The sequence below is a fragment of the Rattus norvegicus genome, chromosome 16, assembly GCF_036323735.1.
Source record: "Rattus norvegicus strain BN/NHsdMcwi chromosome 16, GRCr8, whole genome shotgun sequence".
Classification (NCBI taxonomy): Eukaryota; Metazoa; Chordata; class Mammalia; order Rodentia; family Muridae; genus Rattus; species Rattus norvegicus.
This window is the reverse complement of record NC_086034.1, coordinates 59,391,903-59,536,081: the sequence shown is the minus strand read 5'-3', so window position 1 is coordinate 59,536,081 and position 144,179 is coordinate 59,391,903. Positions and strand designations below refer to the sequence as shown.

At 38.5% G+C, this 144,179-nt stretch overlaps 1 protein-coding gene and 1 pseudogene across 3 annotated transcripts; both read right to left on the bottom strand.

Annotated features, from left to right (window-relative positions):
• Nucleotides 1–29,011: 29,011 nt before the first annotated feature.
• Nucleotides 29,012–114,832, bottom strand: Msr1 (macrophage scavenger receptor 1). Of its 3 annotated transcripts, none has more exons than NM_001191939.2 (10): nucleotides 114,662–114,724; nucleotides 98,459–98,564; nucleotides 96,878–96,991; nucleotides 88,272–88,681; nucleotides 84,165–84,351; nucleotides 80,872–80,952; nucleotides 76,567–76,656; nucleotides 73,329–73,382; nucleotides 50,296–50,484; nucleotides 29,012–33,442 (listed from the first exon to the last, which is right to left on the bottom strand). In NM_001191939.2, exons 2-10 carry the CDS (start codon nucleotides 98,562–98,564, stop codon nucleotides 33,309–33,311), a joined length of 1,365 nt encoding a protein of 454 aa, NP_001178868.1. In that variant the 5' UTR covers nucleotides 114,662–114,724; the 3' UTR covers nucleotides 29,012–33,308. The 3 variants fall into 3 exon arrangements, with proteins under 3 accessions (NP_001178868.1, XP_038950701.1, NP_001398706.1); XM_039094773.2 differs by lacking the exon at nucleotides 29,012–33,442 and adding an exon at nucleotides 40,800–41,806 and having other exon boundaries at nucleotides 114,662–114,832; NM_001411777.1 differs by lacking the exons at nucleotides 29,012–33,442; nucleotides 50,296–50,484 and adding an exon at nucleotides 67,778–71,203.
• Gnb1-ps2 (G protein subunit beta 1, pseudogene 2) lies at nucleotides 42,197–44,205 on the bottom strand (annotated as a pseudogene).
• Nucleotides 114,833–144,179: the final 29,347 nt, after the last annotated feature.

The following is a 144,179-nucleotide window of genomic DNA, read 5'->3' as shown; positions in this document are numbered from 1 at the left end:
TAGTAAAAGCCATATACAGCAAACCAGTTGCTAACATTAAACTAAATGGAGAGAAACTTGAAGCAATCCCACTAAAATCAGGGACTAGACAAGGCTGCCCACTCTCTCCCTACTTATTCAATATAGTTCTTGAAGTTCTAGCCAGAGCAATCAGACAACAAAAGGAGATCAAGGGGATACAGATCGGAAAAGAAGAAGTCAAAATATCACTCTTTGCAGATGATATGATAGTGTATTTAAGTGATCCCAAAAGTTCCACCAGAGAACTACTAAAGCTGATAAACAACTTCAGCAAAGTGGCTGGGTATAAAATTAACTCAAATAAATCAGTAGCCTTCCTCTACACAAAAGAGAAACAAGCCGAGAAAGAAATTAGGGAAACGACACCCTTCATAATAGACCCAAATAATATAAAGTACCTCGGTGTGACTTTAACCAAGCAAGTAAAAGATCTGTACAATAAGAACTTCAAGACACTGAGGAAAGAAATTGAAGAAGACCTCAGAAGATGGAAAGATCTCCCATGCTCATGGATTGGCAGGATTAATATAGTAAAAATGGCCATTTTACCAAAAGCAATCTACAGATTCAATGCAATCCCCATCAAAATACCAATCCAATTCTTCAAAGAGTTAGACAGAACAATTTGCAAATTCATCTGGAATAACAAAAAACCCAGGATAGCTAAAGCTATCCTCAACAATAAAAGGACTTCAGGGGGAATCACTATCCCTGAACTCAAGCAGTATTACAGAGCAATAGTGATAAAAACTGCATGGTATTGGTACAGAGACAGACAGATAGACCAATGGAATAGAATTGAAGACCCAGAAATGAACCCACACACCTATGGTCACTTGATTTTTGACAAAGGAGCCAAAACCATCCAATGGAAAAAAGATAGCATTTTCAGCAAATGGTGCTGGTTCAACTGGAGGGCAACATGTAGAAGAATGCAGATCGATCCATGCTTATCACCCTGTACAAAGCTTAAGTCCAAGTGGATCAAGGACCTCCCCATCAAACCAGACACACTCAAACTAATAGAAGAAAAACTAGGGAAGCATCTGGAACACATGGGCACTGGAAAAAATTTCCTGAACAAAACACCAATGGCTTATGCACTAAGATCAAGAATCGACAAATGGGATCTCATAAAACTGCAAAGCTTCTGTAAGGCAAAGGACACTGTGGTTAGGACAAAACGGCAACCAACAGATTGGGAAAAGATCTTTACCAATCCTACAACAGATAGAGGCCTTATATCCAAAATATACAAAGAACTCAAGAAGTTAGACCGCAGGGAAACAAATAACCCTATTAAAAAATGGGGTTCAGAGCTAAACAAAGAATTCACAGCTGAGGAATGCCGAATGGCTGAGAAACACCTAAAGAAATGTTCAACATCTTTAGTCATAAGGGAAATGCAAATCAAAACAACCCTGAGATTTCACCTCACACCAGTGAGAATGGCTAAGATCAAAAACTCAGGTGACAGCAGATGCTGGCGAGGATGTGGAGAAAGAGGAACACTCCTCCATTGTTGGTGGGATTGCAGACTGGTAAAACCATTCTGGAAATCAGTCTGGAGGTTCCTCAGAAAATTGGACATTGAACTGCCTGAGGATCCAGCTATACCTCTCTTGGGCATATACCCAAAAGATGCCTCAACATATAAAAGAGACACGTGCTCCACTATGTTCATCGCAGCCTTATTTATAATAGCCAGAAACTGGAAAGAACCCAGATGCCCTTCAACAGAGGAATGGATACAGAAAATGTGGTACATCTACACAATGGAATATTACTCAGCTATCAAAAACAACGAGTTTATGAAATTCGTAGGCAAATGGTTGGAACTGGAAAATATCATCCTGAGTGAGCTAACCCAATCACAGAAAGACATACATGGTATGCACTCATTGATAAGTGGCTATTAGCCCAAATGCTTGAATTACCCTAGATCCCTAGAACAAACGAAACTCAAGACGGATGATCAAAATGTGAATGCTTCACTCCTTCTTTAAATGAGGAAAAAGAATACCCTTGGCAGGGAAGGGAGAGGCAAAGATTAAAACAGAGACTTAAGGAACACCCATTCAGAGCCTGCCCCACATGTGGCCCATACATATACAGCCACCCAATTAGACAAGATGGATGAAGCAAAGAAGTGCAGACCGACAGGAGCTGGATGTAGATCTCTCCTGAGAGACACAGCCAGAATACAGCAAATACAGAGGCGAATGCCAGCAGCAAACCACTGAACTGAGAATAGGTCCCCTATTGAAGGAATCAGAGAAAGAACTGGAAGAGCTTGAAGGGGCTCGAGACCCCAAAAGTACAACAATGCCAAGCAATCAGAGCTTCCAGGGACTAAGCCACTACCTAAAGACTATACATGGACTGACCCTGGACTCTGACCCCATAGGTAGCAATGAATATCCTAGTAAGAGCACCAGTGGAAGGGGAAGCCCTGGGTCCTGCTAAGACTGAACCCCCAGTGAACTAGTCTATGGGGGGAGGGCGGCAATGGGCGGAGGGTTGGGAGGGGAACACCCATAAGGGAGGGGAGGGGGGAGGGGGATGTTTGCCCAGAAACCGGGAAAGGGAATAACACTCGAAATGTATATAAGAAATACTCAAGTTAATAAAAAAAAAAAAGTCAATAAACAATAAGAAAAAGTAAAGACTTAAATAATCACTGATATTATTAATGTCTTAGCAAATGAGTTCTACTTAACAAATTGTAGTTTCCATTCCTAATAGGGGTCATCATAGTTTTGATACAGAAGGTATTTAGATCACATTCCCATACAGACCTATATACATTAGAAAAAATATCTGCCTTTTGCTTTTCTCTCTTTTTACCCTCTCATTTCTTTCTTCATCCCTCACTTTCCTCAATGATTTCTAAGATAGCTTATTTGAATAAATAGCATCAGCATTTACCAAATGCTCAGAATTAGAATATGTCTCAGAAATATCTGTTTCAGGATCGAAAACTGATGTTTTTCTCTTTATCTGTAAGCCAGCATTTCAACTTGTGGCTTGCCACCTCTTTGGGAGTCAAATAATCCTTTCACAGGAATTGCCTAAGAGCACGAGCAAATACAGGCATTTATATTACAATTCTTAATAGTAGTCAAATTATAGTTATAAAGTAGCAACAAAAATAATTTTATGATTTAGGATTACCACAACATAAAGGAACTGTATTAAAGGGCTACAGTATTAGGAAGGTAAAGAACCACTTCAGGCAATAATTTCTGTAAGATTTCCATTTCTACTTTTTATAAAGGCAGATCACGGTTGAGAAGAGTCCAACCAATTTATCTTTGACTTCAAAACTCTGGTATGAAATTTTAGACACTCACTGTTCTTTACTGAGTAGATACTAACCCATTCTCTTTATTACAGATATCTACTGACAGATTTCTGATTTCTGTACAACAGTTAGTATACCTTTCATTTAAATTTTGTTATTTCATTGATGGGTAGGGACATTTTAATTTGTGCCTGTGGTAGATTTAGATCTGAATTATTTAATTTCTTCTCCCCTTCTTTCTCACTCTCCTCCCTTTTCTTTCTCCCCATTTCCACATGAGGTTTCCTATCCCCATCATCCATATTAGCTCTTTTATTACCTTTTCCTTTTTGCATCCTTATTTTTCTATCTCATCTTCCTTTCCCATTCTTTCTTCCTCCTTTATTCCTCACTCTTTCTCTCTATTAATATTTAATTAATGTGCTGGTCATTCTGCTTGGTTTTGGTAATATAAGCCCAGTGTATCTGTTGAGGAGCTAATACTAAATAGGGATAGAAAAGTAAGCTTGCAGGAAAGCATTGCATTGTATAGACATATTGGGGGGTGCACAGAACAAAGTGGTTGTTTGGACAGTATTCCCATGTCAAATGCAAGAACCACAGAAGTTTTGATTGTTAATTTTATGGAGTCCATTGGAGAAGTTGGGAAATCATAGTAAGAAGAGAGAAAACCAGGTCAGTATCTATTAGATATGAAAATGTAGAAGCCTTTGCAAGCCCATAAGCCAACATTATGCAAGACAGAAAATGGCGCAGATTAAGGCAGTTGATAACTAAGTGAAGGGAAATACTTTGAAGGCCTTTCTACATCATGGAGTATATTAAATTGTACTCCATTAAAGTACATTAAAATTCCTTTTCAGGGAATGCTGTCCTACAGGACTTTTCAAGGCAGTACAGAGCTTGATGTCCTTTCTTTTTAGAAATCACTTCTAACATAAGTTGATCACATACATTAAATGAAAATTTATAAGCAAACATAAAATCCACTCAATTCATGGCCCCCTTTTCAATTTTGTCAGCTAATAGATTGCCACTATCCAAGTAGTGGAGAGGACACATACCCCAGACAGAGCTGGAAAATGCCTAGCACTAAGACAATCTATGTGGATTCACTCATTGTTGTTCTTCATTCTCTAGTGCTTCCCAAAGTGTATGTCTATTCCCTCTGGGACATGTAAGCACATCCAGACTGCCACCTAAAATGACAGCAGGTGATACCTCAACATCCTATCATCCACTCAGTGTGGTCTCCCACTCACTTCAAGGGCCCGCTGGTATTACATTGCTTCTGCCCAAAGATTTTAGTTATTTGTTGTAATGATGATTTATTTTCAAGTGAGTATGGGGGCAGCTCCCAATATTTGCCACTGAGTTTTAATCAAGGCTGCAGAAAAATTGTTGAACATCTCATACGAAATTGCTGTGATCATCTTTGATAGCTTTGCCAGAAAGAGTAGAAAATTGCAGAAAATTGTTTAAAAATTATAGTTAAAATGATTTAGTGTTAGTGGCAACTTCACTCTCAATGATGGCTGTTTTATCATTTACTTAATGTAATCTATGATTTTTGCTATTAGCTTAGATTTCTCTTTCAATTTTCTTGCTTATGTCAAGACTGCATGAGAGCCCTGCATCTGGCTTTTGTGAAACAGCATTTTCTCAGCTCTCTTTCCTGGCACCTGGTTATTTACATACTCAAGTCTGGAGCTCCAAATGGTGATAAATGATATTCAAGATGGCCATTCTGTGCACTTCATTTGTAAGTATTTGGTTTCCAATTAAATTGAAAATACTTCAAAAACTTCTGTCAACATTTTAACTAACCGTGGGCATTTGGTTTCTAAGAATCATTAAGCTCTTAGCTGTCAAAATTATATCCATGGATTTGTGCTGTTCTCAACCTTGGTCAGAGAAACTTCTTACTGTGGTGTGGAAATGCAGAGGTTTGTAGCTATTTGAAGCTGAGAAAAAGAGTCGGTGAGTGTTCAGTCATAGATAGGACATCTATACCAATCCCTAACCCGCAAGACTTAGAAAACATGTGGAAGAGGAGGTAGAAAGATGGTAAGAACTATATAGTGTGGGGTATTGTGGAGAAATGTGTCTTTTCAACAGAACATGGCTGTTGCAAACAGGAACTTGCAAAAGGTGTAGTTACCTACACAGGATAAACCAATTATAAGTTCTAGCACTAAGGGGAGGAGACTTGAAGGTCCTACCCTTTGATGATGAGCTATTGGAAGTTGAGGACTCCTGTGCCTGAGGAGAGTCACATATTTTTACAAGGGTGACCAATGATAGCTTATACCCAGGCCCCAGTGAATGGCTCACACTGGTGTACACATGGGCAGCATGTCTCCGACTTTATTTTATAAACTTGAATGTGTACAGTAAAATACTTTTAAAAGGAAGAAATGAGTCAGAAGAGAGATGTGACAGGGTCCTGGAGGGAGTTGGATGGGCACACTGCATACATTCATGAAATTTAAATAAAGTAATTGAAAATATTAAGTATCAGAAACCCACTCAAAATTATATATATATATATATATATATATATATATATAAATTTAATGAGGAATTAGAAGAATATCAGATCAATTGAGAGTACTTGCTACTTTCTTCAGAGGACCTGGGTTTGACTCCATGCACCATACAGCAGTTTACAATCATTTTATAATTCCAGTTCAAGGGGATCTGACATGCTTTTCTAGCATCTGCAGGGACCAGGCATGCATGTGGTAAACATAAATGCATGTAGGCTGTACTAGCTGGTTTTCTGACAACTTGACACAAGCTAAAGTCATTGGAGATGAAGAAGCCTCAGTTTAGAAAATGCCCCCATGAAATCCAGCTGTAAGGCATTTTCTCAATTAGACATCAATGCAGGAGGGCACAGCCCATTGTGAGTGGTGCCATGTCTGGGCTGGTGGTAATGGGTCTTTTTTTTTTTCCCCGGAGCTGGGGACCGAACCCAGGGCCTTGCGCTTGCTAGGCAAGCTCTCTACCACTGAGCTAAATCCCCAACCGGTAATGGGTCTTATAAGAAAACAGGTTAAGCATCTTAGGGTTTTACTGCTGTGAAGAGATACTGTGACCATAGCAACTCTTATAGAGGAAATCATCAGGACTGGCTCACAATTTCAGACACTTATTCTATTATCAGCATTGTGGGAATACACTGAAACACATAGACATTGCACTAGAGAAGGAGCTGAGAGTTTTACATCTTGATCCACAGGCAGCAGAAGGAAGAGTGACAGCACACCTAGCTTGAGCAACTGAGACCTCAAAGCCTGCCCCAATAGGGACACACTTCCCCCAGCAAGGCCATGACATACATGACATACCCCTCCTGACAAACAAAAACTAGCAATCAATGTATTCATTTGTTGCAGTAACCTCTCCAACCAAATAAACCCATGCAAACCAAACACAACTTGATTAATATGAATACAAGCTCGCGCCTAGATTGGGCAGATCTACCACTACACTACTCTATTCCCCAGCTGTGAAATCCCTTATAACTTGGGGTTTCTCCATGTCATATGCTTCAGCTCCATCTTCCTTCCCCTTCTCTCCTGCACTCCTTCTCTCTCCTTGACCTCCTCTCTCTCCACCTCTTCTGATCCACCTTCCCTTCCCCTGCCCAATAACCAGGGCTTTCACATTTATTTCACAAGTTAAAATGGGGAGAAGGTTCTGATGAAGTCACCTGAGTCCTGAGTACTAGGCAGCCAGTCTTGAGGCAGCAGAACTAGCATCAAAATACAGACAACTCCAGGGCAAACCACAACACTCAATTGCACAAATTTGTTGCTAACAGAGAACTTATAAAATAATTCAATGGGATGAAAACAGTGATTTCAGTCATAAAGCATATTTTTCCTTGAATTTGGAATTGAGATGTTTACTGCATTTGTTTCTTCTACATCAATTTTGGTTGATTTTTCTTTTCAAGTAATGAGTTATTTAGGAGCACATTGCAGAACTGTGGACATAGAGAGGAGAGAAAACAACAGTATTTTGTTCCTATTATAATATTCACCACTGTAAGAAAACAGCACCATCTCTTTAACCTGAGAACCAATAATCTATAACATAACAGTTTAAATGAAACTGGAAAAGGACTTATTTTTCAAAAACCAGTCCTTGATATCTTAAGTCAATCAAAGATTCTAGAGAAATAAGTGAGACAAAACATATTCTGTGGGAAAAGAAAAAGTGTTTTTGAAATATAAAACTATGCCAATGTTGTAACTCCCAAGAGAAACATGTATTTCTAATATTTACTTTTACTTTCTTCATATGTATATGCGTACATGTGACTGTATGCTGAGTGCCTGTGGTGCCTATGGTAGTCAATTGAGGGCATTCCACACCCTGGACCTCCAGTTCCAGGTCAATGTGAGCTGTTCAACTTGAGTTGGGCAAGTCCTCTTGACTACTAAGCATTTTCTTTAGAGAACATATCCTTCTAAATCATGCCAATGTTTTCCATTATAAGAGTAAAGGAAGCATTCTTCAATGAGTCATTGAAGTCTGCTAGAAAATCATCAGTTCACCCAATAGTCACTTTGGAGAAAATGGTAGGGTTCTCAGACTTCATAAGCTATGCAGAACATGGCCTCTCTACCTTATTCTTACTTCAAAGCTTAGCACAGGTAAATGAAAAGGAAATGAAGTTTTTCAAGATTCAATTAGAGATTGATGAAGGGCTATGCTTCTAAAATTTAAGAAACCACTATCCACTTCTTATACTAACAATATATTCAGATAAATTGTTACATATACATTCCATATGTGTTATACTCATTGATTATATTTAATTTTCCAATACTTATTATGTTTTTCTTATTTACAAAACAATGTGCTAAGCAAACAAGAAGTTTAATAAGTTCTTCATGCAGCTGAGGCTCAAACTTTGCATTTCAGCCATAGGCAATATTTTTATCTAATTGAATTTGTCATCACAAAAATTAGACAATGCAATTCATTGAAAATGTTGCCTACACTCTATAGTGTTTACATTCTACAAACTAGGAAGCACAAAGTATATATTTTTTAGAGAATGCCACATAAAATTTATTAACAGTGGACTGTCAGAAGTGGGGATAAGGTATACATATTTAACTAGGTTAGTTGGTTGGATCCTTAGCCTCTCTAGTCAGGCACAGACACAAACCCTTGATGCAATAAAACCTGGTCAAAGATGACCACATATTATCCTGTGAGATGAATCATATTGGTGAGATATATCGATGTCACAAATTCCTAATGTTTTTAGATTTCTTCTAAACTTGGAGTACTTCTAGACCAAATGTATGTATACTCAATGCTTTTATATTATTTCCCACTTTGTGTCTTGTTAATTTTCTACTATCTTTGTTTATAATGTTATGATTCCAAGCTAATGTTCCTTTAAATGTTCAATTTGCACAACTTGATAAAAACAAAATAATCCTTTATCCACTGTCTCTGTGGGAGCTATTTACATATTTCCCACTAAATTCCATATTGCATTTTTATCTCTTTTTGGTCAAACCTTGAAATATAAATCTGATATCTCCTGACAGCGAGAACTATCAAAAGTAACCTTCCCCCAACCAACATACAGTTTAAAGAGTGAATCACAGGGAATGTAGCAGTGACTTTATTAATGGGTTGACCAGTAATCTGGAATAAATTATTTTAATCTAATCTGGAAAATAGGTGGAAAAATAAATAGTTACCTCCTCTCATTTATCTGGAAACGTTTTAGATCAAAACCTCAGAAACAAAACTCATTTCATTATAATTTTTGGATAAAGAGGTTTTATTTAAATTTTAAGTTTTGAAGACCTGTTTTTTATCCATTCATGTCAATAAACCATATAGTCCTTGTCAAAGGGCATTATATATATTCAGGACATTGTGAATACTATTACAAAAATAGATAAGAACAACAAAAATTTCAAAAAATTTGGAAAGGAGCACATGAAGGGAAACAGTGAGTTTTTCCATGAAGAGTAAAGTTGAAAATGTGCAAATGAGTTGATGTCAACTCAGGTAAAAGTTGCAGTTTCTGCAAATCTGCCCTCATTGTAATAGTTCAGCATGGGAAAAAACTTTTCCGTAATGCTGCTTTTTATGATTAAATACATTTACGATTAGATCTTAACTAGAATAAAGTAAAAATACTCTGCAATATTTAACATTTTAAATTATTTAAAAATATTCTAGATAATAAGTTATTTTTAATTTGCAAAATACATATAGAAGAGATACTCTTTTAGCTGAATTACTTATACATTTTAATATGGAAAAAATAGGGCTGAAAATATATTTCCATGAAAGTGGTTTGACACCTGGAGGGAGAATAATTACTCAACTAAAATATGATTTATAGAGCAGAGTCTATTGAAAGCAATGCATTAAAGTTCTCACCCAGAATTTGTATTTTAGAAGATGGTTGCAAGCACAAAGCCTTAGAGAAATATCTGTAGCCTCTGCTAATCAGGAGTAGTTGCTTCTCTCATAGTAGAGCATGGACCTCTTGGATATTTAAAAACTATTACTTTGTCACTCCATCATGTGTCATCAGCAAAGATTACAATGCCCATATATGCTTTCCTGCAGGTGCCACACTGCTTAGCTTCCCTCCTAAGGCTTGGGATACCTGTGCGCCATGCAACAAGTTACAGAGTTCTATGATCAACTACAGAGAAAGCCCCCAGTAACAAGCTTCACATTTGCACACATTTTACGTGTCCATAACTAGACTCTGTATTGTTCTTTTTACAAAAGATACCTCTGCATTCAAAATATTATATTCTTTACTGAATATTTATACTATTTGACTATTTTCAGAAATGAAATGGACAAAAGAACAGAGTATTACCAAGGTACCTTTCCTCTTTTTTCCTTTTTCTTCCTATCAACTATCAACTTTGACTTGAAGACAAAGGAAATGGTTAATGGGCAGAGGAAGTGGATGTTGATTGCTTTCAGTTGAAAAATGATACCGCTCTGTGAGTGGAAGGCTGGGACCAAGCATTTTTCTGACTTGTTGGCTGATGAAAGAAGGAGGTCTCCTCAGGAAATATTGAGGAGGAGGTAGTCTGATAGGATGCTTTATTTTGGGTGGGCTGATGAAAGTTCTAGCCATTCATTTAAAGGTAACTGTGACAAACGAGACAATTGCCAGACACCCAGCTTATTCATCCCAGCTCTCAGACCATGACGGTCTCCAAAGCTCTTGGAGAAGTCTTTCTGTTCATCATCTGAGTCCTTCCTCACTCATGATAAATAGTCCTAATATAGAATTAAATGCAATTTTCCTTTATTATTCTTTTAGCCTTGATATTATCTGTATCCACTGTAGTTTAATCACTTCTTCACCCCCATCATTGTCTTAGGTATTTTATAGAAGTTATTTATACCAGATACATGACAGGTATGTGTTGGAATTTATTAAAAAATGAATTTGAATACTATATGCTATATTTACAGAATTGTACAGATAAAAGTCTTACAAAACTTTAGAACTATGATTAGACATATGAATGCTACATGTAGAAAATAAAGGTTGGGAAGTTTATGTGGGGATAAATTTCTATAGGGAATGATTATCATTCCCAGTTTAGAACAAATTGGAGACAGACACTTCAGAGATAGAAGTCATAATAAAAACACACAATATCTTCATTATAACCTAGAAGTAATGGGGCATTGTTCTCATGAGAAATTTGTTTCATGATACCCAAGACAAGCGATCAAAATTAGCTGTGTAAGAATTGAATCAAGACAAAGATCCAGATAATTAAAACAAGTTGTTAAGGCAAAAGTCTCAAGGGACTCATAAGACTACTGCGTCTCCTCCCATGACCAGTCCCTGGCTCAATAGAAGTCTGATTTTCTGAACTTGGCCCTTTACTGATCTGCACATTCACGTTGTAATCACAGAGACTTCTCATTTTGTCAACCAATGTTGAAACTTTTCTTCACAACTGATAGAGGCCACCACAGAAAACTGCAAATGGGCACAATCCAGAGATCAACTGATCATGCTGAGCCCAGGCATAAAAGATATATTTATATCACACTTCTTGCATCTATGGCTAACTGGACATATTATATATAACAAAAATAATCAAATAAAAAGAGGCTCTTAATGAGACAGGAGCATGGGAAAGTTTCTATAGAGGGGCAAGGGTGGAATCAGAAGGAGGAAGTTAAAACCGGCAAGTGATATGATTATACTTTAATTAAAATATAGAAAAATATGTTTGGTTGTGAACCTAGCTTTTAACAGCTGAGCCATCTCTCCAGCCCTTGGTTTTCATGTGGGTCCTGAATAAGTGGAGCTGTTCCTAAGGTTGGTTCCTGTCTGTGGATCCAGTTCCCCTAACTGGGCTACACTCTCTGACTTTAGTTGGAAAGGATGTGTTTAGTCCTGCAGACTTGATATGACAGGGTAAGGAAGTTACCCAGGGGGGCTCCATCCTATCAGAGGAGAAGGGAAAGGGGAGGAAGAGGGGGGGAGAGACTGTGTGAGGGGAGGCTTTGGAGGGGGTAGTGTTCGGGATGTAAAGTGAATAAATATAGTAATGAAAATGTATAAAAATAAAAATGGACATGGTATGGGTTCTAAATAAATTATCTGATTAAGTCTCAGATTACGTGGGAAATATCACTCAATGTCACATTGTTTTTTTACCATGTACATGACCTTCTGTTTATTATTTTGGTAGTATTCATGCAAAGTAAAAATTTAATATAACAAATTATCATTTCATTCAAATATGAAAAAAGACATCCTTGAGGCAATACAAATTCTTGAAATTAATAACAGAAGTCTTTTTCTATTTAGTGATCTGTCTTCTCACAACATTGAAACGTTTTACATTTTTTCACCTAATGTCTTTCTCAAATTACTAACGTGATAACAAAGGGTTAGTCTTTCTACTAAAAGATATTATTTATTTGTATTCATATTTACTACCCTACTATTATCTAAAATTGATCTCTCGCCTCCAAATAATATACAATTTAGAGATCAGAAAGCCCAACCCCCATCCCATTGCCTCCATCCCACACTTTCATACTTCATGTTTCTTTGTGTCTTCCTCTCCTTTCTCTTGTTTCTGATAGTTTTGGGAGAAAAGTCTTTCAGGATTTTCCTGCTTGACCTCTCAATCCAATGGTGAGGTTGGGTAAGAGAAGAGTGAGCGGTGAGGCAGAAGGAATGGAGGAACCATGTTTCCTCACAGTCTGTGGCAGAGCTAACGCAGACACCATACAAAGAAAGATCACAAATGCCTAAAGCTGGAGGTATAACCACTTAACACACATGTACACAAGGACAGGAGAGCCTGGAGCTTCTCCCTAGGCAAAACAGAATGCGTGCATGGTTTCTTTCTTTTCTGGAGACTTTAGAAAAACAATCCTTACCTGCTTCTTTCAATTGATGGAGCTACCCTGTTTCCTGGCCTCTCCCACTGGCTGTCTGATAGAGGAACGGCAGGTTCCAGCCTTCCATCACCCTAATGTCTTCTTTTGCTGATATTGTGTACTGTAAGGGACCCAGCAAATGCTTTGGGATACAAAGATAATCTGGGATAATCCTCCTCTATTAAAGTCAGCCTATTAGCAAATGTAATTCCATTTTGAAATCTTAATTCCTCTTTGTCTTGTAGTCATAGCATTTAGGAATGAGAACTTGAACATAGTTGATGGTTTTTACATTTCTTATCCTTTACAAAATTCTTCAAAATTTCATTTTTAGTTAAATTTAATTTTGTTTGGTATTTGGTTTTTGCTGCTAATTTAACCAAGGGCCTTCATGTACTAAGCAAACAATTTCTCTACCATCAAGCTATCACTACAGTCTTATTTATGTGTTCCAATACATGAACTTTCCTCCAGTAAGCCTTTCCAAACCCCTGGATTCTATGGATATCTTATAACATAACCCAATGCCTTTGTTCCTGAGTATAAAACACTGGATATCAGCAAATTCTTCTCTATTTGAAATTTGTACGTTTCTAAGACTCCTAAGCACTAAAATCTGACAGGAAGCTTTTTGGTATGCTCACAATTTCCATTTATTTCAATTTACTAATTATAGTAATTATAGCAATTATTTTTTCTCTTTGTTTTCCAATTTTGTGCAAAATTCAAATCAGGTGTAGTGATCATATATAAGTTTAATATTCTTAACATTGATGGTCACTTATATTTATATCTATTCACATTGTCTTACCTATTAGTTTTAGGTATTTAAATTATAGGCTATAAACTTTAGGATATAAACTATTACCCTTATCCTGCATAGGAGTCTATCATACACTGCATATACTGTCTAAATGTTAGGTACCAAATATAGGGTGACTATGTATGTGTTTCTACAATAGAGTGGTAAGACAGATACATAATAAACACCCCATTCCAAATGGAAAAATCAGGGAGGAAAGGAGATAAATTTTCAAGGAACTTGAAACCCAGGAAGGTAAATACCATGAGGTTCTGAGATTAGATTTGATTGAAGACTGATTATCAACAAGATCAAAACTACTGCCATTCAACTGTGTGTCTCATAGAACTGATCACTCTGCCAAATAAAATTTTTTCTTTTGCTGGGGCAGAAATATTTACCTTAGAGGACTCTAGGTCTTGCTCTAAGCAATAGGACTTCTTAGAACTCCTTAGGTTGAGACATTGATGAACTAGATCATTCCTTGACCACATGCTTATTTATGAATGTCTCTTCCTCTGCTAAAACCAAAAGTATTTGACTCAGCACTCCAGTTCACTCTGGTGGTTCTCATACTAGTCTTCAAGTCTAAGTCCTTGAGTTAATCTTATCTCTTGGTGCTGGGTGTCTTAGAGTCTAACGAAGAGTGATATGTAACATTTTCTAGTTTTATTCTTTTAACATTTGGCTATGCAAAATGTAGGCACATCCTGGCCTTTCACTCAATTTCCTTGTGTCTTTTGAAGATAGTTTGGTACTTGAATGGGTTTTCATTTTGGCTCAGAGAATATGAGGACCCGCTCAAAGAGTCATTTCTTAAGTTTTCCATCATATTTATTTTAGTAGAGATAAAATTTGAAAGAAGACATTCAGGAAGTTTTAAATACACATTTTTATATCTGGGAAAATATGCTACTCAGGAAAAATACCAATCTTTATATATATGATATGAGGCACAACATGAAGATATTGAATATGTGGGGCAGAGGAGGACAAAGGCAGAGTGGGAAAGGAGGACTAAATCTGCATATACTCTGTCCAACCTTGGCTTCATGTTCTCTATTCTAAAAGAAAGTGCTAAGGAGTCCCGGATGATTCTGAATGTGAAAAGAATAAAAGCCAGCACTTTCAAAATTGAGAAGAGGCACCAGATTTCAGACCTCTCCCTGAAAATTGTGAGAGAACTTAGAGGAAGCCAGACTGCTATTATTCCCTTGTGTTATCATCAGAGCTTTCACAATAATCTAAAGAAGTAGTTCTCACAGATGACTTGACAGAAGTAAATATTGAATCTTAGCCCTTAAGTGATTTGTATAAGGCAAAAGCAGTGCTAGTGGATCATATTAATGTTTTTCCAAACCTATGCAATTCTAGAGATAGTGTATAGGATGCTGTCTCTTATGGTTTAATCAGCTGGAGTATGTTTAACCACCTCATTTGGGAATGAATACAGTATTGTTTTATGTTACTTAAGTATTATTGAGTAGGTGTAGTCTTGTTGGAGGAAGTGTGTCACTTTGGGGGTGGGCTTTGAGACCTTCCCCTTACCTGCCTGGAAGATAGTCTTCTCCTGATTGTATTTAGATCAAGTTTTAGAAATTTGGACTCCTTCTCCAGTGCCCTGTCTGCCTGGATGCTGCCATGCTTCTTGCCATGATGAGAAAGGACTGAACCTCTGAAACTGTAAGCCAGTCCCAATTAAATGTCCTTCGTAAGGGTTGCCTTAGTCATGGTACTGCTTCTCAGCAGTAATTAAAACAGAAGTTGGTACCAGGGACTGGGGTATTGCTATAATAGACCTGACAGTGCTTTTGTTCAGAAGAATATGGATTTGCGGGCTTCAGATTTGGAAAGCAGTGGGATGTTTAAGTGGGGCTTGATGGGCTATCCTAGTAGAAATATGGAAAACATTGTGTGCTGAGGGTAATTTGAACTGTAGGAGACTTGGTTCATGTGGTTTCAGAGGAAAAGGATGTTCATATGTGACCAAGAGGCTCCTTTGTGATATATTGGTGAATGATGCGACTGGTTTTGCTCTTGCCTAAAGAGTCTGCCTGAGGCTACACCTAAGATAAAGGGAATCAGATTAATTGCATTGACAAAGGAAGTCTCCAAAAATCCCAGCATAGACTTTATCTTCTATTTCACTCTCATAAAGATCATTTTGATCAAGCATAGCAAACTTTGAAAGGAAATATATAAAATGTTTGGTTCAAGTAATAAAGGGGCATCAGAAAGTAAAATAGAACTGAATCCTGAATTCAAAGAGATAAACAGCCAAAGCTAGTGGTGATCTCAGGGCAAGATCCCTCCTGGCTAAGCTTATTGTTTGTGGTTACAGTTGTTGAGGTGATGAGTGATAACATTCTTAGCTTTAGGGTTGACGGAAGCTATAGGTCTTCTGTGTTGAGTGATACAGTTCAAAAATTCACCCAATTCACTAAATAATGTTGAAGCTGGACAGAGAGCTTGAAAGCAAATAGCTAATAAAGAGACTGAAGATAGCTTAAGATAATGTGTTTCTCAACTTCCAGCCTAGCATTTTTCCAACATAAAGTCACAATGGTATAGTGAACCAAGGTCAAACATGTTTGTAGAGTCTTTAATATAAAATAAATGCAACATTCTTAGATATACTATTGTAGCTTTATTTCTTGGTACTCTCTTTATGGATTTGGTAAATATTCTGATTTTGATTTGAGTCTGTTATGTTCTATGATGATAAAAGACAATAGATGAGCAGACTGTTAAGAGTTAATCTGGACCCATTTGTCACTCATATTTAATTCCTAATAAACTCTTACTTCATTTGGTGGGATACTTGTTTTGTTCTTTTATACATTGGCAAAAGTAATTGGGGTAAAACATAGTATCTCAGAGAAATGACCCCATATTTAGTTTCTTACTACTCTAAAAGGCATCTGTCTAAAGCAGGAAATGGGAGAGCAGCATGACAGACAAGTGTAAATGAAATTAAATGAGAACCAGAAGGAATATGAATGTTTAACTCTGATTAAAAGTCAAGTCAGCAAGCAGCCTAAGGACTAGTGTTGCCAGATCAAATTAGGACATTCAGCTAAAATGAAGTTCTCATTCTCATAAAGCAATAAAATAAATCTTAATGTAACTATGCCCTAAATAATTCCTGGTGCACATCCCCCTCTCTGTCCTCCTCCCTTTTGCTGTGTCTCTCTTCTCTCTCTGTCCCCCAGTTCTGTTCCCTGTGTGTTTCTTGATGTCTCTATCTGTGTGTCTCTGGCCATCTTTGTCTCTGTCCCTCTTTGTTACTCGCAGTCTCTCTCTGTCTCTCTCTGTCTCTCTCTGTCTCTCTGTCTCTCTCTCTCTCTCTCTCTCTCTCTCTCTCTCTCTCTCTCTCCCCGTGTGTGTGTATATTATGTTGTCACTTATTCTCAGTGTTTCTTTGTATCTGTCTCTCTCTATCTTTGTCTTTGTCGTCTTTCTGTCTTTGTCAATCATTCTCTCCGCCATCTCTGCCTTTCTGTATGTGCCTCTCTATGTGCATCTCTCTGCCATTTCACTCTGTATGCTGCTCTGCTGTTTCTGCTTCTGTCTCTCTGTCACTTTCTATCTCTGCCTGCCTGTCTGCCTGATTGCCTCTCTCTTTCTTTCTCTCTTTCTCTCTTTCTCTCCTCTCTCTCTGTCTCTCTCTGTTTCTCTCTCTCTCTCTCTCTTTCTCTCTCTCTCTCTCACACACACACACACACACACACACACCTCAGTGGTCAAGACATTGAGTGAGATACATACAATTGTCATATATAGCTATATACAACTGATTCTAAGCTACAGAAATGGGGCAGAGACCACTTACATATAGGTCAGAATGGAACCTTTTTCTTATGAATGGCTTTTGATAGCTCTGACAGTGAAACTTACCTTTGAGCTCTAGAATGTAAACTGCACAGGATTTGTTTTAAATTTTGAAGTGCTATGAGTCAACCTGTTATAAAAATCTACAAAAAGAAACAGTAACACCCTGGGATCTATTAGTTCTACCACATTTCTTAGTTCTTTCTTCCAACATGAACACAATAATGCGACTATACCTGGGACTTTAAAGCAAATTCACACTTGCCCTTTTTTGACTGCAACTGTGAGTCTTCTGTTTTTTTGTTGATACAAGGTGCTCTAGTAAATAGGATATGATTTGTTTGCTGTTTTGTTTTACATGTTTTTTTGTTTTATTTCATTCTGTGACCAAGTGAGATTTCTGAGCTTTACTTTAGCAAATAGTACCCTTTTTTATGTTTTTCTCTATTCAATAATAAATGATCCCCCAACTATGTGCTGCTTATTTTAAATATAAAATAGTCATCTCATATTATTATTTTCTACTCCTGGAATGTCTATTAAGAGCAGATCACCTACTAGATCTCATTTTAATTACTAGTAGTATTTGTTTCTCATCTTTGCATGTTTGTACGGTGGTGGGATTGAACTTTCTTTTGTGGTAATTTATTTCTGCCTTCATTGAGAGAATAGAATTTCCCAGACATTGTTGCCAAAGGATTAACATTTTTTCATAAGCATTTAGTTAAATACTTAAGCTTGGCTGCTTACAGAAGAGAACACATACTTTGACAATGTGTTGTGCGCAGATAATGTGTTTTTAATTGTGATTGTATTTATTGAAGGCAGCAGTAGTATTAAATGTGTTCTCATGGATGAATAACTGCAAATTGAGGAAGAACTTCCAAATCTTCTTTTCTCACACCACTTTCCTCTCCTGGCACATGTGTGTACTGTAAAAATGTTCTATGTATCTCTTTCCCCACCCCCTCTCTTTCCCTCTCTCTCTTACTCACTCTTTCTCTCTTGCTCTCTCTTTCCACTTCTGTTGTTTCCTACTGACATTTGGATTACTTGCTTTCCACTCCTTTTTCCTTCTGGCCTCTTTAGGTTAGTCAGCAATTACAAACTCCTCCATTCTTGACTCTTAGGTCCCTGATGCCTTCATTTGCTTTTTGTCATTTATCTGAGGTGACTTGTAGCCTGATCAATCAATGCTGTGATAAAATTGCAAAATGTGTAAGTAAGGTTTGCCCCTAGTGTGGTTGCTTCTAGAGATACAAGGGTTCCAGTGTGTGCGGAGTATGACAGTTGTGTGCACAGAGCAAAGCATGTAAGGTAAATCTGTGTGTGATACAATGGCTTGAGACTAGTGTCCCAGCCATATTAACATTGAGTTTTAGACAGGGCAGTGGCTCCTCAGTGTAACCCAAGCACTTGGGAAATATAGGCATGGGGATCAGGAATACAAGCTCACCTTTGGCTACATAATGAGCTAACGACCAACTTTCAAACACCTGAGACCCTGTTATAGAAAGCAAAATCAAACAAAGGAACAATGAAACGAAATCCAATCAGAAAACATGTGTGGTTTTTTGGAATTAATGAACCTTTGTAGTCATACCTGTTCCTCAAAATCTCCACCTCTTCCTAATCTCTATGCTCCCACTCAACACAAATTATTGTGAGGAATATAATGAGAAGAGAATTTGGGGTATAGTCTAGTGGAAGAACATTTTTTCTGGTATGAACAAGGCTATAGATTAGACCAGTGGAATTTTCAAAAATAAAATGCAGTTCAAAACTGTATACCAGACTCTTCCATAAAAAATTCTAACAACTTTACAAGTTTGAGCCCTCTGTAGTATTGGACATTACTGGCATCTTTTCTTTCTGCAAACTATCACTTTCAGCTATCATAGACCTACAGAATGGAAAGAGTAAACATTTGACAACTGCATACATTAGACAGGAGATTAATATTTACAATTTACAGGGTGGGAATAAGATGCCTCTGTCGGCCATAATTCGTCCCCCTTAAGTACAATGGTGAGTTAGATACCTGGAGCTCTAGGTTGAAATTGACAAGAGAATTTCAAATGTTGTTCTTTGCCTTCCACATGCCAGCCATGGCCTGCATATACCAGAACACATCATATACATACATGCTAATAAATACAGATTTTAAATGAATAAAATCTACTTTTAAATATAATTTTAAAATCTGAAACATTAAACATGAATTAGCAAGTCAACATGATGGGGGAAATATCACATTATCCCACTCCTAAATAAAGAGCAGGTAATTAATGGCTGCAAAGAGGAGAATAAATCTTAATAGAGAGTCCCCAGATAGGTTATCCAATCTCATAGGCATACACACTGAACTAATAATCTTAATAATAATAAATCCTAAGCTCATAGCCATGAAGCCAACACTAAATGAAATGAGCAGGTTATATTTGAAAATGTATATGCATATATGTATGTAATAAAAATAAAGAATAAAATATAATTTTGAGAAGGAATTGGGTACATAAGAGGAGTTGGAAGAAGGAAAGAGAGCATGGAAAATGGTGTAATTACAGTAGTAATATATGAAATTCTTAAAGAATAATTAAAATTATCCAAAAACAAATTGGGTAATGAGATAAATTTTAAAAATGAAACACTGCTGACAAATGATTCAAAGGGCATTATATAGCTTTAGTTTTTAGGAAACTGAAAATTAAAATTTCTTGGAGATTCCATCTCCTACCACTCAAACATTTGAAAATAGAGATACTGTACTAATGAAACATAGTCCTCTTTGGTATATACTTGAATGAATCTATGTCAACATACACCGACATAATTCTACACCTATGTTTATTGCTGTACTGCTCCCAAAAGCTGGGATACTGAACCAGCTTAGATGTCCACCAACACATAAGTAAATATGGAGATATAGAACTAATATACAGTGGTTTTATGCAGCCATATAGAAAAAGCAAATCATAATATCTTCAAGACAGTGCATTATGTTAACTAGCTATTATGCTAAATGAAACAGTTCAAACTCATAAAAACAAATGCAATATCTTCTTCCATGGTGGAAAGAGTTCTAAAGAGAAAGATACTAGGAGACAGGTGCTATGAAAGGATAAATGGGAAAACTTGGGAAGAGCTTTATCTGAAAGGAAGGGAAGGAAACATAAAGAAGAAAGGTGGAGGCTGAATAAAAAACACAAAGGAATTTTGAAAAAGACATAGGGAAACATTGTTCCATGTTCACTTAATATATATACATATATATGTATGTATATATATATGTGCATATGTACATATATAAATAATTTAAATAAAGTTATACCACTTTGGGAAATAATGCTCTCCTAAACCATAATTTGATTTCCTGTTGCTATGATAAAATATTGACCAAAAGCAACTTACAGAGAAATGATTTCTTTTGCTTACCCTTTCAGGTCAGAATCCATCCCTGAGAGAATTCAGAGTGAAGACTCAGAACAGAAACTTGGAGACAGGGAGGATGGAGGAACGATTTTGTTTCTCTGGATTACTTAGGCTCATGATTAATTAATTTCTTTATATCGCCAAGGAATATTTGTCTGGGAAGTTTTACCACCCAATAACTCAAAAAGGAGAAAGCTTCCAGAGTGAAACAGAATCAATCTGTTACTTATAAACAGTATCTAGCATACTGCTAGGTCCCCGGTCTGTTATCCTTAAGTCTTATGACTATCTTAGTCAACTTAGAAGAGTTAGATAGTTGCCCAACGCTATCATCTGGTCAGTATTTTTTGTCAACTTGAACCAATCTAGAATCACCTGAGAGGAGGGAATCTCAACAGACACATTTTCCCAATCAGATTGGCCTGTTGTAATTCTTGTGAAGGGTTGCCCTGATTGATGATTAATATAGGAGGGCCCTGTGCACTGTGGGTCTTGCTTATATGAGTCAGAGAGCAAATCACTAAACATCTTTCCCCACAGTCTATGCTTCAGTTCCTGCCTCTAGGTTTCTGCCCTGTTTTTATGCTGATTGCCTGAATGATGGATTTTGGTCTGCAAGTACAAGTCAAACACATTCTTTCCTGAGTTGCCTTTTGTCAATGCGTGACATTGTTACTTTTCTCTTGTTGTGATGACATACCATGACCAAAAGCAACTAGGGAAGGAAGAGTTTTATTTGGCTTACATTTAGTGAATTACTGTCCACTGGGGGAAAGCAAGGAAGGAACTTAAAGCAGGGCACTAACCTGGATGCAGGATCTGGTGCAGAGGCCATGGAGAACTGCAGTGTACTGGGTCCTCTTGACTTGCTTAGCCTGATTTCTACTAGAATGCAGGACCACCTACTCACGTGTGGTACCACCCATAATGGGCCAGACCTTTGCCCAGCAATCACTAATTAAGAAAAGTCCTTACAGGCTCGCCTACACTCCTATCTGCAGAGGCATTTTCTCAACTATATTTCCTGCCCCTCAAATGGTTTCAGCTTGTGTCAAGTTGACACAAAACTATGTAGTATTTATCACAGCAATAGAAAACAAACAAGAGCCATTATGTAATTAGCGAACCTGAGAAACAGTCAACATTTGAACCCAGGGCTCCTAACCTCAGATTTTATGTTCTTCCGCTTGCTTTGCATTACACTTAACTCTCACATTTCTGTGTTCAACCTAGACTTTTTGACGACCTCTTATATGCCATATACTTTACTGAGGAGAATTGACAAAATTAGACAAATCCCTCCCAACCAACCTTTCCCTGTGCTTCATTCTGCTCTGCTTGGAAGTGAAGTACTATCATTCCCCAACACTCTGTCTTATCACTGAATCCTGACACAGCATAAATGCTGGAAAGTCAACTTTCTTTCAATTCTACTACCTTCCTACTTACTTCTAATCTCTTCTACTTTGATTGCATAAAAATGAAAACCGATTCTTATACTCTACTGCTTTTCCATTGAGAGAACATTCAGTTGTGGAAAAAAATTAGAACTGATTTATTATATTTCCAACCTGTCTGCTATCAAAATTATAAATGCTTTACATTAGCTGTAATTTATTAAAATAGGCTATGAGTGGTCTGAAGATATTCAGGGAGAGGAGTTAATATGCCCTGGCATCAACACTTAGGAAAGGTTATGCCTCTTCGACTGAGCAGATGTGTAAGTCATTTAGGGCTTATTTTGAAGTTCAAAAATAAGTGTATTACAGCACAGGGGCATTAACATTAACTCAGATAAAGGGTATAGTGAGAAAGCAGAGGGTGATTATATTTACAAATATGTTTTATGGTCTATTAGCGATTCTGTGCTTGAGTATGTAGTTATTCATATTATCTTCTAAATGGGGCATTATTTTAAAACAATAGACTATAAAGTTATATATTCTGTTACCATTAAAATCAAGTTATAAAAAGAATTGAAGTGTTTTCAAGTGGCAGCTGGAGAGACATATCACAGGCTCAGTGAATTCAGAAATAGGATGTACAGGGATTGGGTAAGGGAATTTCAGTTCTTCTAAGTGTGGACTGGGAAACAGACAAATGACTTTTATTCATGTTAGGCCCAAAGGATGAGTGACAACAAGACAATTGGGATAAAGAGGGAAGTGGTTTTCATGTTATATTTCCATAGGAGTGGAAGTACAATTAGGGTTTATCAGATCATGAGTATTCAGTTGGGCTCAGAAGAAAACTGCACTGGGAAGTTCTAAGTAGGATCTGAAGGTCACACTAGTATGGGCAGGGTCTTGAGAGTTAAGGAAAACAGCAATGCCGCCCTAGCTGGGTACTGAAGTAGTAACTCAGCAGTCTGGCCAGCTGATGCAGGAATAGTACTGCGAAAGCAGGTTTTGTGCCTCAGAGATGCTTGCCCACTTAGAATGGAACAGACACTAGAGTTACGGCTGCGCTTAGGATGTGCTCACATTCTTTGGTGGAGGTAGACTTCTTTCAAAAACTGACCGAATGAGTTAGTAATTAACAACACCATGATGAGTAATGTTGACTGTCAGCTTGATGGGAATCAATAACAGATAAACTTCTGGGTACATCTATGGGGATTTTCTTGCCCAGACAATTGGAAGTAAGATCCAAGTAAAATGCAGGGAGCATCTTCTGGTGGTGCCTCAGATAAAAATTTGCTTTATTACTTTCATATCTTACTAACAACATCATCTACTCTTAGTGTGAATTCACCTACCCTGTTGCAGGTGTCACGGCTGCTACACTTCCTTTGCTGATATTAAAAGCAGCATTGTAAAGGCCCCAACACAGACTGATCTTCAGCATCATATTGAGACTCCTCAGGCATTCTGGATCTGACACTGAGATCCTACCAGGTACTTGTTCCAGTGTAAGGAGAGTTGTTGTTGGACAATTGGAAACTATATCATGTAAGCCAATTTAAGGAATTTCATCACATAATCTATGCATTTATCATGCACACAGACCACATGAACATCATCACAGACAATACAACACACACACATACTCACATATTCTCTCTCACACGCACATATATAACATATCACACAGACACGCAAGTATATAAAATACATACAAATAAAATACATAGACACATTCTAGCATGCTCACCCCCATATTTATATATATAATACACACACATCGCACAGACACACACATATAAATAATGCACATACACATTGCACAGACACACACACACACAAATTTTTCTTCTAGAGAAGACTGACAAATACAGGTGCTTATTATTTTGCTTTTTCCTACAGACTCTGGATATTAAACTCAGTGTATCTAATAAAACTTTTGGTTTAACCTCATTTTTGCAAATGTACTTTCTTCAGATTAGGTACCAGTATCTCACATTGTACATGTCTAAACACTTGCTTGATTTTCCTTGTTAAATAAATGTCTCTGCTTTTTTTATCGGTTAAAAATAAGTGTGGGATGGAGGAAAATACTGTTTGAGTACCTTGAATCAGATTCTCTACACAAAATGCTCAGTGAAGCACATGAATTGGGTAGTTGTAGCAGATGAATTGTAAGTTAGAAGAAAATTGTAAGATTTTTAGTTGGAAACTAAGAAAGAAGTGAAATAAATGAGATCTGGTCTTTGATTTCTCAGTTTTGGATTGCTGGGTAAATTCTAAGGGGAATAATTTTGTTTCTTTTTAAAAGTAGTTTTGAGAATTGATATATGATCATTGTATCTCTCCACATCATTCTCCTGTAACTACTCCTGCTTCCCCATTTTGTTTCCTCTCAAATTCATGTACTGTTTTAATTCAATTGTTATTACATGTACATGCACACACACACACACACACACACACACACACATATACATACATACAAATATGTAAGAACAAACTGCTGAGCCCATTAAGATGTTCTTATGTTTATGTTTTTATGGATAAATAGGGCCTTCACCTTAGGGAAGACCAGCACTCAAATTTTTGTTTCCTTTTTTTCTTTTACCTTTTATTTTTTCTTTTATTATTTTATTTATTTACATTTCAAATATTGCCTCCTTCCCGGTCCTCCTCCAAGAGTCCCCTACCCCATCTCTCCACCCTTCACCTCTAAGAGGGTGCTCCCAATCCACACACTCCCACCCCACCCCTCTAGCATCCCCCTTCTTTGGGTCATCAAGTTTCCACAGGACCAAGTGCATCCCCTCCCATTGAGGCCAGACATGGCAGTCCTCTGCTACATATGTAGTGAGGCCCACAGACCAGCCCATACGTGCTTCCTGGTTGGTGACTCAGTCCCTGGAGCTCTGAAGGGTCTGGTTAATTGATAATGTTGTGCTTCTTATGGGGTTCATTCCCTATCAGCTCCTATAGCCCTTCCTCTAACTCTTCATTTTCACAAAGCTCTTCCCACATTCATTTTGTGTGTAAATATGCATGCAAGTGTGTGTGTGTGTGTGTGTGTGTGTGTGTGTGTGTGTGTAAGTTGTTTACTCCATGTTTGCTTCTGTAAACCTGATCAGAAACAAATGCTGAAGAGGTCATAATGTAGACCTTACTACCGTTGCTTAGCTACATTGACATAGCATCCAATTGTCTCCTAAATATCTTTGTCTGTAGATGCAAAAAATGATACTGCCAGTCTTGTTCCTTTGTTAATAATGAGTTTATGATTTTGTGTTGGACCATACATATGTATGCATTAACCCCTAAATGTATGAATACAACATACTCAGTCTCTATAACTATTCTTGGATGCATACGTCTTTGAGCCATAGGTTGGCAATGACTGGTAAACATTATAAAGGGTCTAGGTCTTCCTTTATTGATGGAGAAGGAAATAAATCTGTCAACTTGAAGGGCATTAGGAATTCATGACTTCTCAGTTTTAGATCGCATTAGGAATTCATGACTTCTCAGTTTTAGATCACAAGAGAGAAATCACCTATATGTTTTATTTCCCAACCTTACGATTCAATATAGACCTGACTTTCTCAAATACTCATTTAGATTTTGGCGAAGGTGGAAATTAGTTACTGCTAATTGCCCTGATCATTTGCAGCTTATCAGGCAAATTATTTAATAAAAACATCCAGATTTTAAAATCTTCTAATTTCTATAAAAATACATTCACAACCCTTTAAAGTTATGAATTTCCCACATTAGCAATCTATTGCTTACTTTCATATCCTAAACATAACAGCTGGAGCATCTGAAAAAGTCCTAAGGAATAATATTAATTTTCTACCCACAATGCCTATACTATACATAAGTCAGCATAAATAAACATACATGCATAGTTTAAATATTCTCCTATCTGGTCCAAGAATTCTGCTTCCAAGATTCATAGACCGATGAGTAAAAACCCCAACTCCAGTTCTTATAGCCTTCTTCTGTGTCAGTGCTGTCCAAGAGACTTTCAAATATTATAGGGTATTGGTATTGTCATTGATTTCTCTCAAGAGGTGAAAGGTCAAAGTTGCTGAAGATTACGTGCACTTCAGACATATTTCCTGAGGCCCATGAGCTGGTACTGACCTAAAAAAAAAACCCTTTTCCCCAAGGACTAGGTTTCATGATACCAGAAGGTGCCGTCAACCCAATTTACTCTTGCTTTTTTTTTCCATTTTATTTTATCCCTGCACATATGTCTGTGTACCAAATACATACTTGTTTCCTACAGACACCAGACAAGAGTGTTATGTCCCCTAGCACTACAGTTAGAGATGAATGTGAGATGACATGGGGTGCTAAATACTGAACCTGGATCCTTGGAAAATCAGACTCATTGAGCCATCTCCTAATCCTTGAATTAGTCTTACTAATTTTTAAAAAGTGTGCGTGCATGCATGCATGCGTGCGTGCGTGCATGCGTGCGTGCGTGTGTGAGTGTGTGTGTGCCTGTGTGTGTGCAAGTGACACAATTGAGTCCAAGATCAGCATGTATTATAATGTAAAACCATGTTTTAGAAGAACAAACAAAAATTAAAACTATATTTACAGGAAAGAATCCTCGAATTCACCAACTGAAGGATTTGAAAGTCAGGCATCTATGCTGGATAGAATTCAGAGAACTTTCAGGACTCAGTTCTCCCCTCTCATTGTGGGTCCCTGGGTCAAATGCAGGTGATCAGGCATGGCTAGAAAGAGCTTTTACCCAATGAGCCGTCTCACAAATCCTATTTTATTGATTTTTAACAAACATGTAAATTTTTATGCCCCCCCCCATGAATGCATGAGAAAGTGATGCTTGTGGATGGATGGTGATCGAGTTGAAACTATGGTCTAGTGGAACTATCGTACACCTCAAATCTGGTTATGAGACTGAAAGAGCAGGTGACATTCATGAGTGATGGATTATTCCAGTGGCCACGCCTTTGACAAAATAATGTCCCTAATATTTTTCATATAGCCCTGTGATTTTTCTGTGACAATTGGGCCCTTGCAAATGCTCTTTTAGGAAACACAGAAATTAAAGTAGTTTCTGTTACTAACATTGTGAGCATAACCAACGATGCCATACATGAATTACAAAACAAAGGAAGATAATTACACCCAAATGACTAATCAGAATTGCATAGAAACTCATATTGTTATCAAATATTAAAAGTTCTCCATGCACACCTATAATTCTGAGTAAAGAATTGGGCCAAGTTGGAAAAGTAAAACAATTTCTCTCTGCCCTTCCCTTTATCATTCTAGACAGCAATAATAAAAATAATGAAAGTAATTTAAATATCATGAGACTGCAGGGCTTGTATACATTTTCACAACATAATCTGTTTTTCCTCCAATAATATTTTTGAGGTTATAATACAATTGCATATTTTTCCTTTATTCTTTCTTTTCCAAACCTTCCTATATATCCCTTTCATTCTTTTTCAAACTCACGATCTCTCCTTTTTCTCATTAGCTGTTGTTAGAAATTTTACCACAAATATGTGTGACGGAGAATCAAGATATAGATATCTTATCTGTGAGATGAAAACCTGTTAAGCACTAAAAGGAAGCATAGATGGCTTCTCTGCTCGTCATGGGTCTGGCTGAGCTTCCAATCCACAGTTCTAGTGGCTGGGGAGCATCATTTTGGTTAAAACTAGTTCTGCTTCACGTGGGGATATGCCACACACTTCCTGAAGCCAGCAGATTCGCAGCTTTTCTTGTAGTCAGAGCGCCATCACTTAACACTTCTCTTCCTACACACTTGCTGTGATTTCCAGCTTTCTTTGGACATTCAACTACTTCTGAACTGCAGTTTCTACCCCTGTACTAAAGGTTATGTCATATGCTTTTAGTGCTTTATCTTGTGGATACTTATAAAAATCTTGACGCCAACCACATTCTCCTCCTTTGGATCCCGAGAACTTCAAAGACATCTCCAACTTGTTTTCTAGTTTCTTTCTGCCGCCTACTTCTCTGCAGCTTCCCACAGTTTGGCTGGGACCTTGCTGTGCCATGGTTTTCTGGGAGTGTCCTTTGAGAAAAGCCAAGTAAGTATTCTGTGGGTCGAGCCAATAGTCCCGCGGTAGCATTTACATGAAAAAACTGGATTTCGTCTGCAGAGAAAGTAAAGAATCAACGAAGAGAGAAAAGAAAGCAAATGTAGAGAAAGAACCGAAGGCATGGGTGTTCTAGAAAACCCAAGAAGGGAGGTTTTGGGGAGCTCTTTCTACCACACACACCACCCTCTTCCTCTTCTACCTCCTCATTCCAGCATTCTGTGGTATGAGGGCTCATGACAGTTCTACTGAAGATCTTTGAGAAAATTGCCCTTTCTCTCTGTTAGTTTCTGCACTTCTCTTATGACCTACAGCAGGCTCTCTCCACTGTCCTTACCAAAGATCTGCAGGAAGGCTTGGAAATCTCCTTCTTGTAGGTTTTTTTTTTTTTTTTTAAGATCTGGTTAACTTAAAAGTTCCAGCCACACAATCCATTTCCTATTTTTAATTTACAGATCACTAGCTTACTTTTACCCTTAATGAAAAAATTAGCACACGATAGTCTGATGTTATGTTAAAATATATGAGGGTTGGGATCCAAATGGGAGGGGGCATGAGGAGGACCCAAGGGGAGTTGGGAGAGGAAAAACTGTGTCAGAATATATTGCATGCAAATAATCTATTTGCAATAAAAACAGATTAAAATAAAAAGAATAGTTTGGAAAACAAAAGCAATATGAAAGAAAATTCTTTATTATCACTTTATGGACATCAAATGAGGAAGGGATAGAAACAAGTAAGTGTTTGAACACAAGTAGCTTTTGCTCTGTCCATGATTCATGTCCACCTTGGCCACTTAGAATATCATCCTGAATTAACCAGGTCACATAGAATAGTTCTACTTTCCATGATATAAACATTATAGGTTCACTGTCTTCCATATAGAACTTGCAGCCAGCCCCAATATATGTCAAACACCCTCATCTGAACATTTTCAGAAAAAAAAAACAGAATCACATATGGCATAAATTTATTTCTAAGTATCATGCATATATGGCACATAAATGAATTTTATATGAAAAAGGAATGAGGAAGACACCCAACTGTTGACCTCTGGCCTCCATGCACATGCATATTCACTTACACAAGCATGTACATGCTCCACACTCCACTTTGGGGGCAATCCCTAGGGCTTGTCAACCAGATAGTCTACCTGAATCAGTAATGTCCAGGTTCATTAAGAGATCCAGTCTCAAAAACTAAGGCAGACAGTGATTGAAAATAACACTATCAGCCTGTGGCTTCCCCACACAGACACATATACACAAACACAAAGATGCTCACATATACACATGGACATACATACATGGACATGTACACACACATGTGCATACACATACACACATGTGCATACACATACACACATATATACAAATACACACATGCACATATATGCACATGTGTGCATACACACACATTCACATATACACAAATACACACATCCACATGCACATTATACATACAAATACACATACACACAAAATAAAATTTAAGTAGTAAGATAGAAATAATTGCCTAATATCACTATGGTCCAGAAGGACTTCCCCTTCAGTTGATTTACTGCCTCATCCCCATGACTATCATAAACCACTTCAAGTTTTCACAAACTGACTTACTCCAAATGTTTAACACATAATGGAGATGATTAGCAAATACATTATTTCTTGAAATTCCCTCCATGTACTCCCATTTACTTTCCCTCCTTCTTTCCTCCATTTTTCTTTCCTTCTTAACTTTCCTGGATTACCACTTCTCCTAACTAATCACTCTAGCAGCCAATAAGGGATGTATGGTATGCCAGGTGTCTGAGACATGTTTGAAATTCCTAATCAGTATTTATCCAGAGGAATAGTATTTGTTCCAGCATTACGTTCTCACAGTGGGATGGTTAATTTGCCCCCCTTTTAGGAAAACAAAGCATCAAAGATATTTTTTTGTGGTTAACAAAAGAAATATTTTCCAGGAAATTCTATTAAATTTGTATAGCCCTGGAGAGATTCCTGATAGATGGTTAACACTGTATTTCAGTCTCTTGTTTTATTCCCTAAAATTATTCCAGTATGTATTTCTCATATATTTTTTTTATTCAGGGAACCTCATTGAACTTTTAGAGTTACATTCACTTGTAGTTTTAAAAATGAATACAATGATGCACCGTGTATTTTTGGTATCTGACATTTTTGTAGAGAAAGAAACTACATAGCAATATAATAGTTTTATGCTTTATAATACTCATTTGATATCTGAGAATATATTATTCCATCTCAGCATAGTAATGCCCTCATAAAACAAAGTTTAGCAGTAAAGTCTTAAATGTCATCCTTCTTTAAAAGGTAAGTTGAAGAACCCAGCCTAGCACATACACACAGTTCTGCAAGTCTCTCTTCTATCTTTTGTATTTAAGTTTCAAAATCTAGAAAACTCTCCCTGTGTTGCTAGTATGCCAGGACATCTACCTTCTCTACTCTCTTCTCATTTGCAGATTCTTCAGTTTTAAGAGTATTCACCTCAATACATCATTGTTTTTAAATGTTCCACTTCAAAGCTCAGAGAGTGTATTCTTCACTGTTCTCATTGTTGGCCAAGACAATGGATAAGATCAATTTAAGGATTGCTGGGTTTCTCTGCCACATGATTTGGGATACAGTCCATTACTTCAGAGAAGGCAAGATGGCAGGAGCATGAGCCAATTGGTTAACATCAGGAAACAGAAAGAAATAGCTTCTGCTCTCCACCTTCATTTACATTCTCATTTGGTGCTGGAACTCCAAGCAGTAAGATGGAGTCACCAAATTAAGGTGTTGCCTTCTCAGTTAAAGTTCTTTGGAAATGTTCTCGAGGAGAAGGCTACAAGTGTATATCCTAGATTATTCTATATCCCAATAACTTTACAAGTAATGTTGACCATCACATATCCAGTCTTGTCAAGTTAACATCCAAACACAACATTTTTAAGTTCTAATATTCCACTCCTGGTCCCTAAAGTCTCATCTAAATCTCATAATGCAAATAATAATAAAAAATGATGATGATGATGATGATAAATCTACTGAGTCTCAAAGATTCCCCAAAGTCATAAGAGTTTCAAATTTTTCAAAATAGAAGTTCAGAGTCCCTTCTGAGAATCAGACAATCGCTTAACTGTGAATGTCTATTTTCAAAAACTACAAGTTACATACTTATGGTATATAGTCCTACAGAATGAACATTCCCAGTGCAAAAAGGACAAACTGAAGCATGCCAAGGAAAGAACAACTAAAGAAATACTGAAATCACATAATCCAGTGTTGGGCACATGGGTTCCTGAAGGAATCTTTAGAGTTCCTACAGAACTGGGTTACCTAGAAACTCTATTTCTGCTATCTTAGAATACTTCAACTTCCTCTTGGACAAGTTGCACTCTATACATGATACTTGTCTCAGGGGCATCTCTCAGTTCCTGCAGCCCTACTTCAAATTGGGTTTCACCTTTACAGCTTCGCACAGGCTCCTCTAGGGAAATTGTTATACGGAAACCAACTCTGAAACACATTTCTGGATCGAAGTGTCTTTCTGGCATGTTATTATAAATCTTTGTGAATCATCACTTTTTTATTTTTTATCACGTGAATTAGGTTTCTAAGTTCAGCTACTGTCTCAAAATATAGCCTGGCCTTTATCTAGCAGAGCTATAAAGGTGTCTCTGTACATTTGTAGCTGATTCTAGGACAAATAATTCTCTAGGCAATTGTTTTCTAGCAGAGTTAAATTTTCAGTTTAACTTTTATCCTTTCAAATAAATTTGCATTTTTTATACATTAGAGCCTTTCAATGGTTTTGCCACCAGGGCCCCTTATTTTTTTCTTCTGCAAAGGATGAAGCTTCTCATTAATTTTTCCAATCTCTTTAAAAATTACAATTTTGTTCTCTTTAATATCTTTGTCAACAACTTTAAACCAGCTTATGCTTATTTCTCCCTAAAACTGCAGAGTTTTGAGATATCTTCCTTCTCTGCTTGTTGCTTTTTGTCACTGCAGATATGGGTAAGAATGGAGACTTGTAACAATGCCACACCCCAATTCTATTATATCTTGAAGTTTTAACATTAAAGAAATAAGTCTCTTGGTCTTATTCCAAGTCTCAGAATACAAATAGAATGAAGTCAGAGTAGTTGTCAGCATGTGACATGAATGCCTCTTTTCAGTTCATTATATAATTCTTATTTCATTCTGACGTCTCTGGAAATGGACCTTTATTTCCTTACTTATGCATTTGCATATTTGTTTACCAATCTAAAAATCCAAATTTCTATCAGAATACTCCCAAAGTCCTGTTTATACCATTCTAGGTCATCTATAGCCTATGGCTCAGAAGATTTTTTGTCTTTATTCGTTCAGAAAATTAATTCAACAATTTGACAAACTGCCATGAGATTTATGACAAGCCCACTTCTGGTAAAAAGAATTCTGTTAGCTTTTTCCCTTATTGCCAAATGATACTTGGGAAAGAAGAGCTTATTTTGATTCATGGCATCAAATGGTCCATCTTGGTAAAAGAAGCATGTTCTAGATAGTGATACTGTCAGGCAGGATAGTGATTCACAGGCAGGAAGCAGAAAGAGATGAATGATGGTGCCCCACTGCTTTTATTTCAGTCAGCATCTCAAGCCCATGAACGATGCTACCAATGATTCTATTTCAGTTAAACCTCTCTGGAAATGCCCTAATATGAATAACCATATTTTTGTGTTTCTTGGCATTTGTAAATTCTGGGCAATTTGACAATCAACATTAACCATTGTGAGAAGTTTGAATCCTTTATCCATAGACATAAAGTTTGCCGTGTTTAAGACCCTATTCCCACTCATTTCAAATATTCCCTTTCTATTACCAATATTGTGAGTCCATTTACTATTATTAAAATGATTTTAGTAGAGCAGGGCAACAAAAATAGTTTTACAAAAGCAATTTCATAAATGAAACTGAAAATATGATACATTATGAAGTACAAGTGACCCCAGCATCTTCTGCATGTGAACAGCCTAATTCTCCCCATTTGCTGATTTTACAGTTTTCAATAGACGATTCTCTCCCAAAGCACATCACTTCATTCAGCCATATTGGACCAGTACCTGCAACAATCAGATACATCTGCATTAGTAAGTGTTGTTAAGTGCTTATAATTGAATGAGACACAGCAATTAAGACATTAATTAATTTAATACCAAATAGTGGTTACTCCCAAAATAAGAGTACTGAGAATATAAAATGGACTTTCATGCCTCCGAAAATGTCACACCCTGAAAGCTTGTAAAATACTATACTGCAAAATAATATAAAAATTATAGGACTGAGCCTGGAACTGACCAAATCCAAAAGCTCTTCATACCCATACCTTGGGGGAGAGATCTGCAGACTCTCAGAAGTGCTGGAAATCCTGAGAGCTCAGGGGAGACCCCCACTTATGCTCACATTCCCGGCTTAAGAGGGAACCTGCCCAGAGCCCTCTGGATACAGGAACCTAAAAACAGTCAGAAAGAGGATCTTTCCAGTCTCCGCCAGTGCCCAGAGCTGAAAGCCAGTTGCCAGGAGCGCTAACACACCTGAGAGCAGAGGTAAGACCACCACTTTTCTCTGAGGGGCCCAACTGGAACCCTCAGTACACACGAATCTAGGAGCAGTCTAGGGCAGGACCCTTCTAGTTTCTGCCTGCGCCCAGAGCTGACATATCCCATGGCTATCCACAGCTATCTGTACTCAAATCCCATGAGGGAGAGAGTTGGACTCTTAGAAGTGCAGACAATCCTGAGAGCTCGGGGGGCCGTGGGGAGGCAATACTTCTGCTCATATTCTGGGACCAAAAAGAACCCACCCAGAGCCCTCTGGAAATAGAAATCTAAGAGAAGTCAGAGAGAGGATCATTCCCGTCTCTGCCTATACCCAGAGCTGAAAGCCAGTTGCCAGGAGTGCTGAGATACCTGAGAGCAGAGGTAAAGACAACACTTCTGCTCTGAGGACCCAATTGGAGCCCCCAGGAAACAGGAACCCAGGAGCAATCTTCAGGTTTCTGCCTGCATGCAGAGCTGACCCAGTCCCTCAGTTCTCTGTACCCAGATCCTGATGGGAGAAAGTCAGTTTCCAGGAAGATGACACACAGGCTTATAGGAGGGTAAAGCCACAACATGACAACCTGAAACAACCAGATGCCAAGAGGCAAGTGCAGGAAACTAAGCAACAGAAACAAATATTTCTTGGCATCGTCAGAGCCCAGTTCTCCCACTAAAGCAAATACTGGATATCCCAACAGACCAGAAAAGCAAGACTTGGAATTAAAATCACATCTCATGATGATGATAGAGGACTTTAAGAAGGACATAAATAACTCACTTAAAGAAATATCCCTGAACTCAAGCAGTATTACAGAGCAATAGTGATAAAAACTGCATGGTATTGGTACAGAGAAAGACAGATAGACCAGTGGAATAGAATTGAAGATCCAGAAATGAACCCACACACCTATGGTCACTTGATTTTTGACAAAGGAGCCAAAACCATCCATAGAAAAAAAGATAGCATTTTCAGCAAATGGTGCTGGTTCAACTGGAGGGCAACATGTAGAAGAATGCAGATTGATCCATGCTCATCACCCTGTACAAAGCTTAAGTCCAAGTGCATCAAGGACCTCCACATCAAACCAGATACACTCAAACTAATAGAAGAAAAAGTGGGGAAGAATCTTGAACACATGGACACTGGAGAAAATTTCCTGAACAAAACCAATGGCTTATGCTCTAAGATCAAGAATCAACAAATGGGATCTCATAAAACTGCAAAGCTTCTGTAAGGCAAAGGACACTGTTGTTAGGACAAAACTACAACCAACAGATTGGGAAAAGATCTTTACCAAGCCTACAACAGATAGAGGCCTTATATCCAAAATATACAAAGAACTCAAGAAGTTAGACCTCAGGGAGACAAATAACCCTATTAAAAAATGGGGTTCAGAGCTAAACAAAGAATTCATATCTGAGGAATGCCGAATGGCTGAGAAACACCTAAAAAATGTTCAACATTTTAGTCATAAGGGAAACGCAAATCAAAACAACCCTGAGATTTCACCTTACATCAGTCAGAATGGCTAAGATCAAAAACTCTGGTGAAGCAAATGTTGCGAGGATGTGGAGAAAGAAGAACACTCATCCATTGTTGGTGGGATTGCAGGCTGGTACAACCATTCTGAAAATCAGTCTGGAGGTGCCTCAGAAAATTGGACATTGAACTACTTGAGGACCCAGCTATACCTCTCTTGGGCATATACCCAAAAGATGCCCCAACATATAAAAAAGACACGTGCTCCACTATGTTCATAGCAGCCTTATTTATAATAGCCAGAAGCTGGAAAAAACCCAGATGCCCTTCAACAGAGGAATGGATACAGAAAATGTGGTACATCTACACAATGGAATATTACTCAGCTACCAAAAATAATGACTTCATGAAATTCATAGGCAAATGGATGGAACTGGAAAATATCATCTTGAGTGAGGTAACCCAATTACAGAAAAACACACATGGTATGCACTCATTGATAAGTGGCTATTAGCCCAAATGCTTGAATTACCCTAGACACACAGAACACATGAAACTCAAGAAGGATGACCAAAATGTGAATGCCTCACTCCTTCTTTAAAAAGGGAACAAGAATACCCTTAGGAGGGAATAGGGAGACAAAGTTTAGAACAGAGGCAGAAGGAACACCCATTCAGAGCCTGCCCCACATGTGGCCCATACATATACAGCCACCACACTAGATGAAGCAAAGAAATGCAGGCTGACAGGAACCGGATGTAGATCTCTCCTGAGAGACACAGCCAAAATACAGCAAATACATAGGCGAATGCCAGCAGCAAACCACTGAACTGAGAATGGGACCCCCGTTGAAGGAATCAGAGAAAGGACTGGAAGAGCTATAGGGACTCAAGACACCATATGAACAACAATGCCAACCAACCAGAGCTTCCAGGGACTAAGCCACTACCCAAAGACTATACATGGACTGACCCTGGGCTCCAATCTCATAGGTAGCAATGAATAGCCTAGTAAGCGCACCAGTGGAAGGGGAAGCCTTTGGTCCTGCCAAGACTGAACACCTAGTGAGTGTGATTGTTGGGGGGAGGGTGGTAATGGGGGGGAGGATGAGGAGGGGAACACCCATATAGAAGGGGAAGGGGAGGGGCTGGGGGATGTTTGCCCGGAAACTGGGAAGGGAAATAACAATCAAAATGTAAATAAGAAATACTCAAGTTAATAAAGATAAAACCAAAAAGAAATACAGGACAACACAGGTTAACACGTAGAAGCCCTTAAATAGGAAATACAAAAGTCCATTAAAGAATTACAGGAAAACACAGCCAAACAAGTGAAGGAATTGAACACATTCATCCAGGATCTAAAAATGAAAATGAAACAGTAAAGAAATCACAAAGAGAGACAACCCTGGAGATACAAAACCTAGGAAAGAGATCAGGAGTCATAGAAGCAAGCATCACCAACATAATACAAGAGATAGAAAAGAGAATATCAGGGGCATAAGATACCATAGAAATCATGGACACAACAGTCAAAGAAAATGTAAAATGCAAAAACCTAAAACATTCAGGAAATCCAGGACACAATGAGAAGATTAAACTAAGGATAATAGGTATAGAAGAGAGCGAATATTCCCAACTTAAAGGGCCAGTAAATATCTTCAACAAAATTATAGAAGAAAATGTTCCTAAAGAGATGCCCATAAACATACAGGAAACCAACAGAACTCCAAATAGATTGGACCAGAAAAGAAACTCCTCCTGTTACATAACAGTTAAAACACCAAATGCACAAAACAAAGAAAGAATATTAAAAGCAGTAAGGGAAAAAGGTCAAGTAACATATAAAGGCAGACCTATCAGAATCACACCAGACTTCCCACCAGAGACTATGAAAGTCAGAAGATCCTGGACAGATGTCATGCAGACCCTAAGAGAACACAAATGACTGCCAAGGCTACTATATCCAGCAAAACTCTCAATTATCATAGAGGGAACAACCAAGATATTCCATGACAAAACTCAATTTACATAATATCATAAATCTAGCCCTAAAAAGAATAATAGATGGAAAAACTCCAACACAAGGAAGGAAACTACACCCTAGAAAATAATGAAAGTAATCTCCTTGCAACAAAGGCAAAAGAAGATAGCGACACAAACATATATCCACCTCTATCACCAAAAAAACCCCCAGCAAACAACAATCACTATTCCTTAATATCTCTTAACATCAATGGACTCAATTTCACGATAAAAGGACATAGACTAAGAGACTGGATACATAAACAGGATCCAGCATTTTATTGCATACCCAAAATGCACCTCAGTGACAAAAACAGATATTACCTCAGAGTAAAAGGCTGGGAAAACAATTTTCCAAGCAAATGGACCAAAGAAACAAGCGGGAGTGGCCATTCTAATATTGAATAAAATGGAATTTCAAACAAAAGTAATCAAAAACATAAGGAAAGACACTTCATATTCATCAAAGGAAAAATCCACTAAGATGAACTCTCAATCTTGAATATCTATGCTCCAAATGCAACGGCACCTACATTCATAAAATAAACCTTATTAAAGCTCAAAGCACACTTTGTACCTCATACAATAATAGTGGGAGATTTCAACAACCCCCTCTCCCATCAATGGATAGATCATGGGAACAGAAACTAAACAGAGACATAGAGAAATTAACAGAAGTTATGAACCAAATGTATTAAACAGATATCTATAGAATGTTTCATCCTGAAATAAAAAGAATATACCTTCTTCTTCTTCTTAGTACATCAGAGTAGCCTTATTTATAAGAGTCAGAAGCTGGAAAGAACCCAGATGCCCTTCAACAGAGGATGGATACAGAAAATGTGGTACATCTACATAATGGAGTACTACTCAGCTATAAAAAATAATGACTTCATGAAATTCATAGGCAAATGGATTGAACTAGAAAATATCCTGAGTGAGGTAACCCATTCATAGAAATAACCAATGGTCTGCACTCACTGATAAGTGGATATTAGCCCAAAAGCTCAAATTACCCAAGAAACAATCTACAGACCACAAGTAGACACCAAAGTGCAGATGCTTCAGTCCTTCTTAATAGGGGGAACAAAAGTATTCATAGGAGGAGATATTTAGACAAAGTTTGGGGCAGAGACTGAAGGAATGGCCATTCAGAGTTGCCCCATCTGGGGATCCAGCCCATTTATATACAGCCACCAAAACTAGACAATATTGATGAAGCCAAAAAGTTCATGCTGACAGGAGCCTGATATAGCTGTCTCTGGAGAGGCTCAGTCAGAGTGTGACAAATACAGAGGTGAATGCTACCAGCCAACCATTGAACTGAGAACAGGGTCCTTGTTGGTGGAGTTAGAGAAAGGATTGAAGGAGCTGAAGGGGCTTGCAACACCATAAGAACCAACCACTCAGAGAATACACATGGACAGACCCATGACTCTAGCGGCATATGTGGCCATCCAATAAGGATGGCCTTATTGGGCAGCAATGGGAAGAGAAGCCCTTGGTTCTGCTAAGACTGGACCTCCCAGTGTAGGGGAATGTCAGGGCAGGGAGGTGGGAAGGGATGGGTGGTTGTTTGAGAGAATACCCTCATACAAGAAAGGGGATGGGGAATGGGATAGTGGGGGTGGGGGTTATGAATGGGCAACTTGGAAAGGGGATAACATTTGAAATATAAATAAAAAAATCCAATTTTTAAAAAAGGAAAAAAAAGTTATAAATGCCCCTGCACAGTTCTGAGAAAGCCCAGATTATAGGAGAATTGATTGTTTCCCTGAGGAAGCACCAGATTTCCTTGGCAATCTGAAAAGAAGGAGGCCTTGTTAACAGTGGATTTATGTGAGGATGTGATGATTGAAGTGTTTCTGTATGTTGGAATTTTGATGCACACTTGGAGCTGAAAATACTGGCAGGAAGAGAGCTGTAAGGCAGTAACTTCATTTCTTCCTTAGCTTTTAGCTATTAGTGTATTTTCACTGAGCATGGCCTAGTTCACGAAATATACTATCCTTCTAAATGAAACTATCATTATTGATTTAGCAAAGCACTTATAAAACTGTCCTATAAGGAAACCCTGGGTTGCAAATAGTGTTGGTTTTAAGCACAAATAAGTAGGATAATGGTGAGTCTAAAACACATTTACTTCCTCTGAGGTCATTCACAGTTGTTTTAATGAGTAAGAATTCCTTACAGATAGACTAACTATCAAATAAACAGATAAAAATATTAAGTATGGACTGTATTTTATTAAGAAGAAAACAATTGTTTTTGAAAAGGAAGATGGATTATAAAAATATAAATTTAAAAATAATTGCTCAGAATATCTTTTCCGATATTCTCTGAAGAATTTTCTTCAATGTACCATTATGAAAATTCTCCTTTCTTTTACCAAAATATTTCAAAACAGAAACTTTAAGAAACTTGTAAACACATGCTTACATCAGTTTTGGTTGGCTGTATCAAATTGTAATCCCCAAATGAGTTTTCAAGAACAATAAATAGGTGGTGAGTCACTAACATGATTGCATGGGAATGTGTGCGTTCATAAACAAGCAGCTACTGGTAATGGTATAATGAATGACGTGGATAATATGAGCTCTTAAACGTGGATAAAGCTTCTCTGCTATAAACAAAAGCACTTATCCCGAGTGACAGAGGTAGTATGGAAATCCTTGATATTTTAGAATCATCTCCGAGCATCTCAAATACAATCTATGTTAATGACTGAAGGAGATGTACCTGGCAGGTTACATTGAAAGTTGGCCTCCATTTTTGACAACTCTTTAATTATACATTATGAGACACCAAAATAAACGCATCATCAGATCTATATTTTAGGGTTATGTGTCAGGATGGATGTTAAATAGAAAAAAAATCTACAAGGGAGAAAGAGATTTCATAAGATTCTTTTTCTTTTTTCTGTAAGATTTATTATGGAACTTTTCCTTGAGGACTCATTTTTCCTTTGTCCCTAGAATGCCCCTCTCTATAAAGAACATAAACTGCTGTGTTCATTTAAGATTAGAGTGATGAGATAATTATAAATATTGTATATTTTATGTAACAGTAATTAAAAGATCTTCTTTACACTTTGATTTATTTGTTTTCTTACTTTTTTTTTTTTAATTTGGTGGTCAGAGGGATTGAATCCAGGGCCTTGGTCATGCTAAAGGTAAGTGACCTGCTCCTGAGGTACACACTCAGGTTACACTGCTTTTATTAAAAAGGAGCAAACAATTTTGAGGACTCTCAGATTCTAATTAGCTGGATAATTCAAAGCTTTAGGGGGCTTTCAACATAGCATTCTATTTTTCAAACTTAAATATTAAGATGTAAAGAAATAACATAAGGAAATACAATATCAGAAGCGGAAAAGTTGGCGAATATGTTGTTAATTCTCAAATTGATTATCAGCTATGGCATTTGTTTGCATGTGCATTTTCAATAGTATACATAACATCTTACAGGAAGTTCTAGAAAGCCCTCAAGGGATACTAAAAAAAAATGCAGGCAAATAATAAGAATGTATGCTCATCCCCATGCTGTCATGGAATGAAGACAAAGCAGAGGGAAATTTACCAGTCATATTAATTACATGTAAATATAAATAGTTTTGAAACTGTAGAGAAACCATGCTTTTGTTATCCTTCTGGAGACAGGAGAATGGAGAAGCTCATGGCTCTTGTTCCCAGGCTACCATAATAGGTTTGCTCTGAATTATTTTATACCTATATTCATATAGTCCAAATCTTAGCAGTACAATTTTGTTATTCAGAAAAAGGAAATTGAGAGTGTGAAGACTCTCAATGGTTGTAGCTATGCCATAAAAATAAAAAAATTATATATTTAATGTGTGGTGAGATGAGCACACATTTTTTTCATGTCAAACTGCTTTATTACATCTTAAATAACAGTACAGTTTAATATAGTATCTATCTTGCATCCAGCCTCCTTGCAGTACACTGACTTTAAAATTAAATACAAAAGGTGAAAAGGGTACAGGGTGCAGAGAGCTCTAGAGAGTCGTTTGGTAGGAAGAGAAGGGGCTTCGCTGTATTCTCTTTGCCATGTCCAGGCCTACTGCACAGTCACAACACAGTTTTGTACAGGACGCTGCAGAAAACAGAATGGCGAAGCCACTACTGCTATGAGGGGTGCAGGATATAGGGGGATGGGAGGGCCCACAGAACACCGCTGTCCAAACGCTGCTGCTGAACATGGCTTTGAGATGATAACCACGAAGATCTGCACGGTGTAAAAATGGTTGCCTCAGATGCAAGGGCTGTTCCGTGGAGGCTGCTTCCAGGAAGTGGCAGAGAGGCAGCGGAGCAGCTTCCCTCCCTTCCTGCAGCCAGCAGCAGTCATTCCCAACAGGACGATCATCTCGGAAAGTAAAGAAAACAGTGACTTATCCCACTACTCGAGTGTGTAAAGTGCTTGCTGCTCCCGATATGTGTGCAGAATAGCAACAGTAATGGACAAAGCCGCCACAGTTACAACTTGAAGAGGCTATTTCTTAAAATAAAAAGAACATCTAAGGACTGAGTCCTATATGCACTTTAGAGCATTTCTACAGCACTTTAGAGCATTTCTACAGCATGCGATTCTAAGAGTAAACCCACCCAATATGGCAAACAATCAAATTGTTTAAATTTTAACTTAGAAAGTCTGAGATCATTATTTTCAAAACATTTATTTGTACATTGTTTCATACACAAACTGACTATCCAAGCACAGGACAGGCACCTCTCTGGAGAAAAAAATCTGACAGCAGGGGCAGAACGGCTAGTGTCACATGACTACAAACTTCCCTCCAACTTCACAGGAAACCCAAGGAAAGAACAGAAACTGGACAGTGAGGAGGGAAGGGTGCTGGGAATAAGTTCACTGCTGAGCAAAGGGAAGGATTCTGACCAAGCATTCGTGGCCATCATAACATGTGCTTGGCTACTTTGCTTCTGAATTTTTTCTTCCACTATGCTGTGTTTGTGCGAAACAGTCATCTGTGACATGAGACAAAAAAAAAAAAAAAAAAAAAAAAAAAAAAAAAAAAAAAAAAAAAAAAAAAAGCAAGCCAGGGACAAAAATACATCAGTGACAGTCAGACACCCCCATGGGCTCTGGTTCTCTTAACTACTGAACATAAAGGAATATGTTTAAGGAAGAAACGTGAATGCTTCCAAAGTCTTGCTACAAATGACTTTATATTTAGAAACAATTCCAGATAAACAAAGTCTTCAACTTGTTTTTCATGAATGCCACAGATCAGGATCACTGATTTAAATGCAAATGAACTAGTAAAAAGGTGTGTCTGTCTCACAATCATACTCAGGGTTACCTTCTGGTTAACATTTTTATTGTAGTATTTCCTTTAAAAATTTGACCAAGACAAAACAAAAACAAAAACAAAAAACAAAACAAAATAAACCAAAGACAATGGCCCCAGAAAAATGCACAATTTGTTTTAGTTTACAGCACAGAGATCCTTCTCTTAATGGGAGTTGTGCTCTTGGTTTCAGCAATAAGTGAAGGAAAAAAGATCTTGCCCTTTTGAAGTTCTGAGGGGAGGTGTGGGTGTCCACGTTAGTCTGGTTGGATAGGATATGCTATCGCAGTAACGCTTCAAGGTTGGAATGGTCTTCCAGGCGCCATGGCATCCATCCCCCTGCTACTGCCTTAGTTCCAGATCTTGAGGAAGCTGTCCCAGGATCCTGTTGCCACAGCCATGCCATCATCAGTCACCCCCAAGCAGCTGACTCGGTTGTCATGTCCAGCTAGGACACCAGCTCTGTCAGCTTTTAGTGCATCCCAGACATTACAGTTGAAGTCGTCATAGCCAGCGAGGAGGAGGCAGCCACTCTTGGAGAAGGAAACAGATGTGATACCACAGATAATGTTGTCCTGGGAGTAGGTCATGAGCTCCTGGTCTACTCGAAGGTCAAACAGCCTGCATGTAGCATCGTCTGAGCCAGTGGCAAAGGCATTGCCATTGGGAAAGAAACATATGGCATTGATGTCAGACTCGTGTCCTGTAAAGGTCTGCCGGCACATCCCTTCTTGGACATCCCAGAACTTGGCCGAAGCATCGCAAGCACCAGAGACCTGGTGTCAGGAGCAAGAGACAGGCTCATGACATCTCCAGTGTGTCCAGTAAACGTGGTTGTCTGCTGGCCGGTCTGGATGTCCCACAGGGCACATGTGGTGTCTCCAGAACTGGTAACTATCTGATTGTCATCCAGGAACCGGCAACAGGATAGATAACCTGTGTGTCCTGCCAGCTCACGACTCACAGGCACATTTCCTTCACGAGTTTTCAGATTGTAAATGGAGCAGATGTTATCCAGGCCACCACAGGCCACATAATTCCCAGAAGGAGCGTATGCACAGGTTATGACCCAAGAGGAACGCAGAGGGATGGCATGAACCTTGCTTGTGGTATAGCTGTCCCAGATGACGAGTTTCCCATCCTGAGAGGCGCTGACAAGGAGCCTTGAGTCTGTGCCCCAGTTTGCCAGATGCCCCCTCAGTGTTCTCCTGGTTCGCATTTGGATTCTTCCCACTGGATCAATGTTGTTTGTGATCTGAGAAAGCGTCGCATCTGCACATGCTTTACGGGCATCTCTAATTTGTTTCTTCAGTTGCTCGGCCTCCTGCCGCAGCTGGTCAAGTTCACTCATCTTCACGTCTCGGTGCTTTCCACACTTCAGAATCCAAGCTCTTGACTCAGAAGGGTTTCTGGTCTGGTTCCCTACACATGTAAGTCTCGCCCTCGCCTGGTCTGGCGCCCACGCCGCCGCCTGGTCGTCGCGCTCGCCGCCTGCGGGCAGGAGCCGGCGAGGCTGCTCGGGTCTGCGCGGTGGCTGTTCCAGTCCCAGCCCCGCTGCCCTCGCCGCCCGCCACCACCACCTCCGCCGCCGCCGCCGCCGCCGCCGCCGCCATCGCCGTCCCTTTTTTATCTTTATTAACTTCAGTATTTCTTATTTACATTTCGATTGTCATTCCCTTTCCCAGTTTCCGGGGCAACATCCTCCTACCCCCTCCCCCTCCCCTCTATATGGGTGTTCCTCTCCCCATCTTCCCCCCATTACCACCCGCCCCACAACAATCACGTTCACTGGGGGTCCAGCCTTGGCAGGACCAAGGGCTTCCCCTTCCACTGGTGCTCTTACTGGGCTATTCATTGCTACCTATGAGGTCAGAGTCCAGGGTCAGTCCATATATAGTCTTTAGGTAGTGGCTTAGTCCCTGGAAGCTCTGGTTGCTTGGCATTGTTGTTCATAAGGGGTCTCGAGCCCCTTCAAGCTCTTCCAGTCCTTTCACTGATTCCTTCAACGGGGGTCCCGTTCACAGTTCAGTGGTTTGCTGCTGGCATTCGCCTATGTATTTGTTGTATTCTGGCTGTGTCTCTCAGGAGAGATCTACATCCGGTTCCTGTAGGCCTGCACTTCTTTGCTTCATCCATCTTATCTAATCTACTGTATATGTATGGGCCACATGTGGGGCAGGCTCCAGCACACATTTTTTTTAGAAACCGTGACCAAGCAATTAGTGGGTGCTAGTATACTGAGGCTTAGGGTGATAATGAAAATGCAGGCTTACTCTTTAAGGACTGTTCATGTGACACAGGGCATACTCGTGGTTTGTTTGATTAGGTGCCTCACTGAGTCTCTCACTAATATTCAAAAGATTAAATTTCATTTTTGTTCTACTCTTCTACTGACCGAACAGAAAATCATGCAGAAGCAAGAACTTCACCCAAAGCCACATGGAATCCTTATGTTATGTATGCCTAGGGCCAATCAATGTTCACCGAATTCCTCTGCATTCTTAGATTTAATCATACCATGAATCTGCTCTGAGTGTAAAGAAACCAAATCCATACTCTTTCAGAATGGCTTCTACCTGCAGGCTTCTGTTCTACGTAGGTAAAACCCTTGATGCCACCAATGTAATAGCAGAAAACTCTATTATAAATCTGTTGTTTATATTTTCATCCACAACTTCTGATTATTATTCTAGGTGATAATATATAAAATACGCACAATGACTATCTCCTTTACTAGTTGGAAAGGATTCAGTAACCATGGGAACGTTTTGAGTGCTTGAAGGTGATAGCCTAGTTATTCCTCCATATAATTCTGTTTACTTTCCAAGCCACTAGTTCTCAACCTGTGTTTCTCAACTCCCTTGGGAGCTGTCAATGACCCCTTCACAGGGATCACCTAAGACCATCTGAAGACACAGGTATTTACACTATGATTCACATCAGTAGCAAAACTGCAGTTATGAAGTAGCAACAAAACTAATTTTATGGTTGGGATTCACCACAACATGAGGAGCTGTATTAAAAGGTCTCAGTATTAAAAAGGGTGAGATGTGCTGCTCTAACCTTTAAAATAAAGGTAATATCTCCATTCCAGAGTTAAAAACAAACTGAGATCCAAAGGATAAATTGCTACTTCCAAACAGCAGACAAAAGCCAAGTGAGAACAAAAAGACACCAAAACTCAGTCATATTTACTCACTCCACAGAAGCTAAGTAGAAGTGGGAAAATCATTTATAAATGTTTGTTTTATTTTAACATTAATATATTCAGAACTATTGAGCCTAAATTTTATCTAATACATATCTTCCAGCTTTTTCCAAATTATTTTTTTTTTGGCTTTAAAAATGAATGTGAAGGTAGGGTAAAATTCACAAAATTTTATCTTCATGCCAGTCTAAGAGATTAGAAAGTAAATTTGGTTTTGTTTCTGTAGGTACTAAAGTTATTTCAGGAATTCTGCTGCTGTTGTGGTCACTGCTGGATGTTTGTCTCTGGTGTATTTTTTTACTCATTGGGAACATATAGCAATTGTGTGGGATTTCGTCGGTATAGGCTCTGACCAAATGATTACCCATGTAACTTAGCTACACTTATTTACCAATTGTTTATGTAGATATGTTGCCTACCTACCTATTTGACTACATATAATCTTTTTACCATAACTATTTATCCATCCGTATGTTCGCTTGTTACGCTTGTAATTGATAGCTTTTAAAGAAAACAAATAGGATGGTTACTGGGCAAGTGCAGTACCAACAGGACCATAGCTTCAGCCCCCACATTTGCAAACCTGTCATGTAGAGGGACTGGAGTTTAAGAATTGAGTTACATTTCATTTATCTTTAGGATGATTTTGATAACCATTCATTAAAAGACAGGCCAATGATGCAGAGTTAAATTTTGGATTGTCATCGCGCTCCCTTTGCATTTTTCTTTTGAAAATTTCACTTGTAAATTAAATATGGAAAGTGATAGCATTTAATATCACAGCACAGAATAGGCAGCTAAGAATGAGCAAGAGGCAGTAAGTACTGTGAGGAGAACTTTCTTGTTTCTGTTCTACAGTTTGGAGCTCAGCACCCTTTACTCAGGAAAAGGTAAGCAGCTACTTTGGTTTCAGTGCTTCCTTTCCTGAGCAGATTCCAGGCGATAACACCATAATCTGATAAAGTCCACCCTTATTGGCTGCAGAGAGGACACTGAAAATATGGTGGGAAGCCTGAATAAGGAACAGGTTCTCCCTCCTACAATGACATACACCAGATGACTCCCTGTGTTGCCTGAGACTCAGCGGATTTGTCTTCTCAGGAAGAGAAAGACCATTCCACTTTTTGCAAACTGCACGTGCAAATGAAAGAACCTATTTAAACGAGCGTGCTTTAAGCTTTATTCCAATAAATCATTTTGCTTGCAGCTGCAAAACTAATTGTTCTTAAAGCTAACAAGGATTATCTCTGGTAAGCCAGGTTTGCTATTTTGAAACCAGGAAGGAAAAAAAAAGTAAAAAAAAAAAAAAAACAAAAAACAGTATGTTGACTGGAAGAAACCATGGCCAGAACGCTACATTCTGTCTAAAATTAGAATTATACAAAGTAGAGAAATTTCAACTTTTTCAACTTTTTATTGTTATTTAAATTTTGGTAGTGTTGGACAATATAAAATGAAGTGGATTCTTATTTTCCCAAGCAGATAATAAATAATTAAAGCTCAAGGGTGTATTTGTTTTTTGCTCCCTACCATTCACTCCTATCTCTAGGTTTCCTTTTCTGTCTCTATTCAGCTTTTAGAGTGGCCTTTTCCCCATCCCTGGGGTGGAACTCTAAATTAAATGTGCACAGGTGTTCTAACTGTGCATTAGAACAAAGAGTCCAGATATCTTACAAGAACAATTGTTCACTGTCTAATCCAAAAGCAACCAACAGGGCAAGCCTGCCTCATCTAATATTCCTTGATATGTAGACCATGACACTTGTAGTTTAAAATGTGTTCTCTTCAGAACTTATCACCTTGGTTTTGTGTGTCTCTCCATCCTAGCTCGTCTTGCTTGATTATTTACATTTTTCCTAATAATTCTTCAGTGGGGTGGTAGTATAGTCTAGGGAATTGAGGGAGGACTTGGGCTGACCGTGAACAATGTCATCTGAGATCCATTTTCACACATTCTTACAACAAATACTCATATTTCCCTTTGTGACTCATGGAGAACAACTGGTGTCACTGCATGATGTAACATCATTGTGACTCTACAAAATGTACTCCTAATTGTCGAGTGTGTACTGCTTTCGAACACAGCCTTCTGGATTGGCACTGTGAGTTTCCATATGTTGTTGTAAAGGAAACTGCCAATCCCTGGACTCAGAGGTCTGTTGTTTTAATTCTCCTCTGACATAAAAATAACCTATTGATAAAATTAAAGGTTTCACTTTGGAAAGTAAATTTAAAGGCAAGAGGATGAAGAGCATCTGCATGGATCATCGTTCCTATTTGTTTCTTTTGTTTGTTTGACAGGTCTTGGTAGGGAGCCAAGGCTCGCCTTGACTTCATTATCCTCCTGTCTCAGCATCTCTAGTGGTCTGAGTATAGGCTCAAAACTCCATACTAGATAAACTCACAAATATTGATGGAGAATAAAAGTCATGAAGGTGTGGTAGGGATGGGAAGTTTGCATCCATGTCAATCCACTATATATATATATATATATATACATATGTATATATACATATATGTATGTATATATGTGTATATATATAGTTAAATGTAGTGTTAAATGTAGATTTTTTTCAATTTCCCTCTTTTCTTCAATTCGTGTGCTCACAGCATAAGATAAATAGATCATCAGGGGTTGAGTTTGTATACATAAACTCTGCACATCATGACACCTATGTTAATTATGTATGGGTTTCTTCACCACATTAGAACATGCATTTGAAGACTTAGAATCCGTCATCTCTGCTCCAATCCACCTTTTCTTTCCTTTCATGGGAGTTCATGTCAGGAATGGATGTAATTGTGGTTGTCAGTATTATTAATGTGTGTTTCGCATAAAATCAGGCTCACAGATATCAATAAATTGTGGCGTCATATCAGTCATACCCTTAGAGGGATATAAACATTTAATTTTATTCCAGTACTTGGATATGATAATTTGACATATGTACCATACTTGCTTGCTTCCTGAGAACACAATGTTTAAGTTTCACTTAAGCTCGCTCATTTGGTTTGTTGACAAACCGACCAGTGCCGTTGACCAGGAAGATAACGAGAAATAAGGATGGAGAGAGCTGTTGATAAAACATGGTTCATTCCCAGAGGATGAACTCGCACAACTCTTTCTGGAGACATCTGTTCAACATGTGTGTTGAGGGACAATCTGCCCTTGGAGGGCTAAGAGAAGGGCCCCAGCCCTGTGTGAATTCCTTTTCCCATCATTTAGATTGGGAAACAATGGATACTTCTTTGGCTACATATACTTTAATATATCTCATCTCATTGACAGAATGAGTCAAAACTTTTACGCTGAATAGGATGAATTCTATTTTTCCCCGTACATGCTTCGGTACCTACTTGATTTCCAAATGGTTGAAAACTGCCTACTTTGGAGAATGTGGGCGATGTGGGGAGGAGAGAGTGATGCACATGAAGTGCTCCTGTGTGGAGTTCTAAAAAAGTTGTCTAAAAACTGCCCACTTAATTTCAAAGAGACTGCGAGGTGAGATACTCCCGGGACTCAAAGCAGGGGGTGAGGGTGGGGCTAGATGAAATGCCCTAAAGTGGGGAGAGAGAACGTGAAGAGCCCATCTCCAGCAGAAAGATAGGGCATCAAGTAAAGATGGGGTTGGTATCCCACAATCAACTCTAACCCATACTTCTTCCTGTCTGAAAGAACTGCAGAGATGGAAATGGAGAAGATCCTGAGGAAAAGGAGGTCCAGTGACAGGCCCAAAGTGGGATCCATCTCCAGGGGGAGACCCCTACGCCTGACACTATTACTGAGGCTACGGAACACTCACAAAATGGGACCTATGATGACTGCCCTCCCAAAGACCCAACAAGCACCTGAACGAGTCAGATGCAGATATGTGCACCCAGCCAATGAACAAAAGCTGCTGACACCTGTGGTTGAATTAGGGAAAAGCTGGAATAAGCTGAGGAGGAGGAGGGCAACCCTATAGGAGGACCAGCAGTCTCAGTTTAACTGGACCCCTGAGATCGCTCATGGATCACCAACCAGGCAGCATACACCAGCTGATATTAGGACCCCAACACGTACATAGCAGAGGACTCCAGGGTCTGGATTCAGTCAGAGAAGATGCATCTAACCCTCAAGAGACTGGAGACCCAGGTAGTTTAGAAGTCTGGTGTGATGCATGGGGTGGGGACATCCTCGTGAAGAGGGGGTGGGGAGCAGGGAGGAAGTATGGAATGTGGAACAGTCAGAGCATGGACCCGGAAGGGAATAAAATCTGGAGTGTAAACAAAATGTAAATACATAAAATATCCAATAAAAAAGCTATAAAAAAGAGAAACAACAAGATTTCAGATTACCTTGTCCAAAGTGAGCTCTCTTGTGCACAGTTAGAACATCTTGGTATCCTAGACTCCGGCAGACAACTTGTCCAGCTCGTATATCCCAGCGATCATCACAGATTGTGCCCCACTGGCCTTCGTGGAAGATCTCTACTCGGCCCTCATGGGGTCCGCTACCATCAACCAGTCGAACTGTTTTAAGAGAGGCTATGAAAACGGAAACAAAGACTGTTTATATTCAGGTTAATTTTCTTTTCTTTCTGTCTTTCTGTCTTTCTGTCTTTCTCTCTTTCTCTCTTTCCTTTTGTTTTTTGCAAGGGTCGTGGTTGAACCCGGGTATTTTTCTCCACCCCCTCTCGAAAAGGTTTTTGATACCGTTATTTTTTCAATAAGTTAAACAATGGAAATAAATATTAAACTTTTTTCGCCACCTATTGGCAAAGTGTTTAACTGCAAGCATTTTTCCCACTGCAAAGCTGAAATTGAAGCTATATTTAAATATATTAGAACCCCTCAAAAACTGTTCCAACGACTTTGACGTTGGAGACATACCAATTTACTGCAATTTTATAGATTTTTTTCATGTTATATGTAAAATGTGTCACAGAGTCTCATTATTTTCCTGCAATCCAATGACAGTTTAGAGGATCAAGAGCAGAGAGATACCGTAGACCACAAACGAGATTGTAGATTGCCAAATGATGTATCTTATGTAAAGAAACACAAGTAGTTATACTTCGAATTAGTAAGCGCATTTCTTGCTATATGAGTTATAGATATTTTCCCCCAAACGTTTACAACTTCTCGTTCCTCTGGGTAACAGGTATCAATGTCTTCAGTAGTTAGCCTCTGATATGTTGTCCATATACCAGTAAGTAATCTTCCACATATGTCTATGGAAGCAATGCTAAAGAAACTCCATGAGCTGCACGTACAGAAAGTAGAAAAGTAAAATAGGGTAAGACTGAGAAAGGGGACGGCATGAGTGGGTAGTGCGGGTGTGAAACATGACCACAACTCATCATATGAATAACTGTCAAAGAATAACACAGCTAAATATATTTATGATAAGCAATGGCATCCTTCCCTCTCATAATCAGAATAGCCAATGAGTAACTCAATTTAAATTTAATTAATTAATTAATTAATTAATTAATATCCACTTAGTGACTTACAACCATCTATCACTTCAATTCCAGGGGATCTGATGGCTCCTTCTGGCCTATGTGGGAACAAGGCACACACATGTTGCTCAGACATACATGCAGGCACAAATACATAAAATGCAAACAACAGTTCTCTAGAATCTGAATAGACTTTTATAGCTTTGGATTTTTAGAGTTTATTAAATGTAGGAAATAAATATTCAGCGGCATTTTCTTCTAATTCAAGTAAATTTTGTTGAAATAGTAATTTACCGACATAGCCAGAAAGTTGAAACTTTCCTAAACCATGACTAATTTACTGAGCCACTCAAAAGTATAACAGGTGGTGAGGCATGTAGATAGACCTTGTTATAATTATTCTGTTGGTTCTACAGAATTAATGGAGCCATGCCAAAGCACAAATCTATTCCTCATTCAGGCAAAATCTAAAATCTAAATATTTTTGAAGTATAAGTAATGCACTATGACAGAATCCAAACTCTCAGCTACTGAGAAAGATCCATGAGTGACCCAATCATTTATAGCAAATGCCTAAGAAAATCAGAAAAGATTCTAAGGATAATTATGTCAAGCTTTCTCTACTACATTTACATTGCGCTCAATAGTGTTATGCCCCAGAGTTTATTTTTGCAAAGTCCAGCATATGCAACCATAATATATTTATCATTCATTCTATGGACAAATTGATATATTCAAATATTTGACTATGCAAGCTAGGCTTTCCCCAAGTTGTATGTGCAAGTATTATTTGCTCTGCCACAGATGTGCCTCTCAATTTTTTGTAAGCAGCAACATTTTAAATTGCTGGCCTTGCATTTGGTAGGGCCTGAGTGGTTGCTTGTGTTGCTGGCCCAACAACCACATTTTGAGAAACATGAACTAGAAAATAATACTGTAAGAAAGGAGGCCTGTTATGTGGGAAACAGCTCCTAGGACATTTATATCACCCACTTCAAAGTCCAGGGAACATCCTAGAGTATCAGGTGGCAGGATGTAAGAGGTACAGGATGGGAAGAATTGCTGTCATCTGGATATGATACAACCAAGGCAAATTTCAACTCAGAATCTGTGACTACCTGTACTATACTGGTGCTGGTGCACACACACACACACACACACACACACACACACACACACACACACACACACATCATACACATGCACATGCATCCACATCCACACATACGCCCCAACACACACACACACACACACACACACACACACACACACACACACACACCACACAGAGAGAAAGAGAGAGACAGAGACAGAGAGACAGAGAGAGACAGAGAGATATTTTGGATCTGATTTGGACAATCTGGATGATGCACTGTCAAATGTTTTGGAACTCTGTGGAGCCTAATGTTTTAACTGTTAGAGAGAAAAAAAATATTTCCCAATATTACTGAAGAGCAGTTAACTGAACACAATTCTCTTTTCTGGGATCTGTGAAAAATGTTACTAAAACATGTCATGCCCTCAAAGTTAGTAAGATTTTTATGATGTTTAAAATAAACAATACATTCTTTAAAATTATTGCAAATACAGTTTGTGGTGAAATCAACACAATATAATAAACCCCCCTTACCAATGTGCATGGATATACATATATATTTCAACACTTTCATATATTCCATTTGTTCTTGTCAAACAGGAATTATTAGTCTATTCTGAAGACTTTTTGCAGGTAGACAAGACCTGATGGATAGTTTCACATAAGCATTCACCTAACCTTCACTGTTTCCTCCAGTAATTTTTTTCTACTATGTTGCTGGTGCTCTTCTAAACTGGTAAAGGTCTATGACCTGTGCGTGTTTCCCATCTGCTGCCTGATGTTTAGATAAAGTTTTATTGTAATGTATCCACAACTGTTAGTTTATAGATAGTCCTCAGCTACCTTCAGTCTCAAAAGTTAGAGACACCACAGAATGGGCAAACGAAAATGTGTTTTCTGGTCACAGCAGCAGTTTGATTATTGTTAGTAGTCACAAATACAATCCTGTAAGACAACAGAGGGTTCTAGCAAGGACATATATCTCCAGTGACTCCTAGAATAACTAAGGTTTTCCTTTTAACCCTGACCACCTTAGAGAAATTATTCTGTCATCTTCTTCTCCTCCTCCTCCTCCTCCTCCTTCTTTTTCCTCTCCCTCTCCTTCTCCTCCTCCTCCTTCTTCTCCTTCTCTTTTTCTTGTTCTCTTCTTTCTCTCCTCATCCTCCTCCTCTCCCTCTTCCTCTTTTTCCTTCTCATCCCCTCCTCTCCCTTCTCCTTTCTCCTTCTCCTTTTTTTTCCAATCACGTAACTCTTCAAGGTTCCCAATAAGCCTCCATACCCATTGTTTCTGGGACCTTATCTGACATGTTCCTTGCTTCCTTCTCCGCCTTCCCTCTCAATTCTTCACCCTCAATTCCAGATGTGCACAGATTTTTTTTCTTTCTTCTAGGTTCCGTTATCGTTACGGGCCCACAGGGAAGCACTATCAACTCAATAAGTTTCCCTGCTTGATTTCGACCCTTGCTAACTTCCCAGCACACTGGAGAATTCATGAAGTAACCTAGGGCTCATATCACAAGCAGTTATAAGACAGATCATGATATGTGGATAAATAATTAGATCCTCTTGAATGAAGGGCTTCAGAAGGTGGGAAAATCAAATTGTTAAAATTTTAGGCTCAGAAACAATAGAAGAGTGGACTGTATTATTTTTCAACTCTACGGGAGATAGTTTTTATGTGTAGGAAAAAATAAGGTACACCATTACAAAAATATTGATTTAATTCACATAGTTTTGAGGTCTGCTATGGGAGTACCTGTTACTGGAAGTTTGGCAGGGTATGGAGGCCAGGTAGAGCCTCTGGTCAGCAACTATACATATTCTAATACCTGATTTTCTCCAGCTCAGATCAAGGATCTCTTGCTTAGCTGCTGACTCATGAGAGACAATATCTTCTGACTAAATGTCAACTTAGCCACCTCAAACACAAGGATATTTGAATATGCGAGACAAGGACCCCACTCCCTTATGGGAAAACTGCAGGTGAAGCCAACTCAAAACTAGGGGATTATTTGTTTAATTAATTTATTAATTAGTTAAAAAGAGAAGTTATACCATTGCCTTTGAAAATACCCCACATATGCTCTTGTGTATGTCACTGTACTCAACTAGGTTAGGCAGTCAATATGGTAAAAGTTGAGATTTTACAAATCCGGGTGTCGGAGCATCTGGGGCTACCTAGCACTTGTTTTCTGTAAATTGCCTTCCTTGTTTTCTTTTTTTGAAATAATATTTCACTTACAGAAGAAAATAGCACATTCACTCCCATGGCGATAAAGCCTCATCAGATCCATAAATGGAGAAAGTGCTTCATGTACAAATCCTTCCTTAAAGCTATAAATGACCAATGAAGAATTAATACTCCCAGTTTCAGACAGCTCTCAACCTACAGTGCTTTGTCTTAAAGACCTTTAACTTTACCATTCTACCAAAGTGATACGGACTCAGTAGAAAATGAACTTGGATGTTTGACCTTTGGGCTTGGTTTCTGTTCTGTGGTAGTGGCATGCAAGCTCATCTCCTCTAGAAATGCAGAAGAGCAGAAATAGGAGACAACAGTTAGCCAGCCTTGAGTTCAGAGGGAAGTAAGTTGTATGATGTCTGTGCATATACTTCCTTGTTATGTACAGATATCACATTAACTCTCTTACATGCCTAAGCATGGTTGCTGCACATCCTCAGATAGATGATAGACAGATGATAGATAGATCGATCGATCGATAGATAGATAGATAGAGGATAGATAGATAGAGGATAGATAGATAGAGGATAGATAGATAGATAGATAGATAGATAGATAGATAGATAGATAGATAGATGATAGAGGATAGATAGATAGATAGATAGATAGATGATAGATAGATAGATAGATAGATAGATAGATGATAGATAGATAGGTAGATGATAGATATAGACAGATAGATGATAGATAATAGATGATAGATAGATAGATAGATAGATAGATAGATAGATAGATAGATAGATAGATAACTGATTATTGGAATGAAGTTTGGGAGATGTCTTTCCAAGGACTGCCATAATGAATGACTGTGGCTTTGTAGCTTAAAATAGAAATTCACAGGTTAGGAAGCCATAAGACTGAAATCAAGGAGCTGCCAGGACTATCTCTTTTTCAATGCTGGGTAGAATCTATGCTTCTTCTTCCCAGTTTCTCATGTCTCTACCAATTCCTGGTGGTTTTGGCTGTAACTCCAGTGTTTATGATTTTTTATGTGTATGCTTCCATTTTCACAGATGGGGTCACCAAATTAGAGTGCACCTTAATCCCATATGTAGTAATTTTGGCTTAAATATAGTTTGAAGTACTATAGACGAATAGTATGAAAGTACAATAGAATGAAATTAGTCATTATTTATGTTAAAAATTATCCTGAAAAGTAATGGATTATAAGGGGACTTAAAAGGTGAGGTTTAGGGAGAAAACATGTTCCAAATTGGCCCACTAGAGTTTAGTCTTCTTAGTTGCTGTCAGCTCTGACAAGTTAATACAGTTTCCTGACTTACATGAAAATAAAATTCTCACAATTTACTGAGTGTTTATATCTTGAATTAGATTTTGAGGCAATTGAGAGACAATATACAGCCCTAGTGGTATTCTGTGATATATTTTGGTTATGTTTACAAATGTTTTTGTTTATGCAAGCTATTATTAGACTGACTTAGTAGAACTGGTAGAAGACAATTTTGTGTGTGTGTGTGTGTGTGTGTGTGTGTGTGTGTGTGTGTGTTCTTTATTACAATGATTCCTAATAAGAGTGGCTATAATTTATGGACCACTGCTGCACCTAGAAGTATTTAGAGAGAGTATTTGAAGCCTGATACAGTCAACAGAGAACATCGTCTCCTTATCCAGAATATAGTTGCTTCCATTTATACCTTTGTTATGTAGTCAAAGTAGAAACTCACTGAAGATATGAAAGAATATAGGTCGCCTTGTTTTGTTTGGATAATAATAAGAGCAGAAAATACATCTACTGAAGGACGGATCTCAATAATCGGGCTCTAAGTTAGATGGAATCACCAAACACTCTACTTTAAGAAAATCCCAAGTGTCTGTTCAGGGATAGATGAGCCAGTGTTTTGAAAGGGGCTATGAATCCATCTAGGAAGCTTAAGAGAGTAGTTTCTAGTCCCAACTGTGTTGCAAACTGGACTTACAACTAAGATCATGCAGGTCTACCATTTTCATTTTAATTTTTTTTCATTTATTATGACAACCATCTCAGAGTGGAACTGTGATGAGACCTAACTTAAAACACAGTGTCTGCCAATGAAGTCTGAGGGGAAATGTTGGATCAAAGTTGACTATAATATTGTCTTTGAGTGGAATATTAAGTAAGCGAAGTTTCCAAGTGCACAGACTAACTACACCGGTAGCAGGTTTTACACAGGTTTTTAAAGGTTCTGATCACTTATGAGGAAAGTGCAGGGACAGATTCTTTATGAGAATCGAGTGAGAGCATTTCTAGTCTCTCTCTTCATAGCCCCGGGGAATCCTGTGGAACAGGGGAAGGAAAGACTATAGGAGTTAGAAGCAATGATAGCGGACACCAGGAGAGCATAGCCCACTGAATCAACTAAGACTAAAGTGGCAGCCATGGGATCTGTAAGGGCCTGTACCCGGTCTTCTGTGTATACGCTACAGCTGTTAGCTTCCTGTTTCGTGGGATCCTTAACAATAGGAGCAGGTGTATTTCTGACACTTTTGCCTATTCTTTTTGACCCTTCCTCCTATTTGATTGTCTTGTCCAGCCTCAATAGGAGGGCTTTGGCCTTGTCTTATTGTGTTTGGCTATAGTCTCTTGGAAGCCTGTTCTTTAATCTTTATTTTTCTGAAGTGAAAGAGGAGGGGAGTGTATCTGGGGGAGAAAGGAGCTGAGGGAGTTGTGAGGAGTGGAGGGAGAAGAAATTGGATGGAGTGTATTGTACAAGAGAGAAATCTATTTTCAACTAAAAGAAATGCATTCCAAAGTGCCAGATACAGTGGGAGATTATTCATTCCATTGCTTCTTAAAAATTCTGACACCAGGCTTAGCACTTAGAAGAAAATGGTGGCAGCAGCAATGTATTATATAATAAAAAGCCTTTGACCACTTTTCCCTCCCTAATTCCCCAAACAGCTCTTAGGAAGCATCTATCCTAGCTCATGGCACAAACATCATGAAAGAGAATCTCGATGTCAAGTCTGCTACAGGCACAAAACAGAACCCCCAGAGGTTCTTCCTCTACATCCCAGAGGCCATGAGTGACTTCTAAACCAGTGGCTACTAGGATGCAATGTGGTTTCTTGATTATAACTCATTCCCACTGTGAAAGAATTGAATGGCTAAAATAGCCGTCCAATGAGCAATCAGCAAGATTGTTCCTAAACGTTATTGACACACACAGTATGGCTGTTCAGTGTCCTGCTGTGTCCTTGTACCCTGGAGATTGTGAAAAGGAAATCATGTCTTCCTAATTACTAAGCATTTAGAGCATTGTTAGGGAACGAGTACACCCATCACTGCACACAGTAGCCAAGAGTAAGCTCAGCCCCCAAGCAGACATGAATCAGAGGATGATTGAAGGTGGGGGGGGGGAAAGTGGCAATGTAAAGATAATATGGCTCAGCACAAAGCTCTTGTCAGCAAAGGTGACAGATATGAAATCTTAGAGACATGCGTAGAGAATCCAGAAGACTTAGTTCAACTCTTGTATTATATTTGGTTTTGATGTCAACTTGCCCCAAATTAGAATTGCTGGAGTAGAAGTCTCACTTGATTGCCTTGATTGCTGTCAAAAGACCTGCCCTGGATGTCAACAGTACCTTCTGGTACCAGCATGGAAAAAAGGATGTGACAGAAGAAAGTTCATCCTCCATCATGCTGCAGTTAATCTGTTGTTTCCTTCACTGCCAGCAGAACCGTTCTTTCCAAGTTTTTGTTCTAGACTAGGGGTCATTGAAACTTCAGGCTTCCAGTGCCAGATAGGGAATACTGAGGCACACAGTCTTGTAGAATGAGCAACTACTGTCTGCCTCTTCCCCAGTGAGGGCAGCCATTGTGAGACTGTTGCAGATGATAAGGAATTCGAACTACTAGCTTCTCAGCTTGCAATATGATTCTTGGTGCTATTATTATTTTAATGCCTTTTCTCTCCATATGTAGGAAAAATATATCATTAGTTTTGTTTCTTTAGAGAGCGCTAATATGTCCTGTGTCATACCATTCATAAAGGGAAACTCATCTTGTAGAATTCTTGCATGAGACAATACATGAACAAGTTTTTGTTACTTTTCAGTTTAGTTTTTATTTGTTTATGGGTTTATTGCTTTTTTTTTTAACCGAAGATCCTAACTACATAACCTAAACTGACCTCAAATTTACAGTCCTCCTGCACCAGCCTCTGAAAGGCTTAAATTTCATTGTAACACTGTTCTCTGCCCTACTTAACTGCTCTCACAAATACATTGGTGGTAATTAGTTGAGGAAGAAAATAAGTGATAGTGAAGGTCATTCTGCTTGACATAAATTTTTTTCTCCATCTTTATTAAATTGGGTATTTCTTATTTACATTTCAATTGTTATTCCCTTTCCTGGTTTCCAGGCAAACATCCACCTAAACCCTCACCCTCCCCTTCTATATCAGTGTTCCCCTCCCCATCCTCCCCCATTACCACCCTCCACCCCAACCATCCCATTCACTGGGGGTTCAGTCTTGACAGGACCAAGGGCTTCCCCTTTCACTGGTGCCCTTACTAGGCTATTCATTGCTACCTATGCAGTTGGAACCCAGGGTCAGTCCATGTACAGTCTTTGGACAGTGGCTTAGTCCCTGGAAGTTCTGGTTGGTTAGCATTGTTGTTCATATGGGGTCTGAAGACCCTTCAAGCTCTTTCAGTCCTTTCTCTTATTCCTTCAACGGGGGTCCCATTCTCAGTTCAGTGGTTTGCTGCTGGCATTCGCCTATGTATTTGCTATATTCTGGCTGTGTCTCTCAGGAGAGATCGACATCCGGTTCCTGTAGCCCTGCACTTCTTTGCTTCATCCATCTTATATAGTTTGGTGTCTGTATATGTATGGGCCACATGTGGGGCATGCTCTGAATGGGTGTTCCTTCAGCCTCTGTTCTAAACTTTGCCTCCCTATTCCCTTCCAAGAGTATTCTTGTTCCCCTTTTAAAGAAGGAATGAAGCATTGGCATTTTGGTCATCCTTCTTGAGTTTCATGTGTTCTGTACATTTAGGGTAATTCGAGCTTTTGGGCTAATATCCACTTATCAATGAGTGCATACCATGTGTGTTTTTCTGTGACTCGGTTACCTCACTCAGGATAATATTTTCCAGTTCCATCCATTTGCCGATGAATTTCATAAGGCCATTGTTTTTGATAGCTGAGTAATATTCCATTGTGTAGATGTACCACATTTTCTGTATCCATTCCTCTGTTGAAAGGCATCTGGATTCTTTCCAGCTTCTGGCTATTATAAATAAGGCTTCTATGAACATAGTGGAGTATGTGTCTTTGTTATATGTTGGGGCATCTTTTGGGTATATGCCCAAGAGAGGTATAGCTGGGTCCTCAGGTAGTGCAATGTCAAATTTTCTGAGGAAGCTTCAGGCTGATTTCCAGAATGGTTGTACCAGTCTGCAATCCCTGCAACAATGGAGGAGTATTCCTCTTTTTCCACATCCTCGCCAACATTTGCTATCGCCGGAGTTTTAGATCTTAGCCATTCTGACTGGTGTGAGGTGGAATCTCAGGGTTGTTTTGATTTGCGTTTCCCTTAGGACTAAAGATATTGAACATTTCTTTGGGTACTTCTAAGACATTTGGCATTCCTCAGCTGTGAATTCTTTGTTTACCTCTGAACCCCGTTTTTTAATAGGGTTATTTGTCTCCCTGCAGTCTAACTTTGTGAGTTCTTTGTATATTTTGGATATAAGCCCTCTATCTGTTGTAGGATTGGTAAAGATTTTTCCCAATCTGTTGGTTGCCATTTTGTCCTAGCAACAGTGTCCTTTGCCTTACAGAAGCTTTGTAGTTTTATGAGATCCCATTTGTTGATTCTTGATCTTACAGCATAAGTCATTGGTGTTTAGTTCAGGAAATTTTCTCCAGTGCCCATGTGTTTGAGATTCTTCCCCACTTTTCTTCTATTAGTTTGAGTGTATCTGGTTTGATGTGGAGGTTCTTGATCCACTTGGACTTATACTTTGTACAGGGTGATAAGAATGGATCCATCTGCATTCTTCTACATGCTGACCTCCAGTTGAACCAGCACCATTTACTGAAAATGCTATCTTTTTTTCATTGGATGGCTTTAGCTACTTTGAAAAAAATCAAGTGACCATAGGTGTGTGGGTTCATTTCTGGGTCTTTGGTTCTATTCCACTAGTCTATCTGCCTGTTTCTGTACCAATACCATACAGTTTTTATCACTGTTGCTTTGTAATACTGCCTGAGTTCAGGGATTGTGATTCCCCTGGAAGTTTTTTTATTGTTGAGGATAGTTTCAGCTATCCTTTTTTTTTTTATTCTAGATGAATTGTTCTGTCTAGCTCTATGAAGGATTGAATTGGAATTTTGATGAGGATTGCATTGAATGTGTAGATTGCTTTTGGTAAAATGGCCATTTTTAATATATTAATCCTGCCAATCCATCTTTCCTTCTTCTGAGATCTTGTTCAATTTCTTTCTTCAGAGGCTTGAAGTTCTTATCATACAGATCTTTCACTTGCTTGGTTAAAGTCACACCGAGGTATATTATATTATTTGGGACTATTATGAAGGGTGTCATTTCCCTAATTTCTTTCTAGGCTTGTTTCTCTTTTGTGTAGAGGAAGGCTACTGATTTATTTGAGTTAATTTTATACCCAGCCACTTTGCTGAAGGTGTTCATCAGGTTTAATAGTTCTCTGGTGGAACTTTTGGGATCACTTAAATATACTATCATATCATCTGCAAATAGTGATATTTTGACTTCTTCCTTTCCTATCTGTATCTTTTGATCTCCTTTTGTTGTCTGATTGCTCTGGCTAGGACTTGGAGAACCATATTGAATAAATATGGAGAGAGTGGGCAAACTTGTCTAGTCCCTGATTTCAGTGGGATTGCTTCAAGTCTCTCTCAATTTAGTTTAATATTAGCTACTGGTTTGCTGTATATGGCTTTTACTATGTTTAGGTACAGGCCTTGAATTCCTGTTCTTTCCAGGCTTAAATCATGAAGGGGTGTTCAATTTTGTCAAATGCTTTCTGAGCATCTAATGAAATGATCATGTGTTTTTTATCTTTCAGTTTGTTTATATAGTGGATTATGTTGATGATTTTCTGGATATTAAACCATCCCTGCATACCTGGGATCAAGCCTACTTGATCATGATGGATGATTGTTTTGATGTGCACTTGAATGCAGTTTGCAAGAATTTTATTGAGTATTTTTGCATCGATATTCATAAGGGAAAATGGTCTGAAGTTCTCTTTCTTTGTTGGATCTTTGTGTGGTTTAGGTATAAGAGTAATTGTGGCTTCATAGAAGGAATTCGGTAGTGCTCCATCTGTTTCAATTTTGTGGAATAGTTTGGATAGTATTGGTATGAGGTCTTCTATGAAGGTCTGATAGAATTCTGCACTGACAGCTTTCTTAGACTCTGTTGAGTAGTCTGGTGTAATTCTGATAGGTCTGACTTTATATGTTACTTAACCTTTTCCCTTACTGCTTTTAATATTTTTTCTTTGTTTTGTGCATTTGGTGTTTTGACTATTATGTGTCAGGAGCAGTTTTTTTCTGGTCCAATCTATTTGGAGTTCTGTAGGCTTCTTGTATGTTTATGGGCATCTCTTTCTTTAGGTCAGGGACGTTTTCATCTATGATTTTGTTGAAGATATTTACTGGTCCTTTGAGCTGGGAGTCTTCACTCTCTTCTATACCTATTATCCTTAAGTTTGATCTTCTCATAATATTCTGGATTTCCTGTATGTTTTGGTCCAGTAGCTTTTTCTGTTTTACATTATCTTTGACAGTTGTGTCGATGATTTCTATGGAATCTTCTGCTCCTGAGATTCTCTCTTCTATCTCTTGTATTCTGTTGGTGATGCTTGTATCTACGGCTCCTTGTCTCTTCTTTTGGTTTTCTAAATCCAGGGTTGTCTCCCTTTGTGCTTTCTTTATTGGTTCTATTTGCATTTTTAATTCCTTCACCTGTTTGGTTGTGTTTTCCTGTAATTCTTTCGGGGATTTTCGTATTTCCTCTCTAAAGGCTTCTACTTGTTTATTTGTTTTTCCCTGCATTTCTGTAAGGGAGTTCCTTATGTCCTTCTTGAAGTCCTCCATCATCATCATCAAATGTGATTTTAAATCTAGATCTTGCTTTCTGGTGCGTTTGGATATTCAGTGTTTGCTTTGGTGGGAGCAAATTGGGCTCCGATGATGCCATGTAATCTTGGTTTCTGTTGCTTGGGTTCCTGTGCTTGCCTCTTACCATCAGGTTTTCTCTGGTGTTACCTTGTTCTGCTATTTCTGACAGTGGCTAGACTGTCCTATAGGCCTGTGTGTCAGGAGTGTTATAGACCTGCTTTCCTGTTCTCTTTTAACCAGTTATGGGCACAGAGTGTTCTGCTTTCAGGCATGTAGTCGTTCCTGTCTACTGGTCTCCAGAAGTTCCTGTGGGCGTGTGTCCTGAGTCCAACAGGCAGGTCACTTGGAGCAGAAAAGTTGGTCTTACCTCTGGTCTCAGGCCTGAAGTCACTCCTAGGGACTGGCTTTCAGCTCTCCATGATGGCAGCAACCAGAACAGCCTGCCTTGCCTTCTCTCAGGTCCCTGTGCACAGGGGGCCCAGATGGCACTAGGAGTTTTCCTCTAGAGTCACAAACGTGGGCAGAGAATAGTCTCCTCTGGCTTCCCAGGTGTGTCTGTCCCTCTGAAGGTCTTGCTGTCCCTCCCAAGGGATTTGGGTGCAGGGAGCTGTTTAACCGGGTCCCTTCAGATCCAGGTGCAATCTAGACCACAGGTTCCTGCAGCTTGTGCTCCCCTATCTTCCTGTTCCCAGACGCCCTATACAATTTCCACTTGGGCCAGGGATATGGGCAAAGGTGGGCAGTACTGGATGTCTCTCCTGACCTGCAGTCTCAGGAGTGCCCACCTGTCTGGGTGATGAGCTCTCTCTCCCACAGGGTTTGGGAGCTGGGAGCTGTGGGCCAGGATCCTCGAGGTTCGGGCTCCAGCTAGAAACCTGAAGTGTCCGGTCCCAGAGGAATTTTGCCTTTGTGTGTTCTGAGTTCACCAGGTAGGTCACTTGGAGCAGAAAAGTTGGTCTTACCTCTAAGTCTTGGGCCTGAAGTCACTCCTCTTGACATTAATTTTTAAAAAGATTGGTCATTGTGTATTCAGATAAAACTTCCTGGGTAACCGTTCTTATTATTTCATGAAATGGCACACTGTTAAAGAGCATGTGTGATATGTAAAGTTACAAAATCAGTACAAAGCAAATGCAAGGTGGGGGGGAGGGGCTGGAGAGATGGCTCAGTGGTTAAGAGCACTGACTGCTCCTCAGAGAGAGGTCCAAAATTCAATTCCCAGCAACAACATGGTGGCTCGCAACCATCTGTAATGGGATCTGATGCCCTCTTCTGGTGTGTCTGAAGACAGCTACAGTGTACTTATATAAAATAATAAATAAATCTTTAAAAAAAGGTGTGGGGGGGTGGCTGGAGAGATGGCTCAATGTTTGAGAGCACTGGTTGTCCTTCCAGACATCCTGAGTTCAAATCCCAGCAACCACACAGTGGCTCACAACCATCTATCTATAAGGGAGTCTGATGCCCTCTTCTGACCTGCCGGTGTATATGCAGCAGAGCACACATAAAATAAAATAAATAAAAAATAAAATAAATAAAATTTAAAAAAAGAGAGGTTGTAGAGGAAATGACTTTGTTCAACACTTCAGGTTTCTACTCTCATGTCCAAAACCATGAATAAGAGAAATCAGCTTATTCTGACAGTGCAAGAAGACCTGCTTGTTTTTTTTTTCCCCTTTCACTTCTGTTTTGTGTTTGAGTATCCTTAAATAAGAGCACAAATAGGAAGAATGACTTTATGAAATTCATAGGCAAATGGATGGAACTGGAAAATATCATCCTGAGTGAGGTAACCCAATCACAGAAAAACACACATGGTATGCACTCATTGATAAGTAGATATTAGCCCAAATGCTCAAATTACCGTAAATGTACAGAACACATGAAACGGATGTTTCATGAGAAGGATGACGAAAATGTGGATGCTTCACTTCTTCTTTAAAAGGGGAACAAGAATACCCTTGGGAGGGAATAGGGAGGCAAAGTTTAGAACAGAGGCTGAAGGAACACCCATTCAGAGCCTGCCCCACATGTGGCCCATACATAAACATATACAGCCACCAAACTAGATAAGTTGGATGAAGCAAAGACGTGCAGGGCTACAGGAACCAGATGTGTAGATCTGTCCTGAGAGACACAGCCAGAATACAGCAAATACATAGGCAAATGCCATAATTAAACCACTGAACTGAGAACGGGACCCCAGTTGAAGGAATCAGAGTAAGGACTGAAAGAACTTGAAGGGGCTTGAGAGCCCATATGAACAACAATGCCAACCAACCAGAGCTTCCAGGGACTAAGCCACTATCCAAAGACTATATATGGACTGACCCTGGGCTCCAACTTCATAGGTAGTAATGAATAGCCTAGTATGGGCAACATTGGGGAAGAAGCCCTTGGTCCTGCCAAGGCTGGACCCCCAGTGAAAGGGATTGTTGGGAAGAGGGCAGTAATGGGGGGAGGATGTGGAGGGGAACACCCATACAGAAGGGGGGAGGGGTTAGCGGGATGTCAGCATGGAAACTAGGAAAAGGACTAACATTTGAAATGTAAATAAGAAATACCCAATTTAATAAAGATGGGAAAAAAAAGAAATAATCCAGTGGTCAGAGACTTGAAAAAACAAGTTGTTTTTTTTTTTTTAATTTTTAAATGGCAGATGAGGTTTGGTTAATCAGACCTGCAATATTGTGATGTGAACACATCGAAAATGTTAAAAAAAAATCATCTTGTAACTTTCCATAGCAGAGTGTGCCTGTAATCTCAGCGCTCAGGAGGCCAAGATAGGCGGATCATGATGTTGAGATCAGACTGAGCCATGTGGTGAGACCAATCTCATGAGCAAATTTAAAAAAACAGTTTCTTATTTAAGGGTTGGAGATGATAGTTAATATTGCCAATTTGACAGAAACTGGAATTACTTGGGAGACAAACCTTTGGGATTATCTGAATGGGAGGCTCTAGAGTACATTAAATAAGGTAAAATACCAACCATAATTGTGGGAGGCACCTACACAAGTTCTGGGTTTCCAGGACTCGATACAATGGAGAAAAGGTGCTCAGCAGCCATGTTTCTCCCTGTGCTTCCTACCCAGGGAGGGAGCATGGCCAGCTGTCTCAGACTCAAAAGTCCATAGCTTCCCTGCTATGATGTAAGACACCTTCAAACTGTGGGTCCAAGCAAGCCCTTCTATAAGGTCCGTTTGTCAGAACCATTAAGGAAGCTAATAGTTGGTGCAACTCAGTGTCACAGCATTTACCTAACTATACAAGACCTTGGGTCTGCTGCTACCTGGAATAAACGTCAGATTTAAAAATTTCAAAATAGGGGTTGGGGATTTAGCTCGGTGGTAGAGCGCTTGCCTGGGAAGCGCAAGGCCCTGGGTTCGGTCCCCAGCTCCGAAAAAAAAGAACCAAAAAAAAAATTTCAAAATATTAATTAAGGATCTGTTAGATTTCTTAGTACATATTAATAAACATTATTCAACTTGTTACTTTTCGTGATCAGAACACTCATGTCCTTTGGGTGCATTCCTGTAGGTGACAGCGTGGTTATCAGAAACGGGAGGGATCAGGGGTCACTGTGGAAGAAGAGGTGTAAAGAATTCACGGTGGTAGCTGACCCCTTCTTCCACAATGATCCCTGAGACCGCCATTTCTGCATGTCAGTCACAGTAGCTGTGACAGCATGCACAATACTGGTTCATGCCCAAGCCAGGCTAAATCATGCCATGAAGAGGGAGAATTTGGCAAGAGGCTCCATCCCAAGCCAAGAAGTTGCAGACAGTTGACAGCTGCAGAGAGAGAGTCAATAACTCCTGGTAAGTTGACCAGGCTCCAGTGGTCATATCCACAAATATGTGGCTAACACAAACTGATCTTTACTTATTTAGACAGACACAAAGTTGAGGTGGGCATGGGAGCAAGAGTAGATCTGGGAAGAGTTGGGAGGAGAGTAAATAGGATCCAAATACATCATATGAAAAATCTCAAAGAACTAATAAAATAATTTAAAAATTAATATTAAAAATAAATGAATATCACAGAAGAGAGTTTTGCTTAAATGATAATTTATAATAGAGCAATTTTACTAGAGACTAAGAGTCATGCTATAAACCACATCGAGTTTTATGAAAATATTGTGCATAGAAAACTGAATCCTGTGTTCAGTCACAATTGATGCCATTCCAGTGGAAGTGAAACTTCAACTCCCACAAAATATCATTAGGAATATAGCCTTTTTGCTACACATTCACATTACAGACATTTAAATGGCTTTACATTATTTCTGGAATTCACATATTTTACTCTGCGTATTATTCAGGGTATGAGGGCTTATGGGAGGAATAAAATAAGAGTAACTTTAGTACCTTAGGCAATGATTAAGAGTGACTAGCTTCAGCATCAATGCAAGTGTGTATAGATGCCTCGGGCATGTCCTGTGCAGTCAAGTTAAGTGTTTTTCTAGGGAACTGATCTCAAGACTCCATTCCTAACCATTGCATGCTTCTAGAAAAACAGATTGAGGAAGCCAAATAATAAGTTGCCAACCTTTACTTACAAGGTACTTTAATGTGAACAAAATATGTAATACTGTGTTCTTATAAAGTAGAATTTCTCATTGTAGCTCAGAAGGCAGTGGTTTATAACTAGATATGGGGTGCTGGGAGATATTCTGTTGCTCAGAGGTTATGAAAGGATATGAAGTAGGTATCTTCTCTCTGTCCAAACCCCTGGACATACTGGATAAATTTCAAATTTGCTAGTATAAATCCTGGAAAGAATTATGTTGACACCCCTCCCCCCTTTCTGATTGGAACTGGTGGAGTTCAGGTTCTGACAGTCAGTGGGAAGAGGGATGAACAGGACAAGCTATGAATCCATTGCTGATTTAAATGTGAATTTACAAGACATATCAGTAATATTGTTAAGGCTCTATTTATTATGTTAGGAGAATGATGTATGCTTTTATTAACAAGTGATATAAGAAACACAACTGTCATAAATTGGTAGCATTTGTCAAATTTACTGAGAGCTGCTCCTGTTCCTGGACACTATTTTAGTAGATCATCACTAGTGCTACCATGAAAAGCACACTTTGAAATTGAGAAAAAGAAGACACAGTAAGTGCAAAGAGGCATCAAAGCAGCTAGCGCTACAGGAAAGTGCGAAGACCGAGTCAGTTACTGAAATAAAGGTAGACTATGAGCAGGTAGCTCTTCCCAAGGTGCACATAAGTAGTTTTTATTAGTGATAATGGAAGTCTTGAGAGCACTTCCAGGAAGACAGTGTGTCTGAGTAATTGACTTGAGGTGGGTAAGGCAAGCAATACACACAGTAGTTATGATGGCGGAAACATAAACACAGATGACGCAGTAGTATACTTTTTGGAATTTGACCTAATCTATACATTTTTAGCTCCTTGAGACCTTCCAATTTATAAGGCTCATTCTGGAAAATAAAATTACTAATTACAAATCTACTCTCTCCACCTCCATATTTAATATCTGCAGGGTTTCTATGCATAAAATAGTTGACTAGTGTGGAAGCATTACAGAGCCACAAGAATTGGGAAACTGAGAGGCATGGCTTTGGGTTGTGCTGCTTTCCATTATTAGAAGTTCACCTTAGATTCCAGCTCCTTAAATGTTGATAGCAATAGCATTTACCCCACTGGCTTTCTGAGCACTAGGTTTAAAATGCACCAAAAGCACCTGATATACAACAAGTGACCTCTGAATATCCATTAATATAATTAGCAAATGATGGGAGAAGGGTTTAACTTTAATCAACTGAGTATTTTCAGAAATCAGAAGTCAATTTAAGATCAATTGAATTTTCAGTATAAATAAAAGCAATTATATTATTTTTCATATCATTTTATGAGGTTCAAAAGTAAATAACCCAAAATTTACTTCCTATCTCTCTTGTTCTCAAGTAGAGCATGCTGACACACCACAGATAAGCAACAGGACTCTTTTGAACGGTGCCTCACACTGTGTTTACTTACATGGTTCCCTTGCTTGATTGAAACACCCTTTCTAGCTAGCAAGGCAATGGAACATGCCATTTTTCACTTTTCATTATACATTATCAAAGGTTAGATAATTGATACTCATGAACAGAGCATTCGGCATCTGTTTTTATCTAAAGAAAAACACAGAGCCTTCTTCACTAATTTAAAAAGTTCAGGTTAATATCCCACACTTAACCTTATAAGTGCAGTTTTGGATGTAAAATGACTTAAGGACTGGAATTTCTACAATTTGCCTGCCAGCACATCTGATCAAGGTCATTCTGTATGATGCCAGAATTGTCCACAGTAATGCTGGTGGCCTAAGAAAAGAGTCACCCACCCTCCATACCACAGGCCAATTAAGCCACAGGCTTAAATCCAGGTTTCTCTAGATGTTTGCACAGAATAACCAGTCTGCTAGTATTGCAGACTCCCAGAATCACTAATTCCATCTTTCTTGTTCCTCAGGGCCATATTTCATAATATTTTGGAGGCATGAAGGCAGAGACACAGCCTTGTACCAGTAACAGTACCAATTTGTAGCTGTCCTTTTTAGAACGTGCTCAACAGAAATGTCTTGGGCTCACGTTCCGTCCTGCACAGCCTAGACTTGTTTTATTAGTTTGACATTTCGTTCTGACCCCTGTCAACATATCTGGCCTCTGGTTTAGCTGCCTCTCTTTCTTATAACTAACACTCTTCTGCTTTGCTAAGACAAACTCACTGCCTTGTGTCCTGGGCACACATGCAATTGCTTCATATAACATAGACATCTTGTCTTATTCAACAACACTTCTCATTTTATTCAAGACATACATTTGGCTCCTGCCATTTCTGTTTTTCATTCGGTCCTAACATGATTAGGGATGTAACATGACTGCATAATACAAACAAGGAACAGATGTTCTGTTAAAAAAGACTGCTGTGAACTGTTCTTAAGACTTTAAAAGGTCTTCATGACTTTACAGACATCTTCACACACCTTTTGGTCCTCACAACAACCCTGTGAGGTAGGAATTAACATGATCATTAGCAGAGCATAAAATAGGAAAATGAGATATACCCAGGCATACAATTAGTAATCTGCTACTATCTTAGTGTTGTGGACCTTAGGGTTTGTGTTAAAGCACAAAGCATGAAGTCCTGTAAAATATGCTCTGTTTATTCCCAGAGAGGTAACAACATGGGATATTGTATCTTTATTATTACTGCATTTTATTTTCATTCTCTTGTTTTGAATTTTCTTCTTTATTATAACTTATACAAAATATCTCCATTTCTACTGCAATATTTATTTCCCAGTATATATACTTAAAATATAAAAGGTAAGCAAATACAAAGAGCTTTCTAGAAAGTAAACAAGCATTGCTTTTTTTTATGATCAAAATGTTTTTGTTTGAAATCGATAAGCAATTATTGAAGTAAAGTTTGATTTACATAAACAGACACACACATACACACACACACGATTTGGGGAATAAAAAGCTGGAAAAGTGAAACAAGCAATGCAAATAAAGCTATTTTTAATATACTAGAGTACTAAAGTTATTTATCTCCTCTCAATATCTATATAGCTTTATTTTTTCCTGGGATAGTTCTCTCTGGTTTGTTTATAACTGGTATATTTGTATCTTCTTCTTTTTTTTTTTTTTTGGAGCTGGGGATCGAACCCAGGGCCTTGCGCTTCCTAGGCAAGCGCTCTACCACTGAGCTAAATCCCCAACCCCTATTTGTATCTTCTAAGGGTAATTAGTTTTATAAAGTTAGGAAACACATATTTATAGCTGTTAAGTTGGGCTCCAATTGGTACCCAATAAACTGATGCTAAATGAATTAGTGAATGAATGGATGGACAGACCTCTATTCCCATCCCTATTTGTATTTGAGGAAAACATCCTACATTTCAAGAACCAATATTCAATCAATCAATATTCAGTTAAGATTTCCCTAGAATCCAATGGGATTCTGCACAATTAGGTGAGGGGAACAGCAGAAGGTCTGAAGGAGGCAGGAACATTCCTCTAGTCAACATGTGGGGCATCTAGGTAAAGGGTGACAGGGGATGGGGAAAAGGTAGCAGAGTGCACAATGATGTACTTTTGGCATTGGAGGCCCAAACAGCACCCAGGGTCAGAAGAGGAAGTCATGGAGAAGCCAGGCATGACATGACACAGGAACCAATGTCATTTGGAGGAGTTGCAAAAGGATCCCAGTCACTTGTGCGGATGACTTGTCCAGAGGTGAAATGTCTTTAAGCAGATGATAGTAGAGTGCTCTGCCCAGCCCAGCTGATCTTAAAAGGGTCTTGCCCCAATAGGAACAGGGAGTTATACTGATCCAGACATGCACATAAAAGAGGAAATCATTATTATTTTGTTATATTTAAATCATACCCAAATTAAAAAAAATGTACACTGAGTTCATTCAATACAAAGTTTAAAGATTATAATTAAAATGTGAAGAATTGGACAATTCTATACAGAATAATCTGTAGCACTAGTTTTGAGGCACTTGCCAGACTTCATTGTAAAATGCATATAACCTTTAAAGAATTCTAGTAAATCCTCTATTTAATAACAGTCTCACAAAATGGCATGTGGAAATGTTGTGTGTAGCATTGCCTAATAAAGTAAATAAAAACAAGCGAAAATTATTGACTGTTCAAGAATAGGGAAATAAACAACTAATTTGAGGCAATTGTGGTATCTCTGTAATTTAGGATATCTACTCACTGAAAGGAAAAGGTCAAAGCACATGCGATTACATATTAGACATAGAAAACCAGGACCTATTCTGCTAGATGTATAGGCATATTATTATTTCTTTTTTTGGAGTACTTTGGAATTGTCTTTCCATTCTCCTTGGGGACACATATAGAAGAACCCAGAGGCTGTATGTGGTCATACACGAAATAGTTTTTACTGCTTTCTCAGTACTCAGTCCAAAATAGGCATGCAAATTTGTAATTTAAATTTCTAGACATAGCTGAAAAATTATTACAAGCATTTGGTAACTGTGAAAAAGAGAAAGCAGCGTGGTTTTTCACTGTATAGACTAAAAGTGGATATGCTCCTTACATGCCAAACTCAACTGCAATCATGTTTCAAAGCTCAAAGAAAGCCCCAGGAAAACAAAATAAAGTCAAAATGATTTATATAAAAGTATGAGAAAATAAAAAGAGAAACAAAGGTGCACAGAAAATTAAAGACTAGAGGCTAAGAGATCAACTGAATTTAAATGGGATGAAAGAGAAAGGAGATAGAGGTGGTTAACAAGCATCCAACAGAAAACTTGTCACTTGAAAAAATATATGGGCAAAGGGATGTGTTTGTGTTGCCTTAATATGTTAAGAGCAGTGGGGAAAATACTAAAGTTCTGAGAAATCCACCACTCCTGTATGTTGTTCAGCTCTAAATGTCACAAAGGTTGAGTTAGACTCTGGTAGTTCATCACAATGATAAACTTATACAGTCTAAGTGTGCCATCTGTAAGTAATTATTTTGGATAACCAACTAATGCTGATTATATATTTTAAAAATGATTACACAGCAAAGTATTTTTTAATAAAGATTTTTGCCATGATCTGTCTAAACGCATGAGCAGAGTATGGCTGTTGTTCACACCAGACGTGCTTATATTATGTATCTCACATGTAGACTTTCTTAGGAAAACAAAAGAGGTGCTCTTTGATTTTAAGAATCTAAGAGTATGTGTGTGGCTTCATTATTCACAATGAATATGTTGAAGTATATTCATCATATATATATACATATATATATACATATATATATATATATATATATATATATATATATATATATATATATTACTGATGGCCTAGCAAACAGTAGCCATGTAGGCTGATATTTCATATTTAATGTCTGATGCCCAGGTTTTGTGGAATCCAGTAAGAAACCTGCATTCCATTAATGAAGCTCACTGACGTGAGGGATATTCCTCTGAAGGTAGGAAAGTCTTGGGTATGGAATATGACATTTTCAAGGTTTTACAAAAAAGAAACAAAACAAAAGCCCCAACTGCCACAGAACCACTTGGTCAAGGCCTTCAGGTTGTCCAAATGTCTATATATGTGTTATTCTTAAGCGTATTTAGTGTGGAAGGAGCCTGTGACTCTTTTCTATTCATGGGTTTGATTTCCCTTCAGTGGATAGAAATTGACTGGAAAATTGAATAATTTTCTATGTGTTTTTTTTTCTTTAGAAAATAGTGTTCATTAAAAAAATACAAGTGGGCAATGAGTTTGAAAGAGTTGTATAATCTAATCTGTCTGTCTTATTTCAATTAGCATGTTTTATTTGGAGAAAACCATGGCTTCTACAGAAGCTCTTTGGATCAGTGTTAAAATTCTCATCACCTGTTTTAAGCCTCTGCCCCTAATATCACAGTCTTACTTTGTTACAAAAACTGAAACAGGAAGCAAGGAGTTATAAACTTACTTGATATTCCTGCACGCCCCTTTTCTCCCTTTTGTCCTTTAGGTCCAGGAAATCCTTAGGATAAAAAAAAAAAAAAAAAAAAAAAAAACAGGAAAAAAATCAGTTTAACTCAAAATAATGTTTTTCTTACTTTCTTTCTATCTTTATTCTTTTTCATTTTAGGGATACTGTAGACTGTACCCAAGGCCTGTGTATACTAAGCACATGCTGTATCACTGTGAGCTACAGTTTCACTCCACAAAATTTGCTTTAAATGGTGATAGGACACCACAAAACAAGGTAAAAATTTATAGCAACTTAGAGTTAGTGAAGTACAATAATCATTCCATGATGCTGATAAAGATGATCATTTTTAGAAGGCACACGTGAGTTTGGTATTAAACCATCTAAATTTACTTACAAGGGTGTGAAATTTTCCCAAAGAGACAACAGGGATTATAGTATGAGTTTTGCATAAGCATTCTCATTTTTCTCTTTCTCTGTATTTACCCACCTACACGATCCCAGCCTCTTCCAATCTATCCAAAATCTTCTATTTTCCCCAGTATAACTTTAGTTTTGGTATCATTATTTATTTCTTGGTAACAGAATATCCTAAAGATTGGACCCTAAAGTTCAGGGGCTTGTGGAATTCTGATAACTGTGTTCCTAAATGTTCACTGGTTCCTCAAACCTCTAGTCTAATAATATCTGGCAATGAGAACCCTGATCCATTTACAGGGGTCCAAAGTCCAAGTATTATATGAAGGTCAGTGACTCAAACTTATAAGTAAATGTGGAAATGTTGACGGTTTGGTTTTGCGAATGGTTTGCTACTTTGTCCTAAGTTCCACTTTAAATGATTCAGGAGATAATTATCTGGAACCAACGCGAGAGTTCCCCTGTGACAACTTAATCTCGCGAGAGTAGTTCTGTCTGACTATTAACTCTTCTTCCAAGAGGTATGGATGCCTCATGAGAGAAAGGTGCTTTTACACCCCGTTTTCTTGTATAAGACTATTTTATAAGAATTCCATGCAATGTATTTTGATCATATTTATCTCCTTCCCCAATTCCTCTCGGATCCACCATCGCCTCCCTACCCACACAGCTTCATGTCCATTTTTAAAACCACATCAAGTCCCACTTTTATTGCCCAACTATTCTTGTATATGGGGCCTGAAGTGGACCCTTTATGATACACCAAGGGTCACACGCTTAAAGATAATCCACTACCCCCCATCCCAAAGGTAGCCATTGTCAACAGTGACTTAGCTACTGATGATGAGACTTTGAACCCATCTACCCTAATACATAATTAGATCTTTGCTGTCGTGAGCTTGTACAGAAAACCTCTTTAAGAGCACAATTATTTTAAGGTTAATTTTAGGGTTCTAATACAAATTCTTTTGTTCCTTTTGTAATTTTGTGTTTTGTCTTTATCTCTGATTAGAATATTTATATGTACCTCTTAAAGATTTTTGGTCCCTAATTCACGAAACTTGTTTAAAAAATGTAATCTGTATAAAATAGGTTGAGACTTGAAGCACTTAAGCTGCATAAATTACACAATTGAAATAATTTGTGATTTTATTTTAAATTAATCTATCATTAGTTAAATGAAAAATATTATGTATCAGAGCCCTATGCTAACTCTCAAGTTTTATTGCAATTTTTAATATATATATATATATATATATATAATTAAATGTGCTTTTCGTTTTGAGTAAATTATTTCAAGTATCATTAAATTGGCAAAATAATTGAGTCACACCAAAGAACCCAATGTTTTAATTTTTGAAGAGTACTCTTTGATGAAGACTATAAATCAATTTTCATATTGTTCAAAAAGAAAGGATTAAAAATCTAAAAGTATAAAGGGATGGAAGGGTTAAACCTATGAGTGCTTCATCAATTTTATTCTTCACAAAGAAGGAACCACAATATAAAACTCAATTTTAAAAATTCAGCTTGAACTTCATGCTCAGTAGAGAAGAAAGAACGCACAACTGCTGGCTGTGTTTCTATGCAATCTTGTCTCCTCCAGTGTATAACGAAGAAGAGGACCGCAGCCCTGAGGATACCCCGTGATCTTCTAACCATCGTGGCCTCTCCTCTAGACTCCTGCCAACCATGGGTGTATTTCCTGTCTCCATGGTCTGCCTTTTTCAGAAGTGCATGCCATTTGAGTCTTTCAGTTTTTAGTACTTTCAGACCAGCTTCTTTCCATTGGTAATGTACATTTAAGATTTCTCTGTGTCATTTTGTGGCCTGATTCTATGTTTCTCTCTGTCACTATGAATCAATTTTCTGCCTTCTTCACAGTTTATCTATCCATTCACATGCAATAAGTTGGTAGAGGTTGGATGAAGAGTTTATGGTATTTAGGTACATCACAGGGTCTCTTTGAGACTAAGACACTATTCTGTCTTATATTGATAGAGATAGATATGAAACACAAAGAACCCTAATGTACTCAATAGACTTTTGTCAATAATGAGGCTATGATTGGCTTAATACTTGTGTTAAATGATCCATGAAGACAAGGTGTTATAAGTTGTGCATTTGATGAGAGGTGTATGGGAACCGTATGCTTTCTTTGACATGTTCCTATAACCTAGAAGTATCTAAGAGTAATAACTATTAAAATTACCATAACAATATGGACTGCATTCTCTTGGTGTTACTTTCCTTTGAAAAGGGACTACATAAGCTTATTCTCTACTAATGCTGCTACATGAAGAGCATAATCCAATATCTGTGCATGTAATCAGTGGTAATAGCAATCATTATCTATGAAAAAGTTGAAAGGATTTCAGTGTTGATTCTTATGAGCTAGTAAGAGAAACCCATTTATTATGTTAGGAATTTTTTTTACCTGGGTCAAAACAAAATTTGGTAATTTATGTCTAAAGGGGCTTTACACTGCTACTTTTTCCTGGTCCTCTTTCCATTCTACTTAGTGCATGGTAGATAGCATCCTTCATAGCAAGCTATGACTGCGAAGTGTATAGATACTGTGTGTGTCTGTTGACTGTGATATGTGTACAGAACTATTTTCCTTTCATGCATAGGAACTTTTTTTCTGGTGGGCAAAAATCAATTCAAATTATTTTAGACTATGAAGCTAACTAACAGAGTGACACTGTTGATACTATGAAGAAAAACGTGTATTATGTAAGTATTTTAGAAACACTATTAATGATACAGTATTTATTTGCAAACTCTATGACAACAGTTATAGCATCACAATACCTACCTGACCTCCCTGCCTTTCCTGGTGCTCCTGGGTATCCTCGCCCACCAGGGAAGCCAACTGGTCCCTGATCACCTTTAGGACCTGGAGGACCTGCAGGGTTAATAAAGAAAAATATATTTAACAATTATTTTCGAACATATTTGAATGCCCAATAAATGAAATGAATCTCTGGGGAGAGTATGACGTTTTTCCTATCATTCATGTATTCAGTTGGAAGATAATATTAAATAATGACATGAACATACTACATTGAGCATGTTATAGATTGTCAATGAAACATTCATGGTCAGAAAAGACAACATTTTCAGTTTTATCCAGAAAGCTACTATAAGCAACCAAAAAATTTCAAGTGCAAGATATTTCTGTAGCCAGTATGATAAATATTTGAAGCTTGAACTTTTATTGTTCGTATTAGTAAAAATACAACACAATAAGAAGGATCCATGAGTGTTTACTTAAACACTATGCTCTTGAATTATTTATGGGTATGAAATGCACATATATATCTGTAGATTTTTAAAATGAAACATGAAAATTAACATTATTTTACCTCATATCTCTAAAGTAACTATAAAACATGTAGGAAAGGCTATTTCTATGAATGAAATTATTGTAGAGCTAAGCAATTTAACATAAGCTAACTTAATGGGAGGAGAAGCCCTTGGTTCTGCTAAGGCTGGATCCCCCAGTGTAGGGGGAATATCAGGGCAAGAAGGCGGGAAGGAAGGCGGGAAGGCAGGGATGATTGGGGAGGACGAACACCCTTACAAGATCCAGCAAGCAAAATTTACATGTATCTAATCCTCTGAGAAATATTTTCTATGCATTTATAAGTATATCTAAAACCAGACATATTATCTTCCAAAATATGTTAAGTTTAAGAAATATTTGACAAATATTTTAAAAATATTATTTAACTCATTATAAAACTTTGATTCCAGCAGAGATTAAGAAATTAACCTAAACAAATAGTGTAATATAGTAAAGAGGTATCATTATTTATGCAATAAATACCACTTGGCATATGTAGTGTATTATGTATATCAAATGTGACATAGTTTGTAGTGTATACTCACTAGACTTTTTAAAACATGTAACCTAAAATGGCTTAATTTACTCTACCTGAGCAAACCGTTAGCCATACCTTCTTTCGTTATGCAGTGAGATACCTGAACTTGTGGCTATTGAGAATTGTGGTTTACATCTAAAGTGTCCCCTTAAAAGGCTCTGATAGTAAAAGTTTGATGGTGTTATTGAGAGGTAAAGGGATCACAAGGGGCACTGACTTCATCAATGTATTAATCAACCAGTACTATCACAGATGAAGACTAGTAGGAGTTAACTTACATTCTGAAATCACCATGAGAGCAGACTCTATAACTGCTTCATTATTCCACACATCCACACATTATTGCATGCTATGAATGCACATATATATGAGCAATAGAGCATTCTCTCAAAGGGACTGATACTATAAAATGAATTATTACTATAATGTCTTAAGGAAAAGCACATTTTAATCTCTTGTGCACGCTAGAGGATGTGTAATGATTATAACATTGACTATTTAGGGCCTCTAGGGTAACCACAAAAGTATCTAAGACATTTCTTTCCTGCTGTGGGAGTAGGTGTTTGTTAAGGTGACTTTAATGAGTTAAATGATAGTCCACATAGGGTTTATGAAGGAGGGATCATTAGGATTGATCACTATCTATCCTTCAGTTCCTGGTTTTGGTATCACATTTGAAGCAATCCTATAGAGCATTAAACAGAATACAGATATTAAATGATGATAAAGCCTATGTTTTTTGAAGATTACATAGTTTCTGTTGTCCTGGGTCAAGTCAAATCACAACCCTTTACCTGAGAGGGTTATCTACTAGGAACTATAATTAACAGTTTTGTGACCTGTTAATAGACCTGCATAGTATCTATTTGTATCAATGAGTAGTGTTCTCAAAAGCCACTAGTTCCTTGTTGTTGCCATTTATCTTGACTGCCAACTTGATTCGATCTAGAATTTGATTTAAAAAATCCCCTGTGAGAGTTGGGGGCAGAGGGTCCTGTGAAGGCAGCTCTAAGGTGAATCAACTGAGGGAAAACCCTCTCCTAGAATCGTGGCTCCTACCAGCAACACAGTGGTTTCAAAATAGCAATGAGGAATGAAAAGCGGATGCTTTGCAACTTTGTTTTGGGCTGGTGAGTGTTTATCCTGATGCTATGACTACTGCTCTGGTTGTTGCTGATGCTGTGGCCAGCATTTTTTTCTGGACAGCAGACTCCAGCTTTGGGAGTCTCCAACATGAACGGAAGGACAGTTACTCTGCAAGAATAGCTCAAGCTTTTAGCCCTGGATTAGGTCAGCAGAAGAAGTTGGCATTAGGGATGGAGTAACCAACAAGTTCTCTGCCCTTTAAGCAGGAAGACAATGTTAGATTATCAGCCCCTATTTTATAAGCCAGTCCAATACTTTTTATAATATTCATGCATCAGTCTTTTTCCCTGGGTAAACCCAATTAATTTGGTAGGAGACAAGATGAAACATGGTATCTGTTTATACTACTAGAAAACACTTAATGTCTCAGATCCTATCTCACACAACCACAGTGCAGAAAAAAATGGAATAATGATTTTAAGGGGATGCTTTGTACAGGAAATCATGAGCTTCACTGATTTCTGTGTGTGCACTATATAGCTTTACCATTACGCTTCATAATTGATGGTAGGTTCTTACAGATCTTAATGATAGCAGCTTTGGGAGATAAATAATGTTTGCTGCTTCTCCTACTTAAGATATAAATATATTTTTCTTTAACTCTACAGAGCCTTCAACAAGTAGGTGGACCTTGCTAGATAAAAAATACAAATCTAATGTTAAAATCACACACTCACTGCCTTATAGAAAGATGAACACATACATGCTCTCTCTCTCTCTATATATATATATGTATATATATATATATGTTTACGCATATGAAAAATGATAAACAGAGATTATAAAGTAGTTTTGATCTTTTAAGTATAAGATACACTATGATGTACTTATCACATACATTTCCATCCTTAGCTACTTTTCCTTATGTAACTTTGGTTAGTCAAAATATCAAAAGAACATTTTACTTCATCTAAAGGAGAAAACCAAGATGTGGTGCAAAGTATTTAGGAAATTTTTGACCAGTGAGCCTTTCTAATTATGCTTAGACCATTCAGTCTCTATTCCTTTTTAAACAGTGTGCAAAGAATTTGTTTGCAAAGCATGGCGTTTGAATAGCGTGACAGTCACATTGCTGTTATTGTTGGTTTCATTTTTTTCAGTAAAGATAGTTCATGCTCTCTTTCCTTTTCTCTGTCTTCCATTATCTTCTTTCAAAACATTGGTTTCAAGATAACAACATACTCAGAGGAAAATAATTTGGAACAATTTTTCTCTAAGTAAAATTCAATACAGAGAGTGGCTGAAAGCCCAGGCAGAAACTGCCCATTTTCTCAGCTTTCTTTACTTTCTGATTTTGTGAGTTTAAGGAATATGTGAGAACAATATCCTCTAACTTTTATGACTCATTAATGTAACTGTACATATTGAAAGGCTTATCTTGCAAACTAATCTAATAGGAATATAATTTTCTTCTTCTTCACATACAACCTTATGCCTACTATACATGGAATATAGTCTCTCCAAAACCGCTCAGGTTCATAAACAACCTCATGTAGTAACTCTGGCCAAAACATTAAACATTCTACAAAAATCAATAATTACTGCTTAAGCTACAAAGATAAATGAGTAGTTAAAAGAACTGAATGTTTTCCACAGGACCCATGTTTGATTTCTGAGATCCATATTCAACTTACAACTGTCTGTAACTCAAGTTCTTTGGTATCAGATAATCTCATCAGGTCTCTGAGGATACCAGGCATGCACATGATGCACAGACACATGTGCAGCCATAAATTCCAAACACAAAATAATAAAATTTTTGAAAAATGAATTGATTTCTATTTATTTTTCCATCTGATTAGGATGCTATTATACACTATATTTCCCAAAATTTGAGAGGATTTATAAACACACACACGCTCACACATGCACACACACACACACACACACTCACACGCACATATGCATGCACGTATGCACGTGCACACATGCACACGCACACACACATGCATGTACACACTCACGCACGTGCACACGCGCACACAGACCATTGAATAAATGAAATAGCTATTCTCCCCTAAATATAAACATCAATACACATCATTCAACTTCATGATATATGGTTAAGAGATTACTATATATAGTCTTACCTCTTGCACCTGGAACACCAGGTGGACCACTTTGTCCAGTAAGTCCCTTGTCTCCCTTTTCACCTGGGGGTCCAGGAGGCCCTTTAAAAATTACAAGTACTGATTAGAATTATAAATCATAGGTAAGTTTTTTTTAATCACAATAGTTGTATGGAAATCTAGAGAGTTATATATATAATGTAATTAAATTTTAAATAAAAATCTTAAAATCTTAAACTATGTGTTGAATAAATTGTGTTTCTTTTATAGGTAGAAGGAGTGAGTTGCAGATCACGTAGTCAAGTAGACCAATTGCAAAGTTAATGCAACATACAACATTGGAAAATGGTGCCTTAAATTAAATTAAATTTTAAGAGAGATATTTATATATGTTATTAATATTATATATAAGAAGAATTAAGAAGATATGCAGAAGGTCTTTCCATAGTAAGAGACAAGGGACAAGTGAAAAATAGCTTGGAGTAGGAAAATAAGAACAATGCCATTTACAAAAAGACTAGAAAAACAACAGACATGAGAATGTAGATCAACTTGTTGGTTAAGACTCAAGGTTTTGATTTTGGATTTTAAAAGAGTGGATTATAGATTAAAATGCACAAAGGAATTATTCAACTATCTGAAGGCTGATTAATACAGAGTTTTCTTTGCCATGCATTGTCATGTGATAATAAAAGGCAGAATAGTTATGATGTGTGCTGTATATGAGCTACAAAGATAGTAATACGGGAAATATCCCAGGAAGAACCAGATACCAGGCACAGATACCAGCCACATGGTCTCTCATTCATGCAGCTCCTTCATTTCCAGAGATAAACATTAACTTGAATTTCCTTTCAATTTAAAAATATCAATTTTATTACATATTGAGACGTCTGTAATACATAAATTTTTATTTGACAAATGTAAATATAAACAAATTGGGAACCACAGATATAAATTTGGGTAGAACATTGCATATAAAATGCATAGCCCTCAGATTCAGTTCCAGTACCAACAAATACATGAGTAGTAGAATAAATGAATTAGTAGTGAATAAGTCAAATTATACCATGTAATCCATAGGTGCCAATTTTAAGATATTTTAGATGTTAAGATTTGGACAACCTTACTTCTTACTTGTTTTAAATTAGTATATGTTAAATAAAGCTTCATCTGTTTTTTTCTAATATTTAATTTCTAATATAATTACTAATGAGGAAAATGTTAAAATCATGAAATAGAGTTTATTACCTGAGAGACAGAATGGGTCAATCCAGTTTACTTTCATTACAATTACAGTGGAAGGAGAGAGAATTATGAAGAATTCATACTAAAGGGAATTAAACTAGAAACTAGGCTGAAGCTTAGTAACTATTTGGGTTGAATCTTCAGAAAGGAGAAAAGGAGGGAGGGAGGGAGGGAGGGAGGGAGGGAGGGAGGGAGGGAGGGAGGGAGGGAGGGAAATAGAGAGAGAGAGAGAGGTAAAAATGGAAAATGTTTAGAAGCTAATCGCAGTCTTAAATCAAATTTCTCCAAAGTACAACAAATGCCTAATTCAAAAATTCAAAAGTTCCCCACCTGAAGTTCAGATTAATGAACTCACAGATATTATAGACAGACAGAAGAATGAGGATAAGGGAAACCAAAATACACAGGAATATTTTCTCCAAAATACATTAAGACCTCTTATTGTTAATTCTACACACACACACACACACACACACACACACACACACACACACACACACACATATCCTGTACAAGGTCAGCACTGAAGTGGAAAAATGACAAGTGTGTGGACATGCCTGTTATTTTCTTGTCTTCATTCCCTAAAAACCACTATACATCAACAGCATTTCCTTTTTGCTAGTTATAGTAACTAATTCTTCAGTCATTCAAAGTACACACAATGGAGACTAATACTGGGCAACTTAATCAGACAGATGGGCATACACAGATGTTTGGTATTCAGAAGCCAAATCCCCCATCAATTATTATCTTCATAAATAACCAAAATAACTATGAACGTAAAAAATGTATGGAGTAAGACAGCCAGAAAAATCAAGAACAAATAAAATTACTCAAGATCGTGCCATTGACTTGGTCTAGATGAACTTTCAACAAATTTTATACAAAAGGGACGTGATCCAGAGATGAATGACATAGATTTTAAAGGAGTAAAATTAGCTTTCTCATGAAAAGTCCAAGTAAATTCCTTTAATAAAAAGTAAGATAAATAATACAAACTAAACTCTTGGTTTGAAAACTTCCTAACGTAGAGATAGACTGCACCCTCAAAGATAGGAGGCCAAGGAGTGTGCCGTGGGGCAAAACACTTTCAGTTCCCTTTACCCTCAGTTATCTTGGAAGATGCTGACCAGCGTTAACATACATTACAGCGCATTTCAACAGCAAGGAGGGCAGGAGTAGAATGCCAGTAGGTAAAATTTCCTATCCGATTTTAGTAATTTTGAACAGATAAATCCAATAAAAATCAATCCAGATCAACTATAAAAAAGACAGAGCAAGAAAGTAAGAGACACAAATCAAGCTGTAAAAGAAAAAAAATGAGAACACAAAATTAAGTAGTAGAAATAGTTATAGGGAAAGGAGCTGTCAGATCCTATTCTTAAAGGTAAGCACGTTTACAAGACATAAACTTTAAAAATGCAGAAAGTTAAAACTGTAGAAAAATATCCACAAAGTGAATTCTAATACATAGGTATAAATGACTTATAAAAAATCAGTAAGATTCATTGGAGTTGGAGAAGAAAGTAATGTATCTATGATTACCATTTTAATTTAGTTTAAGGGGTTGGGGATTTAGCTCAGTGGTAGAGCGCTTGCCTAGCAAGCGCAAGGCCCTGGGTTGGGTCCTCAGCTCTGAAGGAAAAAAAAGACAAAAAAAAAAAAGTTTAAGATGTGTTGCTAATTAAAAGTATAGTCAGATAAGAAGAGATTTTTTTCATGCATATATAGTAATTTCTATTTTATTTTAATTTGTTTTATTTTATTTTATTTTTGAGGCAGGTTCTCACTATGAAGCCTTGTCTAGCCTCAAACTTGTGGTGACCTCCTGCCTCAGCTTTCCAGTGCTGAGTCACTGTGCCTGGCTTTGCTTTACTCATTAAGAAATTCTAGAAATTCTAGGGTGCGGTGGCTTTATCCTGCCTGACCTCATATTAAACTTTCTTCTGTGAACTTGTAGTAACAGCATCTCAGAAACCATTTACTTTAAGTGACAGAATGTCAATTACTAAATGCCTACACATGACAGACTTTTAATGTTTCATTTCCAGGACAAGGTATTTTACCTTGAATTAAGGTGATATTTTTCAGCGTCTGTGAGTGTTCCCAGTCCTTCAGTCTGAGGTCGTTGGTGATGTTGTTCAATACTTTCACTTCCTGTTTTACTTCCTGTTCCACATGCTCTTGTTCTTCTTTCACAGACTGGATTTCTGCTGATACTTTGTGCACACGTTCCTCCAACTTACTGATGTCCTATAAAACACAGTCAGCGCCACAACCTTTGTTAACACACAGTTAGGAAATATGTACATGCATAGGGCTTTGAAAATGTGATTTTTTGGGGGTTGGAGATTTAGCTCAGTGGTAGAGCGCTTGCCTAGCAAGCGCAAGGCCCTGGGTTCGGTCCCCAGCTCTGAAAAAAAGAAAAAAAGAAAAAAAAAAGAACTTGAAAATGTGATTTTTTAAAAAGCATATAGCATCGGGGAAGTGTTATAGAGTAAGAATAAGAAAGTGACTGTAAATGTTAACCTTTACTCACCTGATATAATTGTCATCCCTGAGGTTTACTGCCTGTCTGCTAACCTAGGCCTAGTCCCGGAAGCTTCTACTCTCCATACGATCTCATCTGGGCCTAGATTGTTTTCAGCCTCTGAGACTTGCTGCTGAAAAAGGTCGTCACTTTCTAGTTCTTTCTGATTCTGGGATGGTTGATTAAACTCAGCTGTTCTGACTCAATTGCCTCGCCAAACTGACTGATTCAGTCTGTCTTCTCTCTCTTGGCCTCTCCTGAATGCTCTGCTTAGCCCTATGCTAACTATGGAAATAGGTTCTAGTCTTCAGGTTCTTTCTCACTCTGACTCACTCTGTCTTCAATCGTGTCTAGCTTGTTCTCTGTGAAGCCTGTCTCTGTACCGCTATCCTGGTAAAACTGTCTCTCTCTCTCTCTCCTCTCCTCTCCTCTCCTCTCCTCTCCTCTCCTCTCCTCTCCTCTCCTCTCCTCTCCTCTCCTCTCCTCTCCTCTCCTCTCCTCTCCTCTCCTCTCCTCTCCTCTCCTCTCCTCTCCTCTCCTCTCCTCTCCTCTCCTCTCCTCTCTCTCTCTCTCTCTCTCTCTCTCTCTCTCCACTGCTGTATTGTTTTTAATTTTTTTTATTGTATATTTTTCATTTACATTTTAAATGTTATTCCCTTTCCCTGGTTCCTGTCCATAAGCCCCCTATCCCACCCCGCTACCCCTTTTTCTATAAGGATGTTCCCACTCCCCAACCACCCCCACTTCCCACCTCCCTGCCCAGAACCAAGGGCCTGCACTGCTCTCTTAAGTAGCGTTCTGTCTTGTCAGAGTTTGGCATATCCTATTCTGCCAAATCTTTCTCTGATTCATCACTTGTCTACCACTCAATTAGACATCACTTTCAATCATGTCTGCTTCCTTCTACGAATAGCTTTACCTTCATTGTTTGTGATTAAAGGTGTGTGCTAAGGGCTGAGCTGCAACACAATAGAAACAGTTGGTTTTTTTCTATAAATGACACAATCTCGGGGTTCACAGTGTGGTCAAATATCTTGCAACAAATGGGTGCTCAGAATTCTAGTTCTTTAGCTGCAAAATGTTTATTAAAATTCCTAATCAAAAATAAAATCAGTTGACTACACATCGAAGAATGCCCCTTCTCCCAAATACACAAATGTCAAATACCAAAAACTAAAAATAACATCTTGTCATAGGAGTTTTAGTATATCTAAAATGATAATCTTTTACTGTGTGATTAAATCTTTTACTGTGTGGTAAAATAGTCTTAGTTTGTAAAATTATTTACTATTAATGGAAGTTCTTAGTGATGATGATGGCACAAGAGTTGATTCAGTAAAATGTCCAACTTGCATTTTCATAATATTTTACTCTCAAATTTTATTGCCTCTGCCTTTAAGAAGCTTTTTTATTTTACTTTTTATCAATTATAAATATACTGGATACAGACACATGCCTACATACACATACATACAGAGAGTGTGTACAACTTTTTTTTCACATTTCTTTGAGATAGATAGAATATCATGTATCTCTTTGCCTTAAATCTGTTATTTAGCTAAGTGTAATCTTTCACTCCTGGTTCTTCCCCTACTTTCTCAGTGCTGGGATTCCTGATATGTACTACCATCATTAGTCCAGCTGGATATGTAGCAGAGGAGTCCCTTATCTGTCATCAGTGGGAGGGGAGGCCCTTGGTCCTGTGGAGGCTCAATGACCCAGGGTAGGGGAATGCTAGGGCACTGAGGCAGGATGGGCAGGTTGGGGAGCGCCCTCATAAAGGCAGGGGGAGGAGAGAGGGGATAGGGGTTTTGTGGAGGGAAAACTGGGAAGGGGGTTAACATTTGAGTTGTAAATAAAAAAAATATCCAATAAAAATGAAAGAAACAAATGAAACCATGTGAACAAGAGAGAAGACTATCTCAAATCCATGTCTAGCCTATCCTTGGCAGGTAATATGATGAAGCCCCATGAAATGTCCCGTTTCTTAGAAAGCATTGACTCATTCGACCTCGCATTAAGTTTGCTTATTTTCTCAGTGGGATAAGGATTCCAAGAAGAAGAGCAGCAGAAATAGAGTGCTTGACTATCCTGTGGAGAGGCCTTGATTATGATCCTCCCATCACTACGATGGGGAAATTTAAAGGCAAATAAAATAACTCCAGCAATGTGAATTAAAGCCTCATTTTATGTTCTGGGCAATCCTGTGCGTATTCACTCACATCCTGCATTGACTTCATTTCTAAGTCTTGGTGACCAGTTATCTTTAAAACACGTGCAACGCAGCTTTGGAACTTTCGCTCTCTTCAAACATGTGCCTTCTTCTGTAATTACTCCAAATTAAAAGTGTAGTCTGTACAAACTAAAAATCACTCCTTAGGTCTTCAACATAGTCTTAGGTCTTCTGGCTACAATACTTTACCTGTGTGGTATTCTATCATTTCTGCTGGAACTAGCACATTACCAAATCAAGTGAGGTTTGCCCTCCGTCTTATTCTTCATGCCACATTCTACCTGCATGGACCTCTCGTTCTGCTTCCACACAGAATAAGTGTCAGCTTTCTCATCCATTCCCTCCAACTTAATAAAAGTCTATACTCACAGCAGATATTTCATCCCTGTATTTCTATTCTTCTCTATTCTACTTTTATTTTGTTTATATTCTTCACTCCCAGAGGTGCTTCTTTAAGTACCACTTTTTAACCACCCAAATTGTTCACCTAAATAACCCAATCATATGTTATATGCTTAGATACTTATAGACAATGTAATGGATACTAATGGACAATGGAAATTCAGAATGTTTGTGAAGTAGAATATCTGAACTCCTTAAGTTCAGGTTGCCCATGATGATGTCATTGTCTTGTGGTAGCATTAATGGAGTAACATATAAATTTCAAACCTTGGGAACATCTAAACTTACAAATTGAAAATAGGTGAAACATTCTTTTTTGTTAGTCTACACTTAGTCAAAAACTTAATAGATTTTCATTAGGTAGAATATAATTAAGGGTATATTTTTGTTCTATAATTGGCATGCATTTAAGAAGATGTTTTAAGAAATTGTGTATATGGTGTGTATATAAATATGTATATATATATATGTATATATATAAATTTCTCCATCTGCAACAGATGGAGAGCACTATAGAAAACCTACAACAAATCAAAATGCAAGGTTGTGGAGTACACTTCTGAAGGATATACACTCCTGTGTTTAATGATTAGGGAATGTTGAAGGAGAAAGGGAAGAAAGATAGTAAGAGCAATTATCAAGGAGTTTGCTGTGAGATTATGTCTCTGAGAAATATCAAAAGCTATGTCCATAGAGTCTAACCAACATGACTGCTCAAATGTGGTCTGAACGTGGATGACAACAGTGAATGGGTCAAACTGGACAGAGAAAGGCACACAAGGCTTCAATCCTATACAAAGGACTATAGGTAACTGAGGAAAGCTGGGATCAGAAAAGGGAAAAACACATCAATTGGTTGTCCAGTGCTAAATGGTTAGTCTGCAAACATAAACAGGAAGCATTATAAAGACCAAAACAGCAAGGTTGTTTTTATGAACACAAATGTATACAGATATCCATGGAATTTAGTTCCAGAATGCAGCCATGCCATTGTATTCCAAAGCTTACCTCCTGTTGCTTTGCTGTAGATTCGCGGACTTTGACATTCAGTGTTTCTGTATGGACCTGGACATCAAGCAGTGTTGTATTCAGACTCTGCAAGGACTTGGAAATTGCATCCAGGGACTCCCCATGTTCCTGGACTGATGAAATCAAGGAATTTAACTGCAGAAGAAGATCATTAAGTCTTTGGTCGGTTGCCATGCTGAAGTTCTGGAAGCGGTCTGTGTCTAGAAGGCCAGCTTTTGAGTCTGAAATGCTTTGGACTCTCTCCTCCAAGGCCTTCATGCGTTCCATGGCAATTGTAAATCCCATTTCTGCTTTACTGGTGTTTTCTTTTCCAGTCAGAGTTTGCGATGTATCACTTGTGTTAGCTGAACCCACTAAGCAGTTCTTCATTTCCCAATTCACAAGCTGAGCTGAATGTTTAAATAAAAATAAATCACTTTTAGCCTATATCATTTGAGTTCATCATTCCTGTCTTTGCGCTCCCTCCTACTATAGGATGCTATATACTAGCTTAGATCAAGCATTTAGCCTTCATTGATTAGACTCAGCATGTTATTATAAACCACTTAGTCACCTCTATGATTTTTATGTTAGAATTTAATCCAGTATAGATCCGTCTTTCTGATTGCTGCTTATTAGTCTTCTTGGCCATTGTTTGCCAATTAGAGAAAATTCGACAGACTGAAACGTACTGTGCCCTACTCCATGGACTACTTACTGTTAATAGAAAATGAGTTCATGTTAAGCACCTCTTCTGAAATTATCCTGTTTGACTTATTTATATTAGAATGACAATTACAAAATCAATACACAGAATAATCAAAAGACTGATGACAGGGATTAGTAACCTGTTAAATCATCACTGAAGATACCAGAAAAATGGACACCTTAGTTAAGCAAGTTAATTTTCCTAAAATGAAATTGGAAAGATAAATTTGTTTCCTTTAAAAAATGCATTGTTCTCATTTTCTTCTGTTGTAAAATATTTAATCATAGCAGAAAACATGAAAAAATAATTGAACGTATATATTATCGGTGTTAACTAAAGTCTAATGTTTGATTGTGCATTTATTAAATCATATTTGTGTTCATTAACATTATTATTATAATAATCGGTTTTTGAGGTCGTGCTTCAATGTATAGCTTAGCTTGGCCTTGATGTAATACAGCCCACTCTAACCTCAAACTCATGATCCTTCTGTTGTAGCCTTCCCAGTCTCAGAATCACAGAATCTAGAATATCTTTTATTTTAGTGTCATAAGCACTTTTTAATTTTTAATTTAATAATTTTATTCAAAAACATTTGCTCAGTCAGTTTTCTCCCACTATGGATCTGCCAGATTTGCTTAGAAATACTGCAAATTAAGTTGGTTTCTACTTACCAACTTAGTAACTTAGTCAGTAACGCAGTCAATGTTTTGAAAAGCAGTCTTGTGATGAACGCCATCTTCAAGAATAACTAACTGTTCTGTTCAGTGAATTTTGGGGACTGTAATGAGCGGTGGAAACACGTTTGCAAATGGTTATATGTTCTCTAAATGAGCTAATTAGTCTTTCAGAATGGCATACAATGAAATAAAAATGAAGGAAAACAAAAACATTGGGCTTAAAGATAAAATTACATATGCCGTAATCGTATGAGATGAAGTAAATACTAAAATGTCTTACCACTATTCTATAATAATGTAATATCTTTGATGAAACTTAACAGATTGGAACTATGTATATATTCTTGTCCGCATGCTCCTTTTACGTTCGTATTAGTCCGAGGCATAATATTCTCTACAAATGACAACATAGAGCAGGAACAGTACATCTTCACACAGCTGAAATATTTAAATACATGGCTACATATGAATCTCCTACATTTCTTAGTTGTAACTCGTGTTACCATGTTTTGAGGAATTAAATAAGACAACAGAAATTTCTACTTAAATTTGTGTTTCCACTGGAGCAAACTGTTGATTTTGAAAGCCTCCTCCATGCTTCGCTTGTCAGTTTGATTGTTCCTGGCAGTTATCTAACCTGCCCTTGTTTAGTTTCCTTGAGCCATGTAAAAATGCTACTGGTTACAACAGTACTTGAGACTGGGTCGAATAAATATTTAGACCTCATTGCAGGCAGCTGGAATCAATAAAATTCTAATGATTATATAAATGAATATAAAAGATTATATATATAATATATAATGATTATAAAATGTTATATAAAAGAATATCTTATAGAATCCTTGTAGCCACCATCCTCAGGGAAAGCAATATCTGCTAGTTAATTATTGTTTATATTAACAAGGAATGTTATTATATGTTTTCACTTAAAATATATCTCTGTGCTTATTCTATGATTTTAGCTTATTAAATTTAGTAATGAATCAATGACAAAATTTTGGTGTGGTCTATCACAGGACCACAATTATTGTGTGTCAGCCATTCTAATTTCTCAGCCCATCAATACATTGGACATACAAGTATATTTATTGCCATAGATCACCACATTTTCTAAATTCAGAATGAGGAGCAAGTTTTTCTGCAGTCATATAGCCTGTTGAATCCATGTAAAGTTAATTGCATGTATGTTTTCAGGGCTGCCCATTTGACAGTGGACAGCCAATTGTGGTGTTCTTTCCAGGGAAGGGGCGCCTCTCTTGATCCCAGCATTACTCCATTGACTGTGGCTTTTTTAATAGGATTGAGATATATATATATATATATATATATATATACACATATATATGTATTTTCTTATATATATATGTATTCTCATATATATGTATATACACGAATATATATATATATATATTCAAGAACAATTGATGGGAAAAGAGACCACAAGTTAGAAGGAGAGCCACGATGAATATATATATGAGAAGGTTTGGAAGCAGGAAAGGGAAAGGAGAAATGCTGTAATGAATTACAATTTCAAAAATAAACAAAACTGACTGGGAAGGAAACTATTGTCTTTAACAATAAGCAACTTAAATGAATAGTACTTTTAAAACTGTTTCAAAATCATGACAAACATTGCTTCATTTAGCCTGGATTAACATTTATAGCTCTGCCTTTTAAAAGCAGTAGTGTTGGATGAGTTATTAATGTTCATGTTTCTATTTTACCATCTGTGTAAATAGAATATTAGTACTATTATTAGCATCAAGTAGATATATAAAAAAATATATAGACTATTTCCCAAGATTCAGAAGCATTTGATGTTTCAGGATTGATGTGTCATCTTATTGTCTCCAATTTGATATTGATTAATTATATTACAATTATATAACTATATAGTATAAATGTATTAATTACAATTAATAGAATATAGATTAGTATATTGTGTAATATACAAACATTCCTTCTCAAGGGAGTTATGTTTGTAAACACAGTAGTTTGTACTTTATTTTTTTAGACCCGTGCTCTATTTGCTTCACCACAGAGTTTTACTTTGAAGACAATCACTCTTGCTCTCTTGCTCTTACCCTCTTCCCCCTTTGTCCCTTCTCTCCCCATTCCCCTCGCCCCTTCTCTCCATGTGCTCATGGCCAGGTTCTACTCTTCTATTTCTCTACTTCTCTACTCTCTCTCTCATTCTCTCCCTCCCTCTCTCTCTCTCTCTCTCTCTCTCTCTCTCTCTCTCTCTCTCTCTGCCCTTCTCTGCACTACTACCCTCTTAACACTCCTCCCCATGCCCTGAATCCCATGCCCTGAATTAATTCTCATCTATACTAAAAAAAGAAAACAACCTTTATTTCATATAGTAAAATAAGTATGTTTTTCAGCATAGATAGAAGAGACCTGATTTTGTAAAAAGTTACATGAACTATGATATTCATTTGACAAGGTATACATGCTTTGACAACAAAGACATTTTATTCATTTTTAAAACACAACTTCCTGTCTCCTTAATCATTAATGAAACTAACTCCTGCTTTACTTTCTGTATCAATGGCTACCTCAAGTGCTAGAGACTTTGCTTTATAGGGCTTGCTGGGCATGCGTCATGAACCTTGTAATCCAAATTACAGCAATAACCAATTAACTGTGGGGTTTTGTTTTGTTTTATAAAATAGACTCTATTCAGGGCATGAGGAAGGTATTTAAGAGGATAGTAGGGCAGAGAAAGAGAGAGAGAGAAGTAGAGGCCAGCCATGAGCACAGGGAGAGAACTGGGGGGGGGGGGGGGAGAGAAGGGACAAAGAAGAAGAGGGTAAGACCAAGAGCAAGAAAAAGCAAGAGCTTAACTGTTTTTTAATGAGAAGCCTCCAAACATTCATATATTTAAACTTTTTTTTCCACAGTTAGTATACCTGTTTGGAAAGGATTAGAAAAAAGTCCCCAAGACCTAAAACTTACACAAAGAACTATAGGCAACTGAAAAAGCTGGGAGCAGGAGAGGTGATCATTCCCAGGGAAGAACATAACAACTCTTTTCTAGTGTCAACAGCCAATGCTGAAAAGATACACACAAATACCATTATTCAGATTGATCTGTCACTATTGTTATTATATGCATATATATGCATACATTACATGCACATATGTAACATATGTGATATGTGTGTATGTACACATATATGTATACATACATATATGTGTGTATGTATATATACATGTATATATATATAATATATACATGTGATAATAGTAGTTAAAAAGAATCCGTTAATTTGAAGGGGTGTGGGGGAGGTGTATTTAAGAGGTTTTGGAGGATGGAAACAGAGGGAAAATGTGTACAATTATTTTATAGTCTCAGAAGTAAATTTAAAAAGAATAACTGAGTCTATATTTTTACAAGTTCACATTTTTTCATCTTTTCCCAGAGAGATAGCATTCTGTGATATCTCTATTTTATATTGAAAGAAGGCAAACTTTTATGTTCTATGCAAATACCTGGGGAGCTGGTGATATTTGACTGACACTTCGTGTTTACTCTTTCGTGTTAGTAATATCTTTTCCCATCCAACATTTATATTATTCTGAGAAAGGATTTTGTATTTCAGTAACAATTTATACACATCCGTTCTATAACGTATCTTCTCATCCTGGTCCAGTCTTATGATGCTATTTTCTGTCAGGAATACTTCACATTCCTTGAGAGAGGTACCATATAGTGTGTGCCACCAGAGTAATAAAACAACTTTCCACGGACTAGCTACTTTAAATTTGAAAGTTTTATGTTCATTTTACCTCAGCTACCAATTCATATGTTGTGCCATAACTTTCAGCAGTCTACATCTATAATCTTTTGCTCTCGTATATTTTAGCTCTCTTTGAGAGTCATTGTGATCTGGTACTAAGCGTTATAAATGCATTAACAATTACCTGTTCTGAGTACATGATAGTCACAATGAGTTCTGCTTAAAATTCTGGTGAATTTGGAACAAGTATTAACTTATAAGATTGGAACATTCTATTTCCTATCTGTCCTAATAGGTACCTATGATAATTTTAGGAAGCAGAAAAAGACAGACCAGTTACTGGGCAATCCCAGAGCAATCATTTGACATGGTAATATTTCCCAAGAGCCTAGGAATTTTGAACTTGATTACAAGTCAGGAGACTATTCAGGCTTCTATCTCCCTTGATCACAGACTATCAAAGCCTACAGTCCTTGAGGTAGGTTTTGTAGGCTGTGGTTTGCATAAAAGAGATGAAATTTGCCTGAATTCTAACTGGTGTATATTTGTTGACACCAAACAAAAGCACGGCATTCAAGTATTTATTTCACACCACAGATAAGCACGGGTATATCGATGACATGTATATAACCTTGCTTATGAGGAAATGAGGAATCTATATTGTTAGAAACTTCTATTTTCTTTATTCAATACCTGTCGTCTGTTCACTGTTTGCTTTGGTTGCTATGCTTGGCTTTTTGTTTTCACTGTTTTTAATGTCTAAAACAGGAACTTTTTTTAAAAAAAGAAATATTCTCTTAGTTGACATTATGAAAATTCTATTTTTATGGATGTTTTTTCCTGGACAATCATGTTTTATTATCATGACCAAATTGCAGTGAGAGACAGCGCACAAGAGAGGTTAAGACACAGAAGTCATAGATGGAAACACATGCTCCATTACTAAGGAGCTCCGGTCTTCTAGTGTGGATAATGAAGATAATTACGGCATCTGCTGAAAGGGTAATTGTAAGGCTGTATTAAGAGGATCCACTGAAAGTTTATAGCCTAGTGCTTGGGCACAGCAAATGATGCAAAATGATAAAACAATAGCTGTGTTTTACAATTGTTAATTTCCTTAGCTTTTCTTCCTGAGTAGAATTTTTAATGTGTTTTGAGATAGTCTCTCCAGTTTCCCTTAACAAAGGAACTTTGGTTTTACATTTAAGAGCATTTTATTAGGCAGATTAGCATGCACATTCAAATGAACTTTTCCTAAGCTAGTCTCTTGATGAGCATATTGGAAAAGTATTGGGGGTGGGTAGTACAGAGAGAAAAAAAAGGATGGCAAGACCAGGGACTTTTATTATCAATTAAAATCCAATATGTCTGTTTGGGCAAGTAGCTCCGTTGATAAAAATGGTTTGCTAGCTTTTAGGTTACCCTGAGTTCAATTCCAGCACCATGTAAACTAAACGTGTTGATGCCCTAACCTCAGCAATCAGGGGTAGGGTCAGGAAGACCAAATATTCAGTCATTCTTAGGTACAAGCAAATTGAAGGCCAGCCTGGGAAAGGGGATACAACATATCCACAACAAGGACGGTAACAAAACCACCAAGGAACAATCAAACCAAACCAACCAAATAAACCAAATAACATTCATCTGAAATTGTTTATCTCCAGTTCAAACAGACTTCTTAGAGAAATATTATCCTGGAGAACATCACATTGAACCCAAGTAGCATGTCATATTGTAAAAATCCTAATGGATATTGCTGCGTTATTATTGCTCTGTGTTTTAAATGGCAGCATGTGAAACATATTCACAAGGTGTAGTGATGATGAATTTTTCACACTTGGCATGTAAAGCTTTCTGCAATACAGGCATGTTGTGTTTGGGGATAGACATTGTTAGTGTAAATTACCATACTTGTTTTCCTATTGGCAAGTACTTTGGAAAGAGTACTACTTTCTCCACATGCTTTAGAAGATGCTGGAGACATGCTAAAGAGCCATGGTTAACTTCATTCTCTTTTAGGGGAAATTTTTATTACATAACTAACGGGAATTTCAGAAGCATTGTTGCCCGTCACTAGAAGTTTACAAAACTGTGGAGTGTAATATAATTTTGAAATAGTCTGAAGCGTTATCAGCACTTTCTTTCAAACAAAACAAAAAGAGATTAGAGGAAGTTTAATATAAAAATTCAATTATACTTACATGGATCAGCAACAAACAACTGCAGTGTAAAATTCAAACTCATTAGCATTTGCAAAAGCAAGAAGAGAATGTATTCTCAGTCATGTCTAACAGTGCGTGTAGAAGGTATATGTAAAACTTTGAAAGAAGTTAACAACATCTAAATAAAGGAAAATGTGTCCTATGCATTATTTTATGTTTACTTAAAATTACAGATATGCATACACACACACACACACACACACACACACACACACATACACACACACACGTCACACATAATTTAAAAAACGATTGCCACTTGTGGGGATAATATTCCCTCTTTATCCATGATGCCTACTTAGTACTGTAAACCTAGATGACAGAACATACTACTGCCATTTCTCTACACCAATAACATTTCAAACTGCATCCTAAACACTTATTATCTATGGTCAACAGTGAGTATAACTCTCACATCTCATCAGAGAAGACCCCCCCCCACCTCCATGGACTGAGATTATTAGAGAAATCCAAAACTTTCCAAAATCTAGAGATGAAAGGACTTGGTGTACCTGTCCCGAATTGATACACTGACAACACAACCTGTACCTCTGAGGTTCAGTGAACATCACAGAAGAGAAAGACAGAAAGACGAGTCAGAGGACCAGGATATCTACTGGGAGATTTGAGGTTGTGTCTTCTATGTATGTCTGGGACCTGCTCTAATGAAATGTCAACAACGTGGTCAACTAGAAAAGACCTGGACATGATAACACCAATTGACATTTTGGTATAAATGGAATAAATCTCACAAGGCCCTACCCTGGGATGAAGAGCTACCTGTAGGCAGTTAATGGCGTCTGGTAAAGAATCAATCATCTGCAGGGATGAGTCCCCTAAGATGTTATCCAATCTCCAGAGGAGACCTAATGGACATACGTTTGAGCAACACATAATAAACCCAGGGGCAGCATTTACAAATGTGTATATCTCTAGCTATCTGTCTGCATAATAATATATAATGACCTTGAGAAAAATGGAGGGACAAGGGAGGAGTTGGAGAAAGGACAAAGAGAGAGGAGGGATGGACATAAACCCAGCCCATATTCTTTATGCCAAAAGTTTTATTTTACTCACTTATATTCTGTTTGAATTCTGTTAATATTATACAATCTGTTTCCAGTATATTGATTGATTCTTAGGAAAGTTTTGCACATGAAGTTTCTCTATGGATGTACCCTAACGCAGCTGCTATAACTCTGGTTTTACAATAAGCAAATGAATGAAGTTTCAAAATTCTGGGATACGGTACCTGTTACTATTCCAACAACAGGTATTAGTACTGCAAACACAAGGAGGTAGAGAGCGACGAGGGCAACTTTGAAGGACTTCAGTTTCTCCTGAACGGAGGAGCCATTTATAGTGTCTAAAACAAAGCAAAAGAAAACAGAACAAATCCAAGACTATTCTTAAAAACTTTGATTTAAATCTTTGTAATTGGTGCAGGAGACAAGATTCAGTGGGTAAAGTGCTTGTCACACAAGTAAGAGAACACAATTACATATGATTTTATATATGTATATGTTGCATGATTTGAATGTAATATACAATTATTTTAGTGGGACAAAATGATTTATATATTGTGTGGATAGATCAGAGAATAACAATTGTACTTATCTCTTTGGCATGCATTTACATAGAATATATATTCCTATAATGGCATGTTGACTGCAGTGGGACTATGCTCACACAAAGAAAAAGTAGTATATTATGTATTTATTGTGTGGGCATATGGGTTTCTGTGCTTGGATGCCTTCCTCCATTGCTCTCCACTCCTTACATTTGAGACAGGGTCTCTCATGGAAGATTAAAAGTACAACCCCTAACACACACAAGCTGAAATTGCCTCTATTGCAGGCTGAGTAAATGTGAGGCCTGTTTGTGTACCACATGTGTGTCTGGAGCACGTGGAAGTCAGGGGTCAGATCACCTGGAGCTGGAGTCACTGATGGTTATGAGTTGACACGAGCGTGCTAGGAACCAAACCCAGTTCCTCTGAAAGAGCCAAGTTTGCTTGACCCTGTCCCCTGCACTTCATTTTTCAGACAAGTTCTCTTACTGGACCCGGAAATCCCAGATTCAGTTACACCAACTGCCCAACACTCCCCAGGGATCTTCCTGTCTTTTCCTTTCCAAAACGGGAATTACACATATAAACCGTCACATCTGAGTTTTATCTAAGGGCTGGGATTTGAACTCATGTACATAAACTCATGCAGGATCCTTGAAGGTTTTGCTTGCTGGTTCCTCCACCTGAAACTCTTCCCTCTCCACCCAGCTTCTCAGATACGGGCATCAAGGGATAGTAGGCTGTCCTGTCACCTTAAAATGGACCAGATGGTGCTGAACATTGTTCCTCTGTGTTCTTGTCATCATCTGATTCATCTGTTGCAAGTGGTATTTTAGCTCTCAAAAAGATATGAAGAAGTGCTGGCCCTTGATAACTATGATGATGATTTTAATTGGGACCAGGGTCAGTGCAAATTAGTCTAGTGTAAATAGTGTCTTGTGGTGTGAAGTTGGTTCTGATATAATGGTTAGATCTTTATAAGAAGAGGAAAGAGCATATGATTACATAGGAAAATAATCAATCCCTTTGAAGCAGGAAGCAGAGGTGGCAGTGATGTACTTAAATGCCAGGACCACCAAGAATTGTCAGAAACCAACAGAAGCTGGGAAGAGACATGGCCTTTAAATGACCTGAGATCATTTGGACACCTTAATTTAAGACTTCTGGGACAGAGAACTGTGAGGAAAAAAGCAGACAGACAAATCTCTGCTGATTTAAGCCACCCAAACTGCTACCTGTGTCATGCTGTCATTGTCTACTTACTGTGAGGAAGGGATGCTGTCATGGAACGTGCGTCAAATTTCACAGATTCTGAGTAGCAGTCAGCGTCCTCCGGTTCAGGAGGACAGAGCCTCTGTTTCTCTATCATCTATGAAACACATGCAGAATACATGAATGCCACATGAAGTTTCTGAGGTTGGTTTTCACGGTGTTACAAGTTGATGTTTATCATTAAGATTCAATTTTAGCAAGCCAAGTGGCTAAATTAAATATGCAGATCATATAGAGCACTATATTAGTCTTTCTCATGACTTCCTATTTAAATTTTTAAAAGAACATATTTATGGAACTAGAGAGATAGATGCCAATGGGATGCCTGCTACTGAAGCGTGAATCCCTGAGTTTGAATGCCAAGCACTCCCTGAGAAGTTACAAGTGGTGAAGCCCTGGTGCTTGGAAATGGAGACAGGAGCATCTCCAGCAGTGCTCTGGCCAACTGTTATGAGTCTAGAGCATTGTGAGAGATAGAGTCTCAAAATATATGGAGCAAAGCAATAGAAGAAAATATACTGCATTGATTCTGGGTCTCCACATACAACTACACCTAAGTTCAGTTGCACCTCCCCCAGGCACTCACATGAACACAAACACACACTCACACATACACTGCAAATCCGTGGAAAACAGATTTAAAAGGTCATGTTCTTTTTTTTTTTTTTTTCCTGCTCCCAGTGTAATTTTAATTAGGTATTTTAAAGGTTCACATCTTGGCATATGTTTCTGAGACATTATATTTTTTTTTAAATTAAAAATATAATTTTATTTATTTATTTATTTATTTATTTATTTTTTTTATTAACTTGAGTATTTCTTATATACATTTCGAGTGTTATTCCCTTTCCCGGTTTCCGGGCAAACATCCCCCTCCCCCCTCCCCTTCCTTATGGGTGTTCCCCTCCCGCTTGGCATTGTTGTACTTTTGGGGTCTCGAGCCCTAAAAGGTCATGTTCTTGAGGTCTCATTGCTATCTTGTTCTCTGTAGAGAGCCGTCTGTGTTTACAGATGTGTGGCCTTTGCATGTGAGGTGGAGTCTTACCTTTCTAATAAACAAACAAACAAACAAACAAACAAAAAAATACCAAGTGACAAAAAGTAACCAGCTGGAGAGAAAGCATGCCTTTCCCTTGGAACAAGTAGTTATACATGTTTGGAACAAACATTTCCGGTGACTTTTTGGACTGAATTTATTAAATATAGCTTAGTGAGCCAGATTTCCTTGCCAAGGCGTCTGCTTATCAGTTTAGAAAGATAAAGTCACTAGATTTAAATTCACAGGAAAAAAGTAAGTTTTTTGATTATTGTCGCTTTTACTTCATTAATTAATTTATTCTTCTTTCATATACTTCTTAGCGTCTCTCCTCCCATTACCTGCCACCTACACCTCCCCTCTTGCCTGGATCAATTCTTTCTCTCCCTTCATCAAAAAGCAGATCTCTCAGGGATATCAACTGAACAGAGGATCATGAGTTACTATAAGACTAGACACATACCTGCATATGGAGGCTGGATCAAGCAATCCTGTAGGAGGAAATGGTCCCTAAACCAGGCAAAAGTTACTGTTCTTTCCTTCCCTTCCGTCATGCCATCTCTTGATCCTTTCCTCCCCTCTCCTCTTCTTTCCTTCTCTCTCCCCCACTCTTTCTGGTTGTTTTTAGGCTCTTGTATTCCACAACATAAATCTGCTTTTTTGTTATTCAAGTTCAGTCAACATTCTACTGAGCAATCTATGCTTTTATGTCTCTTGATGGGTATCAAAGGCCTTGAGTGTCTTCATAAAGAGCTCAATGGGCTACAATGTCAGACTTCCTGATACTTGAACTGAGAGGGTCAATAATTTACAATTCTAGTTGGATAGGTACTAACTCATCTATGAGAGAAGCAAAGAGTCTGGTCTGGCAGTGCACAGTCAGGTGACCACACGTGACAGCATCGCACTACAAATTCAAAAGGTAGCAAAGAGAATCTTGAAAGGTTTCAACAAAACAAAATGTTAAACATTACTTTCATACGACACAATGCATGTGATACACTAAAATATCACACAGTGCTCACTAATTCTTACACTTTTAGATTTCACCAATTTAATTATGACCAAGAATATGTCAGTGGGGAAACATTTACAAAGCACGTGCCAAGTTCCAGGCTAAATTCTAATTATGAAATAAATGAATAAATAAATAAATATAGGAGACACCGCCGGAACCTGAAAGAAACAGACCGGATAAACAGTTCTCTGCACCCAAATCCCGTGGGAGGGAGAGCTAAACCTTCAGAGAGGCAGACAAGCCTGGGAAACCAGAAGAGACTGCTCCCTGCACACACATCTCGGACGCCAGAGGAAAAAGCCAAAGACCATCTGGAACCCTGGTGCACTGAAGCTACCGGAAGGGGCGGCACAGGTCTTCCTGGTTGCTGCCGCTGCAGAGAGCCCCTGGGCAGCACCCCACAAGCGAACCTGAGCCTCGGGACCACAGGTAAGACAAATTTTCTGCTGCAAGAAAGCTGCCTGGTGAACTCAAGACACAGGCCCACAAGAACAGCTGAAGACCTGTAGAGAAGAAAAACTACACGCCGGAAAGCAGAACACACTGTCCCCATAACTGACTGAAAGAGAGGAAAACAGGTCTACAGCACTCCTGACACACAGGCTTATAGGTCAGTCTAGCCACTGTCAGAAATAGCAGAACAAAGTAACACTAGAGATAATCTGATGGCGAGAGGCAAGCGCAGGAACCCAAGCAACAGAAACCAAGACTGCATGCCATCATCGGAGCCCAATTCTCCCGCCAAAACAAACATGGAATATCCAAACACACCAGAAAAGCAAGATCTAGTTTCAAAATCATATTTGATCATGATGCTGGAGGACTTCAAGAAAGACATGAACACACTTAGGGAAACACAGGAAATCATTAATAAACAAGTAGAGGCCTACAGAGAGGAATGGCAAAAATCCCTGAAAGAATTCCAGGAAAACACAAACAAACAGATGAAGGAATTAAAAATGGAAATAGAAGCAATCAAGAAAGAACACATGGAAACAACCCTGGATATAGAAAACCAAAAGAAGAGACAAGGAGCTGTAGATACAAGCTTCACCAACAGAATACAAGAGATGGAAGAGAGAATCTCAGGAGCAGAAGATTCCATAGAAATCATTGACTCAACTGTCAAAGATAATGTAAAGCGGAAAAAGCTACTGGTCCAAAACATACAGGAAATCCAGGACTCAATGAGAAGATCAAACCTAAGGATAATAGGTATAGAAGAGAGTGAAGACTCCAAGCTCAAAGGACCAGTAAATATCTTCAACAAAATCATAGAAGAAAACTTCCCTAACCTAAAAAAAGAGATACCCATAGGCATACAAGAAGCCTACAGAACTCCAAATAGATTGGACCAGAAAAGAAACACCTCCCGTCACATAATTGTCAAAACACCAAACGCACAAAATAAAGAAAGAATATTAAAAGCAGTAAGGGAAAAAGGTCAAGTAACATATAAAGGGAGACCTATCAGAATCACACCAGACTTTTCGCCAGAAACTATGAAGGCCAGAAGATCCTGGACTGATGTCATACAGACCCTAAGAGAACACAAATGCCAGCCCAGGTTACTGTATCCAGCAAAACTCTCAATTAACATTGATGGAGAAACCAAGATATTCCATGACAAAACCAAATTTACACAATATCTTTCTACAAATCCAGCACTACAAAGGATAATAAATGGTAAAGCCCAACATAAGGAGGCAAGCTATACCCTAGAAGAAGCAAGAAACTAATCGTCTTGGCAACAAAACAAAGAGAATGAAAGCACACAAACATAACCTCACATCCAAATATGAATATAAAGGGAAACAATAATCACTATTCCTTAATATCTCTCAATATCAATGGCCTCAACTCCCCAATAAAAAGACATAGATTAACAAACTGGATACGCAACGAGGACCCTGCATTCTGCTGCCTACAGGAAACACACCTCAGAGACAAAGACAGACACTACCTCAGAGTGAAAGGCTGGAAAACAACTTTCCAAGCAAATGGTCAGAAGAAGCAAGCTGGAGTAGCCATTCTAATATCAAATAAAATCAATTTCCAACTAAAAGTCATCAAAAAAGATAAGGAAGGACACTTCATATTCATCAAAGGAAAAATCCACCAAGATGAACTCTCAATCCTAAATATCTATGCCCCAAATACAAGGGCACCTACATAAGTAAAAGAAACCTTACTAAAGCTCAAAACACACATTGCACCTCACACAATAATAGTGGGAGATTTCAACACCCCACTCTCATCAATGGACAGATCATGGAAACAGAAATTAAACAGTGATGTCGACAGACTAAGAGAAGTCATGAGCCAAATGGACTTAACGGATATTTATAGAACATTCTATCCTAAAGCAAAAGGATATACCTTCTTCTCAGCTCCTCATGGTACTTTCTCCACAATTGACCATATAATTGGTCAAAAAACGGGCCTCAACAGGTACAGAAAGATAGAAATAATCCCATGCGTGCTATCGGACCACCACGGCCTAAAACTGGTCTTCAATAACAATAAGGGAAGAATGCCCACATATACGTGGAAATTGAACAATGCTCTACTCAATGATAACCTGGTCAAGGAAGAAATAAAGAAAGAAATTAAAAACTTTTTAGAATTTAAAGAAAATGAAGATACAACATACTCAAACTTATGGGACACAATGAAAGCTGTGCTAAGAGGAAAACTCATAGCGCTGAGTGCCTGCAGAAAGAAACAGGAAAGAGCATATGTCAGCAGCTTGACAGCACACCTAAAAGCTCTAGAACAAAAAGAAGCAAATACACCCAGGAGGAGTAGAAGGCAGGAAATAATCAAACTCAGAGCTGAAATCAACCAAGTAGAAACAAAAAGGACCATAGAAAGAATCAACAGGACCAAAAGTTGGTTCTTTGAGAAAATCAACAAGATAGATAAACCCTTAGCCAGACTAACGAGAGGACACAGAGAGTGCGTCCAAATTAACAAAATCAGAAATGAAAAGGGAGACATAACTACAGATTCGGAGGAAATTCAAAAAATCATCAGATCTTACTATAAAAACCTATATTCAACAAAATTTGAAAATCTTCAGGAAATGGACTATTTCCTAGACAGATACCAGGTATCAAAGTTAAATCAGGAACAGATAAACCAGTTAAACAACCCCATAACTCCTAAGGAAATAGAAGCAGTCATTAAAGGTCTCCCAACCAAAAAGAGCCCAGGTCCAGATGGGTTTAGTGCAGAATTCTATCAAACCTTCATAGAAGACCTCATACCAATATTATCCAAACTATTCCACAAAATTGAAACAGATGGAGCCCTACCGAATTCCTTCTACGAATATACAATTACTCTTATACCTAAACCACACAAAGACACAACAAAGAAAGAGAACTTCAGACCAATTTCCCTTATGAATATCGACGCAAAAATACTCAATAAAATTCTGGCAAACCGAATTCAAGAGCACATCAAAACAATCATCCACCATGATCAAGTAGGCTTCATCCCAGGCATGCAGGGATGGTTTAATATACGGAAAACCATCAACGTGATCCATTATATAAACAAACTGAAAGAACAGAACCACATGATCATTTCATTAGATGCTGAGAAAGCATTTGACAAAATTCAACACCCCTTCATGATAAAAGTCCTGGAAAGAATAGGAATTCAAGGCCCATACCTAAACATAGTAAAAGCCATATACAGCAAACCAGTTGCTAACATTAAACTAAATGGAGAGAAACTTGAAGCAATCCCACTAAAATCAGGGACTAGACAAGGCTGCCCACTCTCTCCCTACTTATTCAATATAGTTCTTGAAGTTCTAGCCAGAGCAATCAGACAACAAAAGGAGATCAAAGGGATACAGATTGGAAAAGAAGAGGTCAAAATATCACTATTTGCAGATGATATGATAGTATATTTAAGTGATCCCAAAAGTTCCACCAGAGAACTACTAAAGCTGATAAACAACTTCCGCAAAGTGGCTGGGTATAAAATTAACTCAAATAAATCAGTTGCCTTCCTCTATACAAAAGAGAAACAAGCCGAGAAAGAAATTAGGGAAACGACACCCTTCATAATAGACCCAAATAATATAAAGTACCTCGGTGTGACTTTAACCAAGCAAGTAAAAGATCTGTACAATAAGAACTTCAAGACACTGAAGAAAGAAATTGAAGAAGACCTCAGAAGATGGAAAGATCTCCCATGCTCATGGATTGGCAGGATTAATATAGTAAAAATGGCCATTTTACCAAAAGCAATCTACAGATTCAATGCAATCCCCATCAAAATACCAATCCAATTTTTCAAAGAGTTAGACAGAACAATTTGCAAATTCATCTGGAATAACAAAAAACCCAGGATAGCTAAAGCTATCCTCAACAATAAAAGGACTTCAGGGGGAATCACTATCCCTGAACTCAAGCAGTATTACAGAGCAATAGTGATAAAAACTGCATGGTATTGGTACAGAGACAGACAGATAGACCAATGGAATAGAATTGAAGACCCAGAAATGAACCCACACACCTATGGTCACTTGATTTTTGACAAAGGAGCCAAAACCATCCAATGGAAAAAAGATAGCATTTTCAGCAAATGGTGCTGGTTCAACTGGAGGGCAACATGTAGAAGAATGCAGATCGATCCATGCTTATCACCCTGTACAAAGCTTAAGTCGAAGTGGATCAAGGACCTCCACATCAAACCAGACACACTCAAACTAATAGAAGAAAAACTAGGGAAGCATCTGGAACACATGGGCACTGGAAAAAATTTCCTGAACAAAACACCAATGGCTTATGCTCTAAGATCAAGAATTGACAAATGGGATCTCATAAAACTGCAAAGCTTCTGTAAGGCAAAGGACACTGTGGTTAGGACAAAACGGCAACCAACAGATTGGGAAAAGATCTTTACCAACCCTACAACAGATAGAGGCCTTATATCCAAAATATACAAAGAACTCAAGAAGTTAGACCGCAGGGAAACAAATAACCCTATTAAAAAATGGGGTTCAGAGCTAAACAAAGAATTCACAGCTGAGGAATGCCGAATGGCTGAGAAACACCTAAAGAAATGTTCAACATCTTTAGTCATAAGGGAAATGCAAATCAAAACAACCCTGAGATTTCACCTCACACCAGTGCGATTGGCTAAGATCAAAAACTCAGGTGACAGCAGATGCTGGCGAGGTTGTGGAGAAAGAGGAACACTCCTCCATTGTTGGTGGGATTGCAGACTGGTAAAACCATTCTGGAAATCAGTCTGGAGGTTCCTCAGAAAATTGGACATTGAACTGCCTGAGGATCCAGCTATACCTCTCTTGGGCATATACCCAAAAGATGCCTCAACATATAAAAGAGACACGTGCTCCACTATGTTCATCGCAGCCTTATTTATAATAGCCAGAAAATGGAAAGAACCCAGATGCCCTTCAACAGAGGAATGGATACAGAAAATGTGGTACATCTACACAATGGAATACTACTCAGCTATCAAAAACAACGAGTTTATGAAATTCGTAGGCAAATGGTTGGAACTGGAAAATATCATCCTGAGTGAGCTAACCCAATCACAGAAAGACATACATGGTATGCACTCATTGATAAGTGGCTATTAGCCCAAATGCTTGAATTACCCTAGATCCCTAGAACAAACGAAACTCAAGACGGATGATCAAAATGTGAATGCTTCACTCCTTCTTTAAATGAGGAAAAAGAATACCCTTGGCAGGGAAGGGAGAGGCAAAGATTAAAACAGAGACTGAAGGAACACCCATTCAGAGCCTGTCCCACATTTGGCCCATACATATACAGCCACCCAATTGGACTAGATGGATGAAGCAAAGAAGTGCAGACCGACAGGAGCTGGATGTAGATCGCTCCTGAGAGACACAGCCAGAATACAGCAAATACAGAGGCGAATGCCAGCAGCAAACCACTGAACTGAGAATAGGTCCCCTATTGAAGGAATCAGAGAAAGAACTGGAAGAGCTTGAAGGGGCTCGAGACCCCAAAAGTACAACAATGCCAAGCAACCAGAGCTTCCAGGGACTAAGCCACTACCTAAAGACTATACATGGACTGACCCTGGACTCTGACCCCATAGGTAGCAATGAATATCCTAGTAAGAGCACCAGTGGAAGGGGAAGCCCTGGGTCCTGCTAAGACTGAACCCCCAGTGAACTAGTCTATGGGGGGAGGGCGGCAATGGTGGGAGGGTTGGGAGGGGAACACCCATAAGGAAGGGGAGGGGGGAGGGGGATGTTTGCCCGGAAACCGGGAAAGGGAATAACACTTGAAATGTATATAAGAAATACTCAAGTTAATAAAAAAAAAATAAATAAATAAATAAATATAAATCTAATCTAATTAACTTTTATATTGAATTGAGTGGATTTAATTATAATATGAAGTTTCCTTTTTTCTTTTATTCTTTTCTTTGTGGTATTAGGCATTAAAGTCAAGGTCTCTGTCAGACATTCATGCTATGAGCCCTAATCATTATACTACATCGTAGGGTTTCAAATTCTACTTGAAAATACATGTAATTGAATGTAATAAACTAATAAAGTAGTTTAAGATTCTAATAAATTTTCAAAAAATGGTACTGATTGTGGCCGAATGTTCCGCCTTTTACAGACACTGTCCTTGAGGATAAATGGAGTAACGTTTTGTGGGTCCCGGTTCAGGCAGGTTGACTAATTTAGCAAGAATCCGACATCATCTAACCCTTCTTTATTCCCTTCATTGCTGAGGGATGTTTGCAGCAGTTTTAACTGAATTCATGGCAGGGTCAGGAAGCAGTCCTCTGGCCTGGGCTGGGGAGGGAAGCCCATCAATCATATCGAAAAGCACTTCCTGCTTTGGGAGATTCATAGACCAGCAAGGATGTGACTAACCCTTGTCGACAGACTTCAAAAATTACAGCCGAGGAGGTTATTTATTTGGCCGCTCACACGGACAACCTTTGCACGTTGATCATTTCTGAGAATCGGTTTCCACAAATCTTGAGTTGTTCAGTCTGAGGATTGTGATATTTACAGGATTTGCCACTGGGACACGAGGATAAGAGAAGGAAAATGGAGGACCGGAAACTTCTTTTTCTTCAAGTAAGGCAAAATTGAAAAAGAAAGGAAAAGCCCAAACCAGCAGACAGGTTGCTAGACTCAGGGTGCTCATAGATCCTGTAGCAGAAGTAAAGCGGACCAAGAGCTCTATCAAAAAAAGATTAAAATAACCAATCGTGAGACATGGTGTCACGTGGTGCCTCCAACCTCACTGTCTGTCTGTAATTCTGACACTTGGGAGCCAGTGGCAAGAGAAATGCAGAGTTAACGCCAGCCTGGGCCACACTGTGAGACTCTCACAAGATAAGCAAATAGAAGCCCTTAAACAATTAAGTAAAAGAATGAGAAATAGCCCGGAGACTGACTGTGAAGCATGCAGTTTGGACCCCTGGATCCAGACTTTCCTTCAGTTTCCTGTCTTTTAATCCACGATGTAATGAAATGTGGACAGTGATTTTACCCATCAAGCAAAACGAATGAGCAAGGAAACAGAATAAAACAGCTATATAATGACTTCAAAGGCACACTGGAAACAACTATGGCCAAGTGGATAAAACGTGAGACTTTGAGCTCAGGTGGTAAAGATTGCGGTGGGAAAGCCCTGTTCACATCGTTAATGAAGGGTTGTTTTTGTTTTTGTTTTTAACCAGTTGTTACTGTTCCTTCTCCAAAATGAGTAAATGTGGGTTCATTTTACTTAAAAGAAAGGAAACATTGCAGGCTGCCTACTCATTTTTTTTTCTTCTGTGTAGGAAGGTTTATGCATTAAGATAAAAGTGCTTGTACCTGAAAAGTCTAGAGTGTAAACTATGGACTGGCAGATATATGTCTTCTTTGTTCAATATTATACCATCAGAGTTTCAGGTACCCTGGAACTTTGAATACACGATATAACTGTTGACTGGATGGTTTTATTTGACTTTCTAAGACTTTAATCTCATGTGTTAGTTTTTGTTTGCCAAGTCAGGTGGCTATTTAGAAAACCAGTGGACCTCAGAGGTGAGTTCTTTTGGAGACAGAAATTCTTGACAATGTTTGTTTGTGGTTCAGAATCTAAGGGAGGCTGGCTTTATTTTCAGTTTTTCTGTGGCCTCTTTGACCATATATTAACATAGCATGCCCCACAAGAACTTAGTATTTCAACTGGTTATATGTGTGTGTGTATGTGTGTGTGTGTGTGTGTGTGTGTGTGTGTGTGTGTGTGTTTGTTTGTGTGTGTGTGTTGCTATGACTTAAAACTGCTTATATTCCCTAAGCCTTCCCTTGGCACTCTCAGACAGGCTTATCTTCTTGTTTCAACAGCCTGAGCCTCCAGCACAATCAAGATGCTTACTTCTTAGCTTTGCCTCAGCCTTTCCAGAAGTCAGGATGCTAATATAAGGAAGTTTGAGCCTGACTAGGAAGACTTTGGCTAAAACTGTGAATTAATTTTTCTCTTTTTAGACGTTTTCTATTTCATCTTTTGGGACCCAGAGCCAGGCTTGCTCTTTAGAGCTTAGGAACACAAATGGATGACTACCTGGTCCCCCTCCCTCTGCATTCTTTTGCATTTTGTCAGTCTCAACTGGCCTACTGGCATTTTCAGGGTCACTTTGCTAGATTTTGGCAGGAATGATTTGGTGGGGGAATGGGGTGTTATTTAGTTTGGAGGATGATTATCTAACCCAGTGTTCACCCTCTAAACACTCCATAACAGCTCATACATCACTGCATCTCTGGTTTCCTTGCAGTGTTTTTACCAACCGTTAAAAATGCCTAGAACTTCCAGGGACTAAGCCACTACCCAAAGACTATACATGGACTGACCCTGGACTCTGACCTCATAGGTAGCAATGAATAGCCTAGTAAGAGCACCAGTGGAAGGGGAAGCCCTTGGTCCTGCTAAGACTGAACCCCCAGTGAACGTGATTGCCCTTATAAACCAAAGTGTAATTCCAGTACAGCACAGCTCACCCTGGGAAACAACAAGTGTACTGGACTTACTTAAGGAGCATGGTTGAGGGGTTAGTGATAGAAACATGTCTGACCTCAGTGCAGGCCCTTCTGAAAAAAAGTCTTCAGCCAGCATGGATGATGACTCCCTCATGTTTGTATAGACAAACTCTCCTTTTCCTACTATATGTTTAACAGCCCCCCCACCCGAATTCATGAAGCTACAGGCAATTAGGACACCATTATATACAAATGAGTGGCCAGATACTCTGGTGAGTGTTGACCTCATGGAGATGGTGGGAGTGTGGCTAAGTGCACAACACCTTGTAACAGTTCCAACTTGTATCCTGGTGTTTTTCCAAACACAGTGTCCTCGTTGACGACCACTATCCTCTGTGCGTTATGAATGTGTTTGCTGCATGTAGATGTAGAGATTTTAGCACTATGGGCAACATCTGCTTTCAGCAATGTGACGGCTGGGATGCCTTTAATAAACATTCAAATTCATGAGAAAAAATCTTTATGAACTACAGAAGCAACAAAGATTTGTCACATGTCAGGAGATTTCTCTGAGTTTACTCTCTGCCTGAAATTTTGGCCCTTTAAGGGGTGTGAGTATGTCAGAGAATGGGGTGGAGAGGAGGGAAGGAGCAGAGAAAGGGAGGGAGGGAGGGAGGGAGGGAGGGAGGGAGAGAGAGAGAGAGAGAGAGAGAGAGAGAGAGAGAGAGAGAGGGAGGGAAAGAAGGGATGGACGGAAAGGAGGGAGAGACAGAAAGAAAGAGAGAGGGAGGGAGGGAGGGAAGGAGTGATTGTGTTAGAGAGAGAAACAGGTATGTAGACACTATTTTATCAGGGAAACAAACCTGAGAAATGTAGACGTGAGAACAAGCTGGATTAGTGGCTAAGGAAAGAAAAATGACCCAGCACTTCAAGACACAGATAAACCTTTGGTTATTTCCTGATTGATTTTGATTTTGTTTGGAGACAATGTATCACTAAGTGAGTCAGTCTGGCCTTGACATACAATCTTCCAACCACAGACCCCTAGATGATCACAGGTGTACTAATGTGTCTTGCTGAGACTGTGAGTGTGCCAGGGCCCAGCTCTGGCCCAGCTCTGGTCCTGTGGTCTCTCCCCACTTACTCCCCTAATGATCTCAGTGGTTATGTGTTAGGTACAGGGCTCTATGTTTGATCCTCAGAGCCATAAAATAAAAACACAACAAAAAATTAAAATGAAAACTTACATGCATGGAAAAAAACATATTTCTAAGGATGACTGTATTTCACAGATGTATGTATACCTCAAGGAAAGTTCATGTATCACAAATATAGAATTAAAAAGAGAACTTGTCATGCACTGGAAAATGCTTCTCTCAGACTTGCATGAATTTAGTTACCTGACCAAAAAAAGACATCATTAGTACATCCCATTTTGCCTCAAAGAAATTGATTATTAAATTTATCAGATTATTTCAGTTTTTTATCTGACTCTTTTATTAATTTTTGGGAAATGTAAGAATTCATACAGAGGTGAGTCCTTGTTAGCAGTGTTTGAACAGTTTTAGAGCATTTTTCTGTGACCTTAAATGTAATTTCCAAGTTAGGAGCCAAATAATTTCACATGAAGTGACTTTTTCCAGCACACGCCTTTATCCTGATAAAGGATTGTGAACTCCTTTGAGCTTGGATAATCTATCAACAGTGTGTTCTCACGAGAATTGAAACACATCTCTGCCATATCAGCCTTTTATGAAGGGTCAAAAGTTCATGGAGGCAGCAACAGGAAAGCCATATGAAGGAACTCAGAGGTTAACACTAACCACAGTCTTCATTTTCAGGCATGTTATCATTAAAACAATGAAGTGCCATGAAAGTTGAGATAAAATTCAACTTCTACCATCCGGCCACTTTAATACAATAAAATCCATCATTCATCACAGGACACCTAAGTCTTTGTGCATGGGTCTGGGTTTACACAGTGGGTGTTGCAACGTGCATATTGATTGGTGTGACACATTTTTCTTAAAGATCATATTTATATTTTTCTTGAATATCTTTTCAGATTATAAAATAATGAACTATATGATATTTAATCAAACGTGCGTAAGCTATTTCTGTAATCGTTGTTTCTTTTGCAACCACTCCTTTACAGGAGCTCATGATTTTACTTATATAAATAATTCTGTCATAGCTACTGTGGTTGGTTGGCCTTATTCTTTTGATATTCTTCAGTTTGATTTTGTGCCATTGTTGAAGTACCAGACTAAATGAAAACTATTTTAAATGTCTTGGTATCTACTGTTATTTAGAAAGAGGATATAAAACACACACACACACACACACACACACACACACACACACACACATATTTGAATAGTGTGTGTGTGTGAAATTTTTAAACCAAATTCACCACCATAGAATTATTAATGAGTTGTAATATTTTAAGACGCCTTTATTTCCCTGTTTATAATTAATGTAGAAGAGGTATTTCCATGCAATTATTTGTTATTTACTGTGCCTCTTGGCTATCACCTGTTCATATCCATTGCTTGAACATTCCAGGGAAACTTTCTTATACCCATGTGTAACTAAGTAAGGAGTTTGTGTGTCTAGCATCTATTAACTATTTGAGAGTTTTATTTTGACTGTTGTCATGCTACTCGTATTGGATTTAAAAATAAATCTCTGCTCATCAAAGGCACTGCAAATACACTATACCCCAGAACTCCTTGCTTTTCATCTTGAGACAAGATCTTATTGAAATTGCTCAGACCACCCTTGAACTCACTCTGTAGCCTAAGAACATCTTGAACTTGTCTGACTGCCTGGGCATTCCAAGCATCTGGATAAGAGGCCTGTGACCATGTGTCTGGCCATTTGTCCTTTCACATTTCTACTTCTTCTAAGATAAATGTATATTCATATTTGCCATGATTGTCTAACAGTCATTTTTTCTTAAGAGTGGAGTAAATTACTCCAATGTAACCTTCCTTATTCTTTTAAAATAAATTCCCTGCCTTCAAGATAGGTAGCTGGTAATTATGTCACCTTTAAAGTTAGTATATTTGTGTGTGCCCTGCTAAAAATGAATGTACAAAGATTCCTGTTGAAGACTGAACCAGCCTTATGCCTTATGGTAGTGACATTCGTCCTTCTTGGTAAAGTAGAAAGAGCCTCAGTGTTTGAATCAAAAGCCAAAAGTGACAAAAAGAATATGATCAAAATAGATTCTATAAAATTCTCAAAAATAAAAACAGAAAAAATAAATAATAAAAAAATTAACAAACTGGTCCTAAGTGGAGAGACAAATGTACCATTCTTTTAGGTAAATGACTTTAAGAAAGCAGGAATTATTTCAAGAGCACTGGATAATTTTTACATTTGTAACAAGCTCATATACTATCAATGTAAAGGAATACTATGAAGACTAAAATAATTTCTAAGCTGGCCTGATACAGAGAAAGCTGGCAATAAACTGCAGCACCATTTCTCACAATTCTATATTACTTTGTGAGTTTTGCCTATTTAAGCTTCAAGGCAGTTCTGTGAGCTCTATAGACAGATTCCCTCTATCTTGCATTTAGGAAACTAAGGCATAAATGGCTTAGGTACTTAGTCAATGTTATTAGAGCTGGAAGTAAGGATCGTCAGGTTTGAAAGAGACAGTGTCCTCATCCAATGTGAGCTCCCTGCTACTGCCCCAAACATTCATCATTTCAGCTCTCTGACTTTTCTGCCACCGTTCCACAAGGCCAGTGATAACACCAGCCCAATTTTATGCTGTGCAAGTCTTACTCATCCATCCAAATCACCCTAAATTGTAACATCTCCACGACGAAGATACTTTTATAGTTTTTTTCTGCCTTTAAAGCAATAAACTCCTCCCACTCACATAGTGGTTACATAAAGCAATTTTATTCTATGGAAGGAGCCCAAATTATATTAGTTCTGCTTGGGCACATGCTTTAAATTGAGAACTTCTGACAAAATTAACTGTACTTTTTTTTTACTATTTGTATCCCTTCCTCCTATGTAATTCAGACTGTTGCAGCAGCGACACTCAGCAGCTGTTCACTCTCTGAGCAAGGAAATATTAATACAGCAATCAACTTAAAGCCAGAAATGTCACATGAAGGAAATGACAAAGAAGCACACTAACCTATTAAACATACTTTAGGCTCCGCCAGAGCCTGACAAACACAGATGCGGATGCTCCCAGCCAACTATTGAACTAAGCATGGGGTCCCCAGTGGAGGAGTTAGAGAAAGGATTGAAGGAGTTAAAGGGACACAACCCATAGGAAGAAAAGCAGTATCAACTGACCAGAGCTCTCAGAGCTCCCAGGGACTAAACCACCAACCAAAGAGTACACATGAAGGGACCAATGGTTACAGCTGCATATGTAGCAAAGGATGGCATTGTCTGGTATCAATAGGAGGAGAAGCGCTTGGTCCTGTAAGGCTGAATTCCCTAGTGTAGGGGAAAGTCAGGACAGTAAGGTGGGAGTGGGTGGGAGGGGGAGTACTCTCATAGAAGCAGGGTGACAAGGATGGGATAGGAGTTTTCCAGAGAGGAAAGAAGGAAAGCAGATAATGTTTGGGATGTAAATAAAGAAAATATCCAAAACAAAAACAAAAAACACATTAAACAAAGCCAGCATTTTAACAAAACACCCATAGTTATGGGACAAAGCTGCTTACTAATCTATCAATGAAAACATTGCCAAAGACTTTTATTCTCGTTTTACCTGTTAAACAACAAAACTAAACTATTAGTGATAGAATAATAGTTCTTCTAGAAATTATGGATCAGATACTCTGTCTGTCTGTCTGTTGTGCTCTCTCTGTCTCTGTCTCTCTGTCTCTCTCTGTCTCTCTGTCCTTCTCTCTCTGTCTCTCTCTCTGTCTCTCTCTGTCTGAATCTCTCTCTGTCTCTCTCTGTCTCTCTCTGTGTCTTCTGTCTCTGTCTTTCTCTCTCTCTCTCTGTCATTCTCTCTCTCTCTCTCTCTCTCTCTCTCTCTCTTTCTCTCACATACACACACACACACACACACACACAGAAAGACTTGTACAAGAGTGGGTTCACATCATCAACACAAATAATTTGAAGAAGAAATAAATTAAAGCATACCTCTTTTGTCATTGCTGGTAATGAAGGTAGCACTGATTTGTCCACTTCCCTCTTTTTACAATTGAAACCTAAAATCTTTATCACATAGTATTTCAGCATCTGGCCCACAGGGAAAGGAAATGACACAGTTGTGTGTTGAAAATCTTTCTCTGAATTGTGTTTCATAGCCTTATCATCAATGCACAAGTTAGCAAAATCTAAATTTGTCAGATTCCCTTTCCTTAAGCACAGTTTTTAAAAAAGAGAAGTTACAAAAAAGATCAAGAATTTTGTAGCAGGGTAGAAAATTGACATCCCACCAGCCATCCCTCCCTAGTAAGTTATGTGTGACTTCTACAGCATTCATTATTTCACACTGTGTCTTTTTAGAGTCATAACAGTGTTGAGAAAGATACCATGTTTTGTTTTCTATCACTCTTTCCCCCTCTTTGTAGCAAAGTACAAAACAAAAGCCTAGAAATCAAAACATAAGGAAAAGATGTGGAATCGAACCAAGGTAAGCAACAATGTCCTTGCTCACTTCAGCTCTCTCTGCAATGCTCTTAGCACAATAATTTCATCAGTTTATAGGACCATATGGGACTAAGGAAGCTGGTGAGCCAGCTCAAAGGAAAGGAAAACCCTCTACCTTCTGAGACATGGTCAGAGGTTTGTGTATTTTCCTTAATCACTCACTTATACTGCTAGTTCAAGTATAACCCACTTAAAAATTCAATATTGCATTATTAAGATTTTATAACTAATATTCCTGAAGGAGATATGTAACTTATGTTCCACAGGCAATTATTGGTGCTCCAAACAGAAGGAATTGTTCCTCTTCCTCCTCTCCCTCCTTCACCTCCTCTTTATCATCATCATCAGCAGCAGCATCATAATCATCTCACACAATACATCTTTACCTCATTTTCTCCTCCCTACACTCTTCCCAGATCCCCTTCACACACCTCAACTCTCCATGTGATCCACTCCTCCTTCACTTCTCTTCAGAAAAGAGCAGGCCTCCAAGGGATATCAACCAAACACAGCAAATTAAAATAAGACTAGGCACAAACCATCATATCAAGGCTGAGCAAGGCAAACCCATAGAAAGAAAAATGGCCCCAAGAGTAGGCAAAAGAGTCAGAGACACCCTCATTCCTACTGTTAGGAGTCTCCCAAAAGACCAGGGTACAAAACCATAATACTTGTGAAAAAGGACTCAGGAGAGACCTATACAAGCTCTGTGGTTGCTGCTTTAGTCTCTGTGATCTCCTACGTGCCCTGCTTAGTTGATTCTGTAGGTCACATTTTCCTGGTGTCCTCAACCATAATGATATTCTGTTATACTCATAGATTGGTGCCCAGCAATTGTAATCAGAGGGGTTTCCTCCAGTAGCAGATAGGAGAAGATGTGGAGAGACCCCCCAGCCAAACATTAGGCAAAGAGAGAACCCAAATTAGGGATCTCCATTGGGTGCCTCCCCTCAGAGCTTGGGGAAACCCAAGGAAGAGGAATGGGAATCCTCTGTAGAATCATGCTTCTTAATAAATCGTGGCTCAAATCCAGGTCCAAGCCATCAACTGTGAGAAGGCAATGGGTGAAAGAACACAAGAACAAAAAAGCATTTGAGAAATACAAGGGCTAATATAATAGTAATATAATGTATGGTGAGCCCATCCCTGAGGTAATTAATAAAAGGCTAAATGTGGGCAGGAGTGTAACCCAGAATTTGTGTGGCTTCAGCCAGGGGTCCTGGTTCAATCTCTAGCATTACATTTTTTAAATTAAAACAGAAATGGTAAAAGAAGTGTTTAAATGGAGCATATAATTTCTAGCCAGGACATTTTAAACAAAAAGGAGAATCATAAATCCATCCACACTGAACTAGCTTGAAGGCTGTTGCACTGTTTCACAGACACATGGCTTAAGTTTCTCAAGATTATAGAGGAAGAGGGACTGGAAACTGACACGAGATCTCACTCCCTTTCCTCTATTCTTATTTGTGAAAAAATCTGATTGTAGAGCATGGAATCTGCAGTACAATAACCACACCCAACCCAGGCATGGTGATGCAGGCCTGTGAACCTAGCACTCAGGACATCGAGAGAGCAAGATATGGAGTCCGAGGTCCACAAAGCATCTAGTGTGATCTTGTTTCAAGAAAAAAAACTTTCTATATTGTTAAATGTAGATAACCTATTAATACTACAAGTTTGTTAAAGCCACACTTAAGAAGTCACATAAATTATGATGAGTGTCCAATTTTCTATTTTTATAAGGATTTTCTAGACTAGGATTTCTAGTCTATTTCTAGATGATTTTTTTAGTCTATCTGCAACATTGGTGTGTGTGTGTGTGTGTGTGTGTGTGTGTATGTGGTGTATTTCCCAATGCTAACCACTTCCCTTCTTCTTTATTTCTTTGTCCTCTAGTTAATCTAATTGTTCATGTAAAAACAAAATATTCCCTACCTCCGAAACTATTTCCTATCCACACATTTTGTTTCTACATAATTATATTTTTTATACATTTTATGATGTGTTATAGTATATTATATTTTCTATTAGACATTTTATAATATGGTATATAAAAACTCCTTACCTGGAAACCAGGGAGAAAAGACTAAACTTCAATCAAAGGTTTGGAAGGAATGAGAAATGCAATACTGTTTATTCCCACAGGCCTGATCAACAAAGTGTGGTGGACCAAGGAGGTGGTTCAGAACATATGGATGTTTGCCACCACCCTTGATGACCTAAGTTTGTTTCCCAGGATCCAATTGGTTGAAGGAAAAAGTTGATTTCTTCAAACTGTACTCTGAGTTCCACATGTGTACTGTGGAATGAAGTCCCAGCCATCCCTTCAAAACTTAAAAGCAAAAGCAAAGAGGGAAGTATGGCTTGAATATGTATTTAAGTAAAATGTCAAGATCCTTGAGTTATGAGTCATCAGAAGTAGTAGGTAGCCTGTGTTGATTTCAGAACGTCCCAAAATACATTATTTCTCAATTTTGGGTGAGCATATGTACCATAGAGGGGTGAAATGGAAATTTTTGGGTTTTTTTGGGAGATTCAGGTGTATCAGTTTGATGTTTTGCAAGCAGACACATGGGAGGATGTGGGGTGTTTGGAAAGAGCTTAAGTATAACCCAACAGACAGTGGACAACACTCTCACATTTGTTCCAAATGTGCCAAAGAACATCTTGTTCAATTCTTGCTGCTTCTTGCCACTTCTGTAGACTCCTGCAGATTAGGCACAGCCTTGGTAGTTTCTTCTGGATTGAGCTGCTGCTACTGATTAGTTTTCGCTATTTGTCTATTGGACTAGACTCTCTTTACTGATTTGGCTTTGGAATCACCCCAAAGAACTATGTCTAAACAGGCCCACATCCCCCTTTTCCTATTAACCTTTCTTCTCCCCTTCCTTTGATCAGTGGGCTAGAAGGGACGTTGAAGCACTTAAGAACCCTTATTAGAATAAATTTTGAAAAATCTAAGCTCACAGAGGAGTGTGTACATTCTTCATCAGAAGCATTACATAGAAAATAAGTCAGGAACATGGGCATACTTCAGGCCATTTGGGTGCTCCCCTATTAACAGTGCTATGAGGCATGTGTCTAGACACTGCATCTCCTCTCCCTTTAAACATGTATTGACAGTGAAGGCTGCATAAGATTAGCTTAGTATCCAGTAAAAGTTCATAATCAATTAGGGAAATGTGTTGGGAAAACTGAATTGAATGCCCCAGGGTTCAATGTAGTTGAGGCATCCTGAACTTAGCAGAAGCCCTAATATTTTATATTCTGTAGGGGTTACATGTTTTCCTAAAGTTGCAACTAGTCATTAATCATAAGAGATAAGATATGACGTGAAACGTCTGTAAAGAGAGCTTTGAAATTATGAGTATACACCACCCATCCAGATGATTGAAGCTTGATTCCCAGAATTTATATCACTTGCCACAGAATCACATGAAATTCCAGCTCCTGGGATCTTATGATTTCTTCCTTTGTCCACAGACATTGCACCTATATGTACTAACCCATATACATTATACACAAATACAGAATTAAAATAATAAAATAAAATATTTTAAGTTATGTCGTAAATACATGGTTTTTAGTTAATATTTATGAGTCCCGAAATCAAACGAATGAGTTCTGACTTAATACAGAGTTTAAGAATGTTGACATGGGCATATATTTCCAATGGAATACTGTAACTGTAGAGTTATCAAAACAATAAAAACACAAGCAAGTCCAGAGAGTCAACAGACTCCGCAGAACTTCCAGAGACTAAACCACCAACCAAAGAGTATACATAGGCTGGTCCATGGCTCCTGCTACGTATGCAGCAGAGGACTGGGAATCTTGCATCATAGGAGGGAGATACTTGGTCCTGTTGACGCTTGACGCCTCAGGGAAAAAGGATGCTAGAGGGGTGAGACAGGAGTAGGTGGGTCAATGAGGAAGTGCCCTCTTAGAGGCAAAGGGGAGGGGCAGGGTTTGGGGTTCATGAAGGGGAGAACAGGAAGGGGCAATAACATTTGAAATGTAAACAAAATGATTACTAAAAATTTTAAAAATACATAAATAAAAACTAAAAATGTTGAATTTTTCAGACTGCAGAGGCGTGAAATACCACCTAAAGTATCTGATAATGGAGGTAGGGAGTTAATTACTTCTCTCATTCAAATTCATGACCTGTTCTTCATTAATTTTTATTGTGTGTGTGTGTATATATATATATATATATGTATATGTATATACATATATATGTGTGTGTGTATGTACATATATACATACATACATATATATATATATATGTAGCCTATCAAGTCAATATAAATTGCTTGTGTATATATTTAAGAAATTAGTTTTTAAAGAAAGTATGTAGGGAAACCCAAAGTTATAGCTTCCAAGGGCTGTATCTACAGGAACATTTAGCAAAATCCAATACCTTGCTAAAGTAATATAAAATCTCCTATAAAAATATCCTCTATACCATGGGCCATGTAGTTCTTGGAAAATTGGGGAAGTAAAATGAACATTACAAAATGATAATGACTAATTAATATGCAGAGTCAGCTGTCTACAGCAGCCAACATCCACGTCTCACCATTTCCTTAGGGTTGTGTCTCACTGAGAAGAACCAGGAATGTAAGAAAGAAAGTGAACACGGATCCGTTTCATTGTGCTATTTTAGAAACATGAATATACATCGAACTGAATTCAGGCAAGCAAGGTTACAGAATCCCATTGAAGGTAAGATGTAGTTTAAGTGAGCTTAAGCATTGTAGCGATGTCAATTAAATAAAATCTAAGCAAAAAGCACCAAGAAAACATTTATCCAAAATGTCTGAAACCAAAGGATACCAACCTAGAGATTTCACAAAGAGGATCGGGGTCAGTGGAGATGTCACACTTTGCAAAGGATCTAGGGTTTGCATTTGGTACCCAGTACACACTTAAAAGGTAGTAACAGCAGTGAGAGCCTGTAAGTGCTAACAAGGCAGAGACAGATGACCTTTGAGAACTCACTGGCCAGCTAGTCTAGCCAAGTTGGGATAAATCGGTGCAATGTTCTGTTCTCCACAAAAGGCAACAACCACAAAATGTGAAGGATAATTAAAGAAGATAATGGCCTCTAGCATCTGTAGGGATCTGCAATCATTCGTGTGTATGCAGGTGAATTCACAGACCCAGACACAGGCACACAGCAAACAGAGAGGAGGGAGGGAGGGACGAAGGGAGAGGGGGAGGGGGAAAGAGAGGTGGAGGAGAGGGGGCCAGGCAAGAGAGAGATGTAGGCAATCTTATACCTTGGGTGAGTGGCCTGTAGCAAACTAGACACCATGTATTTTATAACATTTCATGCCTTCCATTTTATTTGTCTGTTATGAAATTAGACAATATGACAAATTCCTAGTCTTTAGGGTTATCTGTCCAATGACAAAGCGTGTTATCAGAATGGGTATTCTTTGAAGTTTTTCCCACTGGGATAACCTAGATCTCCCATAACCCTACACAGGGGTATATTCTAAGGATCTCTCTCCAGCTTAATTTCCCCAGAAGCAATTGCTCATCACTGTCTGTAGCAGCTCTAAAGGTACAGTCCATCTTTTATGCTTTGTTCTGCCTATAGTTGGGCAATAAAGGTTATCACCCACCATGTGTGAACTATAACAAGAATCACAGAAAATCTTGCTTGATACCCAGGATTCTGCAGTCAGAATATCAAACCTTTGCCTAACTCCCAGCTGACTAAGGCCTTGCTCCTGGGAAAACCTTGCCCTCTTTTGAGTTTCTCCCTAGAAAGGTGAGGGCTACCATCTAGTCCTAGTTCCTTTCTAGCTCACAGCTGACAATAGCCCTTGCTGCTTTTCTCTTTGGTCTTTTTTTTTTCTACACTATTCACTATAAGGAGATAAACATTTTGGATTTCTTGTCTGTATGTTTTGTGTGTTTGTAAAACAGTCTAGCAAACATCAGCAAATACCAAATTGTTATGTTAATGAATGGGATAAAATCAACTGAAGAAAGGATACATATTATACAAAATATTATGTTCATATCTTATAGGATAAGGAGAGGAGTCATAGTTCATTCTCACAGTTTCAGTTGTTATGAGTTGATAAAATATACATTGAAGATCAGACAGTTTTTTAAAGTTCTTTTTGAAAGTCACTTCACTTGAGAGTTCTATTCAGGAAGGATGTTGCATCATGTACTTAGTGAAAATAGAACTTTTATCCTTTTTTACTTCAGATCTGCTCTCCACCTTGCTCCAGCCTTCTGCTTTTCGTAGAAGGCTGACACATTAGTCAGAGTCAAGTGGCCTCCTGGCATCCGGCTGCTGACCACACTGGGTCAAAGGGAAGTTAAACAGCAGATTTCCGGAAGTAAGAAAAGTTAATCTCCATATGAACTTGCACATAAAGTACCAAAAATGAATCAGATGAATATAGTCTTAGAATGCTTATGGAGTTTCAAAGATTATATGACTCCATAAACAAAAGAACAAAAGCCATCTAGGTCTGTTGAATAAATTTTAACAATAATATCTCTTATATTTGCATCGTCCTTAACACCTCCCACTGTTGTAGGGATTCAAAACATTTTAGTTCTAGAAATACCCAGGTTATGATATCTCAAGAGTTGGATAATTTGAAGAAAATTCCAGAAAGTTGGCAAAGCAGGAAAAAGAATGCCAGAATAACTCCCCCATTTTGAAGATGCCCACCTCCTAATTCTCAAAACAGAAACGCTCATTGCAGGTTAAAGGGGAGTCACATTTGTATGTGGAATTAATTGCATTTACACTGACCCTGCTCAGTTGACATTACAAGACATGGATTGTTCTAGATCACCCGAGTGATTCCAGTGAACCACCACTCTAAGTAAAAACTGAAAACAAAGAAACAGAGTCAAAGGAAGTAAGCTCTGAGAGAATAGATGGAAAGATGCAAGATGGCCGACTTTGATGATAAAGAAAGAAATCCTCCTGCTAAAAATTATGAGTGGCACCCAAAATAAGAAACAGTAAGGACATATTATATTTTTCTTCCAAGCATCCAAAGCAATGCTATCCTATCAACAACTTGATTTTATTTCAGGAAGATTCACTTTGAACATCGAATCAGTACAGGGATAAGAGAATAAACTTTTGTTTTTTATGCCACGGTTTGTGTAGATATGGCACAACAGCATTAGAAGAACAAGAATTTTGCTACTTTTTTTTAGTGTGACAACAAAATAAAAGTGTGAGTGGCTTAAAGACAGATGTTTGTGCTTCACAGGTCTAGAGGTACAGGCAGGTCAGCTCTAAGTTGGGTGTTCATCACGCTTCCTCTGCAACAGTCAGGCATCTTTGTGGAAGAGTGTGCAGGAAAACTGTGGAAGTCGGAAGTGGAAGACGACTCCTAGAAATGAAAAGCCCTCCCAGACACACCAAGGCACATAAGTACCAACAGAGACTATAGCAGCATGTAAGAGACCTGCAAAGGTTCAAGTCAGGGAACGGTGAGTGGTCACAAAGTCCTACCATTCGCCAAGAAGTTATTTGCAATTGATACCTGCCTAAAGATGCAACATTGCTATTCTTTTACGGCATGACACTAAGGATCACAACTACACTCCAAGTCACTCCACACTCAGGAGTAATTGTACATCACATATCAGACCATCATTTTTGTTTTATTTTGCTTCTGCTTTATTTATATATTTATTTATAGTACTTTATTTTATTTAATCGATATATTTTAACCCACAATTTCTGCATTCCAACAAAGAAGAAAATTTAATATTCCTCCATGTTGGTGTTTGGTTTGCCTTCGTAGACATGGGATTTATTCCTTGTCTGTGAATGTCTTGAGCATCTCCAACTGCAAATTCATTGATGGTTCCATTTTATTTACACGGCATTCCATAACAAAATAAGAGTCTTTTGCAAACAAGAATTTGACGTTTATTTCTTTTTTTTTTTGGTTATTTTATTTAATTACTTTTCAAATGTTATTCCCCTTCCCAGTTTCCCCACCACAAGCCCCCTATCCACTCCTCCCTCCCCCTGCCTCTGTGAAGGTGCTCCCCAACCCGTCCACTTTACTTGAAGAGAGTTAAAGAACATGAAGTACATAAAGATGAGAGGGACGGAAGATGAGGTTAGTTCCAGCGAGACGTGAAAGGGAAACGTGAGCAAAAGATGTATGAGAGTCTCAGATAATACATAAGTATGTTTGAAAGATTAGCAAGAGCATTAGAATCTCAGAACTCACATCATTTGTGTGTGTGTGTGTGTGTGTGTGTGTGTATGTGTGTGTGTGTACGCGCGTGCGCGTGCGCGTATGTGTGTGCTAAATTTTGACTCATCTTTGGAAACTGTGGACCTATCCTGGGATTATTTTTTCTAAGCACAAAATCAAAATGAGTGATAAGAAGAGATATTTTTCTGTAATTGCAAGTTCCAAATCGGCTTTGTGAGGTTTGAGCTGTGGGATGACAGTGCTCCCGTTTGCAGAGTTTAATGGAAGTCACTGAAACCCTCTGGGGGACAGGGAATCCAGGACAGAAGATAGTAATCTCTCTGTGCTCCTTCTACAGAAAGTTAAGAGAAATAAAGGTTACACACTAAAGTGTTTTCTTGTTCCGAGATTGTCACTGGGGTGCAGGTGAGTGCCCTCTAGTGGGCATGAACGCAGAAAATAAATATTTTATGCTGCTGCCCATTTAGAGTTTCATAAACAAAGTATTCTATCAGACTCGCAGCATCAGACAAGAATACTTGATTGTGTAGCTCAAGCTACATGCCTCCTGGGAGCGAACTTCTTCAGTCACCACACACACACGAAGCAGCCATTCAGCCGACAGAGAAGTGAGGGACGGCTGAAAGAGAAATTTGAATGTTTTCTCTAAACAGAACTGATCTGGTCCAGGCTCATGTAGAGGTCCCCTCATGCTGAGTTTCTAATATGTAAACAGCAGACCTTACTCTGAAGCTTCCTGATATGGCCTTACCAGTCATACTCTGATTACCTCTGACTTCTTCCCAGGAGGTTTGGTGAATTCTTATTGGACAGTAAAACAAGACCCAACACTGAAGATGTCAGCTTGATTTTCTAGCTTTCAGGTTTTCACATGATGTCACAGCACCAGAAACATGGACTGCCTCATGCAAACAAATAGGCACACCATCACTATTGCTTCACTTCTAGTAAAAAGTATATATAGCCAAAAGTGTGTGTGTGTGTGTGTGTGTGTGTGTGTGCGCGCGCACGCGCGCGCGCGCGTGTGTGTGTGTGTGTGTATTATAGATGAGTAAAAGTTTAAAGGTTTCAGAAGTGAGTTCATTTTATTTTAAGGAATCATAATTGATTAAACCTGGTGATGGCATTATCATTAGATTCTTCTAGAAATAGATTTTCATAAATATGGAGGAATGTAGTAGAAAAAATGTAACAGAGGAATGGATCACCATTAATTTTTTGCTAGCTTAAATTTCTTGCCTTTTTAAATACTACTTCTTGGTCCACGTTTTCAAATAGGATGAAAAATCAGGACATATATATTGCTAATACATTATAAATTAAAAAGTTGATAAAATACTTCATATGTGTAAATCCTTAGTGTATAACTCATCATTATTACCATGTATTTTATAAACAATGTACTCTTAAATATTTAATTCTTTGTGTTCTCTTGAAAAGACTTCAGGGCTTCCTGTTTCCTAGAATGTTCTATACTACTGACCTAATCGATAATGAAATAGTAATACAAACTACAGAATGCAATAATATTCAGCTTTTAAGAAAAATGTAATCTGAATGTAAATGAATAAAGCTAGAAATGACCATCCTGAGTGAGGTAATCCAGACCCCAAGAGACAAATACTATTTGCTTTGTCTTAAATGTAGATGTTAGGTTTCAGGTTTTGCATGCATATGTTTCAATATGAATAATCACTGAGCATTGGTGGTAGTTAAGACCAAGGAGGAAGAAGCAATTTTCCAAGGAAGGGAAAATAGAGTACGGTTTTACAATGACATGAAGGAAAAATTATTAGCAAACTAAATGAGGATAAGGATAGGTGGGCAGGGTATAAATAAGTCACGATATGATAGGGAAGACAATGCTCCTATTGGACATCTCATGCCACCAAGAAAATCCTCCAATGCTAGGAATCAGTTACAATGTATTGAGTTGCTGGCTTAAAGTGTCCCATAAACTATGCCAAAATACCACAGACAATTGTCAATGTTATTGGCTAGAATCTAAAAACTGATGGTAATGTCTTGCTCTTGAAGACAGACTTACTTATCATTAAACGTGCAGAAAGTGAGCTAGTTCCCAATTTTGTTCATGGTGAGAAGGATATTTTTGCATATTACCAGAGGAGAAACGTAGTCATCAATATCACTTAGCTACAAATGCTGGAATCCGCAGCAGTGACTGACTGCCCTGCCGGGTACACTTGTACAATGATGACACAATTGTTATAGGAAGAGTCTCAGCCTCAACTTTCAATGAAATGTAATTAAAAGACATCTCTTTCTTTTTATTCTTACAGATTCTATGAGGTTTTCTATCCTCCCAGTCAATTTTTATTCCTTAAATTAACCAAAATTCTTACAATTATAAGATAAGATACTTGATATAAATATAAAACAGCCAATGTGGATGGAAATAAAACACCAGTAATACTTGCTTGGCTCCCATTTAAGACTCTTGCTCCCCGTTTATGTCTCTTTCCCTCTCTCTATCCTTCAGTACTTATTCTCCATTCCCTTTATCTGTGTAGTTTTCCACCAACTCTCTCTCCCAATTCAGTTTTTATAACACAAAGTTTAACAGCTTAAATTTTCACCAATTACATTTAAAATGCCCAGCTCTCTCTATCAAATCATGGAAGGTTGCCATATTGATTCCTCTTCTTCGAAGGTGTCATGAATTTAGGGTATGTTTTGTCATCCTTAGAAAGGATTCATTTTAAAATCTTCTTTCAACTGTAGAGATTTAAAGACAAAAATCTCTCCAGTAAAGTCTATGGTCAAAAGCACATTTAGAGCTTCATTAAATGGGCTCTAGTGGTACGGACGTCCTACAGCTTTCTTTAGGGCAAGAATTTTCAAAATGCGTCTAAGAGTAGTGGGCATAGGGGTAAGAATTAGAGAAAACAGCCACTTTTTGTCATTTGCCAGAGTTGTAGAAGACCTCACAGAGGACAAAATGACAGCTGCCTGTTTTGAATAGTATTTCAAGGAAGAGGAAGATTTCGAAAATGGAGAAAATTTAACTATAATAAAGTTGCTCAAGATTATACTTTTAAATACTATGAATGATGATGAGCTTTTTATTATTTAGATACGAATACAAATCGTCTTAAGAATATCCCTTTACTATACAAAAGCCTTTTGAAAATGCAAATGAGTTAATCTCCATTTGTTATAATGCTTACCACAAATATACTTAGCACTTCACATGGCATGATCACAACCCAGGAGAGCAGTCTTCTATGGCTGGTTCTTCTCTATATGAAGAAGATTTTTGTTTGCATATTTGTTCTTTTATTTTGGCTTACTGAGGTAGAACGTGGCAGACAAAACTTTGTTCTAAAACTTAGAACAAAGCACTACACTTGAGTTTGAACATATCTACAAGCCAAAGAGAGATTAACGACAATTGCTTGAAAATTGGTGCTGACATTATTATATCTTCATTTTGAAATGTAGAAAGATACTAGTAGCCATCTGGTGTGCAGATAAAGCTGCTTAGTTGTTGAATCTAACTTCTAGAACATACTTTGTAACAACAGGTTAAAACAAGTTACTTAGCCTAATACTATTATTCGTCAAGTGATAAGAAGACTGAAATATTAACAAAAATTTCTTTTAGGCAGTAGCTAAAGACAAAAGTTGACTTCAAAGTTATCAAAATATATAAAGGTGTTTGACATGTACTGTGCCTGCCATTGGCTTACTGTCAAACAGCAAACTATAAATTAAGTATACAAAAATTAAAAACAAAACAAAACCAACGTAAGAACATGCACATCGTGGTTCTCTCCTTAAGCTTAGCACTGTGAGATTGAGAACAACTTTTATGATTTCCATGCCATAAGCATTGCCTGTAGAGTGCAATGCTGTCTCAAAATATCAAAGAACAAACAGGAAAAAATCCATGTGAAATAAAAAGAAAAAAATTAAAAATCGAATCACCCTTCATTAACATTCATATTGTTTTTCCAAATTCACAATCTCTTCAGAAACATACACTGACTTGCTGGTTAATTTCTGCCACTTCTTTACCTAATTGTTGAAGAGCAAATGGTTTTAGCACACCAATTTATCCAGAAATTCAATCAAAGAGTTTGATTTCACAGAAGTGAAGCGGGCAGTTTTGCTTTCTACTTTTTAAATTAGTGTCTTAATCAGGACATAAACTCAAACAATGGAGGAACCTGGAGCAGGAGCTGAGGCAGAAGCCATGAGAGAGTGCTGCTTACTGGTTTGCTCTCCATAGCTTGCTCAGCCTGCTTGCTTATAGAACCCGGGTCCTGACCAATGAGTTCTGTCCTGATTTCCTTTGATAATGAATATTGATATGGAAATGTAAACCAAAACCTTTTTCCTCCTCACCCCCCAAAATAATGTTTTAAATTTTAACAGTTTGTTTCATTTTGTTTGTGTGGATATTTTTCCTGTGTGTATGTCTCTCGAGAGTGTGGCTGATACACGGAGGTCAGAAGCAAATGCTGATACACACTGGTCAGAAGCAGATGTTTGATTTCTCCTGGAGCTCCAGTTAAAGACTATTGTGGCCACCATATTGGTGCTGGAAACACCAATTGGTTCCTCCACAAGAGTAGTAACTGCTGTTAACCACTGAGGCAAATTCCCAGCCCATTATTTATTCTCTTTCAATAGGATTCTTTTTCTTTTGACATTTCAACAATGGAAATACAAGTTTTAATGTAACGTATTATTAGAAAGATCTTTATCACACATAGTATATAATTAAATAATTTACATGTAGAGTCTACTATTAAAGTCCTATGATACAAATCTGAACCTTGAGCCATGCTATTGGGTTTCAAATCTTGAATTTAGTACTTATCTACTGTATACAATTTTGTGCAAATTATTTAAACCCTGTACCTACCTTTTCCTGTTGGATAACAAGGATAAAGTTCAGCAAAATCATAGACTTGTAAATGAGCTTAAGCCCCTGATTTTCCTAATGATTAAGAATGAGTGTCAGCCTCCTGTAGCCAGACAGGAACCCCAGTGGAGCAATAGAGACACCAACTTACCCACAAAATCTTCAACCTAAAATTTGTCCAGTCTACAAATATTATAGGCACCAGGGAGGGAGCGGAGACTGAAGGAATGGTCAATCAATAACAGACCTAACTTGAGAACCATCCTACGGGCAAGCACCAATCCCTGACACTATTAATGATACGCCGATATGTTTCCAGACAGGAGCATATTGTGCTCTGAGAGTCTCCACCCAACAGCTTACTCAGACAGAAGGAGACACCCACAGCTAAATGGTGGGATGGAGCTTGGGGACTCTTATGGAAGAGTAGAAGGTAGGATTGAGAGACCCTAAGGGGAAAGGAAGTCCACAAGAAGAACAACAGAATCGTCTAACCTGCTCTCTTGGGGGTTCTCAGAGTCTGAACCACCAACCAAAGAACAAACACAGGTTGAAGCTAGGCCTTCAGGCACATATTCGGGAAATGTGTAACTTGGTGCAGCAGATGTGGGTCCCAAACAACTAGAATGGGGTTATCCCAAAAAATATGGGGTTATCTCAAAAGCTATTGCCTGTATGAGGGATGTTTTACTAGCTGGCCTGCCTTGTGTGGCCTCAGTGGGAAAGGAAGCACCTAGCCTCTCCGACTTGAAATACCAGGGTGGGGGAGATTGCTGAGGTGAGCAGTGCCAGCTCAGAGGAAAAGGTGAGGAAGAATGGGAAAGGATTGTGGGAGGTAGTGTGTGTCAGGGAGTGGGATGCAAAGTGAATAAATAAAAAATAAAATAAAATAAAATAAAATAATAAAAATATCTTGTACATATCTTTAAAATAATGTTATCAGGCATTGCTGTTGGTATTGACATATCATTCTTGTAATATCCTGTTTTATGTTTATTTTTGGTGCTCATTTACATGCCCTCTTAATGGATGTGTACTATTCCAGGTAGATACTTGCTTTTTTTTCATTCTGTAAAAAAAAATCTAGTATGTTAGAAATCTGTTCTGAGGGCTGTGTTCTCCTGGTGTTCTTCACCCCTTTGCTTTCTCTGACCCTTCTTTCCCTTCCTCTGCAGTACTCCCTAGGATTATGATGATGATGGTGGTGGTGGTGGTGGTGGTGGTGGTGGTGGTGGTGGTGGTGGTGGTGGTGATGATGATGATGATGATGATGATGATGATGATATCACTTAAAATAAACTTTATTCATGAGAATAATAGCAGCATGGTTTGTTACTTTTGAGAGCTCTGTGGTAAACCTGGAATCTAATCCAAGCCTACCCAGATTTTTTTTCAGAGTGTTGCAAACATCCTAGTATGATTGTTTTCTTTGTTCATATAAACTGGGAAAGTCTATGTACTACTTGCATATTGATTCCTAAAATGTTTTGAGGATTGACAGCATAAGTTATCATTAATGGTTTCCCTCTGTGAAGAAGCATTTCACTACATACTAGGCATCTTTAAAACTTACAAAGCCTTTCAAATTGTGTATAACATTCCTGGAATGACTGTTTTGTTTTTCACAAATTGCTTTATTTTTCTAGGTTTTAAAATATACTCATAAGGGTAGATTGCATGCCCAGCAGTCGGCAGCCAACAGAAAATGAAGTCAAAGACGTCTTTGGAGGGTCCTTATCTTTCTCATGTCATAACAGGATTTTTATTTATTTATTTTTTAATACTCTTGAGAGCTCTGAGGGAATATATATTCCAGGAAGATACTTGCTTCTTTTTCATTCTGAAAAAAAAAATCTAGTATGTAAGAAATCTGTTCTGTGGGCTGTGTTCTCCTGGTGTATATAATGAAATATACATATTTCATTTTACCCCACAGGTCTTTTGTGTACATATTTTTCCATCAATTTTAGTGTTTCTATGGGATTCCTTTCTGTACAAAAGTTTGGAGCCTGAATCCGTATTTGTTTCTTGTGCTCTTTCTTGGGTTCTTTTTCTTTGGTTTGTTTGCTTTGTCCCATTCTGATGTTTTAGTTTATGTTGTGTCTTTTATTTTTATTAATATCCCTTAGAGGACTGTTTGTTTTCTGATAAGAGACAAAGATGGAGTGGCTCAGATGAGAGGGGAGATAGGGAGAAACGAAGGAGTGGAGCGAGGGAAGGAAACTGCAAGTAGAATGTAGCACAAGAGAAAAAACTCTACATTAAATAAAAGGAAACGTGTAATATGTGCTGTCTTTGAAGTCTTTAGGATATTATTAGACATTTTCTTTATCATTAGTAGTATGTATCAGATGTAGCCTTTGATTGTATAGTATTGTTCCCACAGTTTTTTTCTGCCTTTCATACCACTGCTCTTAGGGACAAGCTTTTGGGGAACATTTGCTTTTGTCTAGCATACTTGAAGCCTAAGATTAAACTCCAGTTTAAATGCCTTCTACAAATTATTGGTTATTGTTTCTTTATCTTTGCATCAGATGCAAAATATTCTCTGGATTCCCATCAGTTGTGTCTTTTGAGTTAGAAGTTAGGAAAAGGCATGCATTGTAATGGACACATTTGGTATAATCATTTCTCCTGAGATTTGTTTTAATTGCATTGTTATCAGCGACAAATGATGATTTCAATGCTTTTGAATTTGTTAAAAGTATTCTATGGAACCAAGCTCAAGCTTGAATAAAGCAACCCTAATGGGACTGCACATTTCCTGGCACAACAGTTAAAGTGCATGAACTGCAACTGCCAAGCTTACATGACAAGTGCTTCATGTGCTGAGGTGTCTTGCTGGCCCATGTATGCTTGTTTTTTGTTTGTTTTCTTTCTTTTGTTCTTGTTCAAAGTATACACTTTACTCTTCATTTAACTGAATAAATATTTGGCAGAAACAAGTGGGTGCCAGGTTTATTTTCTATTTTAGGAAGATGTCTGTGTCTTCATATTTTTAATTTTTTATTTACATTTCAAATGTTTTTCCCTTTCCTGATTGCCTGGCCATAAGCCCCCTATCCCATCTCCCTCCTCTTTTTGCATAAGGGTGTTCCCCCTCCCCAACCACAGCCCTCTTCCCACCCCCTGACATTCAGGGGACACTGGGAGGTGCAGCCTTGGCAAGAACAAGGGCTTCTCCTCCCACTGGTGTCCAACAATGCTACATATGCAGCTGGAGCCATGGGTCTGTCCATGTGTACTCTTTGGGTAGTGGTTTAGTTCCTGTGAGCTCTGGTTGATTGGCATTGTTGTTCTTATGGGGTTGCAAGCCCCTTCAGCTCCTTCAATCCTTTCTCTAATTCCTCCAACGGGGACCCCGTTCTCAGTTCAGTGGTTTGCTGCTAGCATTTGCCTCTGTATTTGACATGCTCTGGCTGAGCCTCTTAGGAGACAGCTATATCCAGCTCCTGTCAGCATGCACCTCTTGACTTCATCAATATTACTTAGTTATGGTAACTGTATATATTTGGGCTGTATACCCAGGTGGGTCAGGCTCTGAATGGCCATTCCTTCAATCTCCAAACTTTGTCTCCATATCTCCTTCTAAGAATATTTTTGTTCCTCCTTTTAAGAAGGACTGAAGCATCCACACTGTGGTCTTCCTTTTTCTTTAGCTTCATGTGGTCTATGGATTGTATCTTGGGTAATTCGAACTTTTGGGCTAATATCCACTTGTCAGTGAGTGCATACAGTGTGTGTGTGTGTGTGTGTGTGTGTGTGTGTGTGTGTGTGTGTGTGAGTGAGAGAGAGAGAGAGAGAGAGAGAGAGAGAGAGAGAGAGAGAGAGGGAGATTGGGTTACCTTACTCAGGGTGATATTTTCTAATTACATCCATGTGCCTATGAATTTCATGAAGTCATTGTTTTGGATAACTGAGTAATATTCCATGTGTAGATGTACCATATTTTCCGTATCCATTCCTCTGTTGAAGGGCATCTGAGTTCTTTCCAGCTTCTGACTATTATAAATAAGGAACATAGTGGAGCACGTGTCCTTGTTACCAGCATCTGCTGTCACCTGAGTTTTTGATCTTAGCCATTCTGACTGGCATGAGGTGGAATCTCAGGGTTGTGTTGATTTGCACTTCCCTGATGAATAAGGATGTTGAACATTTCTTTAGGTACTTCTCAGCCATTCGATATTCCTCAGCTGAGAATTCTTTATTTAGCTCTGTACCCCATTTTTAATAGGGTTATTTGACTCTCTGGAGTCCAACTTCTTGAGTTCTTTGTATATATTGGATATTAGCCCTCTATCAGATATAGGATTGGTAAAGATCTTTCCCAATCTGTTTACAAACATTCCCAGAGTTACAATAATAATAATTCTAGAGAAATTGAGCCTATAAATGATTTCACATCAAAGAAACTCTCAAAGACTATCATACCACTTGAAAGGTAAAGAATTAAATGTTTAAGGAAAGCATGGATTGGAGTATAGTGAGTTGATAAAGCCAACTGGGAGCTCCCTCTTTACAACTCAGAAAGGGCATGCCTGAAGTTATTTTTATAAGGAAGTAAATTGCTTACCTTTAATATTTATAATATTTTATATTATACAATATTTTAAAATACTACACTTATTTTTCTTGACACAACTATAAAATTCAATTTTAGAATTAGTATGGAGCATTCAAAACTTAAGGCTATAATTGTATTTGCCTGCAGACAGTGTTCATCTTTATCACTTTATACCGCCTGTTTGTTCTCAGGGTACCCCACTTCTTTTCTGTTTCTAAAGTGAGGGTTCCATATGACAGTGACTATTTTCCAAAATTCCTGTTGGGAATCTGTGCAGTATATAAGACCACAATAGCAGTGGCCTTATAACAATGACGATCTCCTCGAGTAAAAATGTTTGTGGATAATTTCCTTTTCAGTCATCTCAGAGTTTGGTAGAGAGGACGCTCTAGTTAAAAACAATTCTCTGATTGATTGGACTGTCAGCAAGATGGAATCAATGAACAAGCTATGGTTTGAGCACACTTAGGAACCTGAAACAGAGCAAGTCTTTTTCATATTGAGCAAATTATGATTATGAGAAAGCGACTCGAGTGTAGTGATAAAAGTCGTGAAATGGGCTGAATAGAGCAGCTGTCAAGGATCTTGAGTTCTTGGGGTCAGCCCCATGGGTTTTCCCTCTGTAAGTTCCATCCATCTCTGAACACTATCAATATTGACAGTTTCCTACGGCTCCACTATAGCATTTGTTTAGCATTTTGAAGATGTGTACACATGGATTAAAAAACAAGAGCTGGGTGTTAATCTCCTGGCTTCTGTTCTTACTTTGCCCCCGACCCACCTACCCTTTATACTATGAGCTTGTCAAGTCTCAGGATGTTTGGTTCAGATAGAGTGTTTTCCAGGTTTCTCTTTCTTATTTGAGGATCATTTACACCTATAGTTCTTCCTTTAAAAAATAAGTGTAATTTCTGCATAAGAGTTCAAAGTGGACTCAAAGATTACATATTAACAAAAATATGTAAAATTTCTTTTTATTGCTACGATTACTACAATTATTTTACACTTATTAATGCGCGTGTAAGTATGCACATACACAACATGGTGTATATGTGGAAGGGTGAGAGGCCTACTATGTGGTCCTCTGGGTTCTAACTAAGGTGGTGAGGTCCCTCAGTAAGTTTCTTATGCAGTAAACCATCTTGACAGCCCACATTACTGGTGTATAAAATGTGGGTATAAGTGTAAACACGAATGGAAAGGTGCCTTATGCCCTTGCAATACTGTTTCTTAGTTCAGTCAACTGTTATAACAGAAGCTTGTACTATCTTAGATGTTCATTTATAAACAGCAGAAATATAATGCACATGTTTCTGAAGTACAGGAAGTCCTGGATGCACCAAGGTATCCCAAATGTGTGCCTTTCTTTATACAAGATGGTGGTTTCCATGTGTGCTCTATTGTAGTGGAGAGAGCCAAGAAGGTGTAGAGGTCTTAAGTGATGGGAAGTAAAGCTTTGGTTATAGAAAGGATTGAGTGAACAAATAGAAATACTAACAAGTTTTCTTAATTTTTCTACTTCCCATTTAAATCTGACATACCTATATTGTGCTTTCTTATTACAGTTATAGTCATTAATATTTAAATTAACATAGGAAGGACTTGATTCTAGAAAATCTTCAAATTTAAGTTTCATTGTTGCCATCTTATAAAATAAAATATATTAATATAATTCAATGTTTTAGCTCTATATTTTTGTAATGTTTGTGTAAAATCTAAAAACTTCACTCTTAAAATTTAAATCAAGTAAACATATCTAAATATATATAGGTATTTCTATTTTACTTTTTCCATGTTCCTTATGATTTATATTTCATATAATACTATTTTCATATTTGTCATATTTTCATATTTCATATTTTACTCATTACTTCTAGATTTACTTTTTCTGTTGCTTAAAAATACATATTCTACATGTTAGGGTAAACATTTTCCTTTTGTTTAGTTGGAAATGCTAAGCTTCTGTCAATTTAACTCACTTTACGTGGGAAAATTCTAATTAGTATGCTTTGTTGTTGAATACAGCTAATAATAGATAATTCTGCTGATATTAAAAAGAATTACAAACCAATCTTCTGTGTCTTTTACAGTGCTTTGTATTCTTTTATTTTCTTTATGGTTTATAGACTCTGGTTAGTATAGGTGGGTCACTTACTGTTCATCCTTCATTAATTATAACTTAGTTCTAGCAGGAGTTATGTATTTCTGTCTAGGTAGATCTAAAGTAAATTCTTCTCATACCATTTTCTATTACTGGAATTACCTGAGGTTTATACTTTGACTACAAATTTTCCCTTCTATATAACAGTCTAGTTCTTATATATTAACATAATTTCTTAAACAATTATGAAATAGATAAGGAAATGTCTAACTATATTTAATTTTCAACATATTCTTTTTCACTTTTATTTGGTTAGTATTACCTTTCCTGGAAATTTTTAACATTTATTTTAAATTTATTATGCATTACAGTTTAAATATTTTTTCCATTTTGAATAGATTGGCTCCTTATTGTTGATTTTGTTTCCTCCTTGGTGTTGATTTTTCCTGCAAGATTTACAACTTTTTTCCCCATTTTTATTAAATTGGGTATTTTTTATTTACATTTCAAATGTTATTCCCTTTCCCAGTTTCCTGTACATCAGCCCCCTAATCCTTCCCCTCCCCTTCTGTATGGGTGATCCCCTCCCCATCTGCCATAGATGCTGTCTTTAAAAAAAAAACCCAATTCCTCTCTTTTTTTTTAAATTATTTTATTAACGTGAGTATTTCTTAATTACATTTCCAGTGTTATTCCCTTTCCCGGTTTCCGGGCAAACATCCCCCTCCACCCTCCCCTTCCTTATGGGTGTTCCCCTCCCAACCCTCCCCCCATTGCTGCCCTCCCTCCACCAGTCTAGTTCACTGGGGGTTCAGTCTTAGCAGGACCCAGGGCTTCCCCTTCCACTGGTGCTCTTATTAGGATATTCATTGCTACCTATGAAGTCAGAGTCCAGGGTCAGTCCATGTATACTCTTTAGGTAGTGGCTTAGTCCCTGGAAGCTCTGGTTGCTTGGCATTGTTGTACATATGGGGTCTCGAGCCCCTTCAAGCTCTTCCAGTTCTTTCTCTGATTCCTTCAACGGGGGTCCTATTCTCAGTTCAGTGGTTTGCTGCTGGCATTCGCCTCTGTAGGATATTTTCTGGCTATTATAAATAAGGCTGCGATGAACATAGTGGAGCACGTGTCTTTTTTATATGTTGGGGCTTAAGGAGAGCCACGCGCGCCGGCATGGCACAGCTTATATACACCCTAGCAAGGCGCGTCCACACCTGATTGGTCGCTTACCCAAGATCTCATTAGGCACGCCACAGAGTGGGCATAGACCTGGCAGGAAGGCAGTCTTGTACATGTGCACACAGTTAACTTCCTGAAAGGAAGTCGGCTGGTGTGGCGGAGACCAGCGCCATCTTGTAATGGCGAAAACTATCCTGGCCTTCCACGTGGGGCGCACTGGAAGCCATCGCCATCTTGTGGTGCCGAATGTTATTGCGGCCCTCTACATATAGCATTGTTCAATTTCCATGTATATGTGGGCATTCTTCCCTTATTGTTATTGAAGACAAGCTTTAGGCCGTGGTAGTCTGATAGTACACATGGGATTATTTCTATCTTTCTATACCTGTTGCGGCCCATTTTTTGACCAATTATATGGTCAATTTTGGAGAAAGTACTATGAGGAGCTGAGAAGAAGGTATATGCTTTTGCTTTAGGATAGAATGTTCTATAAATATCTGTTAAGTCCATTGGGCTCATGACTTCTCTTAGTCTGTCTACGTCTCTGTTTAATTTCTGTTTCCATGATCTGGCCATTGATGAGAGTGCAGTGTTGAAATCTCCTACTATTATTGTGTGAGGTGCAATGTGTGTTTTGAGCTTTAGTAAGGTTTCTTTTACGTATGTAGGTGCCCTTGTATTTGGGGCATAGATATTTAGGATTGAGAGTTCATCTTGGTGGATTATCTTTTTTGATGAGTTTTAGTTGAAAATTGATTTTATTTGATATTAGAATGGCTACTTCAACTTGCTTCTTCCGACCATTTGCTTGGAAATTTGATTTCCAGCCTTTCACTCTGAGGTAGTGTCTGTCTTTGTCTCTGAGGTGCGTTTCCGATAGGCAGCAGAATGCAGGGTCCTTGTTGCGTATCCAGTTTGTTAATCTATGTCTTTTTATTGGGGAGTTGAGGCCATTGATGTTGAGAGATATTAAGGAATAGTGATTATTGCTTCCTGTTATATTCATATTTGGATATGAGGTTATGTTTGTGTGCTTTTCTTCTCTTTGTTTTGTTGTCAAGACGATTAGTTTCTTGCTTCTTCTAGGGTATAGCTTGCCTCCTTATGTTGGGCTTTACCATTTATTATCCTTTGTAGTGCTGGATTTGTAGAAAGATATTGTGTAAATTTGATTTTGTCATGGAATATCTTGGTTTCTCCATCTATGTTAATTGAGAGTTTTGCAGGATACAGTAACCTGGGCTGGCATTTGTGTTCTCTTAGGGTCTGTATGACATCTGTCCAGGATCTTCTGGCTTTCATAGTCTCTGGTGAAAAGTCTGGTGTGATTCTGATAGGTCTGCCTTTATATGTTACTTGACCTTTTTCCCTTACTGCTTTTAATATTCTTTCTTTATTTTGTGTGTTTGGTGTATTGACTATTATGTGACGGGAGGAGTTTCTTTTCTGGTCCAATCTATTTGGAGTTCTGTAGGCTTCTTGTATGCTTATGGGTATCTCTTTCTTTAGGTTAGGGAAGTTTTCTTCTATGGTATTGTTGAAGATATTTACTGGTCCTTTGAGCTGGGAGTCTTCACTCTCTTCTATACCTATTACCCTTAGGTTTGATCTTCTCATTGAGTCCTGGATTTCCTGTATGTTTTGGACCAGTAGCTTTTTCCGCTTTACATTATCTTTGACAGTTGAGTCGATGATTTCTATGGAATCTTCTGCTCCTGAGATTCTCTCTTCCATCTCTTGTATTCTGTTGGTGAAGCTCGTATCTATAGCTCCTTGTCTCTTCTTTTGGTTTTCTATATCCAGGGTTGTTTCCACGTGTTCTTTCTTGATTGCTTCTATTTCCATTTTTAATTCCTTCAACTGTTTGATTGTGTTTTCCTGGAATCTTTCAGGGATTTTTGTGACTCCTCTCTATGGGCTTCTACTTGTTTATTTATGTTTTCCTGGAATTCTTTCTGGGATTTTTGCGATTCCTCTCTGTAGGCTTCTACTTGCTTATTAATGTTTTCCTGTGTTTCTTTAAGGGAGTTCTTCACGTCTTTCTTGAAGTCCTCCAGCATCATGATCAAATATGATTTTAAATCTAGGTCTTGCTTTTCTGGTGTGTTTGGATATTCCGTGTTTGCTTTGGTGGGAGAATTGGGCTCCGATGATGCCATGTAGTCTTGGTTTCTGTTGCTTTGGTTCCTGCGCTTGCCTCTCCCCATCAGATTATCTCTAGTGTTACTTTGTTCTGCTATTTCTGACAGTGGCTAGACTGTCCTATAAGCCTGTGTGTCAGGAGTGCTGTAGACCTGTTTTCCTGTTTTTTTTTTTTCAGCCAGTTATGGGGACATAGTGTTCTGCCTACGGGCGTGTAGTTTTTCCTATCTACAGGTCTTCAGCTGTTCCTGTGGGCCTGTGTCTTGAGTTCACCAGGCAGGTCACTTGCAGCAGAAAAGTTGGTCTTACCTGTGGTCCCGAGGCTCAAGTTTGCTCGTGGGGTGTTGCTTATGAGCTCTCTGTGGTGGCAGCAACCAGGAAGATCTGCGCAGCCCTTTCCGGGAGCTTCTGTGCACCAGGGTTCCAGATGGCGTTTGGTGTTTTTCTCTGGCGTCTGAGATGTGGGCAGAGTGCAGTCTCTTCTGGTTTCCCAGGTGTGTCTGCCTCTCTGAAGCTTTAGCTCTCCCTCCCACGGGATTTGGGTGCAGGGAACTGTTTATCTGGTTGATCCCTTCAGGTTCTGGCGGTGTCTCAGACGCAGTGGATGTGCTGCTCCTGGGCCCTCCTCTACGGGAACCCAGAGGCCGTATACAGTTTCCTCTTTGGCCAGGGATGTGACCAGGGGTGGGCAGTGTTGGTGGTCTCTTCCGCTCTGCAGTCTCAGGAGTGCCCACCTGTCCAGGTGGTGAGGTCTCTCTCCCATGGGGTTTGGGAGCAGAGAGCTGCTGCGAGTTGGCATCCGCGGGTGTGGGACTCCCGCTAAACACCGGAAGTGCCCAGTCCTAGAGGAATTTTGCCTCTGTGTGTCCTGAGTTCACCAGGCAGGTCGCTTGCAGCAGAAAAGTTGGTCTTACCTGTGGTCCCAAGGCTCAAGTTTCTCGTGGGGTGCTGCCTTTGAGCTCTCTGCGGCGGCAGCAACCAGGAAGATCTGTGCAGCCCTTTCCGGGAGCTTCTGTGCACCAGGGTTCCAGATGGCGTTTGGTGTTTTCCTCTGGCGTCTGAGATATGGGCAGAGTGTAGTCTCTTCTGGTTTCCCAGGTGTGTCTGCCTTTCTGAAGGTTTAGCTCTCCCTCCCATGGGATTTGGGTGCAGAGAACTGTTTATCTGGTTGGTCCCTTCAGGTTCTGGCGGTGTCTCAGATGCAGAGAACCTGCTGCTCCTGGGCCCTCCTCTACGGGAACCCAGAGGCCGTATACAGTTTCCTCTTGGGCCAGGGATGTGGGCAGGGGTGGGCAGTGTTGGTGGTCTCTTCTGCTCTGCAGTCTCAGGAGTGCCCACCTGTCCAGGCAGTGCCTCTCTTTTTCATTTAAGTTTTCCCTTTTGGTTAGAAATCTTGTGCTCTACCCCCCCTTCTTTTCCTCCTCCTTCTTAATGCACACTGTCACTTTAGTAGGCTTTCTTTCATTTTTTAAAAATTAATTACTGGTTTACATCCCAAGGGCTACTCCCCTTTCCCACAGAGAAGAGTCCCTCCCTCCACTCCCCTCCCATTCACTTCTGAAAGGATGGACCCCTACTTGATATCCCCAACCCTGTGCATAATTCTCTGAAGGATTAGGTGCATCCTCTCCCACCAGGTAGCCTTCTGCTACATATGTTCTGGGGCTCTCGGTCCAGCCTGTGTATGCTCTTTTGTCAGTACCTCAGTCTCTGAGAGCTCACAGGAGTCCAGTTCAGTTGACATTGTTGGTCTTCCTGTAGGGTTCCTATCCCCTTTGGAGCCTTCAATCCTTTCCCCAACTCTTCTATAAGGGTCTGCCCTCTGTCCAACATTTGGCTGTAGGTATCTGCGTCTGTTTCAGTCAGTTGCTGGATAGAGCCTTTCATAGGACAGTTATGCAGGGTCCTGTCTATAAGGAAAACAGATTATCATTAGTGTCAGGAATTGGTGCTTGTCCTTGGGATGGGTCTTAAGTTGTGGTGTTTATTTGTTGGCTATTCCTTTAGTCTCTTCTCCATCTTTGTCCCTGCATTTCTTCTAGACAGGATAAATTTGGGGTCATAAGTTTTGAGGGTGGGTTGATGGCCTTATTCTTCCACTGGGGGTCATTCCTGGCTACAGGAAGTAGCCTCTTTAGCTTCAGTATCCCCACTGTTAGGCATCTAGGCTAATGTCGCCTGCATTGACTTCTAGGAACCACCCCTAACCTAGGTTTCTGGGACTTCCAAGATATTCCCTCCCAGTTCCCAACCCTGGCAGCTACAGATTTACACTCATTCTCCTCTTCCTCTGGTTCTCTCTCCTGTCTTTCTCCACACCTGATTCTGCACCCTATTTCCAAAAAACAACACCAGGGTCATTTTTAAATTTAGAATATAGTCATGTGTTCCCTAAGGCACTGAAAAAAGTTTCATGTGTGTAGCCAGGATGCATGTTACTTAGCTACATATGATGTGTATCTTTTGCTTTCTCCATCACCTGCATCTGGTCATCCTCCCAAAAGTACAGGAAACAGAGGAGGAGTCCTATTCTAGCCTTCAGTTCATGTAGTGAAGAGGCCTGGCCCACTTGTCCACTGCGTTTGTCAATCTCTTACTTTTAATTATTTATGAAATAGATCATTATATAGTTGAACCTATATCTGATAACAGAGCCCTATAGACTTCAAAGTTCCACATTAGATTTCTCTCATACTATGAAACATTGTACAAAATACTTGTATATAAATATGTGTATGTATGTCACTGTCTTAGTCAGGGTTTCTACTCCTGCACAAACATCATGATCAAGAAGCAAGTTGGGGAGGAAAGGGATTATTCAGCTCACACTTCCACATTGCTGTTCATCACGAAAGGAAGTCAGAGGTGGGCCTCAAGCAGGTCAGGAAGCAGGAGCTAATGCAGAGGCCATGGAGACATGATTCTATTGGCTTGCTTCTCCTGGCTTGCTCAATTTGCTCTCTTATAGAACCCAAGACCACTAGCCCAGTGACAGCACCACCCATAATGGGCTGGGTCCTCCCACCTTGACCACTAGTTGAGAAAATGCCTGACAGCTGGGGGGTCATGAAGGCATTTCCACAACTATGGCTCCTTTTCTGTGATAACTCCATCTTGTGTCAAGTTGACACACAAAACTAGCCAATACAATTGACCCCTTGTCAACTTGACACACAAACACATCACTATTAAGCGTCGACCCCAACTTTCTTAATCATCCCCAAAAATCTATATAACTTTGAGTCACACTACCTTTACATATTAAAAGTCCAATCCATTTATATACAATATCTTTTAAAATTCAAAGTCTTTTTTAAAATTCATAGTCTCTTAACTGTGAACTCCACTAAAATATTTTCTTACTTCAAGAGGGAAAAATATCAGGGCACAGTCACAAACAAAAATGAAATAAAACCAACTGTCCAACATCTGGGATCCACTCACGATCTTCTAGGCTCCTCCAAGGGCTTGGGTCACCTCTCTAGCTCTGCCCTTTGTAACACACACCTTGTCTTCTAGGCTCCAGATGCCTGTTCTCCACTGCTGCCGCTGCTCATAGTGGTTTATCTCATGATCCTGGCATCTCCAAAATGCTGCTGTCTTCCATTGCAGCTAGGCTTCACCAATAGCCTCTCACAGGCTCTCTTCATGGTGCCAGGCCTCAAGTCCTTTGTATGACCCTTTCAGTCCTGGGCCATCAACTGCAACTGAGTGTGCACCTTCACCAATGGCCTTCCATAGCCTCTCACAGTGCCCAGCCTCAGCTGCTCTTTATGACCCCTTCATGCCTTCAAAACCAGTACCACCTGGGTGACTCCTACACATTACCAAGTCCAGCCACAGCACAAGGTACAACCTTGGCTATCTCTGGAATACAGCATCTTTGTGCTCTCAAATACTTCTCAGAAGATTTCACCTCAATGATGCTGGTCTCTTCTTAATCACCAATAATTTCTTAGCTCCAGCTGACCAGCATCAGTAGGTCCAGTAACTCAAAGGTTTGCTTTAATAGTTCTGGTATCTTGTTAAGCACAGCTGATTCTTCACCCCAGCTAACCAAAGCCTTCACCATCAAAACAACATGGCCCTGATATGAGTCTTTAATCTTCCCTCTGAAATGTCACAAGCCAGGCCTCCATCTTCTGCACTGTTCTCAGCATTATCTTCAAAGCTCCTACATCCCAATAGCTCTTCTAGCTCAAAGTTCCAAAGTCCTTCCACAGTCCTCCCCAGAACATGGTCAAGTTGTCACAGGAATACCCCACTATGTTGGTACCAATTTGTCTTAGTCAGGGTTTCTATTCCTGCACAAACATCATGACCAAGAAGCAAGTTGGGGAGGAAAGGGTTTATTCAGCTTACACTTCTACATTGCTGTTCATCACCAAAGGAAGTCAGAACTGGAACTCAAGCAGGTCAGGAAGTAGGAGCTGATGCAGAGGCCATGGAGGGATGTTACTTACTGGCTTGCTTTCTTATAGAACCCAAGACCGCCAGCCAGGAACAGCATCACCCACAATGGGCTGGGTCCTCCAACCTTGACCACTAGTTGAGAAAATGCCTTACAGCTGGGGGTCATGAAGGCATTTCCTCAACTGAGCTTCTGTGATAACTCCAGCTTATGTCAAGTTGACACACAAAACTAGCCAGTACAGTCACTATATATTTACAATAATTCCCTCTTGTGTTAGTCCAGGCTCTTTAAAAGAACACATTAAGGGGCTGGAGAGATGAAACCAGCACTTAAAAGCTTTTGCTGACTCTGCAGAGAAGCACAGCATGGTTTCCAACAAATACACGAAGACCTCGTAATTGCCTATAACTCTAGATCCAGGGAACTTACTTTTTTTTTTTTTTATGGCCTCTGAGGTCACCCTCACAAGCATGACATAGATACATGATCACACATGCCATCTACTCATAAAAACATTTTTTTGTTTCTTTTTTTTTATTTTTATTTAATACTTAATAATAATTCTTTGGTTTCCGGGCAAACATCCCCCTCCCCCCTCCCCTTCCTTATGGGTGTTCCCCTCCCAACCCTCCCCCCATTGCTGCCCTCCCCCAACAGTCTAGTTCACTGGGGGTTCAGTCTTAGCAGGACCCAGGGCTTCCCCTTCCACTGGTGCTCTTACTAGGATATTCATTGCTACCTATGAGGTCAGAGTCCAGGGTCAGTCCATGTATAGTCTTTAGGTAGTGGCTTAGTCCCTGGAAGCTCTGGTTGCTTGGCATTGTTGTACATATGGGGGTCTTGAGCCCCTTCAAGCTCTTCCAGTTCTTTCTCTGATTCCTTCAACGGGGGTCCTATTCTCAGTTCAGTGGTTTGCTGCTGGCATTCGCCTCTGTGTTTGCTGTATTCTGGCTGTGTCTCTCAGGAGCGATCTACATCCGGCTCCTGTCGGTCTGCACTTCTTTGCTTCATCCATCTTGTCTAATTGGGTGGCTGTATATGTATGGGCCACATGTGGGGCAGACTCTGAAGGGGTGTTCCTTCAGTCTCTGTTTTAATCTTTGCCTCTCTCTTCCCTGCCAAGGGTATTCTTGTTCCCCTTTTAGAGAAGGAGTGAAGCATTCACATTTTGATCATCCGTCTTGAGTTTCATTTGTTCTAGGCATCTAGGGTAATTCAAGCATTTGGGCTAATAGCCACTTATCAATGAGTGCATACCATGTGTGTTTTTCTGTGATTGGGTTACCTCACTCAGGATGGTATTTTCCAGTTCCAACCATTTGCCTACGAATTTCATAAAGTCATTGTTTTTGATAGCTGAGTAATATTCCATTGTGTAGATGTACCACATTTTCTGTATCCATTCCTTTGTTGAAGGGCATCTGGGTTCTTTCCAGCTTCTGGCTATTATAAATAAGGCTGCGATGAACATAGTGGAGCACGTGTC

Excerpts from the sequence above, each read along its gene's own strand:
- Msr1 (XM_039094773.2), bottom strand. The coding sequence starts at position 114,826 with ATGAAACACAATTCAGAGAAAGATTTTCAACACACAACTGTGTCATTT. Across the intron at positions 80,953-84,164 it reads AAATATCACCTTAATTCAAG|GGCCTCCTGGACCCCCAGGT; the intron begins GTAAAATACCTT and ends TAATTTTTAAAG. Across the intron at positions 76,657-80,871 it reads TGGTGTTCCAGGTGCAAGAG|GTCCTCCAGGTCCTAAAGGT; the intron begins GTAAGACTATAT and ends TTAACCCTGCAG.